General features: G+C 45.0%; 2 protein-coding genes across 4 annotated transcripts; one reads left to right on the forward strand and one right to left on the reverse strand.

The window, feature by feature from the left end:
- Positions 1–21,999: 21,999 nt before the first annotated feature.
- LOC141271806 (uncharacterized) lies at positions 22,000–40,477 on the reverse strand. The gene is made up of 7 exons (XM_073681977.1): positions 40,396–40,477; positions 28,889–29,038; positions 28,586–28,765; positions 28,387–28,510; positions 28,208–28,305; positions 27,919–28,009; positions 22,000–26,010 (listed from the first exon to the last, which is right to left on the reverse strand). The coding sequence occupies exons 2-7, from the start codon at positions 28,964–28,966 to the stop codon at positions 25,163–25,165; spliced, it is 1,419 nt and encodes a 472-aa protein (XP_073538078.1). The 5' UTR covers positions 28,967–29,038; positions 40,396–40,477; the 3' UTR covers positions 22,000–25,162.
- Positions 40,478–40,730: 253 nt separating this feature from the next.
- LOC141271805 (uncharacterized) lies at positions 40,731–113,441 on the forward strand. Of its 3 annotated transcripts, none has more exons than XM_073681975.1 (7): positions 40,731–41,222; positions 92,129–92,272; positions 92,402–92,581; positions 92,666–92,789; positions 92,873–92,970; positions 93,166–93,256; positions 111,422–113,441. In XM_073681975.1, the coding sequence occupies exons 2-7, from the start codon at positions 92,201–92,203 to the stop codon at positions 112,186–112,188; spliced, it is 1,332 nt and encodes a 443-aa protein (XP_073538076.1). In that variant the 5' UTR covers positions 40,731–41,222; positions 92,129–92,200; the 3' UTR covers positions 112,189–113,441. The 3 variants fall into 3 exon arrangements, with proteins under 3 accessions (XP_073538076.1, XP_073538074.1, XP_073538075.1); XM_073681973.1 differs by lacking the exon at positions 40,731–41,222 and adding an exon at positions 70,632–70,823; XM_073681974.1 differs by lacking the exon at positions 40,731–41,222 and adding an exon at positions 72,500–72,595.
- The last annotated feature ends 10,923 nt before the right edge of the window (positions 113,442–124,364 follow it).

Here is a 124,364-nt window from a genome sequence, read left to right on the forward strand (position 1 = left end):
AAGTAACTTCAATGACCCTCTAAAAAGGAGAAACACATAACTGCTCCTTTTTTTTGTATATTTATTATATCCATATAATGACCAGTAACAGTGTACCCACATGACCATGACAAGTGTACCCACATGACTACTGACCAAATGTAGGTATCTTTCACTAATGAACACTAAAGTTAAGAACCCTTTACCCCTACTACAGCCATTTACCAAAAACAGTTCCTGAAATGTATGGTATGTGGGATAAGTGAAGATGAAACACCATGTATGGTACATATAAGTTAGTTTACAACCATGGGATACAACAAGTTGATACTGAAAAATATCCCATCATATGGTCAGATATAGTCAGTGATGGACAATGTTGCATTATATGGTGTAGCAATAAATGAGAAGCCACCTGCTCCTCTGATTACAGAAAGGCTCTGTAATCACCAGCTGCACATAAATAGTAAGAAATATAACTTGTAGGTCTAGTATTAGCTGCATGCAGCCATAGGTGTATGTGCGGAAGACTGCAAGGTCTGTACCCCAGTCAGTCACACTACCTACACACTCTACCTGATAGACAGGGCTGAAACCTGGGCCCATGATGTGTCCTCCAGAGTTATTAGTGCCGACTCACTGCCCGCCATGTGCTGAGTTATTAGTGCCCACTCTCTGCCCACTATGTGCTGAGTTATTCCCCTAAATATTTCATTATTTTATATGAGAAAACATATATGATAAGGCTCCAGGTAATCCACTCAGGCCAGTGTTATCCACCATCTTAGGTAAAGTAAAATAAGCACATGGTGGGCTTACACTGGTCCTGCAAACACATGAGGAGGACAATATAAAGAAGCAGGATGGATGTAACAGGCAGGTCAGTGACGTGCCCCCTGGGCCGTGTGTGCACGCGTGTGGGTTACCCGGAGCCGGGTCTCTGGGGGTTGTAGTCTCCGTGGAGGCGACCCGGTCCCGTGGCTCAGGGTGGTCAAACCAGTGGCAGTCTTTTATAGGGTTTTTATGATTTAATGTCCGACTACGCCACCCGTGGATTGCGGTCAGAGTGTACCGCTGCTGCGAGGCAGACCGCTGAGGCTGGTGTTGTGTGCGCAGCAGAGGATGGGACAACTCCCCACGGGAGGAGTATAGCCTCAGGGCAGTGAGTGTGGATGATGGGAGTGATGGTGCATGGGTGAAGCAGGAACGACTCAGAGTCTTAGCAGTGCAGTTCAGGGTCTTTACTGATGATGATAAGGCAGACCCTCCCGGGAGTACTGGCTAGCATAAGAGGCCTGGTCAGTCTGTGAACAAACAGGAGTTCCCCTGGCCAGGTGGAGTTGTAGGCCTCCCCGTCTGTCTGCACTCTTCCTGGCTACCTTGCTGTAAGCGAGAGGAAGTAGCCCACGTCCCTGAGTATACCATGTGGTGCTCACCCGTATGGCTGGTGACTTGGGGCCTTCTGATAGCCTCCGCTCCTCGATGGCGGTGCTGGTCCCTTGCTCGTGACTGAGCCTCCGGGCTTCTATGGCCAGAGGACCTGGAATCACCTGCCGGCTGGTTTCTGCTGCTGGACTTAGAGATCCTCACAGCCTCGGACTCCGTTGTCCGGTCGTAGTGTCTTCAGCCAGGACGAGCAATATCTGCTTCCAGTCCCTGGCACTCAGCTCCTGCTCCTACAGAGCTCCTAGCTGTTGCTTTCCCTGTGTCTGGAACTTCACTCTCTCTCTAGCTTCACTTGCTCTCCTTTCTGCTCTAACCCCACCCCAGATCCAGTTTATATAGGGCAGGTTCCTCCCCTATCTGGTCTGGGACAGGAGGTGTTGCATGTTCAAGGGTTCCTGACCAGGGAACCTCCCACTTGCTCCCAGACGTGATATTTCTATCACTGTGGCAACCAGACCCCTGGGGTGCCACATCAGCATGTATGAGGACTAAAGGCTGCCATATGTAAAGAGATAAAGCACTGAGCTGAAAGTCATGTACAGATTATATACAGTTGTGCTCAAAAGTTTACATACCCTGGCAGAATTTTTCCTTTCTTGACCTTTTCATTTTTTTCTCTAATGATGGTTGGGTTCTTGATGGCTGATTTAAAAATTTTTGAGAGGGAAGGCTTGTTGGAATTATAAAATGGGATGAAAAAAATCAAAAGTGAAACTAAAACATAACTGGGGGCTGCCTCTTCATTGGGGTACTGGTCTAGACATGGGAACATCGCTCACTATTATCTTTTTCTTCAAGGGTCCTGTGAAGACACGGGGTCTTCCATGGGCAGAACACTACTCAGACAACACAGGGTGAGGGTAAAATAGTGTGGTAATATTTTATTGAACCACCAAACAGACAATAAACAGATAGAACAGTCCCAGCAAATACCCAAGATGCTACAACATTACACAGTCCTCACCCTTCCGCTGGCCTGCCTGGGAATAGAACAACTGCGACTTTGGGACTTCCAGGGCCAACTACCTAAACCAGTGGCCCTCCCGCTCCTTGAGCAGTTCCTTTGAGCTCATTATTCTCATTTGGTCTGACATGCACTGTGAGCTATGAGGGCTTATATAGACAGGTGTGTGCCTTTCCAAATCAAGTCCTATCAGTTTAATTAAACACATCTGGACTCCAATGAAGGAGTAGAACCATCTCAAGGAGGATCACAAGGAAATGGACAGCATGTGACTTAAATAGGAGTGTCTGAGCAAAGGGTCTGAATACTTATGACCATGTGATATTTCAGTTTTTCTTTTTTAATAAATTTGCAAATATTTCTACATTTCTGTTTTTTTCAGTCAAGATGGGGTGCAGAGAGTACTTTAATGAGAAAAAAATGAACTTTTTAGAATTTACCAAATGGCTACAATGAAACAAAGAGTGAAAATTTTAAAGGGGTCTGAATACTTTCCGAACCCACTGTATGCCTCTTACATAGCCTCCTTTATTATGTATATTGCCGTCCCTTATTACACAGTGCCCCAGCACTGTACATAACAGCAGAGGAAACTATATAATAAGAGACAGTATCATATATAACTAGAGAGGATGGTAGGTAATAAGGGAGGGTGTTATACATAATAAAAGAAGAAACTATATAACTAAGGATGGATCTGTTACACAGCTCCGAACGTCTTTGGAGTAGATGTTGTGTTATATAATCTCGCACAGATTGAAACATCAGTTGAATTGATGACTAAGACATCTCCTCCATGATCCCAATCTGCAGGTAATGTTGGCCACTCTTTCGACAACTGATTGGCTGTAGGAATCACATGTTCATTGGGACTGACCAGGAAACCAGGAAATGCAGAGACTGTTGGAGGACTCAAGCAGGGTTGGTACAGGAGTAGTGTGAAAAAAGCACCAGTATTTACCAGCGCAGATGTTCAGACCTAAATGCACTACCAGGGTGCAGCAAACCCATATAAAGATGGCGGCTACACAGGTGCAAAATACTGATGAGACAATCAAAATCACTCACAACCTACCATTTCATGGAGGAGGTGACTGCTTAGTATTTGAATTGCACATAAAAAGGCTTGTATAGGGAGCTGTTCACACTTGGGTAGTGCACAGTATCCGGCTTACAGCCTATTAGTTACGCCCATACTATTAGACTAGGCGGGCTGCCCGGTACTATCCAAGTACACCCCATGGGAACAGACTCCCCAGTTTACAATGCCAGCACTGATGGGCCCGGCTGCACCCTGGAATAAAAAAGTGCAAAAATGCTTACGAGCTTGCGTATTTTGGCCAAAATATCAACTAATACCTCATATATTATATAAATGCATTTTCTCACTATTTTATTCCAGGGTGCAGCCCTTTTGATGCGGGCTCCAGCTTTGAGCCTGTATCTTTTCAGACACATGACAGCTGATCTGATCAGTTGTCATATGGCCCTAACAGCTGCGGGTGGAATCGCAACAGCGGCATTCAACATGCCCGCACCAGAAGAGCGTAATAAGTCCCGCCCATCGACGCCCCTGTCAAATAATCGCGGGACGCCGATGAGTTGGCATGACAACCTGGGGTCTGCAGGACACCTCTGTGGTTGTCATTGCCGATCAACGATAAGCGCCATCCCGTGGCCGGCGATCATAGCAGACGATCAATTCTGCTGCTTTGTAGCACAAGCGAGGAGACTATTGAAGCAAGTGAAGAAAAGAAAAAATATATAAAAAATATAAAAGTTAATATTACCCCCCTTTTTGCCCCATTCAAAATAAAACAATAAAAAAATCAAAAATACACATATTTGGTATCATCGCTTTCAGTAATGCCCGATGTATCAAAATATAAAAACAATTAATCCGATCAGTAAACGGTGTAACAAGAAAAAATAATCAAAACACCAGAATTACAGTTTTTTGGTTGCCGCAACATTGCATTAAAATGCAATAACGGGCGATCAAAACATCGTATCTACCCCAAAATGGTATGAATAAAAAAGTGAGCTCAGCACGCAGATCCCAAAAAATGGAGACACTACGGGTCACGAAAAATGGCGCCATTTTTTTTCCACCAGTTAAATAGAAAAGAACCTATGCACGTTTGGAAAAAACTCGTAATGACCTGGGGAATCATATTGTCAGGTCAGTTTTAGCATTTAATGAACAAGGTAAATAAAAAAACCAAAAACAAACAATTGTGGAATTGCAATTTCACCGCACTTGGGATTTTTTTCCTGTTTTCCAGTTCATTATATGGTAAAATCAATGGTGTCGTTCAAAAGTACAATTTGTACCACAATAAAAAAAAAGCCCTCACATGGTCATATTGATTGAAAAATAAAAAAAGTATAGCTCTGGGAAGAAGGGGAGCAAAAAATGAATGCGCAAAAAAAGAAAATGATCCGGGGGTGAAGGGGTTAAACTGCTATGTTCATACCTTGGACCTAGATCTCATATCTGATTCACACACAGAAGTTTGAGGCATTTATAAAAGCTTGTTTGTAAGAACACCACAGACAGGAGATATTTAGTGCCAAAGTCTCCATATACAACGCTTGTAAAATGAAGAAGTGTGAGACACACAGTGCACCTTTTATGCCAAATGTTAAATATTTGTTAAAAAAAAACACTTTTTTGCACCACATTGTTCATGTATGTTGCAGGGATGTTATGGGCGCGGCTGTAATGCTAATGCTGCCAGTTTATCTACTTCTCGAAAGCTACACATCTAATAAGGTTCACAGAGGTACGGGGCTCCCTTATACTGCTCAATGCCCCTCCTCAACTGCTCAATTGTGAGGCGCTGCTGGATCACCATGGTGCCTGGATGCAGAATAATGGTCTGTTGCTCTGCAATGTGAAAAAGTCTTTTAGGCGGAGGTACAGGCAGTGGTAGAGGGTACTTTATTGTGTGGGCTATTTTGTAGTATTATAATGTGTGTGGGGGGATGGCGGTACTGGGGGAACATTATACTGTGTGGGGGGACCAAGAAAGTGCCACTGTACTATAAGAGCAATACGAGTTTCCTTGTTTTCCATCTTTCACAGTTGGGATGTATGTATCTCTTAGAGGAAAAGGAACAAAAACGTTATGATACTTATAAAGTGGCAACACAAAAACAGAAAAGTAGTCTCAGCACTGAAGGGGTTAACGTCGCCTGTGCCCAGTAATGGGGAATCTCCACATATGGTGGCCTACAGTTTTCACATACCCCCAGGCCTGAGAACAGACAAGGTGGAGGTGTTGGTCTGTTCCTTTCATCACAACATGCTTTCCAGGTATCCTCACTTATGTTTCTTTCCTTTGAAGCCCACTCCATTAGACCCTGCAAACCTTTCAACCTGTGAGTGGCGGTTGTGTATCACCCTCCAGGCAAAACCAAACAATTCGTGGAACACTTTGGGACCTTGCTATCACACTTCCTGTCCTGTGATATACCCACTCTCATCATAGGGGACTTTATGATATTGATAATCCACTCTCCCCATCTGCCACTCATCTTCATTCGCTAACCTCTTCCTTTGGCCTTTCACAGCTACTAACTCTCATATACCGGTGTATGGCAATACTCTGGACCTGGTCTTCTCCCTGGTTCAGCTCAGTGTATGACTTTACTAACTCCCCTTTTCCGATATCTGATCACAACCTTTTTTCCTTCTGTCACATAGCGACAAGGGACTGTGGGCACCTACCTGATCCCTCAAACTAGGGGCACCCTAGGCTATCCCTGTCCCCCAGATTGCCCTGGATAGTGGAGACGCTGGGGTCTCGTACCTTGCTATGCTCCTATCTTGACCCTTATCTGTTCCCTCCCCCATCCAAGGGTGTGTGTGGTGGAAGTGTATTGGAAAACACTAACCAGACAGACAGGGGTTAACAGACAATGATAAAAGAAAACAGGGATGTGGAGTCTGTAAGCCAAACCTCTGACTCCTCAATTTTCCTGACTCCCGACTCTGACTCCACACCACGGCCTCACTACTGAGGATGTACGTAAAATGCAGCACAGATTCATCTTAACTAAAAGTCGAGATCCTTTGATCAGGATTGGAACAAACATTTATAGGACATTTCATAACTTTCCCAAATTGTTATGAAACAAATTACAGCACATACTGCATTCAACTACAGTACCCAATTTAGGTTCACAAGATTATACGGAGGTTCCTAACCTGTCCAATGCTTCTGTCAGTTCACCATGAGCACCAAAGATTGAATTCATCCAGGTTGAACTTGTTAGTAAAGGTCCAATCATTCTTTTGGCTCTGAAATTCACAGAACCAATAATAAAGTCCTTCCGGGTTAAGCAGCGTCTGTATAATACATAGCATGATCTATGAACCTAATCTTGTGATCCTATTGAGTTTTGATTTTGTGATTGACAATGTGTCTGCCAATGTTGTTAGATTTAAGGAGGATTTCCTTTGTAGGACCTGTATGACATCACTAACCTACAGTACAGACCAAAAGTTTGGACACACCTTCTCATTTAAAGATTTTTCTGTATTTTCTTGACTATGAAAATTGTACATTCACACTGAAGTCATCAAAACTATGAATTAACACATGTGGAATTATATACTTAACAAAAAAGTGTGAAACAACTGAAAATATGTCTTATATTCTAGGTTCTTCAAAGTAGCCACCTTTTGCTTTGATGACTGCTTTGCACACTCTTGGCATTCTCTTGATGAGCTTCAAGAGGTAGTCACCGGAAATGGTTTTCACTTCACAGGTGTGCCCTGTCAGGTTTAATAAGTGGGATTTCTTGCCTTATAAATGGGGTTGGGACCATCAGTTGTGTTGTGTAGAAGTCAGGTGGTTACACAGCTGATAGTCCTACTGAATAGACTGTTAGAATTTGTATTATGGCAAGAAAAAAGCATTTCACTTTTTTTTTTTTTTTGCAGTTTCACATTTGAAACTGCAAAAACTCTTACTGTCTTGACTACTGCAACTCTTTACTGATCGGTCTCCCTCTAACCAAATTTTCTCCACTCCAATCCGTCCTGAATGGGGCAGCGAGGATCGTATTTCTGTCCAGCTGCTTCACCGATGCCTCCACCCTGTGCCAATCACTGCACAGGTTACCCAATCCGCTACGAAGTACAATGCAAACGTATCTCTCCCTCTCACAACGGGCTTCACAGTTCTGCTCCATCCTATATCTCATCCCTTATCTCTGTCTATCACCCTTCCTGTGATCTCCATTTGGAACTGCTCTAAGACTAACATCCTCCATAATCCGAACCTCCCACCTCCATCTCAAAGACTTCTCTCGTGCTGCACCAGTTTTCTGGAATGCATTACCCGAGACAATCTGATTTATACCTAGCCCCCACATTTTTAAAGTATGTTTAAAACACACACATCTCTTTAGACATGATTATTACCTCACTTCACTAATCTACCTCTTACCTCTACCTAAATTTTCCTCAAAATCTGTTCACTCCCATTCATCTGTCTCCACATCCTCCATGCTCCCAATAACACAGGGTAACTGCACTTACACAGATACCGGCTGATGACCGGATCATGCGGCTTTATATCATAACCCCTATATATTATACTGATGGCCGGACCGTACCGATAGCACGTTCTGCCTATTGTCTCCCCCTATTTCCATTATAGGTTGTAGCTTGTGAGCAGGAACCTCCTGTAACTGCTGAGCTGTGCGTTACTTTATATTGTATTTATGGTCTGTATGTGACACCGCTTATTGTACAGTGCTGCGGAATAAAAATACAAGTATTATTACCTCCACCTGCAGAGCCGCCACCACACATATGGCTGCTCTGTGCGCACAGGACCTGTGATGAGGTCACAGGAGGGGAGGAGTCAGGGGTCACATGATCAGGGGCCTCAGTGGATGCAAGACTCTGCTGTGCTGGTTGTCATGGTGCTGGGTGAGCTGAAGTTTATGTGTGGGGTCAGGAGGGGTTTACAGTGTGGATGTAGCAGAGCCGCGCGTGTACGAGGTGTACGGAGCAGAGCCGCGCGTGTACGAGGTGTACGGAGCGGAGCCGCGCGTGTACGAGGTGTACGGAGCAGAGCCGCGTGTGTACGAGGTGTACAGAGCGGAGCCGCGTGTGTATGAGGTGTACGGAGCGGAGCCGCGTGTGTACGAGGTGTACGGAGCAGAGCCGCGTGTGTACGAGGTGTACGGAGCAGAGCCGCGTGTGTACGAGGTGTACGGAGCGGAGCCGCGCGTGTTCGAGGTGTACGGAGCGGAGCCGCGCGTGTTCGAGGTGTACGGAGCGGAGCCGCGCGTGTACGAGGTGTACGGAGCGGAGCCGCGCGTGTACGAGGCGTACGGAGCGGAGCCGCGCGTGTACGAGGCGTACGGAGCGGAGCCGTGTGTGTACGAGGCGTACGGAGCGGAGCCGGGTGTGTACGAGGTGTACGGAGCAGAGCCGCGTGTGTACGAGGTGTACGGAGCGGAGCCGTGTGTGTACGAGGCGTACGGAGCAGAGCCGCGTGTGTACGAGGCGTAGGGAGCGGAGCCGCGTGTGTACGAGGTGTACGGAGCGGAGCCGCGCGTGTACGAGGTGTACGGAGCGGAGCCGTGTGTGTACGAGGTGTACGGACCGGAGCCGCGCGTGTACGGGGTGTACGAGGTATACGGAGCCGCGTGTGTACAGTGCGGAGCTGTGCGTGTACGAAGTGTACTGAGCGGAGCTGGGTGTACTATATGGCGATATTATATTTTTATGTCTTATGTTTTAGGACATTAGACGTATTAAGAGTTTAGCAGGAAATATCCACAATGGTTCTGTCTTTTTTCTGACCGGTTTATTTCAGATGAGGTTTTGAGAGGCCCAAGTATTATCATGTATTAAATTCTTCACCTCTGGAAGTTTCATCATCGCTTTTAGGAAGATTGTTAAAGGGGTTGTCCACTACTATTTAAAATATGTCAAAGAGTTTTGATGATGAAAAGCAGCTTCTTTGTAATTACCTCCCTCTGCCTTTTCTGCCTGTGAGCTGCGCTATCGGTGGCTGCTCACAGGCATCACGTGACCCCCGGCTGCAGCCGGCTCTGACATCCGATGACGTCACGACAAGTGCAGGCTGGGGTCTCTCTCTTCCGTGTTCCACGGTGGCTGCTGGGTTGTGGGCGGCATCATAGCCAGCATCCACCACGCGCTCTTCCTCTCCCCATTCATTGGGAAAGCGCACGGTGGGTGCTGGGTGTGATGCAGTGGGGTAAGCCTGCCCACAACCCAGCAGCCACTGCGGGGACCCCAGCACTGAGTCACGGGATGTCAGCGGGAGGGTCACATGCTGCCTGTGAGCGGCCAGTGATAGCGCCGCTCACAGGCAGAAAAGGCAGAGGAAGCTAATTATTAAGAAGTTGCTTTTCATCATAAAAAAGCTTTGGCATATTTTAAAAAGTAGTGTACAACCTCTTTAAAGGAAATGTGTCATCAAAATTAAAGAAAAAAAAATTAAAAATGTTTCAGTTTTTTAAAATGAATATGAACTTTTTTTTTAATGATATAAAATATGAAAAATGATTTGAAAAGATTTGATATTTTCCACTTTTAAACACTAGGGGGAGCAGCTGCTGACATTTGCCATGAAAAATTACTGTACTGCTAGCTTGCATTACGGCTGCAGTAAATGTGGGCGGGACCTGGTCACATGTCTAATGTCACTCCTCTCCTTCTGGGAGTCAAGGAGGGCATCTGGCAGCTCAGATTCTGTTAGTTGGTGCTGCTCGCTGTATCACTCACTGCGGTTAGATACGCAGATTGTATCACGTGCTCGGATTAGAAATGTGAACTTTTTCATGCGTTGGAATTAGATACAGGGCTCACACGATCATAGCAAAGCTCAGTCAGTGCTCAGAGCACCGCAGTGTGATGATTATACTGATGTGCTCTGACCACTGCGATGATAGTGACAGTGGGTTGCACTCTGACATTGCACTACTAATCCCAGGCTACCGAGCTGTTCTCACCGCTGGAATAAGTCACCTCTGCATTCCTGATCTCACCAATCAGAGCAGCGCTGCGGCGGTGACTTCTCCAGCGGTGAGAACAGCACAGTGAACTGGCAGTAGTACAATGTCAGGCTGCTGATCACCACCCCGATAATCACTGCTCCCCGCTTCTCCTGTCATCACTCGCACTGAGCACTGTGAGCGGTGACAGAGATAAATTGTAGCTGTGAGCTACAAAGAAATGGCTCCTGTCTTCCCCCACAGTAGTGAGGTGGACAGCCCAGGGGACATGCCCAGGTCACAGCTGGAGGCAGCCACAGTATAGGAGATGTGTTTTGACACCGACCATAGTTTCCTATGCCCAAAGGCTGCCATATTTGTGTTGTATAGGTGTCGTGCTCAGACACTTACACACAAGCGAATGAAAATGGCCGCCTCCAGTATCTGCAGAAAAACGTAATAAATAAAAAATGTTGAAACAATACATTTCATTTTGTATGAAAAAATAATTGATTATATATAATCAATAATTATATTATTAATACAAAAATAAAAATCACGATATATTCCCTGTAAAGGGGTTGTCACGAGCCTCTCCTGCTTTAGAGGTGAGTGGCTTCAATAATGTTATGTGGAGTCGGTAAGCCAAACCTCCGACTCCCTCAAATTCCATGATACCGACTCCACAACTCCCTCATACATGGCTCATATATAAGTGATAAATTTACTGTAGCACAGATTCATCTCAGCTAAAAGTCTGGACCCTTAGATCAGGAATAGGACAGACATTTATAGGACATTTCATAACTTTCCCAAATTCTTATGAAAGAATGGACTCCGACTCCGTCCACGACTCCGACTCCGCAGCCCTGATCCCCACACGCATGCACGATGGGCATGTATAGTTATTGGGTATCGATGGCACATAGATTTATGTATGAGCTGTGTATAGGGGGGTCCGATGTTGAGTGACAAATTTTGACAGAGTTAATAGAAGATTGAGTTCAGAGAATGGGAGGGAGAATTAGTAAAATCATTATCTGATCAGAGGTAGGAGAAGTACAGGACCTGCATATTCCCGTCTTCATGAGCTTGAGAGTTAGTAGCTGTGAAAGGCCAAGAGAGGAGGTTAGAGACAGGGTTGTGGAGTCGGAGTCGTGGAATCGGTATAAAATGGACCGACTCCAACTTCTAAAACATATAATAAATAGGGTACAGTAGTTCAATGCAGTTTGTGGGGAATATTTTTTCATAAGAATTTGGGAAAGTTATAAAATGTCCTATAAATATCTGTCCTATTCCTGATCTAAGGGTCTAGACTTTTAGCTGAGATGAATCTGTGCTACAGTAAATTTATCACTTAAACATGAGCCATGTATGAGGGAGTCAGAGTTGTGGAGTCGGTGTCCATTTTGGTGGAGTCGAACTCTGACTCCTAAAATATATAATAAATTGGGTACAGTAGTTCAATGCAGTTTGTGGGGAATATTTTTTCATAAGAATTTGGGAAAGTTATGAAATGTCCTATAAATATCTGTCCTATTCCTGATCTAAGGGTCTAGACTTTTAGCTGAGATGAATCTGTGCTACAGTAAATTTATCACTTAAACATGAGCCATGTATGAGGGAGTCAGAGTCGTGGAGGCGGTGTCATGGAAATTGAGGAGTCGGAGGTTTGACTTACTGACTCTACAACCCTGGTTAGAGATGAGTAGCAGATAGGGAGAGCGGATTATCATTGGGGATGGTAAAGTCTTCGTGGTCTGCTATATAAGGTCCCATGGGCTCAGTAATAGGTATTTGTGATTTCCATTGTGTGCACAGCTGCTTCTTTATTGTGATTGATGGCATAGACATGACTTGTCCCTGACCAAGTTCTTCAGTCTTCTCCCAGCCCTAACTCTCTGCCTATTTGATCATGTTTTCCATCTCCTGATTAGTAGAAACTGTGTTATCTAAGCATTTATAGAGTAACTAGAGTTTATTTGCTTTTTCATAAATGAATAATACAAAGATAAGAAACTTTCTAATATATCTTATTAGAGAAAACTTAATTTTTACCAGTCCTCGGTGACACTGTCCACTTGCCAGTATTACCTTGTGTAACATACCTGGCGGCGTCCTTGCATAGTGGTCCATCTCCCACTGTGCAGGAGCGCGCACTTGATCTCCTGTCCAGAGTGTCTCTCTGGCTTCCCTCCATGCTGTCTGTTTGTGTCTGTTTCTGCTGCTTAAGGGCGGCGCCCGATCACTTCCTGCCTTTTGTACCTGCTGTGGGTCACACCCCTTGTGCGTCCTCAGCCTATCGCTGTCTGTCTCTTGGTATATAGCTCAGCAGCTCCCTTCTATCCCTGCCTGAGCATATGTGTTTCTTTCAGTGTGTGCTTGCACTCTGAAGGTGCCAGGTCCCGTCTTTGTTTCCCTGTCCGCCTTTCCTGGAGGCTTGTTTCCAGGCCTGTCTGAACTAAGTCCTGTATGTTTCCTGCCTTGCGGTGTCAGCTCCCGTGTCTGAACTGTGTCCTGTATGTCTCCTGCTTTTCGGTATTAGTTCCCGTGTCTGAACTAAGTCCTGTATGTCTCCTGCCTGGCGGTGTCAGCTCCCGTGTCTGAACTGTGTCCTGTATGTCTCCTGCTTTACGGTATTAGTTCCCGTGTCTGAACTAAGTCCTGTATGTCTCCTGCCTTGCGGTGTCAGCTCCCGTGTCTGAACTGTGTCCTGTATCTTGTCTGTCCTGTCTGAACACGCTCCTTGCCTGTTCGTCCCGCCTCTCTGGGGGCAGTATTCCCAGACCCGCTCCTGTATCCCGCTGCAGTGTCGGTCTCCTCCGTACACTCAGTTCCAGTCTGAACTCTCTCCTATCCTTTACCTGTTTTGTCTATGTCCATTCCCTTCCTTTTCCTGCAGAGTCTGTACTCGTACCTAACTCCTGCTTGTTGTCTCTGTACTCCCGTTTGTGAGTTTTTGGTCCACTCGCTACTTCACTGCAAGTACCCTGTGGGTGTCTGGCTCTGTCTTTCCCTTCCTGTCTGTTCCGTGTGAACAGAGTCCTGTCCTGCCCTGCTTCTGCCCGCTGCTCCTGCAGTCCTGTCCTGCCCTGCTTCTGCCCGCTGCTCCGGCAGTCCTGTCCTGCCCTGCCTGTACCCTATCCTGCCTGTATTGTTCCTGAGTCCCAGTGTGTACTGGGCCCTATCCTGCCTGTATTGTTCCTGAGTCCCAGTGTGTACTGGGCCCTATCCTGCCTGTATTGTTCCTGAGTCCCGGTGTGTACTGGGCTCTATCCCGCCTGTGTTCCTACCTGCTAGTGCCTCCCCGTCTGCACTCTAGCTGTGCTTGCCTTTACCCGCCTGCCTGCATACCCGCCTGCCTGCATACCCGCCTGCCTGCATACCCGCCTGCCTGCATACCCGCCTGCCTGCATACCAGTCTGTTCCTGTATTTCCCTGTGTGGGTCAACAGCCGTGTCCGGGGTCTGTCCTGGAGTAGCACCTGGTCCCTCTGCTCGGTTCCTCCTTGGTGCACTGGCGTCGTATGCCGTCGTGCCACCTTGGTCGGATCGGGTAGATACTTAGTTACGCCCCTCCAGGCATACACTCTCCGGCACGGTCCAGTGGAATCACTACCAATCACATGCACACGCCGCTCTAGCCCGGGCGTGTGCATAACAGCATGCTCAGGCCATGGTTCCCGTTGAGCCCCACGGCCTTCGCTCTCTGAGAAGTTTCCAGCGAAGACTTGCATTAAAATAAATAAATAAATTTTTTTTCCCTTAGCTGAGTTCCAGGCGAATTACGCACCGTCCAGATGGATCTATCAGCTCTCGTTCCTGCGGATCCGCCACGTTACTATGGGGATCCAAGACAGTGTCGTGCATTTGTGGAGCAATGCATGCTACACTTTAAGGCCTACCCTCTTTATTTTCCTTCCGATTGGGCTAAAGTGGCCTTTATTATGTCTTACCTGGCGGGGGATGCCTTGGAATGGATCAACCCCCTATATGAGACACAGGATCCGATCCTCCGGGACCTAATGGCCTTCCTGGTGGCCTTTCTAATGGTCTTCGATGATCCTAACCCGGAGGCTCCTGCTGAAGCTTCACTTCCCAATATCCCGGAGCAGCCCCAATGGGTAATGTGTGTGGGTAGCGTAATAGTTCTCCAGCCCAATGAGACTACTGCCCACCCAGAATCCTCACAGGGTGACTACGCTTTCCGGAATACTTCTTCCAACCTCAAGAGGCAGTCCAGACGTGCTAGACTTAGAGGCAAGCAGTCACGCCTGGGTCTGTCCTCCCTGAGACCTCCTGAACCCTTCGGGGTGCTACCTGGTAACGAAAGGACAGAGACTCTCCTATACTCTGTACCTGATACCTCGCTCGCTTCGTCCAGTGAGTCCAACCTGGTGTACTCCGAAGCAGAGGTTACTCCCGAGTCTCTACACCCCTCCGACCAGGCGGAGGACCTCCAGTTGTGTTTAGAACCCTTCGGGGTGCCACCTGGTGGTGAATGGACAGAGACTTTCCTATACTCGGTACCCGATACCTCGCCTGCTTCCTCCAGTGAGTCCGACCTAGTGTTCTCCGAAGCAGAAGTTACTCCCGAGTCTCTACACCCCTCCGACCAGGCGGAGGACCTCCAGTTGTGTTTAGAACCCTTCGGGGTGCCACCTGGTGGTGAATGGACAGAGACTTTCCTATACTCGGTACCCGATACCTCGCCTGCTTCCTCCAGTGAGTCCGACCTAGTGTTCTCCGAAGCAGAAGTTACTCCCGAGTCTCTACACCCCTCCGACCAGGCGGAGGACCTCCAGTTGTGTTTAGAACCCTTCGGGGTGCCACCTGGTGGTGAATGGACAGAGACTTTCCTATTTCCTGTACCTGATACCTCGCCTGCTTCCTCCAGTGAGTCCGACCTAGTGTTCTCCGAAGCAGAAGTTACTCCCGAGTCTCTACACCCCTCCGACCAGGCGGAGGACCTCCAGTTGTGTTTAGAACCCTTCGGGGTGCCACCTGGTGGTGAATGGACAGAGACTTTCCTATTTCCTGTACCTGATACCTCGCCTGCTTCCTCCAGTGAGTCCGACCTTGTGTACTCTGAAGCAGATGTTTTCTCTGAGCCTCAGTACTCTTCTGACCCGGCGGAGGACCTCCAGTTGTTTCCTGAATCCTCCGGGGTACCACCAGATAACAAAGAGACAGTGACTTTTCCTCATTATGTACCTGATAACCCGTCTATTTCTTCCTGTGAGCTTGACAAGATGTACCTCGAAGCAGAGATTACCCTCAAGTCTCTGTCCCCCTCCAACCCAGTGAACGACTGGTCCTCGAATTCCCTGCGGAAGATTCTGGCAGGCCTGAAGAAGAGGGGGCGTAAGGGGGGAGGTACTGTAACATACCTGGCGGCGTCCTTGCATAGTGGTCCATCTCCCACTGTGCAGGAGCGCGCACTTGATCTCCTGTCCAGAGTGTCTCTCTGGCTTCCCTCCATGCTGTCTGTTTGTGTCTGTTTCTGCTGCTTAAGGGCGGCGCCCGATCACTTCCTGCCTTTTGTACCTGCTGTGGGTCACACCCCTTGTGCGTCCTCAGCCTATCGCTGTCTGTCTCTTGGTATATAGCTCAGCAGCTCCCTTCTATCCCTGCCTGAGCATATGTGTTTCTTTCAGTGTGTGCTTGCACTCTGAAGGTGCCAGGTCCCGTCTTTGTTTCCCTGTCCGCCTTTCCTGGAGGCTTGTTTCCAGGCCTGTCTGAACTAAGTCCTGTATGTTTCCTGCCTTGCGGTGTCAGCTCCCGTGTCTGAACTGTGTCCTGTATGTCTCCTGCTTTTCGGTATTAGTTCCCGTGTCTGAACTAAGTCCTGTATGTCTCCTGCCTGGCGGTGTCAGCTCCCGTGTCTGAACTGTGTCCTGTATGTCTCCTGCTTTACGGTATTAGTTCCCGTGTCTGAACTAAGTCCTGTATGTCTCCTGCCTTGCGGTGTCAGCTCCCGTGTCTGAACTGTGTCCTGTATCTTGTCTGTCCTGTCTGAACACGCTCCTTGCCTGTTCGTCCCGCCTCTCTGGGGGCAGTATTCCCAGACCCGCTCCTGTATCCCGCTGCAGTGTCGGTCTCCTCCGTACACTCAGTTCCAGTCTGAACTCTCTCCTATCCTTTACCTGTTTTGTCTATGTCCATTCCCTTCCTTTTCCTGCAGAGTCTGTACTCGTACCTAACTCCTGCTTGTTGTCTCTGTACTCCCGTTTGTGAGTTTTTGGTCCACTCGCTACTTCACTGCAAGTACCCTGTGGGTGTCTGGCTCTGTCTTTCCCTTCCTGTCTGTTCCGTGTGAACAGAGTCCTGTCCTGCCCTGCTTCTGCCCGCTGCTCCTGCAGTCCTGTCCTGCCCTGCTTCTGCCCGCTGCTCCGGCAGTCCTGTCCTGCCCTGCCTGTACCCTATCCTGCCTGTATTGTTCCTGAGTCCCAGTGTGTACTGGGCCCTATCCTGCCTGTATTGTTCCTGAGTCCCAGTGTGTACTGGGCCCTATCCTGCCTGTATTGTTCCTGAGTCCCGGTGTGTACTGGGCTCTATCCCGCCTGTGTTCCTACCTGCTAGTGCCTCCCCGTCTGCACTCTAGCTGTGCTTGCCTTTACCCGCCTGCCTGCATACCCGCCTGCCTGCATACCCGCCTGCCTGCATACCCGCCTGCCTGCATACCAGTCTGTTCCTGTATTTCCCTGTGTGGGTCAACAGCCGTGTCCGGGGTCTGTCCTGGAGTAGCACCTGGTCCCTCTGCTCGGTTCCTCCTTGGTGCACTGGCGTCGTATGCCGTCGTGCCACCTTGGTCGGATCGGGTAGATACTTAGTTACGCCCCTCCAGGCATACACTCTCCGGCACGGTCCAGTGGAATCACTACCAATCACATGCACACGCCGCTCTAGCCCGGGCGTGTGCATAACACCTTGCAGTCACCAACAAAATGGAGTTGTATTGTGATACTAAACTTTATCTATAATCCTTCCCCCTTGTTTTTCAAACAACCAGAAAGAGAGGGGAGAAGTGACATCAGACACATGTGACCAGATCCCGCCCACATTTACAGCAGTCAGCAGTGGTAATTGCAAGCTAGCTGTACACTAGGTTTTCATGGCAAATGTCAGCAGGTGCTCCCCCTAGTGTGAAAGGTCAAAATATCAAAACTAGAAAGGAATGAGCTTGTCTTTTACTTCTGCAATGAATTTCTTGATTTTATAAATAATAAAAAAAATTCACTTTTTTTAAGTTACTTTACTTTTTTATTGGCTGTTACATTCCTTTTAATAATCTTCAACATAAATATATGTATTTCACATATCTGATTTGGAAACTAGATATGCTGAACACAGTATGATACCCCCACAGTGAGTTCCTCCACATGCACAGTGTGATGACCCTACAGTAACCCCCTGCAAAGTATTAGACCCACACAGTGACCCCCACACAGTATAATGGCTGCCACTCACAGTAAGATGGCTCCAACACCGTTTGAACGACACATCAGAACCCTCCACATAGTATGATGGACCCCATAAAGCTCTCCAAACAGTATCATTGGCTCCCACACTGCCCTCCAAGCAGTATAATTGGCCCCCACCAGGCACTGCGACTCACGGACCCCATAGCAGCCATGTGCTCTGCCACTATTAGTGTTACGCCACAGACTGCAGTCAAACATGCAGCAGAACATGCATGTTTGAGCATGCAATGTAAATTGAGGGAAATGGTCTGTAAGATTTCTGGACTTTATAAAATCCTGCTATCTAAATATGGGGAAAATTATACTTTTGTTAGTATTGGTAACTGGAAAATGGATATTGGACCGTTAGTGGCGACCAATGGTCAAACATCATTGAGGCAGTCAGATCTATATCACTTGTGGAACATTGTAGACAGTCATAACTACACTGCTCAAAAAAATAAAGGGAACACTTAAACAACAGAATATACCTCCAAGTAAATCAAAGTTCTGTGAAATCAAACTGTCCACTTAGGAAGCAACACTGATTGACAATCAATTTCACATGCTGTTGTGCAAATGGAATAGACAATAGATGGAAATTATTGGCAATTATCAATACACACTCAATAAAGGAGTGGTTCTGCAGGTGGGGACCACAGACCACATCTCAGTACCAATGCTTTTTGGCTGATCTTTTGGTCACTTTTGAATGTTGGTTGTGCTTTCACACTCGTGGTAGCATGAGATGGACTCTACAACCCACAGAAGTTGCTCAGGTAGTGCAGCTCATCCAGGATGGCACATCAATGCGAGCTGTGGCAAGAAGGTTTGCTGTGTCTGTCAGCGTAGTGTCCAGAGGCTGGAGGCGCCACCAGGAGACAGTCCAGTACAACAGAAAACGGGGAGGGGGCCGTAGGAGGGCAACAACCCAGCAGCAGGACCGCTACCTCCGCCTTTGTGCAAGCAGGAACAGGAGGAGCACTGCCAGAGCCCTGCAAAATGACCTCCAGCAGGCCACAAATGTGCATGTGTCTGCACAAACGGTTAGAAACCGACTCCATGAGGGTGGTATGAGGGCCCGACGTCCACAGATGGGGGTTGTGCTGACAGCCCAACACCGTGCAGGACGCTTGGCATTTGCCACAGAACACCAGGATTGGCAAAGTCGCCACTAGCGCCCTGTGCTCTTCACAGATGAAAGCAGGTTCACACAGCACATGTGACAGAGGCTGGAGAAGCCGTGGAGAGCGATCTGCTGCCTGCAACATCCTTCAGCATGACCGGTTTGGCAGTGGGTCAGTAATGGTGTGGGGTGGCATTTCTTTGGAGGGCCGCACAGGCCTCCATGTGCTCGCCAGAGGTAGCCTGACTGCCATTAGGTACCGAGATGAGATCCTCAGACCCCTTGTGAGACCATATGCTGGTGTGGTTGGCCCTGGGTTCCTCCTAATGCAGGACAATACCAGACCTCGTGGCTGGAGTGTGCCAGCAGTTCCTGTAAGATGAAGGACATTACATCAAAGTTGGATCAGCCTGTAGTGTGTTTTTCCACTCTAATTTTGGGGGTGACTCCAAATCCAGGCCTCCATTGGTTAATAAATTTGATTTCCATTGATGATTTTTGTGTGATTTTGTTGTCAGCACATTCAACTTTGTACAGAACAAAGTTTTCAATGAGAATATTTCATTCATTCAGATCTAAGATGTGTTATTTGAGTGTTCCCTTTATTTTTTTGAGCAGTGTATAAATCATCCATAGTGGATATATGACCCCTCTGTTTCTCCACAAGGTTGGCATATATACCTTGCACATCTAGACACTCACACACTACCTGATTGTATTCTACCACTGACATCACTAAAAAGCTTTGGCTAGCGTCCAGGGTTGCAGTGCGGCGTTGGAAGAAAACACATTCGCAAGATGACTTCACTGCATTCAAACAAGCAAACACTCGCATTCAAATCAGCCCTCACCTCTGTTAAACAGGCCTACTTCACAACCCTCATATCTTCCTTATCCTACAATCCCAAACAATTATTCAACATTTAACTCCCTCCTCCGCCCTCCACTGCCCCCTCATCGCTGCTGAGGACTTTGCCACACACTTCAAAAACAAGATTGACCAAACAAGGCAAGTCTTTACTGTCTGACCACCACAACCCATTTGTTTTCCAGATGATTACCCATCCCCAAAAACCTCCCTCACCAACATCACTGAAGGAGAACTTACTCGCCTCCTCTCCAAATCACACCTCACCACTTGTGCACTCGACCCCATCCCACCTCCTCCCCAACCTCACCCCGATACTTATCCCATCTCTTCAACCTATCACTAACTTCTGGTACCTTGCCCTCTGCTTTCAAACATGCCACAATCACGCTCATCTTCAAAAAGCCATCCCTCGACCCAACCGCTAGCGCCTCATATCGCTGCTCCCATTTGCCCCCAAACTCCTTGAGCAACATGTTCACGCTGAAATTTCCTTTCACCTCTCATCTAACTCTCTCTTCAACAACCAACAATCTGGCTTCTGTCCATACCATCCCACCGAAACTGCCCTGGCCAAAATTATTAATGACTTATTTACAGCCAAAGCTAACAGACAATTCTCCATACTACTCCTTCTAGACCTGTCCTCTGCCTTCAACAAAGTCGACCACTACTTCTTACTACAGATTCTTTCTTCCTTCGGTGTCAAAGACCTTGCCCTATCCTGGATCTCCTCATACCTTTCCAACTGCACATCTAGCGTCTCCCACTCCCACACTACCTCCTCATCCCGCCCTCTATCTGTTAGGAGTCCCTCAAGGCTCCATCCTAGGACCCCTACTCTTTTCCATCTATACCTTTGGCCTGGGACATCTCAAAGTCCCATGGCTACCAGTATCACCTGTACGCTGATGACACTCAGATCTACCTCTCTGGCCCAGACGTCACCTCTCTGCTGTCCAGAATCCCAGCATGTCTATCAGCCATATCCTCCTTCTCCTCTCGCTTCCTCAAACTCAATGTTAACAAATCTGAACTCATCATCTTTCCTTCATCTCACATATCTTCCGCATCAGATCTATCTATCACAATAAATGAAACCACACTTTCCCCTGTACCGAAAATCCGCCGCCTCGGAGTAACTCTTGATTCTGCTCTGTCCTTCAAACGACACATCCGAGCTCTCGCCACCTCCTGTCACCTCCAGCTCAAAAATATTTCCAGAATCCGTCCTTTCCTCAACCCTCAATCTACTAAACTGCTTGTGCATGCCCTCATCATCTGCCGCCTCGACTACTGCAACATCCCTACCTGCTAACACTCTTGCACCTCTCCAGTCGGTCCTTAACTCTGCTGCCCAACTAGTTCATCTCTCTCCTCGCTACTCCTCTGCTACCAACCTTAGCAAATCCCTTCACTGGCTCCCAATTGCCCAGTGTATCCAATTCAAACTACTAACATTGACCTACAAAGCCATCCATAACCTTTCTCTTCTGTACATCTCTGAACTAATCTCCCGATATATTCCGTCATTTAATCTGTGGTCCTCCCAAGACCACCTCCTCTCCTCCACACTTATTTGTTTTTTACCCAATAGCCTCCAAGACTTCTCCCGAATATCCCCCATCCTCTGGAATTCTGTGTCTCAACACGTCCGATTATCTGCCACATTTGGATCCTTCAGACGGAACCTGAAAACCCATCTCTGCAAGAAAGCTTACAGCCTGCAATGACCATGCTGCCGCCTCACCACCACCAGATCTGATGCAACCCCCCAACCTACTGCCTCCTTCCCCATCATCCAGTAGAATGTAAGCCTGCAATGGCAGGGTCCTCTTCCCTCTGTACCAGTCTGTCATTGTTAGTTCATTCAATGTAACCCCTTCTCATGTACAGCACAATGGAATCAAAGGTGCTATATAAATAAATATTAATATGTACAGAGGCCAAAGGTCCGAAGTGCTTAGCGGAAGCTGCTGATCTTATACACAAGCTGCGGGATTATAAATACTTGTTAGGAGTAAAGTTATTACAATTGCATAATCATATTCAGCAGGTTTGGTCAGAGACACCAAGGTTTTTTATTAGGGAACGTAGAAGAACTGACACTGGACACACATGGTAAAACTGCAGTAGGACGTTTATTGTTTCTTGCACATAAATTGATAACATTTAGATGGATTCAGATGAACCCTCCTAAAAAACGTGGTTAACAAAGTTATTACTACAGGACTGTATGAGAAAGTGATTTATTCTACAAGAAACACTAGAAGTAAAAATGAGAGAATAATAGAAACTGCCTAAATATGAGGACCTTGTCTGATCCATATGTCCTTGTATAAAGAACTATGGAGATAGTGCTATTCTTCTGTATAACATATGTGATGTTGCTGTTTTATTGTAATTTCTCTTAAAAATACTGTAATAAAAAATAACTGATTTCCCACCTACAAAAAATTGAGAGATCTGGAATTTTTATCATATGCATACTTCACCTGTGAGAGACAGAATATAAAAAAAAAAGAAAAAAGAAAATCACATTGTATGTTTTTTTCCTTATTAATTTGCATTTTATTGCATGAAATAAGTATTTGATACAATAGAACAGAACTTAATATTTGGTACAGAAACCTTTCTTTGCAATCAATTACAGAGGTCAGATGTTTCCTGTAGTTCTTGACCAAGTTTGCACACAATGCAGCAGGGATTTTGCCTCACTCCTCCATACAGATCTTCTCCAGATCTTTCAAGTTTCGTGGCCGTCGTTGAGCAACATTGAGTTTCAGCTCCCTCCAAAAATGTTCTATTGGGTTCAGGTGTGGAGACTGGCTAGGCCACTCCAGGACCTTGAAATGCTTCTTAGGCCACATTTCCACCTTCAGTATTTGGTCAGTATTTTACAGCAGTATTTGTAAGCCAAAACCAGGAGTGTATGGAGAATTATGTGGGGCCCGTTATACTGTGTAGAGGACTATGTGGGGCACATTATTCTGTATGGAGGATTATGTGGGCCCATTATTCTGTATGGAGGACTATGTAGGACACATTATTCTGTATGAAGGACTATGTAGGAAAAATTATTCTGTATGGAGGACTATGTAGGACACATTCTGTAAGGACACATTCTGTATGGAGGACAAATTATTCTGTGTGGAGTACACATTATTCTGTGTGGAGGACTATGTGGGGCCAATTGTTCTGTATAGAGAATTATGTGGGGCCCATTATACTGTGTGGAGAGTTGTGTGGGCCCATTATACTGTGTAGAGGCCTAAGTGGGGCCCATTATTCTGTATGGGGGCCTACGTGGGCCCATTATTCTGTATGTAGGCCTACGTGGGGCCCATTATTCTGTATGGAGGCCTACGTGGGGCCCATTATTCTGTATGGAGGCCTACGTGGGGCCCATTATTCTGTATGGAGGCCTACGTGGGGCCCATTATTCTGTATGGAGGCCTACGTGGGGCCCATTATTCTGTATGGAGGCCTACGTGGGGCCCATTATTCTGTATGGAGGCCTACGTGGGGCCCATTATTTTGTATGGAGGGCTACGTGGGGCCCATTATTCTGTATGGAAGCCTACGTGGGGCCCATTATTCTGTATGGAGGCCTACGTGGGGCCCATTATTTTGTATGGAGGCCTACATGGGGCCCATTATTCTGTATGGAGGCCTACGTGGGGCCCATTATTCTGTATGGGGGCCTACGTGGGGCCCATTATACTGTGTGGAGGGCTGTTGGGGCATCATACTATGTTAGGGGTCACCATACCTTCCGGGGAGATTAAGGGGGAGGGGGTACAGTATGGTCATCATACCGTGCGGGTGGAGGGTACGGTGGAGGAACTACCTATGCGTGTATCATACGGCGTTTGGGGGCATTTTTGTTAGCATCATAGTTTATGGGGATACTGAAAGGACAATCTAGCGGCTTCAATAGGAGGAAAATTACTTTGTAAGGGCTGCAAAGTTGTGAGATATGCTATTTTGTGACCCCACCAAATATTAAGTTTTTTTTTTCAGGACGTGGCGTGGGGGGTGGAGAAATTAGAATTTCTGCTGTGGGGCCCCATAATTTCTCTGTACAACCCTGCCCGCAAGGAAATAGCCAATGCTCCGGTCATGTGATCTGACTCTTAAGATCTATTAATTAAAACATACTTTGTTTGTGGATCAATCCCTTTAAGTTTATTTCCATATGAAAAGGTTCCTTATATTTGATGATATTTCATGCTAAGGAAAAATGTCCTCTATTGTAGAATTCTTTTTTAATAAATATCAATTTCGGCCCGTGACTTTGTCCAAGTTTTTAATTTTGGCCATCTGTGTTTTTAAGTTTGACATCCCCGATTTACACATAGCGTCACAGCACGAACATTAATGAACACTCTTCAGTGCTCATATATACACACAACTCTGCTGGACACTCAGTTCTGCTACCACGGCTGTGGAGTCGGAGTCATGAAGTCGGCGTCCATTTCGGTGGAGTCGGAATCGGAGTCAGTATAAAATGGACCAACTACAACTCCTAAAATATATAATAAATTGGGTACAGTAATTCAATGCAGTTTGTGGGGAATATTTTTTCATAAGAATTTGGGAAAGTTATGAAATGTCCTATAAATGTCTGTCCTATTCCTTATCTAAGGGTCTACACTTTTAGCTGAGATTAATCTGTGCTAGAGTAAATTTATCACTTAAACATGAGCCATTTATTAGGGAGTCGGAGTCATGAAGTCGGAGTTGGTATCATGGAAATTGAGGAGTCGGGAGGTTTGGCTTACGGACTCCACAGCCCTGTCTGCTACATCTGCACATTTACATAAAAACACAGCTCTGCTATGTACGCATATCTGCATATACATTACCCCATTTTGCAGTTCCTTCCAGGTCATGTGAAAGGTCCTGGAGCTAGTCAGGTGGAAGGTTCTTCAGGCTCTCACTCAGGATGTGCAGCCTCTGTGCAGTTCCCGGTATCTTCCTCTCCTGCTCTGCACTGATCACATAAATCAGTGTGGGGCAGGAGGAGAGAACAGTTTTCTCAGTGATTGGGAAGGACACTGTCTCAGCGTTCTCCTCCGTCACAGGAAGATGTCTCTGAATTATAAGCAGCACTCACTTATTAGCAAGATTTTTTCTTGTTAAAAGTGTGTCTTAAAATTAAACAAATACGGTAAGTTCTAAAGTAATTTTGCTTTCTTATTTAATTATACGACTGTCTGGTATGTGTTATATTTGTACAATTTGTCAATAAAATATATAATTTCTGTGCGAGTTATTTTTCATGGTCAACAAAATATGATTTTCCAGTAACTCATTTTTCACATTCTAGGTATGATAATGGCTTTTCTCTGTGTGGGATTTTTGATGTTTAAGAAGGTACCATTTTCGATTAAAACATTTCCCACATTCTGAACATGAAAAAGGCTTCTCCCCTGTGTGAGTTCTCTGGTGCTTAACAAGATTTGATTTATTGGTCCAAGATTTCCCACATTCTGAACATGAAAATGGCTTCTCCCCTGTGTGAGTTTTCTGATGTGTAACAAGATACGATTTCTGGTTAAAATGTTTTCCACATTCTAAACAGGAAAAAGGCTTCTCCCCTGTGTGAATTCTCTGGTGTTTAACAAGATATGCTTTCTCGACAAAACATTTCCCACATTCTGAACATGAAAAAGGCTTCTCCCCTGTGTGAATTCTCTGGTGATTAACAAGAATTGATTTCCGGTTAAAACATTTTCCACATTCTGAACATGAATATGGCTTCTCCCCTGTGTGAATTCTCTCATGCCTAATAAGACTTGATTTCTGTTTAAAATATCTCCCACACATGGAACAAGAAAAGTCATTCTCCTCTGTGTTAATATTTTGATGTTTAACAAGAGATATTTTTAGGGGAAAACTATTTCCATATTCTGAACATGAATTTGGCTTCTTTGCTTTAAGAGCAGTTCGCTTTTTAATGCTTCTTTTGTGACTTTTACTTTTCTTAGTAGTCTGTAATGAATCAGAAGATAGGACCTGTTTCATAGGATCAGATGATAGATCTTTGCTGTGAAGGGATGATGGTATATCTGGTGTATTGTCATTCACTTCAATTGTATCCTGTGTGATCTCAAAATCATCTGATAAAAAATTTGACGATGTCAGTTGTCCCTCTGATCTGGTACAGCCATCTGCCAAGAATAAAACCAATTATTTTGAGTAAAATGTCCTTGAAATTTATATTTTGAACATTTCTTTTCAAAATGTCTGTAGAAATAGCAAGTTATGTAGCAAAACTGAATTATTCACAGAGACAATGACATTTCACAGTCTAATAGAAAACCTCATAGCATGAACCAGTAAAGTATGGTGTTCAACTGTTTGTTCATTCTGCCTCCCAGATATTGAGATTAAAAGCCACAAAAATATATTATGCAGGTGAAAATGATACCAATAAAAACTTTTAGTGATATTGCACATAAACAAGCCCCCATTCAGGCAAATCTTCTGCCAATGTAAAAAACAGAGGTTTCCACATTAGTGGCTCAAAGGCTCTTGAAAAGCAACATGGCTTCCATAACCCAATCCAACAAATCCGCTCTCCCAAAGTCAAATCTCCTACTCACTTCTGAGCCTTGTAGTGTGCCCAAACCACATTTAGCATCCATTACTGTAGTGAGAAGAACGCATGTAACAATTTATGGTGTTCGTGTGTCCTGGAGCACAATCTGTGCACTATGTTTTGGGTAATAAAATGGTATATTTGCAATTTTCACTCTCCAACATCCATTGTATGCCAATATCTGGAAACTGCCAGTGTACTGCTCTGGTTTTCTGCCAGTCACATTAGGGCTTCTGCAAATGTTGTGTCACATCTCCTCTGGGATCTGCTGCTGTGACATCTACTTCGATCACCAGGCGCCGCCATCATTCATTCCGCAGGCGGCGCTGGTGATGGAGCAGCAATCAGAACCAGAAGCTCTGGGCACCACAAGCCTTGTCCAGCCATTATTGTGTGTGTTGGACAATAAAATGGCATATTTTCAATTTTTACTTTGTAACATCAACGGCTTGCTAATTTCTGGAAAAGTGCTTCTGCTGTCAAAAATAGTCTCCACAACCATAAGATTTATTATATCATCAGTTAAGATTTTGAAAAAGTCAGTATCAGTGAAACTTGTAGCGTCTAATTGGATTACTGAGCTGCCCATAAGGTTCAAAATAAGAGGCTGATAAGTTTTGGGGGGTGGAGTCTATATGGGATCGATTGCTGTAGGGGTTGTGTGGGTCCTAGGGCACCTTGCTGGAGGTCCTTCCTCACTAGATGAGGAAGAGGAAAAGAAACAGGAAAGTGGGATCTTTCTGACTGCCTGAATCCGTGTCAGAGGCAAGGAAAGTGCATGCCTCCTCTGCTGAAAAGTATCTTCTTGACTACTGACTCATTTTTATTTTATTCTTGTAAATACTAGGGATGTGTGTGTGTAAGTGGTGCTTTTACAAGTGTATTGTGTGGGGCACTTATAAAGAGTACTATTTATTATTAAATGTACTATAAAATGTAGAGAAAAACAAAGTAGAAAAGAGAAGCAAAGAACAAATATAGAAAAGAAAATAAAAAAATAAAAATCAGAAGTAAAAAATACTTTAAATAAAAACAATTACAGTTCACTACAGTAATTCCCTATCTATAAAGCTAGTAGGTACTAACTACTAACACTTCAAGCTCCACTTCCCTAATGTCCTACCTATGAAGCTACTAGGTAATAACTACTTTTATTTATAAAATGAATGACATTAACACTGCGACGTCCGCATCTCTACTTATAGAAAAATAAATAAAAAGTCTAATGGCACAGAATGTGATCTTCTAAGTTGTAAGCTCTATAGAACAATAGCTTTCAGTGCTTAAAGTAATTAGAATTTTTATATGGAGAATAATATTGTGGTCAAGCAGCAAAATATTGATCTCATTATTGTGATAGCAGAAAAATATTGATCACATGATTGTGATACGGCCGGACTCCAACACCGATAAAGCAGCCACAGTTGGTGACTGAGAGGAATCAGTGACTTCTCTGCAATTAGTGGTTACTACTCACCTGGGTAGTCATATGTAGGAATCTCCTCTTTACAACGCTCATCACCCCTCACGTATGTCTCTGTAGTATTAATATGGGTCAGATCTTTACCCTGAAAGAAATATTGTAAAAGCCACAGTAAGATGGAGAAGTCACATCTATGATCAGCTCTAATCCTGCCATCTTCACCGTTCTCATTACAAAAGTATAAAATATATAATACTGGTGGATAAAACAAGACTGAGCACAAGACCTTCACAGCAGTCTACATATCATAGGGGAGATCTCATGACACCTTCTCTCCATCTACCTGATGATCCTGAGGAACATTGGGATCTTCTTGTTTACAGTCTCGTGGAAGAAGAGGACGGGGACATCTCTCTGCTGTTGTCCCCTTACTGGATAGAACTAGAGGAAACACATACAGGGACTGAACTCATTCTTTACATAGATAATTATAGGCCATGTGTATTTAGTTCTGTCTATTACCTGGTGATGTGAGGGGCTGGGGAACCTCCATCATGACGTCCATGTACAGATCTTTGTGTCCTTCTAAATACTCCCACTCCTCCATGGAGAAATAGACGGCGACATCCTGACACCTTATAGGAACCTGACACATACAATGATACCGTCATCCCCCCCGATCCCTTTATAGTGTTACTGTATAATATCCCAGCATTCCCACCTCTCCAGTCAGCAGCTCAATCATCTTGTAAGAGAGCTCTAGGATCTTCTGGTAATTGATGTCCTCATGTATCAGGGGGTGAGGTGGAGGTCCCATGATTGGGCTCAGGGGTCTTCCCCATCCTTTAGACACTGGGACTTCATAGCGCTCACTAGAGGTCTTCTTCACTACTGTGTAATCCTGGGTATGGAGAGACACATTAATAAATCTCACTACAGACATTCCAGAGTCCTCAACTCTCCAATTCTGTCCATCTGTTATTCCCATAGATAAGAATGATGTGACATCATCAGAATCTCTCACCTCTCCAGTAAGCCGAAAGAGGATCTCTAGGGTGAGGTATAATAGCCTCTTCTCCATCTGGTCTCTGTCCCTATCCATCTATGATTGATAATTCTGAAAATTCTCTTAATATAGAATATCTCCACTGAGGGGATCCGATATTGTAGGAATCTGCATGGGGAGAAGATGAACCATTGTGACGTTATAAAGAATCCGAAATAATAATACAATTACTGGAGATGATAAGGGGAAACATATGTGGAGATATGACGTGTAGACATTGTATTCTCTTTTGTCTTGTGTGGACTGGAACGTATTTTTCGGACGCACTTTTTTCCCCAAAAAAATTGTGTGGGGGGGCGATGGGGGTGCATCTTATAATCCGAATGTAGTTTACGGGGGCGGCAGCTGTGGTGGAGAAAGGTCCCAGGAGGCCGGGTCGCCGCTGCAGGAAGCTGGTAACGGAGACAGGAGTGGGGCAATGCTGTGAGCCCTGGGCTGGGAGGAAGGGGTGTTTGGCGGTGCGAGGCTGGGGCTGGCCCGGGCATTAAGAAAATGTCGGCACAGTCCATTTCCTATTGTATTCACTTTGGGAACTGATTGTCTTCAGGAATCACAAGTTCGTTGAGACTGACCAGAAAATGCTGAGACTGGCGGTGGACCCAAGCAGCGGTGGTATTTTTATTATTTTACAATATTCAGGTTGTTCCATTACATCTTCTAACAAATCCTATATATTTTAGGCCATACACACAACAAGCAGTTTCTTCCTCACAGTCTACAGCTGAATACGTTTCTCATAGACTCATCATCCATAACACTAATTCTCGTCTCATTTACAGACACTGGAATCGGCATTAGAAATACTGCAGGAAATATTCATTACACGTGACAGGAGAAATAACTACTTCATGATGAGGAAGACATCTTCATTTTCTACTTCAACTCTGTAAGAGGATGGTCAGCCATAATGTGCTGAGGAGTCATGTTGTGCCTAGCAGCCGTCTTGGACAAACTAACTTTGCAGCTCATGAGATGCAGTTTCTGAAGTTCTCCACGGTGTGGAGATAGAAACAACATAAGTGTCATTAGTATAGATGAAGTCTTAGGCCGGAGTTACACCAGCATATGGCATCCGATGCGAGATGCTAATGACCATCGGTTCCGGCTCGCAGCAGAGCAGGTCATGCTATTGTGCTGCGATCTTCTCGCATGAGAGGATCGCAGCACAGCTCCGGAGGAGACGGAGAAAGTAATTACTCCATCTCCTCCATGGCCAGACTCGCCGTATATCGGACTGCACTATGCTGACATGCGAGTGCAGTCCGATGTGTCACTCGCACCCATAGACTTCTATGGGTGCGAGTGAATCGAGTCTCGCTGCAAATCACAGCATGCTGCGATTGTTCCCTCATGCCGAATCAACATGAGAAACTAATCGCTGATCTGCACTGCCCGATAGTATAACACTGGGCCGGGTGCTATGCGATGTTTTATCGCATAGCACTCGGCGGTGTTATACGGTAGTGTGATGCCGGCCTAAGAAGGCTAATTAGAATAAGAGTAGTAAACCGTGGTAGCTGATAAGTGGTGATTTATGGTAGTAAATAGGGGGTATATTGAATTGATAGAGAAACCAAGTTGTCAATACAGCTGTCAGTCTTTGAAGAGTTATCGGAGTAGAGGCGCCATCAAACATCAGGGATGTCAGTAATGACGACATCATTGAATTAGTTGTAAGGCATATGGAGGCCTATAGGATTATAATGAGTTTTACTGCAATGTTCGTAAATATTGTCATGTTGCATCATTACATGATTTGTTCTGCAATCTACACACCTTTTTCTGCAGTATGTAGTTTCCTTGTTTACCCATGTATTAAATGCCCCTACACCCAGTTTCGGGGCCTCTTTCTTGACTTGACATCTGCATGTGTACTTGTGCTTCTGATAACCTGTCTTCTGTATCTGCTGTATTCCGCTTCTCCAATAAATCTCAGTCCCAGCTTCAAGACTGGGACGGAGGTTCACCTTCCAACAAGACAATGACCCAAAGCATACTGCATACAACACTCGAGTGGTTTAAGGGGAAAAGTGTAAATGTTTTGGAGTGGCCTAGTCAAAGCCCAGACCTTAATAAAATTGAGAATCTGTGGTCAGACTTGACAATTGCTCTTCACCAGAGGAAACCATCTAACTTAAAGGATATGGAGCAGTTTTGCCTTGAGGAATGAGCAAAAATCCCAGTTGCAAGATGTGGAATGGTCATAGAGACTTATCCAAAGTGACTTGCAGTTGTAATTATCACAAAAGGAGGCTCTACAAAGTACTGACTTTAGGGGGTGAACAGTTATGCACACTGAAGTTTTCAGTTATTTTGTTCTATTTTTTGTTTGCTTCACAATAAAATGAAAACCCAAATGTTCACAGTTGTAGGAATGTTCTTTACATGAACTGATGTAAACACTCAAAAAAACCAGTGAAATTCCAGGTTGTGAGGTAGCAAAACACGAAAAATGCAAGGGGGGGGGGAAGAGGGTGAATACTTTCGCAAGCCACTATATTTGGCTAGAATTCGTCACTGACTACATTACCACCAGCCACTTATATGAATGTTCCCCCAATTCCCTGGGCTGTAATCTTTTATCCTGTTAGATCTCATGTCTGATTCACACACAAAAGTTTGAGGCATTTATAAAAGATTGTTTACAAGAACACAGCGGACAGGAGTTATTTGATGCCAAGATCTACAGGTTTTAGGTTTTTCTTTTTTAGAGATGTATTTTTCTGGCATTTTCCCCTTAGGCATCCCTATATTTCATGAAAAACACCACGAAAAAGTAAGCGTTAAAATGTTACAAAATAAAATTGGCATCAACAACACTTGTAAGACACCATACAAGAAGTGTGCGACACATGGTGCACCTTATATGCCAAATGTTAGACATTTGTTTAATAATGGAAAAAAATAACTATTTTTTGCAGCACATCATGCATGTACAGTGCAGGGATGTTATAGGTGCGGCTGTAATGCTAATAATGCCAGTTTAACCCCTTTAAAGCCCATGACGTACTAATACGCGTCTGTGCCCTGGGACTTAAGAGCCTGACCCGTATTAGTACGTCATCGCGATCGCCGCCGGGTGTCAGCTGATTGTCACAGCTGACACCCGGTACTATGTCGAAGTCGATCGCAGCATTGCGGTGGCTAAGGGGAGGTGATCGCAATACTCACCTCCTCTTCCGGCCTCCAGCGCTGTCTGCCGCGGCTTCCCGGGTGTTGCCATGACGACCCGATGTCGTCATGACAACATCCGGGTCACCAGACAGCAGGAAGATTGTTTGGTCATGCGCAGTGCATGACCAAACAATCTTCTCACTGTGCAGCAATGACTGCCTGCATGGCACAGGGATGGTGCTCCATCCCTATGCTATGCAGGCGATCAGAATAAAAAAAATGAAAGTCCCAGAGTGGGACAAAGTAAAAAAGTAAAAAAACTTTCAGAAAGTAAAAAAATAAATAAATAAATAAATAAATTGTAAAAATATTTAAAAAAAATAAAAAAAAATAATCCACCAAAAATAAAAATATAATGTACCCATCAATAAATATTATTATGAAAAAAACAAAGAAACAATAAAAGTACACATATCTGGTATCGCCGCGTCCGTAACGACCTGACCTATAAAACTGTCCCACTAGTTAACCCCTTCAGTGAACACGGTAAAAAAAAAAAACGAAGCAAAAAACAATGCTTTATCATCATACTGCCAAACAAAAAATGGAATAACACACGATCAAAAAGACGAATATAAATAAAAATGGTACCGCTGAAAACGTCATCTTGTTCCGCAAAAAACAAGCCGCCATACAGCTCCATCAGCCAAAAAATCGAAAAGTTATAGCTCTCAGAATAAAGCGATGCAAAAAAATAATTTTTTCTATAAAATAGCTTTTATTGTGTAAAAGCGCCAAAACATAGAAAAACAATATAAATGTGGTACCGCTGTAAATGTACTGACACGAAGAATAAAGCTACCTTATCAATTTTACCACACTCGGAGTAGAATAAAAAAAAAAAAAAAAAAAAAAAAAATTCCCGAATTGTTGGATTTTGTTTATTCTGCCTCCCAAAAGCTGGAATAGAAAGCGATCAAAAAATGTCACGTGTCTGAAAATGGCACCAATAAAAACGTCAACTCATCGCGCAAAAAACAAGCTGTCACATGTCGGCCAAAATATGGAAAAATTATAGCTCTCAAAATATGGCGATGCAAAAACTAGATTTTACAAAATATGTGTCTTTTAGTGTGTGACAGCTGTCAATCATAAAAACCCGATATGATTCTGGTATCTCTTTAGTCGCACCGACCTGAAGAATAAGGTTGTCTAATCACTTATACCGCACTAGGAACGGGGTGAAAAATAAACGCTAGGGCTGGGGTTGGGGTTAGGGTTGTGCTAATGTTAGGGTTGGGGTTAGGGTTGTTTTTTTTTTCAATAGTAAAAAAAAAAAAAAAAGAAGAAGATGACGATATGGCAACTAGTGTTGAACGCAAGTGCTCGCTACGTGAGTTTGCATCAGGTGCTCGGGTATGCATTGAGTATCGCGGGTGCTCGAGTCTCCGCCCCATATGCTTCACGGCTAAAAAAAACTCGCGGGGATTGCCTGCCATGCACGAGCGTTCCCCGCATGTTTTTTTGGGGTGTCTAATAACCGTGAAACATGCGGGCGGGGACTCGAGCATTTCACTTGAGCACCCGTGATACATGGTGCATACCTGAGTACCCGATGCAAACTCAAGTAGCGAGCACTTGCGCTCAAGACTAATGACAACTTATTCAATATGATGACCTAATGTCATGAAATTCTGTGTCGTACCTCTGGGTTCAAAATGTTCACTATACCCCTTGATAAAATCCTTGAGGGGTGTAGTTTCCAAAATGGGGTCACTTGTGGGGGGTTTCAACTATTTAGGCACATCAGGGGCTCTCCAAACGTGACATGGCGTCCGCTCTCGATTCCAGACGATTTTGCGTTCAAAAAGTCACACAGTACTCCTTCCCTTCTGAACTCTGCCGTGCGCCCAAACACTGTATTTTCCCCACATATGGGGTATTGGCGTACTGAGGAGAAATGGCACAAAAGTTTTTGGGGTCCATTTTCTCCTCTCACCCTTGTGAAAATAAAAAATTGGGGCTAAAACATCATTTTTGTGGAAAAAATTAGATTTTTTTATTTTCACGGCTCCATGTTATAAACTTCTGTAAAGGACTTGGGGGTTCAAGGTGCTCACCACACATCTAGATAAGTTCCCTGAGGGGTCTAGTTTCCAAAATGGTGTCACTTGTGGAGGATTTCCAGTGTTTAGGCACATCAGGGGCACATCCGCTAATTATTCAAGCAAATTTTACAATCAAAAAGTCAAATGGCGCTCCTTCCCTTCCGAACCCTGCCGTGCGCCCAAATAGTGGTTTTCCCCCACATATGGGGCATCTGCTTACTCAGGAGAAATTGCACAACAAACTGCATGGCGCAATTTCTCCTGTTACCCTTATGAAAATGCAAAAGTGGGGGCTGAAAAACATTTTTGTGGGAAAAATGTGAAAATTTTATTTTTACGACTCAATGTTATAAACTTCTGTGAAGCACCTGGGGGTTCAAAGTGCTCACCACACATCTAGATAAATTCCCTGAGAGGTCTAGTTTCCAAAATGGTGTCACTTGTGGGGGGGTTCCACTGTTTAGGCACATCAGGGGCTCCCCAAATGCAACATGGCGTCCGCTAATCATTCAAGCAAATTTTACATTCAAAAAGTCAAATGGCGCTCCTTCCCTTCCGTGCGCCCAAACAGTGGTTTTCCCCCACATATGGGGTATCTGCTTACTCAGGAGAAACTGCACAACAAATTTTGGGGGCCATTTTTTCCTGTTACCCCTGCAAAAATAAAAAAATAGGGTCTAAAGTAACATTTTTGTGAAAAAAGTTAAATGTTAATTTTTTTCTTCCACATTGCAAAAATTCGTGTGAAGCACCTGAAGGGTTAATAAAGTTCTTGAATGTGGTTTTGAGGGGTGCAGTTTTTAGAATAGTGTCACTTTTGGGTATTTTCTGTCATAAAGACCCCTCAAAAGTGACTTTAAATATGATGTGGTCCCTAAAAAAATGGTTTTGTAAATTTTGTTGGAAAAATGAGAAATCGCTGGTCAACTTTTAACCCTTATAGCTCCCCAATAAAAAAAAAAATTGGTTCCAAAATTGTGCTGATGTAAAGTAGACATGTGGGAAATGTTATTTATTAACTATTTTGTGTGACATATCTCTCTGATTTAAGGGCATAAAAATTAAAATTTTGAAAATTGCTAAATTTTCACCAAATTTCCGTTTTTTTCACAAATAAACGCAAGTGATATTGAAGAAATTTTACCACTATCATGAAGTACAATATGTCACGAAAAAAAAATCTCAGAATCAGGGGGGGATCCGTTGAAGCGTTCCAGAGTAATCACCTCATAAAGTGTAAAAATTGGCCTGGTCATTAACGTGCAAACCACCTTGGGTTGTAAAGGGGTTAATCACTTGTCAACGGCAACCATGGCATCTAATTAGGTAGACAGAGTTATAGGGGTCCCTTGTACCACTCATTTCCCGTCCTCAACTACTCAAATGTGGGGGGTTGCTGAGTCGTAATGGTGCCTGGTTGTCCAATAATGGTCTCTGGGTCTGCAATGTATAAAAGTCTATTAGTTCAAGATACAGTCAGCGTCCAATAAGTTATGTCTTAAAACCCAGCACACACATTATACACTAAAGTCAGATGAAACCACTGATTTGAGGGGCTATTGGTCGACTACATAAAATATACAGGTGCTTCTCACAAAATTAGAATATCATCAAAAAGTTAATTTATTTCAGTTCTTCAATACAGAAAGTGAAACTCATATATTATATAGAGTCATTACAAACAGAGTGATCTATTTCAAGTGATTATTTCGGTTAATGGTGATGATTATGGTTTACAGCCAATGAAAACAGAAAAGGCATTATCTCAGTAAATTAAAATAATTAACAAAAAATCACATGCAAAGGCTTCCTAAGTATTTAAAAAGGTCCCTTAGTTTGTTTCAGTAGGCACCACAATCATGGGGGAGACTGCTGACTTGACAGATGTCCAGAAGGCAGTCATTGACACACTCCACAAGGTCCCAGAGTTCAAATTTTCATTTGGAAATCAAGGTCCCAGAGTCTGGAGGAAGAGTGGAGAGGCATACAATCCAAGCTGCTTGAAGTCTAGTGTGAAGTTTCCACAATCAGTGATGGTTTGGGGAGCCATGTCATCTGCTGGTGTAGGTCCACTGTGTTTTATCAAGACCAAAGTCAGCGCAGTCTTCTACCAGGAAATTTTAGAGCACTTCATGCATCTCTCTGCCGACAAGCTTTTTGGAGATGGAAATTTCATTCTCCAGCAGGACTTGGCACCTGTCCACACTGACAAAAGTACCAATACCTGGTTTACAAACAACAGTATCACTGTGCTTGATTGGCCAGCAAACTCGCCTGACCTTAACCCCATAGAGACTCTATGGGGTATTGTCAAGAGGAAGATGAGAAACACCAGACCCAACAATGCAGATGAGCTGAAGGCTGCTATCAAAGCAACCTGGGCTTCCATAACACCTCAGCAGTGCCACAGGCTAATCGCCTACATGCCACACCGCATTGATGCAGTAAATGATGCAAAAGGAACCCTGACCAAGTATTGAGTGCATTTACTGAATATACATTTCAGTAGGCCAACATTTTGGATTTTAAAAACATTTTTCAAGCTGTTGTTATAAAGTATTCTAATTTACTGAGATAATGAATTTTGTGTTGTCATTGTCTGTAAGCCATAATCATCCACATTAACAGAAATAAACACTTGAAATAGATCACTCTGTTTGTAATGACTATATAATGAATTTCACTTTTGTATTGAAGAACTGAAATAAATTAACTTTTTTGATGATATTCTAATTTAGTGAGATGCACCTGCATAGAGGTCTCCCGACAGATGACGTCAGAGCAGAGGAGGATATGTCATGCTGAATTTCAGACGCTGATCCATTTGTTCTCCCTGGAGATAAGCCTCCACTGTAGGAATCTGCCAGTGACTCTTTTATAGAGACCACAGAAAGCCCGAGCAGAATATTTGTCTGTATGGGCAATTGGGAGAGATAAACATCAACTGAACGATCGTTTGGTCAACATTAATCTCATGTGTATGGGGCTGTTAGTATTAGGGCTCGCTCACACTAGAGTATAGCACAGAAAAGTGCTATCCAATGTTTTATGTACTATGGGGCAGTGCAGATCGGCGATTGTTTTCTCATGCCGAATCAGTATCAGAAAACAATCCTAGCATGCTGTGAGTGGATCGGGACTTCATATCACGTGCACCCATACAAGTCTATGGGTGCATATGAAACATCGGACTGCACTCTGTTGTCATGGAGAAATTAAATTCTCCATGCCTGTGATAAGATTTTCTCATTAGTAAGAATTGGATCACACTGACAGAGTTTGAGCCTAATGTCATTAGTATAATTGGCCCAATTCTCTCCCATGAGAAAATATATGCTAGTGTGAGCGGTCTTACACTGATAATACACCGTACTACAGTAGTACAGTGCATCACCGGAGCAATCAGAGGCTTGTATGTTGTATGATCACACTAATGAGGGTTGTTGAAAAAAAGCCTAAAAAACTTAAGTGAAAAATTAAAGATAACAGTTTTAGCAAGAGAGAAAAAGAACATTCTCCATTCTTGATGAAGACAGAGAGAAGACATCTTCTATATATCTGAGGTAACTGAAAGACAACATCCATTATTTTATTTGGGGCAGAAAAACAGAGGCAGAAAGCCTCCTCCATTATATCTGGGGCACAGAGAGGGGGAGTCCTGTGTTCCCCATCAACACATCCCAATATATCGCCATGACAGCCGGAGCCTAACAATGGAGTCCTAGAACAATGTCCTTAAATTATAAAGAGAAAACAAACAAGATAAAATCCAGCGACATTCACTAAAGAGATGAGACGTTCTACTTCTGGAATAATCTGTCCCCAGAATGTCTCCATTACAATGTACAGCTCCTACCGCAGATAACAGCCCCTCATACATCTATAGCATCGGCCCCCCCGGCTCGGATCCACATCTCCAGACTGAGAAACTGATCCCGGAGGTCGGTGCTGTGTCCCAGGGTCATCTGTATCTGCATCAGGAATGGGGGAAGGGAGGGTTTATATATTAGGAGGTGGGTGGTGCCCATAGGCGGATTATAATGAGGGCAATCCGGGCTACCGTCCGGGGCCTCGGGGCTCCAGGGGGCCCGAGGCTCCGGGGTGTCTATGGTCAGATTGCCCTCATTATATGTGCGGCGCCGCGGAACATACTGGCAGACAGTGGCGGGGGGCCCCCGGACCGCTCCCCCAGCAGCGGCGCACAGACGCTGCTTCTTCTCCGGCTGGGCCAGTACTGCAGCAGTTAACTTCTCTGCGCTGGCCCGGCCGTGTCACTGCTAGGAGACACGGCCCTGTGCGCGGCCGTGTCTCCTAGCTGTGACGTCACGCAGTGCGTGCCCTGCACTGCTACTACTTACCACCGGAGAGGAGCAGGACTGGAGCCGAGCCGGGGGATGGTGAGTCTGTGTGTGAGTGTGTGTGTGAGAGAGAGTGAGTGTGTGTGTGTGTGTGTGTGTGTATGTGTGATTGAGTGAGTGTGTGTGTGTGCAGCCAGATATCATTGTGTGATGTCAGTTTATATGTATTTTTGTGTTTCAAATGTGTTTATGCGTGTATGTATATGTCTGTATATGTTTGTGTGTGCGTGACTGCGTGCAGCCCCCCGCTGTCTCTGGGGGGGGGCCGTGCGGCCTCCCGCTGTGTATAGATGGCTACGTGCGGCCTCCCGCTGTGTATAGATGGCTACGTGCGGCCTCCCGCTGTGTATAGATGGTGCCGTGCGGCCTCCCGCTGTGTATAGATGGAGCTGTGCGGCCTCCCGCTGTGTATAGATGGCTACGTGCGGCCTCCCGCTGTGTATAGATGGCTACGTGCGGCCTCCAGTTGTGTATAGATGGCTACGTGCGGCCTCCTGCCGTGTATAGATGGCGCCGTGCGGCCTCCTGCCATGTATAGATGGTGCCTTGCGGCCTCCCGCCGTGTTTAGATGGCTACGTGTGCTCAATATTGAGTCATACAATTAATGTAAGGCTATGTGCTCACGAAGCAGAAATGCTCCGGATTTTTTTTGAGCGTTTCTGCATCTCCCTGGCAGAAAAAACGCATGCGGATTGTACATGCGGATTTTACGTGCGCTTTTCCTGCCAGGGACAAGCGGATGTGAAGCGTTCTTCACTTGCAATTCCGCATGTGGGTTATCAAGCGCTTTTCCAAGCGATTTTAGCATCACTTGGAAAGGGCTTGACAACTTGGTCACACTATATAAATCCATGCAACCGGCATGGATTTATATAGTGTGACCGTAAAAGAATGGTAAAAAATAAATATATACTTACCTTCTGATGGCCTGCCAACGTCAGCGGTCGCGTGACCCGTCACATGACTAAATGACGTCACGGCAGGTCCTTTTCAGACCATCGTGAGCTGCCGGCAAGCCAGGACGCATCGGATAAAGACACCGCGGGCCATCAGAAGGCAAGTATAATATTTATTTTTTATTTTATTCTTTTTTTTACAGGTACTATGGTACCCGGGTCTGGAGGAGTCTCCTCTTCTCCAAACCCGGGTACCATCTGCACATTGAAACGTATGGAATCCGCATGTACAGATGCAGTGATGTGGATTACATGCGTTCCAATGCAAGTCAATGGCGGCGAAAACGCCGAGCTTCCGCAAAATAATTGGTAGTGCTGCGGATTTTTCCGCAATGATAATCCGCAGCGGAAATTTCCGCAGTATGTGCACAGCACATGCGGATTATCATTGGGGAACATAGCAGGCCTTCTACCAAGCGTTCTTTAAGCGTTTCTGCAGCGGAATTGCTTAAAAAACGCATAGTGGGCACACAGCCTAAAAAAAATTATTATAATAAATATTGTGCCAAATTAATTTCACGTGAACTATCACATGATCTATCACAGGGGATCATGTAACATGTGATACATCAGGTGCGTGTGTGGGGGGGCCGCGCCTTCTAAACTGCCCGGGGCCCTTGCTACTCTTAATCCACCCCTGGTGGTGCCATATTGTGGGGGGCAACTTGTAATGTAATAATAAATGTGTAGGGGGGTGCTGGTACTGGGAGAACATTATACTGTGTGTGGGGAAAGAAAGGGGCGCTGTACTATGTGAGTAATATGCGTTTCCTTACTTCCTGCCTTTCATAGTTGGGTGATATGTATCTATCAGAGGAAGAGGAATAAAAGCGGCAGGATTCTTATAAAGTGACAACAGAAAAACATCATTATCAGTAGTGAAGGGGTTAATGCCCCCTGTGCCCAGTACTGGGGTCTCTCCACATACCTCCACCTGCAGAGCCACCACCACATATATGGCTGTTCTGTGCGCACAGGACCTGTGATGAGGTCACAGGAGGGGAGGAGTCAGGGGTCACATGATCAGGGGCCTCAGTGGATGCAGGACTCTGCTGTGCTGGTTGTCATGGTGCTGGATGAGGGGAAGGTTATGTGTGGGGTCAGGAGGGGTTTACAGTGTGGATGTAGCGGAGCCGTGTGTGTACGAGGTGTACGGAGCAGAGCCGTGTGTACGAGGTGTACAGAGCGGAGCCGCGCGTGTACGAGGTGTACGGAGCAGAGCCGCGTGTGTACGAGGTGTACGGAGCGGAGCCGCGTGTGTACGAGGTGTACGGAGCGGAGCCGCGCGTGCACAAGGTGTACGGAGCGGAGCCGTGTGTACGAGGTGTACGGAGCGGAGCCGCGCGTGTACGAGGTGTACGGAGCGGAGCCGCGCGTGTACGAGGTGTACGGAGCGGAGCCACATATGTGTGTACGAGGTGTACGGAGCGGAGCCACATATGTGTGTACGAGGTGTGTGGAGCCACGTGTGTGTATGAGGTGTACGGAGCAGATCCGTATGTGTACGAAGCGGAGCCGTGTGTGCAATGTACATAACGGAACAATGCATGTGTATGGTGAGCACAAAGCGGAACCGTGTGTGTATGATACATATTGAGTGCTGCTTGTGTGTACAGAGCAGGGCCATCTGTGTATGATGAGTGCAGGGACGGACTTAGATTAAAATTCAGCCCTGGCATTTGAAAGCACACAAGCCTATGCTATACCCATCCCCTTCCCCAGATTGGGGTCTCTAGTATAGTACCCTGCAAGCAGGTAAGCAATACTATTACCTATATTTCCAATAACACTGCTATGTAAAATATAATAATATCGTACAAATATCACCAGATATACAGTGGTGATAATACCGCCATACTGACCATTAATCAAAACCAGTGTACCAGGAATTATATTACCACGAAATAATGACCATGTTACAATTGTGTAGCAACTCACTGGTGGAAAAAAGGTAACAAACTAAAAACTACAACTGATCCTGCCAGTTCCTGCACAGACCCCGCAGTCCCTAGTGGTTCCTTTGTGAGCTGAGAAAGTCCTAACCACAGACTAGATGATGGTGACTCGGACCTATGCTGCCTGAAAGGCAGTCGAGCTCTTCACATTCCTCCTATAGAACCGAAGAGCAAAGCAGAATGTGAATTACCTGCAGAAGGGAAAGTGTGCTGAAAAGGAAAGATCCCAGAGTGAGTAAAGCAAACCATGAAATATAAGACTTTTAGAAAATATGGAGTCTACTTCCTAAAAAGAAACAGAAGATAGGTGCAGAGTAAAGAACTTGAACAGCAATGAGATAAACCTTAGATGGCCTTTCAATGACTGACTTAAACTACAGCAAAATGGATAGATATCCAAATGAGACTAAAAGAATATGAAGCCACACCCGAAAGGTGATAGGGCAGGCAAATAAAAACATGTTACCTAAAAAGACTGAAGCATGGCTAACAGAAACTAAACACCCAGTAAAAAGGTGAATCCGCTTGTGGCTCAGCAGACAGAAAAGCTGACCACAAAGCACAGGCTCAGGAGTTCAAACCCAGATGCATAACAGACCATATATTAGTAATATCAGTTCTACACGAGTGCTCTGCAGACCATATATGGGTGTACTTTGCAGGTTCTCACCAGTTATGTTCTTGCTGATTGTTGGCGTTCATTTTGCCTTTTTTATTCAGCCCAGACCGCCATAACCTCTTATTCCATCCATAATTCATCCCTGCAACATACAGTACAGACCAAAAGTTTGGACACACCTTCTCATTTAAAGATTGTTCTGTATTTTCATGACTATGAAAATTGTACATTCACACTGAAGGCATCAAAACTATGAATTAACACATGTGGAATTATATACTTAACAAAAAAGTGTGAAACAACTGAAAATATGTCCTATATTCTAGGTTCTTCAAAGTAGCCACTTTTTGCTTTGACAACTGCTTTGCACACTCTTGGCATTCTCTTGATGAGCTTCAAGAGGTAGTCACCGGAAATGGTTTTCACTTCACATGTGTGCCCTGTCAGGTTTAATAAGTGGGATTTCTTGCCTTATAAATGGGGTTGGGACCATCAGTTGTGTTGTGCAGAAGTCTGGTGGATACACAGCTGATAGTCCTACTGAATAGACTGTTAGAATTTGTATTATGGCAAGAAAAAAGCAGCTAAGTAAAGAAAAATGAGTGGCCATCATTACTTTAAGAAATTAAGGTCAGTCAGTCCGAAAAATTGTGCAAACTTTGAAAGTGTCCCCAAGTGCAGTTGCAAAAACCATCAAGCGCTACAAAGAAACTGGCTCACATGAGGACCGCCCCAGGAAAGGAAGACCAAGAGTCACTTCTGCTTCTGAGGATAAGTTTATCCGAGTCACCAGCCTCAGAAATCGCAGGTTAACAGCAGCTCAGATTAAAGACCAGGTCAATGCCACACAGAGTTCTAGCAGCAGACACATCTCTTCAACAACTGTTAAGAGGAGACTTTGTGCAGCAGGCCTTCATGGTAAAATAGCTGCTAGGAAACCACTGCTAAGGATAGGCAACAAGCAGAAGAGACTTGTTTGGGCTAAAGAACACAAGGAACGGACATTAGACCATTGGAAATCTGTGCTTTGGTCTGATGAGTCCAAATTTGAGATCTTTGGTTCCAACCACCGTGTCTTTGTGCGATGCAGAAAAGGTGAACGGATGGACTCTACATGCCTGGTTTCCACCATGAAGCATGGAGGAGATGGTGTGGGGGTGCTTTGCTGGTGAAACTGTTGGGGATTTATTCAAAATTGAAGGCATACAGAACCAGCATGGCTACCACAGCATCTTGCAGCGGCATGCTATTCCATCCGGTTTGCGTTTAGTTGGACAATCATTTATTTTTCAACAGGACAATGACCCCAAACACACCTCCAGGCTGTGTAAGAGCTATTTGACCAAGATGGAGAGTGATGGGGTGCTACGCCAGATGACCTGGCCTCCACAGTCACCAGACCTGAACCCAATCGAGATGGTTTGGGGTGAGCTGGACCGCAGAGTGAAGGCAAAAGGGCCAACAAGTGCTAAGCATCTCTGGGAACTCCTTCAAGATTGTTGGAAGACCATTTCCGGTGACTACCTCTTGAAGCTCATCAAGAGAATGCCAAGAGTGTGCAAAGCAGTCATCAAAGCAAAAGGTGGCTACTTTGAAGAACCTAGAATATAAGACATATTTTCAGTTGTTTCACATTTTTTTGTTAAGTATACAATTCCACATGTGTTAATTCATAGTTTTGATGCCTTAAGTGTGAATGTACAATTTTCAAAGTCATGAAAATACAGAAAAATCTTTAAATGAGAAGGTGTGTCCAAACTTTTCGTCTGTACTGTATAACACAAACATCCTTGACTAACTGTTTTTCCAGCCCCCTCCTCACATCCTCCCACCTCTACACAAACCATGTAGCGTTATAACCAATGTGCTAAACCAGAGGTGGGCAATTAATTTTCCCGAGGGGCTACATAAGAGGCCGTGACTGTTGTGGAGGGCCGAACCAATAGGCTGAAATTAATTCTGTTCGATATTAATAACATTAATTATTTTATATTGATTGTGTCACTTAATATTGAGCAGAATTAAGTATGCTGTCATCCCCTATATACCATATGAGCCTGCACACAGCCCCCTTATATAACGTATAAGCCCCCACACAGACCCCCTATTTAAAGTGAGCTCCCACATAGCTTAATATGTACATACAGACATCTTATAAACATGAAAAAATACCCACCACATACTCACCTCGTTCCCTTTCCCCCGACACTTTGCTCCCGTCTCTGATGCACTGACTTCGCAATGCACAGCTTACGTGATGAAATGACATCATCACGTCAGCTTTCTCCCACTCTGATTTGTGGAATAAAGGGCTGTCGGCCCCTCCTCCATCAATCTATTCGCCACTGTATGTATCCGAAGCATGCGGATAGCGGTGACAGTGGACATCAGGTGTGGGGATGGCCGGCGGACAGGGGTGGGCACTGTGCGGCCCGTGGGCCACTGTTTCAGCCCTTCGGCTGTCTCAGTCCGCGCGCCGGATTGGAACAGCCAGAGGGCTGGATGTAGCCCACAGGTCTCACTTTGCCCAGGTCTGACCTAGACAGTAATAATGCCCCCTTTGTACCCTGTACAGTAATATACTTTCCTTTTGTGACCCACATAATAGCAGTGCCTTATATATGCCCCTATACAGTAATCATGTTCCCTCTGTACTTCCTCATAGTAATAACGCTCCCCTGTGCCTCCTTACTATTATGCAGCACCCTATACTAATAATGCCCCCCTGTGCCTATTTATAATAATTGCCATTGACCTCTTATAATAATTCCCCCAAACTTACAAACACCTCTATGCACTCTTACAATAATGTCTCTTCTGCTCTCCCTATAAGGATAATGATTTCCCAGTTTGCTCCATGTAATAATGCCCCCCTCTATTGTGCCTCCTTATAATAATGCCTGTCACGATTCCAACCCTCAATGTGTCTGGGATGCAGTTATTGACAGCTCAGCCGTCCAATCTGGTGTACGGGCTGTAAGGTGGCTAATGGTCACGTAGTCGATGAGAGGTATGTATCACAGAGATGGCTGGTCTCTGTGATGTAGCCCCGATTGTTTCTATAATGCACATACGCACTAAGAGGATCGTTTGTTGCACCGGGGAGCAGGGTTAAGGGTAGCTAGGAGAGAATGGACTGGTCCAGAAACCCACATACCTCACCTCTGGGTGTGGTTAACAGCCTATAAAATGGAGGCTGTTGTTTTTGCACATGGTCTGTGTGTTTGGAGGGAGAAGGCCTCCTGTGTGTGGTTGGCTCCCAACCGAGCCAGGAAACTGGACGTTACGCAGCCTGTGTGCCCACAGGACTAATTAAGCAGAGACCTGCTAAGGACACTTTACTATTTTTGCCTGAACTAAGGGCTGTTTGTTTTCTTTTTCTTGCTTATTTGTTTATGAAGCAATAAACCAGCATGGAATCTTAAAGGAACACACTCCCTGTTTTACTCCCATCGCACCCAAGTGAGTAAAACCCCTACCGGGCATATTGAAGCGGTCAGTATTTTGATTGACAGCTCAGGTATCCAATCTGGTGCAGGGGCGTGCTGAGCTGTCAGTGTTTTGATTAACAGCTCGGCCGCCAATCTGAGACTGGGAGGTTCTGGGCTGCCTTCAGTTGTTCTCTGTCCCAGGTGATTGCGCAGCTACTTACCTGGGTTGTCAGTCCCAGATCTCTGACAGACGTACATTCAGCTCTGTGTGGTTGTGACTTGTGTTCTGCTTTTTGATCTTTTTGCCGTCGTACCTTGGACCTCGTTTTGACCATCCGTTTTGCCTGCTCCCTTTGCTCTGACTCGCTTTCCTCCTGGTATTGTGAGCTAGGACCATTACCTGACTACGCCTTTGTTTCTTCCCTCTGTTTTTGACATACCCTCTTGACTTTTGACCTCGGACTCCTTGCCTACCCTGACTCACGGCTTGTCCTCAAGGACTGACTCAACGTCACATTATGTCTGGCCTATATGTTTTTCTTTTTTGCCAGTATACATCCTATTCACACGCTCTGTGACCAGGTGGCAAACTTGATACAGATGAATCAGGATCTGGCTAAGGAATGCTAGAGTCTGGAATCATCACAATATCAGTTGCATTGTCGAATAATTACTTTTCTGAAATCTTCCTATAGCTATCCACTGCCGGCAGTGGCTGTGATGTCAGTATGCCGGTCACTGAGGCAAAGATCATGAACCTAGCAAGGGGGAGTCGAACGGCTGAGGACTACTGAGTTCCGGCAGTGGTCCACTGAAGTTCGGTTGGATGATGCAGCTCTCATGTGCCAGTTCCGCAAAGGTCTTCCAAAACTCTTAAGGACTCACTGGTTCATCATGACGCCCCTTGTTCTCTGTTGGAGGCCATGAACCAGGCCATACAAATGGACCGCAGAATTTGTAAGAGACGGGGTGAACAGCATGTCATCCATTATACTTCCCCACAGCAGGTCCATTTACTTGAGGTGGAGCTATTGGAGGTTAGAGTTGCCAGTTTTCGTGTAGTGGAGAGAAAACATAGAAAAGATCTCGGACTCTGTCTATACCGTGGTCTCACTGGACATTTTGTCAAGGATTGCCCAAATCGTCCTCAGGGAAGGAAACTGTTGGGAGAACGTCTGGGTCTGGGTGATTACCGATGAGGTCACCCAGACCACCAGGTACCTTTTTTTTCCCTCAAATAAAGTATTAATGAATACGGTGTTATACTTCAAGAACCAGATGTTATCAGCATTGGTGTTCATTAACTGCGGGTCTGCTGCTAAATTTATTGATTCGGGACTGGTTCTACAGTTACGGTTAAAGACAGTTAGTTTGGAAAGACCCATTCAAATTTTTACCATTGACAAAACACCATTAGCCCAGAATTAGGTCAAGAGGTTAACGGTGGATTTCATGCTCCAAATGGGAGCACTTCACTCTGAATCCATCTCTGTTTTGTTTTGGATAATTTACCTGCTGGGTTGGTACTGGGGTTCCATGGCTGCTTCTTCACAATCCTGCTATTGATTGGTGTCAGAAGGAAATTGTTAAATGGAGTCCCAATTGTTACAAGAAATGACTAAAATCTGTACAAATATGCTCCGCTAGTCTGAAGGGTCTGCTGGGGTACCTGAAGGACTTCGGAGATGTGTTCTCGAAAAAAGAGGCGGAGAAACTACCTCCCCGTCATCCCTATGATTGTGCTGTTACTCTTGTCCCTAATGCCAAATTATCTAAAGCTCACCTTTACAACTTGTCTGTGCCTGAATGGGCCACCATGAAGAAATATGTTAATAAAAGTTTACGGAAAGGTCCCATCCGTCCTTCTTCCTCCCCTGTGACTCCCGGATTTTTCTTTGTTAAAATGAAAGATGGTGGCCTACGTCCTTGCTTCGATTTCCGAGAACTAAACAAAATCACGGTTAAAAATACTTAGCCATTTCCTGTCACGCAAGGTGTGGGAAAGACTTAGTGTAACACAAAGGGAAGGGGAAAAGGGAGCCCAGACTCTAGGGAAAGGGGGAGTGGAGACCTCCTAGGCCGATCTGATATCACCCTGTCTCCATTAATGTCGCTATATTGGTTCAACACCAAAAGCCGTACACGAACCTAAACCCTGTATTTCCCTAGTGCTTGGCTCTGTATATTGAAGGGTGGAATGAGCTCTAAACAATTCCCACTAAACACTAAAGACAGCAAGGGGAGACAGACACGTGGAATTAGCTTGAGTCGACTACCTCTTGAAGCTCATCAAGAGAATGCCAAGAGTGTGCAAAGCAGTCATCAAAGCAAAAGGTGGCTACTTTGAAGAACCTAGAATATAAGACATATTTTCAGTTGTTTCACACTTTTTTGTTAAGTATATAATTCCACATGTGTTAATTCATAGTTTTGATACCTTCAGTGTGAATGTACAATTTTCAAAGTCATGAAAATACAGAAAAATCTCTAAATGAGAAGGTGTGTCCAAACTTTTGGTCTGTACTGTATATAATCAGCTTTTGGGGGCTAAATGGTTTCCTAAACTTGATCTTAGAGGGGCTTACAATTTGATACACATCCGTAAGGGTGATGAGTGGAAAACCAAGTTTTAAACTCCCGAGGATTTATTTGAAAATCTTGTCATACCATTTGGGTTATCCAATGCACCCACTGTTTTTCAAAATTGTAAGAATGATATTTTCTATGATTGCATAGGGAGATTTATTGTTATTTACCTGGGTGATATTCTATTTTTCTTGCCCGATTTGGACTCCCACCAGGAACTTTATTTGCTAAATTAGAGAAATGTGTTTTTTTATGTTCAGGAAATGTCATTCTTCGGTTTTATCTTGTCAGCAGAAGGGCTTAAGATGGACCCTGCGAAGGTGTTTGTTTTTTTCTAAAAAATTCCTGTCCTTGGACAGAAATGACTAAACATGGCTGATTAAACCCTTCACTTCATGTGCTGGAACATTTTCCTATGTTTATATTGCTGGAGCTAACAATCTCAGTGCTACATATCTCCCCTCCAGTACTTTGCCAGTGACTTTGTCATAGTGTATTTGTATGATAGTAGTTTTCCTTTATCCCTATCTGTTTTCCCCTGTCTGTCTTGTTTGTGTTATTCCTTATACTTCTATCCAATGGCCTCCCAGGGTGGGGAAGTAATCAGATAAGCTTTCATATAGGAGCATAGCAAGTTACGAGATCCCAGCATCCCCACCTTCAGGGGTAATCTGGGGAACAGGGATAGTTTAGGGTTCCCCTAGCTTGAGGGACAGGGTAAGTACCCATTGTCCCTTGAAATGCAACTGCTTTATTGTGACAGAATGCGTCTGTTACAGGAGTTTCGTGATTCCGTCTTGAGTGCTTATTCTGGGGTCAAAGCTACGTGAAAAGCCATTGCTAGACGTTTTTGGTGGCCTTTCATGCATATCATGATATTAAAGATTTTGTATCTACTTGTGAAGTCTGCGTACGCACTAAAGTCGTCATAATCGGCCGGCCGGGGAATTGGCTCCATTGACAATACTAGAAAGAACATGAACTCATTTGTTCATGGATTTCATCACGGATTTGCCTCTGTCTGGTGGGAAAACTTCTATCTGGGTGGTAGCGGGCCGATTCAAAAAACAAGCTCATTTTGTTCCTTTGTAAGGATTAACTAATGCAGACACTCTCCAGGTTGTTTATTTTTCATATTGTAAGGCTACATGGAATCCCTCTTTACATTGTGTCTGATAGTAGAGTGCAATTTGTCTCCAAATTCTGGAGAGATTTTTGTAGTAAATTGGGGATTAAATTGTTATTTTCCTCTGCTTACCACCAGAAACCAACAGTGAGACTGAGAGGACAAATCAATCTTTGGAACAAATTTTAACCCCTTCTCGACCTTGGGATTTTGCATTTTTGTTTTCTGCTATCTTCTTCCCAGAGCCTTAACTTTTTTTATTTTTCCATCATGGCCATGTGAGGGCTTGTTTTTTTGCAGGATAAGTTGTACTTTTGAACGAAACCATTGATTTTACCATATGGTGTACTGGAAAAAAATTCCAAGTGCAGTGAAATTGCAAAAACGTACAATTCCACAATTGTTTTTTTTACCATGTTCATTAAATGCTAAAATTGACCTGTCATTATGATTCTACAGTACCAGATGCTAAACATGTATAGGTTCTGTTTTATTTAAGTGGTGAAAAAAATTCCAAAGTTTGTAAAAAAAAAAAAAAAGTGCTGTTTTCCAAGACTTGTAGCGTTGCCGTTTTTTTCGGATCTGGGACTAGGTGAAGGCTTATTTTTTGCGCGCCGAGCTGACGTTTTTAATGATACCATTTTGGGATAGATATGATGTTTTGATCGCCTATTATTGCATTTTATTACGATGTTGATGCCACCAAAAAAAAAAGTAATTCTGGTGTCTTGATTTTTTTTCTCATTACGCCGTTTACTGATCGGATTAATTTAGTTTATATTTTGATAGATCGGGTGTTTCTGAACGCTGCGATACCAAATATGTGTTTGTTTTTTATTATATTTTGAATTGGGCAAAAGGTAGGTGGTTTGAACTTTTACATTTTTTTTATATTTTTTAAAACATTTTTTTTCTTTACTTTTTACTTTCTTCATTAGTCCCGTTAGGAGACTTGAAGCTGTGATCATCTGATCGCTTGTCCTATGCATAGCAGGGCTTCAGCCAGCCCAGCTCTTCTATGAGCATCACAGGCCGGCGTTAGTAGCAGCTCTGCAAAGATAAGCACAGGGGTCTTCTGCAGACCCTCATTTGTCGTGCCAACCCATCGGCGCTCTGAAATAATGTGATGGGGTGCCGATGGGCGAGGTTTGTGATGCGAGTTTTGCTGGCTAGCCATGCCGGACAGAAGAAAATGTCCCACCTCATCTCCTGACATTGCTGGTGGCCAACCCTGGTTAAGGATATTGCAGATTTCGTCTCAGCCTGTCCCTCTTATGCCCAGAACAAGACTCCGAAACAGCTTCCGACCGGTCGGATACTTTATTTGCCCATACCATCTGCTACCTGGCAGCACATTGCAATGGATTTCATAACCGATCTTCCAGTATAAGCCAGGTGTAGCATCAAATTTTTGGTTGTGTATCGCTACTCCAAGATGGCTGATTTCACTCCACTATCCGGTCTCCCATCTGCTTCAGTGCTTGCAGAGAAGTTCATTCTACATATTTTCCGTCTCCATGGTCTACCGCTCCATATTGTCTCGGATAGAGACGTCCAGTTTACTTTTCGCTTCTGGAGGGCCACCTGCAAATTATTAAATGTCACTCTTGTTTTCTCTTCTGCCTACCGTCCTCAATCTAATAGCCAGGTTGAGCGGGTCAACTAGATGCTGACCAACTCCTTGCGGCATTTCGTCAATGCCCACCATAATGCCTGGACTGAACTCCTGCCTTGGGCCGACTTCTCATACAACAACCATGTGAGTGAAGCCTCTGCCAAATCTCTGTTTTTTGTAGTCTTTGGTCAACATCCCAATATTCCGTTCCCTGTTTTTACTACCTCCGATATTCCTGCTGCTGAATCCCTCATCGAAGGGTTTTTGAAGATCTGGGAGGACATCAAGTCCACAATATTGAAGTCCTCGGAAAGGATGAAAAGACTCGCAGACAAGAGACGTTTGGATCCGCCTCTGTTTCATCCTGGGGACAAGGTCTGGCTGTCATCTAAATATGTTCATCTCAAGGTACCATCATATAAACTGGGTCCTTGTTTCATCGGTCTGTTTGAGGTACTGAAGCAGAATACTCCTGTAGCCTACAAGCTCAGACTTCTGGCCTCTTTACAGATTCCCAATTATTTTCATGTGTCTCTCCTCAAGCCTGTTGTCCTCAGTCCCTTTTTCAGAGATCTTGATACTACTCCTGCTCCAGTCAGCACTGAGGACATTTTCGAGGTAGAGAATATTCTGGCCACCAAGAGGCTAAGAGGAAAAACCTTTTTTCTTGTGAAATGGAAGGGGTTTGGTCTTGAGGAGAGGTCTTGGGAACCTAGGGAGAACATCCATGCCCCTCTCCTCCTAGAGAGATTCCTTGCGAACTTGAAAAAGAGGGGGCATAAAGGAGGGGTAGTGTAGCGCCGGCAGAGACGCCAACTCACCGCTGCAGCTTCCGTCCCGTACTTCCTGTTCTGGCTGTTGATGCCTGTGGTGTGTGCACTGTGCGCAGATCCCCGGGCACTGTGCTTAGGGTGCATGCGCAGTCCCGTCCTCCTAAATGGACAGCGCGCCATCCGGTGTGTCCCCAGCCAATGGCTGGGAGACACCTATTATTTAAGGCACCTTCACCTGATGGGAGGTGCCTGTGCAACGTTGTAAGTCTGTTCCTAACACACTTGTCAGTTCTCAGGTTCCTGTACTCGTATCCCTGTATACCTTTGTGTATATCAGCCATGGCCCCTGCCTGTACATCAGTCGTGTCCACCAGCACCTGACCCTCAGTGCATCTGTTGTGCCCGCCGCCTGCCTGTACATAAGTCGTGTCCGCCAGCTCCTGCCCATCAGTGCATCTGTTGTGCCCGCCAGCACCTGCCTGCCTGTATATCAGCTGTGCCCAAAAGCACCAGCCTGCCTGTATATCAGCCGTGCCCACCTGTCTATAGGTTGTGCCCATCTGCACCTGCCTACCTGGGTACCAGTCGTGTCCGCCAGTACCTGCCTGCCTGTGTGTCTATCACTTCTGAGGCATCTTCCCAGGGTGGTCTGACTGTAGGCCAATATGTAGTCCAGTTCCGCACTCTGTCTTCCGAGCTTGGCTAGAATAACGAGGCGCTGGTGGAGGCGTTCTGGGAGGAATTGTCTGGAAGAATTAAAGATGAACTGGCTGGTCGAGACATCCCTGCCACATTAGATGATCTAATTTTCCTAACCTTCCCTATCAATCTCATGTATTCCTCCATCTCCACCTGCTCCGCAGGCAAAGCTTCCTGTTTAATTGTCAGCAGCGACTGTTTAAGCAGGCACAGAAGAAGGATTGTTGCGCTAATGATGGCATCATCGCCGCTCACCATCTTTGTGACACGGTGTATCTTGACCAGAAGCTCTGGCAAATCTGGGTATGTTTTCAGAAAATGCTGTACTACCAAGTTGAAAAGGTGGGTCAAGCATGGTTCATGTGTGAGCTGGCTTCACAGCCACCACCAAGTTCCGGCCATTACCACACCTGACCATGCCTGGTTGGACGTTCAGTGGCTAAAGGCACAGTTCTGTCTGGTCTGATATTCCTTTAAATAACTCTGTCGCGGTGTGTGGTTTGTGTCTTAGACAAATTAGCTTCAGCAGAGCTTGTTGCCGCTTCGCTGAGGCAATGCTACAGAGCTTCCGGCTGATGTGGACGACATGCTCTGAGATAACACATCAGAGGATGAGGAGGAGCAGGAGGGGGTGCAGGAACTGATGTAAGAGGTGGAGGAAACACTGATAGAAGTAGGATCAGCAATCCACGGCATCAGGAGCACATGTGCTGTGCCAGGGTGGGACTCGGCCCCAGCCTCCACAATGTTCATCCAGTGTGCCATCAGGGAAATGTAGTGTTCCTGGCCACAAGCACTTGTCCATGTGGCGATTATTAAGTGGACAATCCCAGTAACTGTGTTGGTAAGGGCACAAGTGATGTTCCTGGACACAAGATGGTACAAGGCGGGGACGCTACAGCGGGAGAAAAAGTGGCAGCTGGGGACTGAGCACCGAGGGACGGCTGCCTCCATGAGTCGGTGGAAATCCTCTGTGTCAACAAGCCTAAACTGCAACATTTCCACTGCACGTAGCCTGGAAATGTGCCCGTTCAGCATTTGGACCTGTGGGTGGGTGGCTATAAACTTTCTTTTTCACTATAAGGCCTGGTGTAGGAACAGCTGAACACTGTGCTGGGACATCAATTTGGAAGTGCCTGATGATGGTGCGTCACAATGTGGAAGAACACTTTTACACTGATTTGCTCTTGAGCAAGCTGCTGTCACGCACTGTCTAGCGCTGTGTATCAGCTGTCTATTCTAGATGCCGCTGTAACTTAAACTGTGAAATTCCCTCTTGTACTGCATGGGTTAATGTCAGTTCTATTGCTGTGCCCTGGTGGATGTAAGTTAATGTGTGAGTCTCCTCCCCCTAGCCTTTAAGTAGCCTCTCCTTCCACCAGGTGGTGCTGCTGATAGAGTTTCACTCTATACCTGGAAGCCGTGCTGTGCTGACCTGTTCGTTTGTGCCGCTAAAGTCCTTTCCTTTGAGATTGCTGTACCTTTGTTCTGTGGAGGGAGGTGAGGGGGATTAGCGCAGGGTTTGTGGAGGAGTTAGGGCTTAGGGTGGAGACCCAAACCTTCTCACCATCAGAGATACCTTTGGGGTCAGGGCTATTCAGGGTTCTCAGTCTAGGGACAGACTAGTTTTCCCTGCTCACCCTGCCCATATCTGCCATTTCCTTACCAGCATTCCCACTACACCGTGACATTATCAGCAGCTGTACCATTTTCCTTGAGTCACTATGTCTCACTTCCTCAGCTGATGCATTTTCTCGCCTGATGCAGACCATCTCTGAAGAGGTAGCTGGTCTGCAAACTCAGGTAGTTCAACAGCTGCAGCAAGTTTTGGGTTACCTGGCTTTGGCTTATGCTCAGGCCGTGCCAGAACCCAAGGTCTCTCTTCCAGATAGGTTTTCTGGGGGACGAGACAAATTTTTTGTTTTCCGTGAAGCCTGTAAGCTTTATTTCAGGCTCCGGCCCCTTTCATCTGGAAGTAAGGAACAGCGGGTGGGGATTATTATCTCTCTTCTTAAGTGGGACCCTCAGACCTGTGCCTTCTCCCTCCCGGGCGACTCACCATCGCTGCGGTCAGTGGACGGGTTTTTTGCTGCTCTGGCTCAGGTGTATGGTGAACCTGTTAGGGTGACCTTTGCCAAGTCTAATCTCCGTAAACTCAAGCAGGGAACACGGGCAGTGGAGGAGTACTGCTCGGAGTTTCGGAGATGGGCGACTGACACCCTGTGGAACGACCCAGCCCTCAGGAGTCAGTTCAGCTTGGGTTTGTCAGCTAGACTGCAAGACATCCTGGTTCAGTACACTGCACCTGAGTCATTGGAGGCTGCGATGTCTCTAGCCGTACAGGTTGACAGACCACTGAGGGAGAGACCGAGACCTACTTTGTCTCCTGTTCCTATCCCTGCTGAGAAGACTATACCCGATGAACCCATGCAGTTGGGGGTAGTAGGTTCTCGTCTTAAACCTCCTGTGGCTACTGTTCCTCAAGGTGGTGTAGCTTGTTTTTTCTGTGGAAAATCTGACCATTTTATTAAGGATTGTCCACTTTGCTCCAAGACAACCACGCAGTCTCAGAAGCAGCCTACCTCGGGTCGTTCAGAAGAAGACGACCGGAAGGTTTATATTTCCCTCCTCGCTAGGTCTCCGTTCACACCGTCTGCCAAGGTTGTGGTAGATGGTAAAACCGAGACTGTACCTGTACTGGTCGATAGCGGAGCGGGTGTCAATTTGATGGATTCTCGCTTTGCCCGGGCTCATGGTCTCGCCAGCAGTGCTTTAGTGAGACCCATTTCCATCGCCTCGATCGACTCAGTTCCACACAGCCAGAAGGTCCTCTCCCAAGTGGTGCGTAATGTGAACCTGAGCATAGGAACTCTCCACCAGGAGGTCCTGTCTTGTCACCTCTTGGAGAACCTGCCCACTCCCATTGTATTGGGCCTTCCCTGGCTGGAGAAACATAACCCGGTGGTTGACTGGCGGGCCAGAAAAGTTGTAAGTTGGGGGGCTTTCTGTGTGAGTAATTGCCTAGCTACAACTATTTCTACCGTACTGGTTGCACCAACTCCTACCCCACTACCAGAAATGATTGGGAGTGAGCATAGAAAAGGGGGTGGAGTCCGGACTGCGCCTCAGATTAATGATGGGTCTAGATGTCCTTCCAGGAGGAGGGGCCGGGGAAGGATGGAGCTTCCTACTGTGCTCTCCAGGGAAGGGAGCACTGGGCCCCAGGGAGACACTGCTGCCATTTGCTGTTCTGATTGTCCTCTGACTGTGATCACAGATGTGGAAACAAACATGCAGGTCCAGACCTGAGGGTGAACGAGTATGTGTAGGTATTGTCCAAGCACATCAGGTGGAGTCATGCTGCTGGCGGTCCTAGTTCCGGGGTTATTGGTCCATTTAGGATATCGACCATTTACAACCCTGTGTTATACCATCTTGAACTACCCCCAGTGTTGGAAACTCGTAACGTTTTTCATATCTCGTCACTCAGGAAATGTGGACCTTTTCCGGACGTGTCTGGTTTAGAGTCCAGAGGCCTCTCTTAAAAAAGGGGGTACTGTCACGCGCTGTCTAGCGCTGGGTATCTACAGTCTATTCTAGATGCCGCTGTAACTCAAACTGTGAAATTTCCTCTTGTACTGCATGGATTAATGCCAGTTCTATTGCCGTGTCCTGGTGGATGTGAGTTAATGTGTGAGTCTCCTCCCCCTAGCCTTTAAGTAGTCTCTCCTTCCACCAGGTGGTGCTGCTGATAGAGTTTCACTCTATACCTAGAAGCCGTGCTGTGCTGACCTGTTTGTTTGTGCCACTGAAGTCCTTTCCTTTGAGATTGCTGTACCTGTGTTCTGTGGAGGGAGGTGAGGGGGATTAGCGCAGGGCTTGTTGAGGAGTTAGGGCTTAGGGTGGAGACCCGAACCTTTTCACCATCAGAGATACCTTCCGGGTCAGGGCTATTCAGGGTTCCCAGTCTAGGGACAGACTAGTTTTCACTGCTCACCCTGCCCGTATCTGCCATTTCCTCACCAGCATTCCCACTACACTGTGACAGCTGCTTTTTACAGCGAAATGCGCGTTGAGGTGCGCCCGCTACCTTTGGCCCCCCCTGATCCCATCCAGCCTTGGCCTGTTAGTGTGGTAAGCATATTATAATTGTGATTTGATGGTAGAGCAATTAATATCTACTCAGGGCACTACTTCAGTGGTGAGTGCGATCTGATTGCAGTAAGAGCACTCTGTATACTAAATCCTGAATAGTTAATTGTATATCTAACGGCCATAGGGATTCCATCTTGCATGGATGGGACATAATACATCTTGGGGGCTCTGTCTAAGCACTTAGCACTTTTTTGTACCCTCCCTTTGTATAAGATATTTAAATGTGGTAATGTGTATACATTGATTTATAAATAAATTTGTTTTTCTAATAATGCCAGTTTTACTCATGGTTCTCTTTGTTTGTAAAGCCTCCATTTTATAGTCTGTTAACTACACCCAGAGGTGAGGTATGTGGGTTGCTGGACCCGCCCTTTCTCTCCTAGCAAATCGTACCCCGGCTCCAAGGTGCAACAATTAGTCCTCTTAGTGCATGCTTGCACTAGATAAAATACACCAGTTTACATCAAAGAGATCAGCCATCTCTGAGATACATACCTTTCTTTGGCTACACGACCATTAGTCACCTTACAAACCTCCCCCCTCTGCCTAAAGCCGTGGGGCTTGGCACCTTCTACCACTAGACAGGGAATTCTCGAGAGGGCATCAGTATTACCATGTAGTTTCCCTGCCCTATGTTCTACATGGAAGTTGAAATCCTGTAGGGCTAAAAACCAGCGGGTGACCCTGGCATTTTTCTCCTTTGTTTCCGTCATCCATCTGAGTGGGGCATGGTCGGATACCAATCTAAATTTTCGACCTAGCAGATAGTACCGCAACGTAACCACCGCCCACTTTATGGCCAAGCACTCCTTCTCTATGACCGCTGTGGTAGGATGACTAGGCTCAGGAACCGGGTTTTCTCTGCAGGCTTTATTATATGACATAAAACCCTGCAACTCCAGCAAAAAAAAAGCAACTGCCTTACTGGCAAAATAACAAAACAAAAGATAAATGGTAGAACAGTCCATATGTGTGTGTGCGGTTCACTCACGCAGGTTATGTCCAGCCTTCAGCTCCGTCCTGAGCTATGGCTGTCCAGTCTGGAGACCTTGCCTCTCCAAACACAACACACAGAAAAAAAAATCAGGACTGAACATTTAAAGTTTGCTTAGCCACACCCTGAGGGGGAGGTATGGGGAATGACTTCCCTCCTTCTCTACGTTATTCCCATAAAACCACACCCATTAAAAGAGAAAACTCCCAGCACATAACATGCTGCCAGAAATTCAGTAGGTCTCAGTTCACACAGGAAAGCATCCTGAGTGACACATACCTCCCCTCGCATATAACACCAGTGACTCTGTCACATATTCCCCCCCTGAAGGTGCCCCGGCTTTGGGCACCTTCAGACACCAAGCAAGGAATTCTGGAGAGGGCGTCAGCATTAGCGTGTAACTTCCTGGGTCTATGCTCCACGTGAAAATTAAAGTCTTGGAGACCTAAGAACCACCTAGTTACTCGGGCATTCTTACCCTTCTTTTCCTTAAACCATCTCAAAGGGGCATGGTCTGACACCAATTTAAACTTTCTGCCAAGTAGGTAATACCTTAGAGTGTCTATGGCCCATTTTATGGCGCGGCATTCTTTCTGTACAATGGCATAATTTTTCTCGCAGGACGAGAGTTTCCGGCTCATATACAGGATGGGATGCTCTTCCCCATTTATCTCCTGTGACAGCACAGCTCCTAGGCCAACCACTGAGGCATCTGTCTGGAGCATAAATTCTTTAGTGAAGTCTGGTGCGACCAGGACCGGCTGCTTACAGAGTGCCAGCTTCAGCTGTTGGAACGCCATCTCAGTTTCAACCGTCCATTTCGCCATCTTTGTTTTTGTGCCTTTCAGGAGGTCCGTCAGTGGTGCGGCAATCATGGCAAAATTTTGGATAAACCGCCGGAAATATCCCACGATTCCAAGAAACGCTCTCACCTGCTTCTTGGAGAGCGATTGCGACCAGTTCTGAATTGCCTCAATCTTATTGACCTGTGGTTTAATTTCGCCTCTCCCGACGACGTAGCCTAAGTACTTGACCTCCTCCTTCCCAATGGCACATTTTCTCGGATTTATCGTAAATCCTGCCTTCCTTAGAGCATCCAGAATCGCCTGTACCTTTGGCAGATGACTAGCCCAGTCTGGGCTAAAGACGACAATGTCATCAAGGTAGGCTGTGGCATACGTCTTATGTGGGCCGAGGATCCGATACATGGCCCTCTGGAAGGTGGCTGGTGCTCCCTGCAGTCCGAAAGGCATTTGGGTGTACTGGAAGCACCCATAAGGTGTTGAGAAAGCTGTTTTCTCCTTGACCCTCTGGGACATGGGGATCTGTCAGTAGCCCTTCGTCAAGTCGAGGGGGTAATATATCTCCCAGGTCCAAGCCTCCCGATGAGTTCATCGACGCGGGGCATCGGATATGCGTCACACTTAGAAACCTCATTCAGCCTGCGGTAGTCGTTACAAAATCTCCACTCCCCGTTGGGCTTTGGCACGAGAACGATGGGGCTCGACCATCCGCTCTTCGATTCCTCTATCACGCCGAGGTCCAGCATCTTCTTCACCTCAGCTGAGATTACCTCACGGCGGGCTTCAGGAATCCTATAGGGTTTGAGGTTTACCCTAACATGAGCTTCCGTCAGCACGTCATGCTCGACCACCTCCGTACGCCCTGGCAACTCAGAGAATAGGTCACGGTTCCGTTGCAGCAGCTCTCTACATTGTTGCTTCTTTGCTGGCGATGCAGTCTCTGCTATCGTGATGTCCTCGACTTTGGCTTTCAGACTGGCTCCCAAACAAGAAGCCCCCAGCATTTCCCGATCTCGCCACGGCTTGAACAAGTTCACATGGTACACTTGGTGCGGCTTTCTTCGGCCAGGCTAGTGAACTTTGTAGTTCACTTCGCTGAGTTTCTCCACCACCTCATACGGGCCTTACCACTTGGCCAGGAACTTGCTCTCCATGGTGGGAATAAGCACCAGAACACCATCCCCAGGCTGGAACTGCCTCAGCCTTGCTGACCGGTTATAGACCTTTGCCTGGGCCTCTTGTGCCTGGAGGAGATGAGCCTTCACGATAGGCATCACTTTCACCATTCTCTCCTGCATCTGGGCAACATGTTCTATGATGCTCCGGTGGGGCGTAACCTCAGATTCCCAGGTTCCTTGGCAATATCCAGGAGCCCTCGCGAATGTCATCCATACAGTAGCTCAAACGGGGAGAAACCTGTAGAGGCTTGTGGGACCTCTCTTACTAAGAAGAACAGGAACGGTAGCAGGTAGTCCCGGTCACAACCGTCCTTCTACAACCTTTTTGAGCATCGCTTTTAAGGTTTTATTAAAGCGCTCCACCAGGCAGTCTGTCTGTGGATGGTAGACGGAGGTTCTCAGCTGGGTAATCTGAAGGACTTTTACACAGTTCCTTCATTACTTTGCTCATGAAATGGGTTCCTTGGTCCGTTAGTATCTCCTTCGACAATCCGGTATGGACAAGTTCGCGGGCTATGCTCCTACTCAATGAGTTTCTCAGTGGTACCGCTTCCGAGTACTTGGTCGCATAGTCCATGACCACCAGGATGTATTGGTGTCCCTGGGCTTATTTGACTAAGGGCCCCACTAGGTCCATGGCAATCCTCTCAAAGGGGATTTCTATCACAGGGAGGGGGATTAAAGGACTACGGAAGTGGGAGGATGGTGCGGTTATCTGGCAGGTGGGGCAGGACCTACAATAGTTCAGGATCTCCCGTTAACACCCTGGCCAATAAAACCTCCTCAATATCCTCTCCTGAGTTTTCTCGACCCCCAGGTGTCCCCCCAGAGCATGCGAATGGACCATATCTAATACCTTCTGTCGGTAGGGCCTTGGAACTAACAGCTGCTCCACTATCTCATCACCCCTTGGTTTGGTCACCCGATACAATAACTCCCCCTGAACTGCGAAGTGTGGGTATCTGGTGTCTGCCCCCGGCTCTTGAGCAACCCCATTACAAACAGTAACATTGTCCCATACGCCCTTCAAGGTGAAGTCCCGAACATGAGCAGACCAAAAGTTCTCTCCTGCCACCTCTAACTCAGGGAGGTCGGCCTCCTCGGTCACAGTCTCGTCCTCATCGCCGGCAAGGACACACAATGGGAACTCATCCTCTTCAGATGTCGACGGGGGTATTTCCTTAGGGACCTGGAACTTGTCCACGTAACTCAGTCTTGTACCTTTCCCTCATAAGTTCCAGAACAACGGGAAATCGCGAGCCAATATGACGGGATGTATGAGGTCCTTAACCACCCCGTACTCATGGGATTGGACACCACAGTCTGTTCCCACTGTCACTGTGGCCACAGGGTAGTCCCCATGTATGCAGCGGACGCCCACAGTCTTGGCAGAGACCAGCTGGTGGGGAAGGTTGGCACTGATTAGGGTCACTAGACTCTCTGAATCCAACAGTCCAAGCACCATTACTCCATTAACGAACACAGCACACACTTGGGGCCCTTCACCGGGTCGACAGACCACACTACAGGCTGGATACACATAATAGGAGACCCATCTGCCTAGGCTGCAGTCCATGGGCTCGAGGTACAATTGACACCTGGCGGCTACGTGTCCAGGGTTGTGACATCGCCAACAGATAAGATCTTTAGCAACAGTTCTTGTGTCACCTTCAGTGGGAGTGGGACACCCCCCCAATGGTGACTCTAGACCCCTTCTGTGGTAAATCCGCCCTCTTTTGGGTATCCCAGTACGGAGGAGTTACTATTTCTGGTTTACCAAGAGATTTCTCAACCACCTGGTACCTCTCTACCTGGCTGATGAAGTCATCTGCATTCTGGGGATCGCCCTGGGCAACCCAAGTCTGTACTGGCTTGGGAAGGGAGTGCAGAAATCTATCAATCACCACCCACTTCTGAACGAGATGCAGTAGGTAAAACATCTATGAGTGAGGGGGTTTGTCGCTGGCATATGCCCAATGGTGGACTCGTTGGGCTCTCACCGCCATATTCACTCCCAGGTGTGCTAAGATCTCTGTCTTTAGCTTGGCTTATTCCTTGGCATCCTGCAGTGCCAAGTGGTAATATGCCTTTTGGGGTTCCCCCGACAAATATGGTGCCAGAACCTCTGCCCACTGTTCTGGTGTAAGTCTCTCCCGATCAGCCACCCTCTCAAAGACAATGAGAAATGCTTCTATATCATTCCCAGGGGTCATCTTCTGCATGGCTTGTCTTACTGCCTTCCTGACGTGAGAGTCATCAGTCGGCCCTGGGAGTGGGGCGGTTGCCCTGCCCTGGATGGCGTCCACCAGAAGCTGTATCTGCTGCTGTGCCTTTTGCTGCAACTGGATCTGTTGCAATGACAGTTTGGTCGTCTCGTGGTGCTGCTGCTGGCTCTGCAAGTGCTGTTGGTGCATCTGTTGTTGGCTCTGCTCCAGGTGCTTAATGAGCTCCTCCATGCTGCCGGACATCTCTGGCTGGCTGCCGGCCTTCACCCAGGACATCCACCGGTCTCTGTGGCAGGTACACGTGTTCCTGGAATCTTGCACGCACTCTCAACTCTGGTAGGACGACTCGCTCTGCCGCTTCTGGAAGTAGGCTCAGGAACCAGGTTTTCAATGCAGGCTTTATTATATGGCATAAAGCCCTGCAACTCCAGGAAAGGTAAACACTGTCTTAATGGCAAAATAACAAAACAAAAGATAAATGGTAGCACAGTCCATATGTGTGTGTGTGGTTCACCCACACAGGTTATATCCAGCCTTCCGCTCTCTCCTGAGCTATGGCTGTTTAGTCTGGAGACCTTGCCTCTCCAAACACAGCACACATAAAAAAAAAAGGACTGAACATTTAAAGTTTGCTCAGCCACACCCTGAGGGGGAGGTATGGGGAATGACTTCCCTCCCTCTATACGTCATTCCTATAAAACCACACCCTTTAAAAGAGAAAACTCCCAGAACATAACATGCTGGCAGAAATTCAGTAGGTCTCAGTTCACACAGGAAAGCATCCTGAGTGACACATACCTCCCCTCGCATATAACACCAGTGACTCTGCCACACCGCATCATTTTTCTCGCAGGAGGACAGCTTCCTACTCAGGTACAGGACATTGTGCTTCTCCCCGTGTATCTCCTGGGAAAGGACTGCTCCCAAACCGACACCCGAGGCGTCCATTTGGAGTATAAACTTTTTCTTAAAGTCGGGGGCTACCAGGGCCGGTGCTTACACAGCGCCACCTTCATTTCTTGAAAGGCATCCGTCCGGTGTAGAAAATGCAGTCTTCTCTTTGGCTGCTCCCTGTGCCATGGGGCTCTGCCAATATCCCTTCGTCAAATCCAAGGTGGTTATGTACCTTGCTGGCCCAAGTCACTCGATTAGCTCATCGACGCGTGGCATTGGATACGCATCGAACTTGGAGACCTCTTTCAACTTCTGATAGTCATTGCAGAACCTCCATTCCCCATCGGGCTTTGGGACCAGGACAATCGGGCTCGACCACCCACTCTTGGATTCCTCAATGACCTGAGCTTCAGCATACGAGCCACCTCTTCGGAGATGACCCCTGTGCAGCCCGGCAGTTCCGAAAACAGATCCCGGTTCTTCTGTAGCAACTCCCGACACTGCTGTTTCTGGGCCTTCATTAGTGTTTCCACTATTGCGACTCCTGTAACGTCCCCTTCTGGTTTGCCCAGCAAGCATGGAGGCTCCACAGCCTCTCTGTCTTGCCAGGGCTTGACGAAGTTGACGTGGTATATCTGATACGGCTTACGTCGTCCTGGTTGATGAACCTTGTAGTTCACTTCATCAACTTTTTCCACCACTTCATACGGCCCTTGCGATTTGGCCAAGAACTTACTCTCCACCGTAGGTATTAGCATGAGGACTCGGTCTCCCGAATTGAATTGCCTCTCCCTGGCTGACCGGTTGTAGACTCTGGCCTGAGCTTCTTGTGCCTGGAGGAGATGTTCCTTTATGATGGGCATCACCTTCGCAATCCTCTCCTGCATCAAAGAGATGTGCTCAATGACGCTCCTGTGGGGCATGACCTCGGCTTGCCAGGTTTCCTTTGCGACATCCAGGGGACCTCGCGGATGTCGGCCATACAGGAGTTCGAATGGCGAGAACCCCGTAGAGGCCTGTGGAACCTCTCGGATGGAGAACAATAAATACGTTAGCAGACAGTGCCAGTCTCTACTGTCATTTTCTATGGCCTTCCTGAGCATACTCTTCAGAGCCTTGTTAAACCTTTCCACAAGGCCATCTGTCTGAGGATGATATACTGAAGTCCTCAGTTGGGAGATTTGCAGGACTTTGCATAGCTTTCTCATCACCTTACTCATAATGGGAGTACCTGGGTCAGTAAGTATCTCGTTTGGTAAGCCTGTTCGAGAAAAAACGTGGACCAACTCGCGGGCTATACTCTTTGCGGAGGAGTTTCTCAATGGAATCGCTTCAGGATAGCTTGTGGCATAGTCGATGGATGCCCACGAGCAGATTTAACCAGGGACCGACCAGGTCCATAGCAATTCTCTCGATCGGCACTTCAATAATGGGCAATGGCACGAGGGGACTTCGGAAGTGCGAGGTGGGGGCGGTTAACTGACACGTAGGGCAAGACCTGCAATACTTCAGTATTTCCCGGTGACACCTGGGCCAATAGAACCTTTGCATGATTCGTTCCTCTTTTTTTTCCACTCCCAGATGTCCCCCCAAGACATGTGAATGGCCCATGTCCAACACCTTCCGTCTATAGGGGCCTGGCACTATTAACTGCTCCACATGCTCCTCCCTCACTTTCGTGACGCGGTACAACAACTCCCCACTCATCATGAAATGGGGAAACCTTCTGTCAGCCCCCGGCTCCTGTGCATCCCCATTTATGACGGTGACATTATTGAAGGCTTCCTTCAGAGTTAGGTCCCTATGTTGTGCAGACCCAAAATTTTTGCTGGTCACCCCTAACTCTGGAATGTCAGGCTCAGGGGACACTACCTCTTTATCCCCCACAAGAACACAAAAGGGAAACCCGTCTGATTCTGGGTGTGGTGATAACGCTTCAGGGTTACCTGGCTTCTCAACCGCGCCAGCGAACCCTGAACTCCTCCCCCAGATCACAAAATAAACAAAAGTCCCGGCCTATAATGACATGGTGCAATAAGTCCTGAAAGACGCTGACCTCGTGGGACTCAGTACCGTGGGCCGTTTCAATGTCCACTCTGGCCATCGGATAGTGCTTAGCATCGCCATGAATGCACCGTCCGCCAACTTTTTGTTCTCGGGATCAGTTGGATGGGAAGAGTGGCCCTCACACGGGTCACCAGACTCCTGGAGTCTAGCAGTGCTGTTACCTGCCACACATTCACTTTCACAGGACATGCTTGTGGCCCCTCGCTGGGTGAACAGTTCACACTGCAGGCCGAATACGCATAGTATGAACAGCAGCGTCCTATGCTGCAGTCAATCGGGTCGGAGGTCAGGGGACAACGGGCGGCTATATGTCCTGGGCCGTGGCACCTCCAGCCAACAACATCACCCGTAGGGACCTTGGGCACCACCTCCCACGCCCCTTTGGACCTTGGACGCCTCACCCCCTTTTGGGCCTCCTCCCCCAGCAGGGACCCACAGTATGGAGTGGGCTGCCTTCCCAAAGAACCTTCGACCCCCTGGTATCTCTCGACCAGTCCGATCAGTTCATCTGCATTCTGGGGATCACTCTGGGCAACCCAAGTCTGTATGGACCTCGGTAGAGAGTACACCAACCCATCCATCACCATCCGCTCTACTATCTGCGCAGGCATAGAGGATTCCGGCTGCAGTCACTTCTGGACCAGGTGTAACAAGTCAAACATTTGGAAGCAAGGTTGTTTATCCCGGTGATACGCCCAGCGGTGAACCCGCTGTGCCCTGATAGTCATTGTCAACCACAAGCGTGCGAGGATCTCAGATTTTAGCTTGCCATACTTTTTGACGTCCTGCAAAGTTAAGTCATAGTATGCCTTCTGGGGCTCTCCTGTCAAGTATGGCGCCAGTACCTCTGCCCACTGCTCTGGTGGAAGTTTCTCCCTCTCGGCGACCCTTTCAAACACGGTCAGGAAAGCCTTAACGTCATCCCCCGGGGTCATTTTCTGCAAAGCCCGTCTTACCACCTTCCGGACGTGGGTATCATCAGCCGGACCTGGGGTTGGGGCGCTCGTCCTGCCCTGGATGGCGGTTGCCAGAAGCTGCATCTGCTGCCATTGTTCTTGCTGGTGCTGCTGCATCTGCTGTAACAACAACCTGTTGGTCTCCTGCTGCTACTGCGACTGGAGCAAGTGTTTCAGCAGGTCCTCCATTTTGTCTGGCGATGTTTGCTGGCTTGCGACAGACTTGACCCAGGACATGCAGACCTTCTTATTGCAGTCACACGTGTCTGCAGGGAACACTGCCTGCACGTCTAACACCAATTGTAGGGGTTTTACTCACTCAGGTGCGGTTTGAGGCAAACAAGAGGCATATTCCTTTAAATGTCCATAGTGGTTTATTATTTTCATAAACCATTCAAAAGAAAAATGCAACAAAACAGCCTTTAGTGCAGGCTAAATCAAAGATAACAGTCCTTGTAGCAAAGTCTCTGGATGGCCAGCGCTGTGGTCACAGGTGTCACGCCAGGTGTAAGTGCAACACAGAGGGAAAAGGGAGAGGGAGCCCAGACACTAGGGAAAGGGGGAAGTGGAGACCTCCTAGTCTGGTCTAGCATCATCCTGTCTCAACTAACGTCCCTATATAGCCTCCTCAGCTATCGCCGATTGCGTGCCTCGCCCTACTTTCCCTGGCGTACGGCTAGGGCTAGGGATGGAAGGAGATGAGCACTAGTCAACCTCCACTAAAACTCTAAAGACAACAAGGGTAGACAAAACAGGGGAAAATGGCTTAGCTTTAGATGAACTCCAAATGGTCACACGGACACAAGCTTCAGAGAGGACGAGGTACTGCTCCTGCTAAGCTTCACAAGTAGAAATGATTATAATACGCAATGCCCTCTCAAACACCAGGTATATATACACCCAGGCCAGAAAGCAAATTAGCAAGAGAGAAGTAGTCGCTCGGTTCTAAAGACAGCCTCCTATCTAAGCAGCTGTCTGCAATGCCAAACGTGAAGATCACCTGCAACCCACTGCAGGACGCTGTTTGTCACCTCTGACACACCCGTAACAACAGGCTGGTGTAGCGTCAAGTGTCCTGGCTTGGTCTGGAGACAACACACACAGGAGGCCTTCTCCCTCCAAACACACAGACCATGTGGAAAACAACAGCCTCCATTTTATAGGCTGTTAACCACACCCAAAGGTGAGGTATGTTGGTTGCTGGACCCGCCCATTCTCTCCTAGCAAACCGTACCCCGGCTCCCATGTGCAACAATTAGTCCTCTTAGTGCATGCGTGCATTAGAGAATTGCACCGGGTTACATCACAGAGACTAGCCATCTCTGAGATACATACCTCCCTTCGACTACATAACCATTAGCCACCTTCCACTACATATATTCCATGTTTATTTCCCACCTATCAAGCACAGGGAATATAATATACATCTGTTTATATGGTATATGTGTTCATTCTCCTATTATCTACATATATTTCATGTTCATTCTGTAGCATCGACGTCTCTGCCTCCTGTCAGGCAGAGACACCGTCCCCCTTACCAACGCGGTCTTGGTCCGGCGTCTTCTGGCCTCCCCGCTGCTGCTGGTGCACACAGCTTCCCGGGCACTGTGCTTAGTGCGCGCGCTCCCTCTCTCTTAAAGGGGCCGCGTGCTGTCCTAAAGAATCCCCGGCCAATGGCCGGAGGACTTCCCATATATAAGGCACCTCCTCCAATATGGAGGTGCCTGTGCAAGGTTCTTGCTCTGTTTGCTTACTGTTGCTTCAGCCCTCATGTCCCTCTGCAAGTCAGTCCTGTCCGCCAGTCTGTCTATCAGTCCAGCCCGCCAGTCTGACTACAATCCAGCCCGACAGTCTGTCTACTATCCAGTCTGCCTATGGGCTCAGCCCGCCTGCTTACCTGGAAGCACCTGCCGTGCCCGCCAGCCTGCTTACCTGGAAGCACCTGCCAGTTACCCGTTGTGCCCGCCAGCTTGCCTACCCGGAGCACCCATCTGGCTATCTGCCGAACCAGCCTGCTTATCTACCCGGACCACCTGTCTGCCTTCCAGCTGTGCTCGTCTGCTGTACCGGTCAGTTCCTGCCATCTGACCTGTGGGAGTCACCTGATCTCATACAAGGTCGGTCCCAGAGTGGCACCTGGTCCCCCTGCTCGGTCTCTCCCTGGTTCACGGAGTCGATTGAGCCGTTGTGCGACCTTGGTCAGGCCGAGTAGGTACTTAGTCACGCCCCTCTTGTCCCTCCTTGCACCGCAGCACAGAGGTTCCACCACCTGGATCCGTAACACATTCCCCATCTATCAAGCGCAGGGAATATAATATATACCTGTTTATATGGGATATATGTTCATTCCCCTATTATCTACATATATTCCATGTTCATGCCATGTCTATGATGCACAAGAAACATATTATACCTCTCCATATTTTTGGACCAATAAATTATTATGTTCATTCTTTTTATTTATTCCTTTTCTTCATTCTTTTTAGTATGTCCCTGTGTAGAGAGGAGCTGTACATGGGGGGGAGACTCAGAACATTATTGAATGTTAAGTGGGCACTTATTGTTAAAGGAAACTCAGGTTATTGTGACCGTCAAAGGGGCACACAGAGGGCATTATTACTTTATTCTATATTCTAGAATGTAGGCACTGTCACCAGCAAGTCACAGAAGAGGCAGAGGGAGTTCCCCTGGAGCTGCGCTGCTGTTCGGTTTTGACAGTCGGGGAGCTCCAGGAAAGCTCCCTGCACCGAAGAGATGTGTGCCGCAACCTACCCTTGCACCTGCTGCGCAGAAGCAAAAGAGGGGAGGCCCGGACTGGGTCCAGGCCCCCCATCTTTGCCTCTACTCCCCGGGCCCCATAAACCAGTAAGGGTAGTAATGCCCTTATGGCGGCCCTGTGTATGTCCATGACAACCTCTGAATGATTGATGATGGGTTCCATTAGGTGTGGTCCATTGTATGTGACAGAGGACATTCAACTCACTTGCAGCTGAATATCAGGCGGAGTGATTGAGATAAGGGACTTTGCGTAAATCGGTCAAATGATTTCAGATGACTGTGAAGTAGATCCTTGAATGATCACATGTGAATGAATCGTCACATGCCATACTGTGAAAGGTGCAAAGGTATCCTGGGTATAAAATCTCAAGGGACTGAGCCATTAAGGATTCTCATGTGGATACCTCATGTAAGGACTTACCCAGTTGGTCTAGGACAGGAACTTTATAGATATTTTAATCTACACCTGAGAATATCCGACAGTACTCCATCTGTGTAAGGTGTAGTACTGCGTAAGTTACTGAATTTGATGAGGCAGAAGCGGACAGATAGGTTAGTGATCTGTCCATATAGTGTGGTACCTTGTCTTTTCTCCCTGAAGATGAGGATGAAGGTTTTGAGGAATATTAAACCTTTCTTTTAAGTTGAGTATAGAAACTGCCTGGTCTGCTGCAAGTTTAAGCCTTGAAATACGTAGTCTCAGTCTTCCATTTGGGGGCAATGTATACTAAAAAGAGTTGAAAGAAGACCTGATATTTGCATTCTTTCTGTGTGAGAGAGAAAAGTCCTTGTTTTGGGAAACAATCTTTGCACTGCCACAGTTGGGAGTGGGTGAGCTGCTGCGTGTTGAGTTGCTGTGAACACAGAGACTATTATTCACAGTGTGACTAAATTCATGTAGTACAACCAAAAATTCACAATTCACCAAAACAATTGTACATTATAACAATAATAAAATATAAACTTTTATTACTTACTTATTAACATTAAGACTAATAACATTAATATTGATAAAAAGGGAGGGGGGAGTGCCTTACCCTATAACAACACCCTAAACCCTGCGCAAGTGGCACCCTCGCTCACCGATGACTCGCCCTTCTTACCCTTTAGCACCTTAAAGTGGCAAGAAAAATCAGAGTTAGGGCTCAGAACCCTGTAATTTGTTTGGCTACTTGTTATTATCAAAAGATATCATTAAAAGTGCTAAGTGCAAAATATATAGTGAGGTAGGAAAAGGTGGGAGCAGCAAATATCACTTGATATGGACAACAGACATATCCAAGGGCTTTTGTAGAAAATTGTCAAGGTTAAACCTTTATTATTCTCTGTACGTAACATAAACATCAATCGTTTTTTGGCAGGAAAATTACCATGTTGTGACCCTTTTAACAACTAAAGCGTTGGTAACCGGTAACAGGAGTGGTGGAACCACTGTGCCATGACCCATGGAGAGCCTGGAGAGGTGTGACTAGGTACTACACCAAGACTGACCTCGGATGCACCGCATTTGACCCTCAATGGACAGGAGGATGGAAAAATCAAGAAGGTTAAGTTTAGCTGCTACAGGCAGGGACAGCAGGAACCCAGGAGCGGCAGGTGCTGGTGGACACGGCTGGTAGACAGGCAGGTGTTGGCTGGTATACAGGTTGGCACAGGTAGGTGGGTACAGCTGGTATACAGGTGGGCACAGGCGGGTACAGCTGGAAGGCACAAACAAGAACAGACAGGAACGAGACAAGAACAAGCGGGTACATGCAGATACAGACAGAAACCCGCGGCAACTAGCGGGTACTTAACAATCTGGGGACCTGACAACTAGCAAGCGTGCAGGGAGCAGACTAACAACATTGCTCAGGCACCTCCCAACAGGTGGAGGTGCCTTAAATAATAAGTGAAAACAAGGTACAAAAAGAAAGAGCAGCACTAACCATTCCTCTTCTGAAAAAATTAAAACATCCTTTATTCCATCAGTATTTTGGACATCTATGCGACAGTCAGAGGGATTAGAGGAGTGCTCATGGACTACGGCCGTTTCGTGCCTTTCCGGCACTTCTACGGGTCCAGGTGTCATTGTAGAAGCGTTGGAAGGACGCAAAAAGGCCGTAGTCCATGAACACTCCTCTTATCCCTCGTCCTGCTGCATAGATGTTCAAAAGACTGATTAAATAAAGGACGTTTTCATTTTTTCATAAAACGAATGGTGAGTGCTGCTCTTTCTTTTTTGTACCTTATTTTCATTTTTATGCTTGTTGTGCAACAGCACCACTACCATCCTGATTGCCGAAAGAGGCTCATAGCGGGGAAATATACAACACGTGTTATTGTGATAGAATGGTGCCACAGTCCTTGTATGAACTTAAATAATAAGTGTCTCCCAGCCATGGACGGCACGCTGTCCCTTTAACAGGGGAGGAGCGCGTGAACGCCTTAAGTGCCCAGGAATCTCCGAGCCATGCGCAGACCCTGGGCAGCAGCAGGAAGAGCCGGATGGAGGCCGCGGCGGTGAGTAGGTCGGCATCTCTGCCGAGGGAAAGAATGTGCAGAGGTGCCGGCGCTGCACAATCTCTGTAAACAGTCAAAAATCAATAGTTTTTTTAACAAGAAAATCACCATAATTAACCCATTTATCAACTTGACGTGTTTCTCCTTATCCAAGGTTCATCAGGAGTTGTAAATTAGGCAATTTTACAGAGAGGCTACTTCTCTGGCCCTGGTAGTCATCATGCCAACAAGACCTTGTTGGACTGGGCAATGTGATAAGATGTTTGTGGTTACACGAGGATGGTTCCTCCGGAATCAATGTGCTGATGTAGGCAGCTCCTAAACTATACCTCCCTCCTTTTATATGCCCCAACACACTTAGCGTGCAAGTCACTTGTAGAATCATGTGGCTGGAAATGTTACAGTGCGTTCCATCGCATATTTAGACACTCAATCACATGACCGGAAGTAGGCGTTAGCGTGTATGTGAAGGAAAAGAGGCCTCCGAAAGTTTACCATGCGTGTCGCCATGCGTTCCACTGACAGGAATACATGCATTTTGCCCGTAATAGCAGTGAAACGCTTAGTGAAACACAAACAATTATAGTCAATATGAGAAATTATTTTTCATATTTTATATATAATTAAAAAAAGTTTTTTTTTTTTTTTTTTAACATTAACACATAACACTTTTCAAAAAAATTTTTTGTTGACACATTTTCTCTAACAATCTTCCTAAATGCGATGATGAAACTTCCAGAGGTGAAGAATTGAATCCAGGATAATATTTGGGCCTCTCAAAACCTCATCTGAAATAAACCGGTCAGAAAAAAGACAGATGCATTATGGAAATTTCCTGCTAAACTTATAATCCTTCTAACGTCCTAAAACATAAGAGGACTTTAAAAATATAATACATATACCGTACACACGCGGCTCCGCATGCCTCGTACATGAGCTGCTCCGCACGCCTCGTACACGCGTGGCTCCGCTCCGTACGCCTTGTACACGCGCGGCTCCGCTCCTTACGCCTCGTACACACACATCTCTGCTCCGTACACCTCGTACACGCGCGGCTCCGCTCCGTACACCTCGTACACACACGGCTCCGCTCCGTACACCTCGTACACACACGGCTCCGCTCCGTACACCTCGTACACACGCGGCTCTGCTCCGTACACCTCGTACACACGCGGCTCCGCTCCGTACACCTCGTACACACACGGCTCCGCTCCGTACACCTCGTACACACACGGCTCTGCTCCGTACGCCTCGTACACACGCGGCTCCGCTCCGTACACCTCGTACACACACGGCTCCGCTCCGTACACCTCGTACACACACGGCTCCGCTCCGTACACCTCGTACACGCGCGGCTCCGCTCCGTACACCTCGTACACACGCGGCTCTGCGCTCCGTACGCCTCGTACACACGCGGCTCCGCTCCGTACACCTCGTACACACACGGCTCCGCTCCGTACACCTCGTACACACACGGCTCCGCTCCGTACACCTCGTACACACACGGCTCCGCTCCGTACACCTCGTACACACGCGGCTCCGCTCCGTACACCTCGTACACACACGGCTCTGCTACATCCACACTGTAAACCCCTCCTGACCCCACACATAACCTTCCCCTCATCCAGCACCATGACAACCAGCACAGCAGAGTCCTGCATCCACTGAGGCCCCTGATCATGTGACCCCTGACTCCTCCCCTCCTGTGACCTCATCACAGGTCCTGTGCGCACAGAACAGCCATATATGTGGTGGTGGCTCTGCAGGTGGAGGTATGTGGAGAGACCCCAGTACTGGGCGGGGGGGGGGCGTTAACCCCTTCAGCGCTGAGACTGTTTAGGTGTTTTTGTGTTGCCACTTTCTAGGTATAATACGTTTTTTTGTTCTTTTTCCTCTGGAATTCATACCAGATCCTTCTCTTCTCTGACATCATGTGGCTGTAGGCCAATTCCCCCTGAAAACAGCGGTTTCTGCCAACTTTAGTCTAATGTGTATGGGAGCCTTAGGCCATGTTCACACGTTCAGTATTTTACCTTGGTATTTTTTTATGCTAAAGCTAGGAGTGGGTGATAAATACAGAAGTGGTGACATATTTCTATGATATTTTTCCACTCCTGGATTTGGCTTACAAATACCATAGCTCCCAACCATCCCAGCTCAGCTGTTCTCCCGGCTTCTATATCTCCACTGTTTTCATCACTCTATAGCGCCTCCTTCTCCTCCGGGGGTGGGACTGCTGAATGTTCAGTAAATAAATGAAATTATATTACTGACCTCTTTTTTTCTTCAGTGATTGTATCGCCCCAACACTTGATCTCACATCATCTGGGATCTTAATGTCCAGAGGCTGTAGCTCTAACCACTGAGCTACAGCTCTCAATGATAAACATAGGAGAATTTGGTTAACTTGACTCTACATTGCAGGCACTGAATCCAGAAGCAGAGTATACATCTCCATAGATATACATTGTGTATAACAATGTATTTTTATGGTGCCTCTATACTGAGGTGAAGAAAATTATTTTTTTGGTCCTATAAAAGTAGTAAAACTAATGATCAATTACAAAAATGTATTTTTTCTTGTGAGTCCCTAATATTGAACCCACAACCTTAAAACGTTATTGACACAGACACTTAAGCTGCTGAACCACAAGCTCTAGGAATGTCACTAGGAGAATTCTGTGTATTTGATCTGTACTACAGGCTCTGACTATAGGCTGATAGTACTGCTAGAAATGCACTGCTGTATACAATATACAGGTGCATCTCACTTCAATACAAAAAGTGAAACTCAAATATTACATAGAGTCATTACAAACATCGGGATCTATTTCAAGTGTTTATTTCTGTTAATGTTGATGATATGGCTTACAGCCAATGAGAACACAAAAGTCATTATCTCAGTAAATTAGAATACTTTATAACAACCGCTTGAAAAATGTTTTTAAAGTCCAAATAGTTGGCCTACTGACATGTATGTTCAGTAAATGCACTCAATATTTGGTTTGGGCTCCTTCTGCATCAATTACTGCATCAATGTGGCGTGGCACGGGGGCGATCAGCCTGTGGCACTGCTAAGGTGTTATGGAAGCCCAGGTTGCTTTGATAGCAGCCTTCAGCTCGTCTGCATTGTTGGGTCTGGTGTCTCTCCTCTTCCTCTTGACTATACACCATAGATTCTCTATGGGGTTAAGGTCAGGTGAGTTTGCTGGCCAATCAAGCACAGTGATACTGTTGTTTTTAAACCAGGTATTGGTACTTTTGGCAGTGTGGACAGGTACCAAGTCCTGCTGGAGAATGAAATTTCCATCTCCAAAAAGCTTGTCGGCAGAGGGAAGCATGAAGTGCTCTAAAATTTCCTGGTAGACGGCTGCGCCAACTTTGGTCTTGATAGAACACAGTGGACCTACACCAGCAGATGACATGGCTCCCCAAACTGTCATTGAGTGTGGAAACTTCACACTAGACCTCAAGCAGCTTGGATTGTGTGCCTCTCCACTCTTCCTCCAGACTCTGGGACCTTAATTTCCAAATGAAAATTGGAACTCTGGAACCTTGTGGAGTGTGTCAATGACTGCCTTCTGGACATCTGTCAAGTCAGCAGTCTCCCCCATGATTGTGGAGCCTACTGAAACAGACCAAGGGACCTTCTTTTTAAAAGCTTAGGAAGCCTTTGCATGTGTTTTTGATAATTATTCTAATTTACTGAGATAATGACTTTTGTGTCTTCATTGGCTGTAAGCCATAATCCTCAACATTAACAGAAATAAACACTTGAAATAGATCACTCTGTTTGTAATGACTCTATATAATATAAGTTTCACTTTTTGTATTGAAGAACTGAAATAAATTAACTTTTTGATGATATTCTGATTTAATGAGATGCACCTGTATGTATTTTTATTCTACAGAGAGAATAAGAGATATTTTCAGCCTATAAAATTGCTAAATATAATAATAAAAAACATTTGATAATGAAAAAAATATTGTCATTTTAATGCATTTTATAAAAATTGTGTCCCTGGAATCATAATGACCCGCAGAACACAGCGATCAGATTATTTACGGTAAATGGCGTGATTGATATTTTTTCTTTATTAAACCCATAAAAAATGTAATAAAACTGTAATTCTGGGGCCGTGTTCACACATGGCGTAAATGCTGCGTTCTTTCTGCTCCTTTTTTCTACAGCTGTCCGCACCACATGGCACAATAACAATCTTCTCTGATTACTGTGTGTTTGCTGCGTTTTACTGCATTTTCCAGCTTACTTGATGCGATTTTGGGGCTGATATGAAACAAAGTTTTTAACGCTTTTTTATAGTACAGAAAAGCTTTGATTCTGCGCTTAAAAATGCAACAGTGTTTTTTTTCTTCATGCCTTTTTTTCAGAAGAAGCCTATAGAGAAAAAATGCACCAAAGCCCCAGAGTTCAGCAGAGTCTTCAGACCACAGGGGTGAAGATTTCATGGAATCACATCCACTTTGCTTCAAAATTTAGACGTGTTCACATGTAGCGTAAATAATGGCTGTTTTCTGCTGCTTTTTTTGCACAAAAATTCTGCTGTGTGTAACTGTCCAGTCAAAGTGGATGTGATTTCATGAGAACTGCGCCCGCTATTAGAATTCAACAAACAGTAATTTACATTATTTAGAAGTTAGTATTATCTATGTTCCTGTCTCTCCACCTGTTTTTACAGGTGCTCTTCCTTTCCTTGGCTTTCCCATTCCTTTTCTCCCCCTCCTACCTCTTAAATGTTTTATATATAAGGTATCTTATATGTGCATTGTAAACCCTTTCTCTTGGCTATCCTGTGCATACCAATCTTTTTTATTTTCCCTTTCATTTTTAATTTTTCTTTTTTGCCCATTTTTCCTTAATAAACCTTATTTTTCCCTCCTCCTACTCATCCTTAACCCTTTATTTTGCCTATATCTTTCATCCCTTTAAATTTAGCTTTTTTGCTTTTCTTTTGTTCTTGCTTGTTTCTATATTACTGTGTATTTATAATATGTCTCCCCCCTTTTTCTATATTACTGTGTATTGATAATGTCTCCCCCCCATTTACTTTACCCCATTAAGGCTGCGTGCACACTATGCGTTTTTGCTACCTAATTTCCGCAGTGAAAACTCTTAAAAAACGCTTGGTAACACGTGCCCCATGGTCCCCAATGATAATCCACATGTGCTGTGCACATGCTGCGGAAATTTCCGCTGTGGATTATCATTGCGGAAAAATACGCAGCATGTCCACTAATTTTGCGGACACGCAGCGTAATTGCCGCCATTGACTTGCATTGAATCTAATAATATCCGCATGACTACATGTGCACAAGCAGATATTAAGCGATTCAATGTGCGGATGGTACCCAGGTCTGGAGAAGAGGAGACTCTCCTCCAGACCCGGGTACCATAGTACCTGTTAAAAAAAAAAGAATTTAAAATAAAAATTATACTACTTACCTTCCGATGGCCCCCGGTCTCCTCAGTCTGGTGTGTTGGGCGGCTCGTGATGGTCTAAAAAGACCTTCCATGACGTCATTTAGTCATGTGACAGGTCACGCGACCGCCGACGTGACCTGTCACATGACTGAATGACGTCATGAAAGGTCCTTTTACACCATCGTGAGCAGCCCAACACACCGGACGCATCGCTGAGGAGACCGGGGGCCATCGGAAGGTAAGTATAATCTTTATTTTTTACCATTCTTATTTTTTTTTTTTTTAACTATTTTTTAACGGTTGCATGGATTTATATAGTGTGACCAAGTTGTCAAGCACTTTTCCAAGTGATGCTAAAATCGCTTGGAAAAGCGCTTGATAACCCACATGCAGAAATGCATGCAAAAACGCTTGACAAACGCTTCTACCTGGCGGGAAAAACGCATGTGAAATCCGCATGCGTCTTTCCTGCCAGGGAGAAGCGGAAAAAATATGCAGCATTTTTGCATTGTGGGCACTTAACCTTATGAAAAAAATCCTTAATAAAAACTACTTAACAAAAAAGGTGCCTGCTGTGTGCCCAAGGACGCTGCTGAACTGTGTGGTTTTGGTGCTTTTTTTCTCTAGATTATTCTATGTGGAGCCTAAAAAAATGCAGATACTTTAGTAAGTGCAGAATCAAAGCTTTTTTGTACTATAAAAAACGCATTAGAAATGTGGCTTCACATCTGCACCAGAAACGCATCAAATACGGGGGAGAAGATTGTTATTGTGTAGTTTGGTGCGGATATCTGCAGAAAACAAAAAGCACAGTATTTCTGCACCGTGTGAACACGGCCTTACAGACACAAAAAAGTCAGATGTGGTATAGTGAAGCTACATAAAGATGTGAAAGTTCTGGCGGCTGCTACTGTGAATGAGGGAACAAAAAATTAATAGACAGGACGCACAGATGATGTCGCGCTGCCCTGGGTGATCAAAAGCCTCTGGGGTTGCCGGAAGGTTAGAGATTTGTAGCCTCCTGTCCAGCCGCCAGGTAGCACTGATCTGGATGCTGGATCGGAGTCCCGTGAATCAATCCGCTCATCTCTGGTCCCAACTGTCCCGGATACAGCGGACAGTCCCGAATTTGGGTCTACACCCTGAGGTTTCAAGCGTCTGCTGAATGTCCCTTACTGCCAGTGCCCCTCTGACAACTCCTCCCGCCGGGGGAGAAAGATAATGGTATATGGGTGTAGATTGGGGTGTGGCCAAAATTTGCTGCAGTGCGCTATGCTCTCCGCATGATGTGTACATCTTTATTTTCTACAAAAGTTGGGAGGTATGCAAATACTGATGTAAAATACTGACCAAATCCTGATAGTGTGACCACAGCCTTAAAGGAGTTGTCCACTACTTTTTGATTGATGCCCTATCCAATGTATGATCGGCGGGGTCCAGCTTCAGGCACCCCCGCCAATCAGCTGCTATCGGTGCCGGCGGCTGCTGACCGGAAGTGCTTACCTGTGGAGTTGGCCGTCCAACTGTAGTGGCCGCCGCTGGGTACTGCACATCCACCTTCCACTGAATTGAATGGGAGGCGAATGTGCAGTACCCCGCGGTGGCCACTACAGATGGACGGCCAAGCTCCGCAGGTAAGCACTTCCGGCCGCTGCTGCCGGCACCGATAACAGCCGATTGACAGGTGTGCCGGCCGATCATACATTGATGCCCTATCCTATGGATCCTAGGGCATCAATCAAAAAGTAGTGGACAACTCCTTTAAGAGGCCTGTAGACCGGTCTCACAGACTTTTGTACATTGCAGACCCATTATTAGGCATTTAGGTGGCATAGAAACCCAGCAGCCCCCACAATTGAGCAGATGAGGAGGGAATTTGAGAGGTGCAAGGGAACCCTGTACCTATGTCTACCTTATTAGATGACATGGTTGCCTTTGACAAGTGACAGCCGCACCTATAACATCCCTGCAGTGTAGATGTATGATGTGCTGCAAAAAATAGTTGTTTTTTTTAATTTTTAAACAAATGTTTATAAGGTGCACCATGTGTCTGATACTTCTTGTATGGTGTTTTACAAGTGTTGTTGGCGCCAATATTATTGGGTATCATTTAATACTAATTTTTTCTGTTGTTTTTCATGAAATATAGGGAGACCTAAGGGGAAAATGCCTGAAAAATTAATCTAAAAAAAAAAAAACATAAAACACTGTACATGTAGATTTTTGTATCAAATAACTCCTGTCTGCGGTGTTCTTCTAAACAATATTTTACAAAAGTATCAAACTTCTGTGTGTGACTAGGACATTTCATAACTTTCCCAAATTCTTATGAATTAATTTACAGCACATCCTGCATTGTACTAATGAACCCAATTATTATATAATTTAGGAGTCAGTCCATTTTATACCGACTCCACCAAAACGCCACAGGCCTGGTTCAGTCTCACACAGACAGGCATATACAGAGCCTCGTGCTCTGCTGCTTGCAAACCAACACTGACACACCTAACCTGAAAGTTTAAATGGGAATCGTGCACATGGGCCACTTCCAAGGCTGGAGGGAAAAATCCGTCCCACTACCTTCCTACAGATCTCTCTAAAAATAAAACCCATGTCAGGTTTTCCTAAATTTGACTTGGACAAATAGCTTGACCAAGTCCACACTTTTATTTTGCCTTGTAACCACAGCTGTGGCCGTAATTACAACACTCTCCAGGGTTCAGTAAGTTTCTATGCACATCCTGGGGGACACATAACAACCCTCGTATATGATTCCCCTCACTGTCTCCCAATGGGTAAACAAAGGAAACCACATACTGCAGAAAAAGGCATGTAATGATAAAGCATGATAATATTTGCGAGCATTGCAGTGTCGTCGCCACATAATGTGGGACATTCTGAGACGTGCCTGTAACAAATTAAATTGTAAAAGCCAAGTTAGAACAAGAGTGAATCACACAAACACACACACACTTGTGAATCTTTGCAGAATTATTTACACTTATTTATTACATCATCGGTCTGTGTTTATATAGGTTTTCACTGGACATACATTGTAGCAATATAATTGGCTCATCTTCTCTCTACATATGTGCTGACATTAGCATATATATGTCTAATTGGCTAAAATTAATACTGTCTACAACCATCTTAAGGGTCTTAGTTGTCTTACAGCGGGTATGGAAAGTATTCAGACCCCTTTAAATGTTTCACTCTTTGTTTAATTGCTGCCATTTGGTAAATTCTAAAAAGTTATTTTTTTTTCTCATTAACCCCTTTACCCCCGAGGGTGGTTTGCACGTTAATGACCAGGCCAATTTTTACAATTCTGACCACTGTCACTTTATGAGGTAATTACTCTGGAACGCTTCAACGGATCCCCCTGATTCTGAGATTGTTTTTTCATGACATATTGTACTTCATGATGGTGGTAAAATTTCTTCGATATCACTTGCGTTTATTTGTGAAAAAAAACTTGCAATTTTCAACATTTTTATTTTTATGCCCTTAAATCAGAGAGATATGTCACACAAAATAGTTAATAAATAACATTTTCCACATGTCTACTTTTACATCAGCACAATTTTGGAACCAATTTTTTTCTTTTATTGGGGAGCTATAAGGGTTAAAAGCTGACCAGCGATTTCTCATTTATCCAACAAAATTTACAAAACCTTTTTTTAGGGACCACATCATATTTAAAGTCACTTTGAGGGGTCTTTATGACAGAAAATACCCAAAAGTGACACTATTTTAAAAACTGCACCCCTCAAGGTGCTCAAAACCACATTCAAGAACTTTATTAACCCTTCAGGTGCTTCACAGGAATTTTTGCAATGTGGAAGAAAAAAATTAACATTTAACTTTTTTCACAAAAATGTCACTTTAGACCCAATTTTTTTCATTTTCGCAGGGGTAACAGGAAAAAATGGCCCCCAAAATTTGTTGTGCAGTTTCTCCTGAGTAAGCAGATACCCCATATGTGGGGGAAAACCACTGTTTGGGCGCACGGCAGGGTTCGGAAGGGAAGGAGCGCCATTTGACTTTTTGAATGTAAAATTTGCTTGAATAATTAGCGGACGCCATGTTGCATTTGGGGAGCCCCTGATGTGCCTAAACAGTGGAAACCCCCCACAAGTGACACCATGTTGGAAACTAGACCCCTCAGGGAACTTATCTAGATGTGTGGTGAGCACCTTGAACCCCCAGGTGCTTCACAGAAGTTTATAACATTGAGCCATAAAAATAAAATTTTCACATTTTTCCCACAAAAATGTTTTTCAGTCCCCAATTTTGCATTTTCATAAGGGTAACAGGAGAAATTTCACCATGCAGTTTGTTGTGCAATTTCTCCTGAGTAAGCAGATACCCCATATGTGGGGGAAAAACCACTGTTTGGGCGCACGGCAGGGTTCGGAAGGGAAGGAGCGCCATTTGACTTTTTGAATGTAAAATTTGCTTGAATAATTAGCGGACACCATGTTGCATTTGGGGAGCCCCTGCTGTGCCTAAACAGTGGAAATCCCCCACAAGTGACACCATTTTGGAAACTAGACCCCTCAGGGAACTTATCTAGATGTGTGGTGAGCACCTTGAACCCCCAAGTCCTTTACAGAAGTTTATAACATGGAGCCGTGAAAATAAAAAAATCAAACTTTTTCCACAAAAATGATGTTTTAGCCCCAATTTTTTTATTTTCACAAGGGTAAGAGGAGAAAATGGACCCCAAAAACGTTTGTGCAATTTCTCCTGAGTACACCAATACCCCATATGTGGGGAAAATACAGTATTTGGGCGCACAGCAGAGTTCAGAAGGGAAGGAGCACTGTGTGACTTTTTGAACGCAAAATTGGCTGGAATCGAGAGCGGATGCCACGTCGCGTTTGGAGAGCCCCTGATGTGCCTAAATAGTTGAAACCCCCCACAAGTGACCCCATTTTGGAAACTACACCCCTCAAGGATTTTATCAAGGGGTATAGTGAACATTTTGAACCCAGAAGTACGACACAGAATTTGATGACATTAGGTCATCATATTGAATAAGTTGTCATTAGTCTTGAGCGCAAGTACTGGCTACTTGAGTTTTCATCAGGTACTCAGGTATGCACCATGTATCATAGGTGCTCAAGTGAAATGCTCGAGTCCGCGTCCGCATGTTTCACGGTTATTAGACTCCCCCTCCCCCCCCCCCCCAAAAAAAAAAAATGCGGGGATCACTAGTGCATGGCAGGCAATCCCCGCGAGGTTTTTTTGGCCGCGAAGCATATGGGGCGGAGACTCGAGCACCCGCGATACTCAATGCATACCCGAGCACCTGATGCAAACTCAAGTAGCGAGCACTTGCGTTCAACACTAGTTGCCATATCGTCATCTTTTTTTTTTTTTTTACTTTTGAAAAAAAAAACAACCCTAACCCCAACCCTAACATTAGCACAACCCCAACCCCAGCCCTAGCGTTTATTTTTTACGCCGTTCCTAGTGCGGTATAAGTGATTAGACGACCTTATTCTTCGGATCGGTGCGACTACAGAGATACCAGAATCATATCGGGTTTTTATGATTGACAGCTGTCACACACTAAAAGACACATATTTTGTAAAATCTAGTTATTGCATCGCCATATTTTGAGAGCTATAATTTTTCCATATTTTGGCCGACAGAGTCATGTGACGGCTTGTTTTTTGCGGGATGATTTGACGTTTTTATTGGTGCCATTTTCAGGCACGTGACATATTTTGATCGCTTTCTATTCCAGCTTTTGGGAGGCAGAATAACCAAAAACCAACAATTCAGGAATTGTTTTTTTTTACATTTTTTTATTCTACTCCGCGTGTGGTAAAATTGATAAGGCAGCTTTATTCTTCGGGTCAGTACGTTTACAGCGGTACCACATTTATATCGTTTTTCTATGTTTTCGCGCTTTTACACAATAAAAGCTATTTTATGAAAAAAATTATTTTTTTGCATCGCTTTATTCTGAGAGCTATAACTGTTTGATTTTTCGGATGATGGAGATGTATGGCAGCTTGTTTTTTGCGGGACAAGATGACATTTTCAGCGGTACCATTTTTATTTATATTCGTCATTTTGATCGCGTGTTATTCCATTTTTTTGTTTGGCGGTATGATGATAAAGAATTGTTTTTTGCTTCGTTTTTTTTTTTTTTTTTTTTTTTTACCGTGTTCACTGAAGAGGTTAACTAGTAGGACAGTTTTATAGGTCAGGTCGTTACGGATGCAGCGATACCAAATATGTGTACTTTCATTGTTTGTTGTTTTTTTTTTCAGAATAATATTTATTGATGGGTACATTATATTTTTATTTTTGGTGGATTATTTTTTTTTTTCACTTTCTGAAAGTTTTTTTACTTTTTTACTTTGTCCCGCTCTGGGACTTTCACTTTTTTTATTCTGATCGCCTGCATAGCATAGGGATGGAGCACCATCCTTGTGCCAATCAGGCAGTCAGCGATGCACAGTGAGAAGATTGTTTGGTCAAGCACTGCGCATGACCAAACAATCTTCCTGCTGTCTGGTGACCCGGATGTTGTCATGACGACATCGGGTCGTCATGGCTACACCCGGGAAGCCGCGGCAAACAGCGCTGGAGGCCGGAAGAGGAGGTGAGTATTGCGATCACCTCCCCTTAGCCACCGCAATGCTGCGATCGACTTTGATCGCAGCATTGCGGGGGTTAATGTGCCGGGAGCGGTGAGGGACCGCTCCCTGCACATAGTACCGGGTGTCAGCTGTGACAATCAGCTGACACCCGGCGGCGATCGCGCCCGCACAGCCTGTGTGCGCGAGTGATCTCGATGACGTACTAATACGGGTCAGGCTCTTAAGTCCCAGGGCACAGACGCGTATTAGTACATCATGGGCTTTAAAGGGGTTAAAGTACACTCTGCATCCCATCATGACTGAAAAAAAACAGAAATGTAGAAATTTTTGCAAATTTATTAAAAAAGAAAAACTGAAATATCACATGGTCATAAATATTCAGACCCCTTGCTCAGTATTGAGTTGAAAAACCCTTTTGAGCTTGTACAGCCATGAGTCTTCTTGGGAATGATGCAACAAGTTTTTCACACCTGGATTTGGGGATCCTCTGCCATTCTTCCTTGCAGATCCTCTCCAGTTCCGTCAGGTTGGATGGCGAACGTTGGTGGAGAGCCATTTTCAGGTCTCTCCAGAGATGCTCAATTGGGTTTAGGTCAGGGCTCTGGCTGGGCCAGTGAAGAATGGTCACAGAGTTGTTCTGAAGCCACTCCTTTGTTATTTTAGCTGTGTGCTTAGGATCATTGTCTTGTTGGAAGGTGAACTTTCGACCAAGTCTGAGGTCCAGAGCACTCTGGAAGAGGTTTTCATCCAGGATCTCTGTACTTGGCCGCATTCATGTTTCCTTCAAATGCAACCCTGTCCTTGCAGCTGAAAAACACCCCCATAGCATGATGCTGCCACCACCATGTTTCACTGTTGGGATTGTATTGGGCAGGTGATGAGCAGTGCCTGGTTTTCTCCACACATACCGCTTAGAATTATCACATAAAAAGTCCTATGTTCGTCTCATCAGATCAGAGAATCTTATTTCTCATAGTCTGGGAGTCCTTCATGTGTTTTTGAGCAAACTCTATTCGGGCTTTCATATGTCTTGCATTGAGGAGAAGCTTCCGTCGGGCCACTCTGCCATAAAGGCCCGACTGGTGGAGGGCTGCAGTGTTAGTTGACTTTGTGGAACTTTCTCCCATCTCCCTACTGCATCTCTGGAGCTCAGCCACAGTGATCTTGGGGTTCTTGTTTACCTCTCTCACCAAGGCTCTTCTCCCACTATTGTTCAGTTTGGCTGGACGGCCAGGTCTAGGAAGACTTCTGGTGGTCCCAAACTTCTTGCATTTAATTATTATGAAGGCCACTGTGCTCTTAGGAACCTTGAGTAATGCAGAAATTCTTTTGTAACCTTGGCCATATCTGTGCCTTGCCACAATTCTGTCTCTGAGCTCCTTGGGCAGTTCCTTTGAGCTCAAGGTTCTCATTTGGTCTGACATGCACTGTGAGCTCTGAGGTCTTATATAGACAGGTGTGTGCCTTTCCAAATCAAGTCCTATCAGTTTAATTAACCCTAGAACGCATGACCATAAAAATCTACTTTTTCACATACCTGGGGCCTTTTAGGCCCGTGTGCAAATAACATGGAATAACTCAAACAAAAATGACAAACAACTATATACCTGAGGAATACCTAGAGTTTCAAAATTCTAACTAAAGTAATCTTGCAGAAAATAGAAAACAATTAACAGGGCGGGCCTGCGAGGCCCCAGGTATGCGTTCTAGGGTTAAACACAACTGGACTCCAATGAAGGAGTAGAACCATCTCAAGTAAGATCACAAGGAAATGGACAGCATGTGACTTAAATATGAGTGTCTGAGCAAAGGGTCTGATTACTTATGACTATGTGATATTTCAGTTTTCCTTTTTTAATAAATTTGCAAAAATTTCTACATTTCTGTTTTTTTCAGTCAAGATAGGGTGCAGAGTGTACATTAATGAGAAAAATTATGAACCTTTTAGAATTTACCAAATGGCTGCAATGAAACAAAGAGTGAAAAAATTAAAGGGGCCTGAATACTTTCCATACCCACTGTAATTGATCTTATGTGTGGCTCTTCACTTACTTATGTTAGCTCTAAGGCTATGTGCCCACGATGCATAAATGCTCCGGATTTTTTCCTGAGCGTTTCTGCATCTCCCTGTCAGAAAAAACGCATGCGGATTGTACATGCTTTTTTCCTGCCAGGGACATGCGGATGTGAAGCGTTCTTCACTTGCATTTCCGCATGCGGGTTGACAAGCACTTTCCAAGTGATTTTAGCATCACTTGGAAAGTGTTTGACAACTTGGTCACACTATATAAATCCATGCAACTGGCATGGATTTATATAGTGTGACCATAAGAATGGTAAAAAATAAATCTATACTTACCTTCTGATGGCCCCCGCAGTCTTGCTTCACTCCGTCCTGGCTTGCCGGCAGCTCGCGTTACACTACACTGAAGGACCTGCCATCACATGACTATGACGTCAGCGCAGGTCCTTCAGTCCACAGCACGCTGCCAGCAAGTGAAGACGAGCGCACCGCGGGCCATCAGAAGGTAAATATAATATTTCTTTTTTATCTTATTCTTTTTTTTAACAGGTTCTATGGTACCCGGGTCCGGAGGAGAGTCTCCTCTCCTCTCCTCCACACCCTGGTACCATCCGCACATAGAAACGCATATTATCCGTGTGTGCAAATGTGCTGACACGTATAATATGCGGTCTAATGCAAGTCAATGGCGGCAATTACACTGCGTGTCCGCAAAATTAATGGACATGCTTCGTATTTTTCCGCAATGATAATTCGCAGAGGAAATTTCCGCAGCATGTGCACAGCACATGCGGATTATCATTTTACCATGCGTTTTTTAAGCGTTTCTGCAGTGTTTTTGCTGCTGCAGAAACACTTAAAAAACGCATCACGGGCACACAGCCTAAGTCTCTAAGACAAAGAAATTCCTGAGACTCCTTATCTCAAAACATACACAGACTGTATTTTGGAAAGCAAAGAGATGTATGTAGAATGACCAAAATTTAGTCAGGATCGATAAATAAATCCTGCAGTCACAGCTGCAAAACTCATTATAATTGTATAGCCTTCATGTTTCTTCTAACTAATTCAATTATGTCGTCATTACTGACATCCCTGATGTTTGATGGCGCCTCTACTCACATAACTCTTCAAACACTGACAAGTCTATTGACTACTTGGTTCCTCTACCAATTCAATATACCCCCTATTTACTAGCATAAATCACCACTTATCAGCTACCATGGTTTACTACTCCTATTCCAATTAGCCTTTATAGGCTTCTTCTATAGTTACCAATGACACTTATGTTATTTATGTCTCCACACCAGTGAGAACTTCAGAAACTGCATCTCATTAGCTGCAAAGTTAGTTTGTCCAAGATGGCTGCTAGGCACAACATGGCTGCTCGGGATATTATGGCTGACTATTCTCTTACAGAGCCAAAGTAGAAAATGAATACTACTATTCCAATTAGCCTTCTTAGATTTCCTCTATACTCACTAATGACACATACTTTATTTGTGTCTCCATACTGGGGAGAACTTCAGAAACCGCATCTCATTAGCTGCGAAGTTAGTTTGTCCAAGATGGCTGCTAGGCACAACATGGCTTCTCAGCATTTTAAGGCTGACCGTTCTCTTACAGACCGTAGTAGAAAATGAAGATGTTGTCTTCTCCATGAAGTAGTTATTTCTCATGTCACGTGTAATGAATATCTCCTGCAGTATAGCTAATGCCGATTCCAGTGTCGGTAAATGAGACGAGAATTAGTGTTATGGATGATGAGTCTATGAGAAACGTATTCAGCTGCAGACTCCGAGGAAGAAGCTGCTTGTGTGTGTGGCCTAAAATATATAGGATTTATTGGTAGATGTAAAGAAAAAAATATGAAATAATTTAAAATAATAAAAATACCACTGCTGCTAGGGTCCCCCACCAGTCTCTGCATTTCCTGGTCAGTCTCAAGGAACCTGTAATTCCTACAGCCAATCAGTTGACGAAGTAGTGGCCTTCATAGCCAGTGATTGGGAGCACAGAGGAAATGTCTTAGGAAACATTAAGGCTATGTTCACACATCTTGTTTTTTTCAGCATTTTTTGATGCATTTTTTTATGCAAATTTAAAGCTGCGTTTTACAGAACCAGCGAAGTCTGAGATTCCAGAAATCTCATGTACACATCTTGGGTTTTTTTTATCAGGATTTTGTACTTTGCATGTTTTTTTGCAAAATAAAGCATATCACTTCTTTCAGCGTTTTTTTCAGTGTTTTTCACCCATTGGAAGCAATGGGTAGTGAAAAAATGCAGAAAAAACGCATAGTGTGAACATAGGTATCAGGTTTTGCTGCATTTTTAGTGAAAATAAGCAAGTACAACAGAATGTGAAACTCGTTTATTTTTGTGATTTTACCATTTGTCTTGGTCACTGAGATGGTAGTTTGTATTAGGAGAGTTTAATTAAATTAGTGATTTGTATAGTGTAAACATTGGCGCTACATGTGAGATTGAACAATACCTGTGGCCCAGGGAGGTGTGAAATTGAACAATGCCTGTGCAACTGAATGGCAGACCATAGTGTGAAAGTAAATAGTATCATACAAATTCAATGCACTGCCAGTGTCTTAGGTAAACTATTCCTGAACAATTCACCTCCCCCATTGTTATATTTGAAATTCTGGTTAATATGGTTTCATATATGTCTTGCATTGGTTACCTGTGTTCATGCTTCTGTGGTGGAAGCAAAGCTGAACATTGGGATCCTGAAAAACGCACCAAAAATGCACCAAAATCTGTGTTTTTATGCAGCTTCTTTCCTGCCAAGAGATCAGGTTTTGCTGCAGAAAAAAAAGCTGAAAAAATGCAATGTGTGAACTTAGTCTAAGACTTTCAGTATTTGGTCAGTATTTTACCTCTGTATTTGTAAATCAAAACCAGGAGTGGGTGAAAAATGCAGAAGTGATGCATATGTTTCTATTAGGCTGTGTGCCCACTATGCATTTTTTAAGCATTTCCGCAGCTGCAATTCCGCTGGAGAAATGCTTAAAAAATGCTTGGTAGAAGGTCTGCCATGTTCCCCAATGATAATCCGCATGTGCTGTGCACATGCTGCAGAAATTTCCGGTGCGGATTATCATTGCGGAAAAATCCGCAGCACTACCAATTATTTTGCGGAATCGCGGCTTTTTCGCCGCCATTGACTTGCATTGGACTGCATGGAATCCGCATCACTGCATCTGCAGATGCGGATTCGATGCCTTTCAATGTGCGGATGGTATCCGGGTTTGGAGAAGAGGAGACTCTCCTCCGGACCCGGGTACCATAGTACCTGTAAAAAAAAGAATAAAATAAAAAATAAATATTATACTTACCTTCTGATGGCCCCCGATGTCCTTGTCTTGGCTTGCCGGCAGCTCGCCGTAGACTAAAGGACCTGCGGTGACGTCATTTAGTCATGTGACGGGTCACGAGACCACTGACATCGGCAGGTCCTTTAGTCTACCGCGAGCTTCTGGCAAGCCAAGACAAGGACACCGGGGGCCATCAGAAGGTAAGTATATATTTATTTTTTACCATTCTTTCGGTCACACTATATAAATCCATGCCAGTTGCATGGATTTATATAGTGTGACCAAGTTGTCAAGCACTTTCCAAGTGATGCTAAAATCGCTTGGAAAGCGCTTGACAACCTGCATGTGGAAATGCATGTGAAGAACGCCTCATTTCCGCTTGTCCTTGGCTGGAAAAATGCATGTAGAATCTGCATGCGTTTTTTCTGCCAGGGAGATGCAGAAACGCTCAGGAAAAAATCGTGAGCATTTCTGCATCGTATACTTTTCATCTGATTGTTCCACTCTTGATTTTGGCTTACAAATGCTGAGGTAAAAAACTCACCAAATACTGAACTTGTGAACGTGGCCTTAGTCAGCAATTCAACTTATGTTCCAGTCCATACAAGACAATAGAGAATACAACATCGTTGCACGCTACACTTTCCATCTGCTGATATGTTTTCCCTTATTATCTCCAGTAATTGTATTACTAAATTTCTTCCCCGCTGCATTACTTCCCCGCTACCTTCAAACATGCCACAATAACGCCCATCCTCCAAAAGCACTCCCTCGACCCAACAGCTTTGTCCAGCTACTGCCCCATATCGCTGCTCCCATTTGTCTGCAAACTACAACCTCTGGCAAAAATTATGGAATCACCGGGCTCGGAGGATGTTCATTTAGTTGTTTAATGTTGTTGAAAAAAAGCAGATCACAGACATGGCACAAAACTAAAGTCATTTCAAATGGCAACTTTAGGGCTTTAAGAAACACTAAAAGAAATCAAGAAAAAAAATGTGGTACTCAATAAGAGTAATTTTTTTCAGACCAAGCAGAGGGGAAAAAATTGTGGAATCACTCAATTCTGAGGAAAAAATTATGGAATCATGAAAAACAAACACACAAAAGAACACTTCAATACATCACTAGTATTTTGTTGCACCACCTCTGGCTTTAATAACAGCTTGCAGTCTCTGAGGCATGGACTTAATGAGTGACAAACAGTACTCTTCATCAATCTGGTCCAACTTTCTCTTGTCATGGACCATTTTCTTCAACTTCCACCAAAGATTTTCAATTGGATTGAGATCCGGACTATTTGCAGGCCATGACATTGACCTTATGTGTCTTCTTTCAAGGAATGTTTTCACCATTTTTGCTCTACGGCAGGATGCATTATCATCTTGAAAAATGATGTCATCATCCCCAAACATCCTTTCAATTGATGGGATAAGAAAACTGTCCAAAATATCCATTTAAACTTGGGCATTTATTGAAGATGTAATGACAGCCATCTCCCCAGTGCCTTTACCTGACATGCAGACCCATATCATCAATGACTGGAAATTTGCATGTTCTCTTCATGCAGTCATCTTTATAAATCTCACTGGAACTTCACCAAACAAAAGTTCCAGCATCATCACCTTGCCCAATGCAGATTCATCACGATTCATCACTGAATATGACTTTTATCCAGTCATCCACAGTCCACGATTGCTTTTCCTTAGCCCATTGTAACCTTGTTTTTTTCTGTTTAGGTGTTAATGATGGCTTATGTTTAGCTTTTCTGTATGTAAATCCCATTTCCTTAAGGCGGTTTCTTACAGTTCGGTCACAGACATTGACTCCAGTTTCCTCCCATTCGTTCCTCATTTGTTTTGTTGTGCATTTCCTGTTTTGGGGACATATTGCCTTAAGTTTCTGGTCTTGACGCTTTCATGTCTTCCTTGGTCTACCAGTATGTTTGCCTTTAACAACCTTCCCATGTTGTTTGTATTTGGTCCAGATTTTAGATACAGCTGGCTGTGAACAACTAACATCTTTTGCAACATTGCATGATGATTTACCTTCTTTTAAGAGTTTGATAATCCTCTCCTTTGTTTCAATTGACATCTCTCCTGTTGGAGCCATGATTCATGTCAGTCCACTTGGTGCAACAGCTCTCCAATGTGTGATCACTCCTTTTTAGATGCAGACTAACAAGCAGATCTAATTTGATGCAGGTATTAGTTTGGAAATGAAAATTAACAGGGTGATTCCATAATTTTTTCCTTAGAATTGAGTGATTCCATAATTTTTTCCCTCTGCTTGGTCTGAAAAAAATTACCCTTACTGAGTACAACATTTTAAATCTTGATTTCTTTTAGTGTTTCTTAAAGCCCTAAAGTTGCCATTTGAAATGACTTTAGTTTTGTGCCACGTCTGTGATCTGCTTTTTTTCAACAATATTAAACAGCTGAATGAACATCCTCTGAGCCCGGTGATTCCATAATTTTTGCCAGGGGTTGTACTTGAGCAAAACGTTCACGCTGAACTTTCGTCCCACTCCTCATCTAACTCTTTCTTTGACAACCCACAATCCGGTTTCCGCCCCCACCATTCCACCGAAACTGCCCTTACCAAAATCACCAATGACTTACTTACAGCCAAAGCTAACAGACAATTCTCTGTACTCCGTCTTCTTGATCTGTCCTCTGCTTTTGATACAGTTGACCACTGCCTCCTACTACAGATCCCTCTTCCTCCGGCTTCACCACCCCCTTTCTGTTGGAGTCCCTCAAGGCTCTGTCCTAGGACCCCTACTCTTCTCAATCTATACCTTTGGCCTGGGACAGCTCATAAAATCCCATGACTTCCAGTACCATCTGTATTCTGATGACAGCCAGATCTACCTCTCTGGCCCAAATGTCACCTCTATGCTGTCCAGAATCCCAGCATGTCTAGCAGCCATATCCTCCTTCTTCTCCTCCCACTTCCTCAAGCTCAATGTGGACAAAACTGAACTCATCATCTTTCCCATATCTCGCATATATTCCCCACCTGATCTTTCTATCACAATAAATTACATCACACTTTCCCCTGTACCGGCAATCCGCTGCCTCGGAGTAACCCTTGACTCTGCCCTGTCCTTCAAACCCCACATCCAAGCTCTCGCCACCTCCTGTCGCCTCCAGCTCAAAAATATTTCCAGAATCCGTCCTTTCCTCAACCCTCAATCTACTAAACTGCTTGTACATGCCCTCATCATCTCCCGCCTCGACTACTGCAACATCCTCCTCTGTGGCCTACTTGCTAACACTCTCGCACCCCTCCAGTCCATCCTTAACTCTGCTCTGGGACTAGTTAAACTCTCGCCTCTATACTCCTCTGCTACTCCCCTTTGCAAATCCCTTTACTGGCTCCCAATTGCCCAGCGTATCCAGTTCAAACTACTAACACTGACCTACACAGCCATCCATAACCTCTCTACTCCGTACATCTCTAAACTAATCTCCTGATACATTCCCTTACGTAATCTCCGGTCCTCCCAAGACCTCCTTCTCTCCTCCACACTTATTCGTTCCTCGCCCAATAACCTCCAAGATTTCTCCCGAATATCCCCCATCCTATGGAATTCTGTGCCTCAATACATCGATTATCCGCCACACTTGGATCCCTCAGACGGAACCTGAAAACCCATCTCTTCAAACAAGCTTACGGCCTGCCATGACCTTGCTTGCTGCCACCTCAACAACATCGGAGCTACTGCAACTCCCCCAACCTACTGTCTCCTTCACAGTTCCTGTAGAATGGTCCTCTTCCCTCTGTACCAATCTATCATTGTTAGTTTATTTACTGTAAGTGATATCTGTATTTGATATGGTACCCCTTCTTTATAATGCCACATTGGTTCATCTTCTTCGCCTTCAGGTCACTACAATATTGGATACTTTTAGTGGAGATCTTCTATCTAAGAGAATTTTTCAGATTTACCCATCAAGGATGGACAGGGACAAGATGGTGGAGAGGATATTACACCTCACCCTAGAGATCCTTTTCCGGCTTACTGGAGAGGTGAGAGATTCTGATGACGTCACATTACATCATTCTTATCTATGGGAATAACAGATGGATAGAACTGGAGAGGTGAGGACTCTGGAAATTCCTGTAGTGAGATTTACTAATGTGTCTCTCCATAACCAGGATTACATAGTAGTGAAGAAGACCTCTAGTGAGCGCTGTCAGGACCCTGTGTCTGAGGAATGGGGAACACCCCTGAGCCCAATCACAGGGCCTCCACCTCACGCCATGATACATGATGACATCAATGACCAGAAGATCCTAGAACTTACCTACAATATGATTGAGCTGCTGACTGGAGAGGTGACACTGCTGGGAATGCTGGGACATTATACAGTAACACTATACAGGGATCGGGAGGGATGACTGTATCATTGTATGTGTCAGGTTCCTATAAGGTGTCAGGACGTCACCGTCTATTTCTCCATGGAGGAGTGGGAGTATTTAGAAGGACACAAAGATCTGTACAAGGACGTCATGATGGAGGTTCTCCAGCCCCTCACATCACCAGGTAATAGACAGGACTAAATACACACAGCCTATAATTATCTGTATGTAAAGAATGAATTCAGTCCCTGCATGTGTTTCCTCTAGTTCTATCCAGTAAGAGGACAACACCAGAGAGATGTCCCCGTCCTCTTCTTCCACGGGACTGTAAACAAGGAAATCCCAATGTTCTTCAGGATCATAAGGTAGATGGAGAAAAGTTATGAAATCTCCACTATGATGTGTAGACGGCTGTGAAGGTCTTGTGCTCAGTCTTGTTTTATCCACCAGTATTATATGTTTTGTACTTGTGTAATGAGAACGGTGGAGATGGCAGGATTAGAGCTGATCATAGATGTGACTTCTCCATCTGTCTGTGACTTTTACAATATTTGTTTCAGGGTGAAGATCTGACCAACATTAATACTGCAGCGACATATGTGAGGGGTGATGAGCAGTGTAAAGAGGAGATTCCTACATATGACTATCCAGGTGAGTCATAACCACTAAATACAGAGTCACAGATTCTTTTCAATCACGCCTGTGGCTGCTTTATCCGTGTTGGAGACCGGACATATCACAATCATGTGATCACCATTTTCATACATGTTCCTTCATACAAAACTATTTACTTTAAGCACTGAAAGTCTTTCTTCTATAGAGCTTACAACCTGAAGGATCAGTATTGCTGATCAGAGTCTGTGCCATCGGACTTTTTATATATTTTTTTTAAGTAAAGAAGCGGATGTCGCAGTGTTAATGGCGTCCTTTTTTTTTTTTTTCGAAAAAATTAAATACTAGTTATTACCTAGTAGCTTTATAGGAAGGGCATTAGTGTAGTGAACTGTAATTTTTTTATTTGCATTTTTTTGCTTCTAATTTTTACTTTTCTTTTCTATATTTGTTATTTACTCCTCTTTTCTCCTTTTTTCTCTACTTTTTGTAGCAAATTTAATAATAAATAGTACTCTTTATAAATGCCTTACACAATAAACATGTAAAAGCACCACTTACATACACATTCCAAGTGTTTAGAAGAATAAAATAAAAATGGTTCTGTCGTTGAGAAGACACTATTCACCAGAGAAGGCATACTCTTTCCTTGCCTCCGAAATTGATTCAGGCAGTGAAACAGATGCCACATTTCTCTATTTCTCCTCCTTCTCATCTATTGAGGAGGTACCCAGCAAGGCGCCTTAGGACCCAGGCAACCTCTACAGCAATCGATCCCATATGGAATCCATCCCCCGAAAATTATCAGCCTGTTATTCTGGATTTCATGGGCAGCTCAGGAATCCAATTTAACGCCACAGGCCTCATTGAAATTCACTTTTTCAAAGTCCTCCAGAATGATATAATAAATCTTATGGTTGCCCAGACAAATTTTTATGTCCATCAAGTTTTCACTCAAAATCCAACTATTTTACACAAAACACAAGTTTTCCTTATGGCCATGGCAAGGACACAATTTGAAGCTATCCAAAAAAAATTTGCATTATAGTGATAATGCGCAGTGTCCTCCCTGAGACAACCCTAGCTTTGATTGTCGATATATTTTGACAAGTAATTGACCACTTCAGAAGAAAATTTCCTGAGGTGTACAACCCCCAAACAGACATCTGTATAGATGAATTTCTGGTTCATTTCAAAGGGAGGCTAAAATTCCAACAATAATTGCCCAGTAAGAGGGAAAAGTACGGAATTAACCCCTTTACGACCTCTGAAGCATCCATAAATTGTGGTTGGGAATGGGTTCACGAACTTGGACATATGGATACATCCTGGCGATCATGTGGGCCCAGGAGCTGTGCACGTGCCATCGCTGCCAGAAGTTCAACTAACATGACAGCTGACACCCAACTCTCACAGCCAAGAGCCCCCTTCTGTTTAACTCCCTAAATGCTGCAAGTGATATCGATCGCAAACTTTAGGAGGCTGAGAGGGGTTCAATTGTTTTGACCCGAGGTCGTCATGACAACATCTGGGTCACCAGACTATGAAAAGCCTGTTAGACCAAGCTCAGAGCATGGTCTAAGAGGCTTTTTACTAAGTAAAAAAATAAAAAAAATGTTTAAAAAATGTGTAAAAATATATTTTTTTAAATTACAAACTAATAAATATTATACCCATAGATAGGTATTTTTATGTAAAAAAAACAAACAAATAAAAAATAAAAGTGCATATATCTGGTGTCACCTCGTCCGGGGCGACCCGACCTATAAAGGTCACACTAGTTAACCCCTTCAGTGAACACCGTAAAAAAATAAAGAAAAAATAAAAACTATGCTTTTTCACCATACCACCGAACAAAAAGTGGCATAAAACGCAATCAAAAAGACGATTGTAAATAAAAATGATACCGCTGAAAAAGTGTCCCGCAAAAAACAAGCCGCCATACAGTTCAATCAGTAAAAAAGTTATAGGTTTCAGAATAAAGCGATGCAAAAATAATTATTTTTTCTATAAAACTGTTTTTATTGTGTAAAAGCGCTAAAAACTAAAATAATGGTATAAATGTGGTATCTGTGTAATCGTACTGACCCGAAGAATAAAGCTGCCTTATCAATTTTACCACACATGGAACGCCATAAAAAAAAATTACAATTCCTGAATTGTGGGTTTTTGGTCTTCTGCCTCCCAAAACTCGGAAGAGAAAGTGATGAAAAAATGTCATGTGCTCGAAAATAAAAACATCAACTCATCCCGCAAAAAATAAGCCCTGACATGACTCTGTCGGCAGAAATATGGAAAAATGATAGCTCTCAAAATATGGCAATGACAAAAAAAAAGCGTCTTTTAGTTTGTGACAGCAACCAAACATAAACCAACATAAATCTGGTATCGCTGTAATCGCACCGACCCGAAGAATAAAGTCATTTAATCACTTGTACCGCATGAGGAACGGTGTAAGAAATAAATAAATAAATTCTTCACCTGCTGTTGAATTGCTCATTCTGCCTCCCAAAGATCGCAGTAAAGTTCGGCTCACATTTATTCAGTGCTGAGCGCTTACACCGGGGTTTCCGTATAAATATCTGAAATACATGATTCAGATGTAACCCCCGGCGGAAGATTCCTTATAATGAGGCAGATGGAGACACTATGGAAGTCGTCTGGCTTATAATCCAGCGGTGTCCGTTTTTTTTTTTTAGACATGCATAAAAGTGCAATCGGCCACAGTTTTGTGCACTTCTGAAAAGAAGGACAGCACTGAATAGAGGCCAGATTCCAGAGTAACTCTGTTGCCTCATTCTAGTGAATGGATCCCTCGGGGGTTTCATCTGAATCACGTCATTCAGATATTCAGATGGAAACCCCCAGTGTGCTCAGCGTAGCGAACAGGATAAATGTGATCCAAAATGTTATGTAAAATGTTCCCAACAAAAGCTTCAAATCAGTCCACAAAAAAATCAAGTCCCCACTCAGGTCAATCATCTGGTAACGGAAATATAGGGGGCTTCCACATTACTGGTAGCACAAAGGCTCCGGAAAAGCAAAATGGCTCTTTGTCCCCCAAAAAGAAAAAGAAATTCAGCAAATTCTGCACTCCCAAATTAAAATGCCCCCCCTCTCTTCTGAGCCCCACAGTGTGCCTAAACCACATTTAGTGTCCACATGTTTGGCATTTCTGTAGCGATGAGAGCCCACCTAATTTAGGGGTGCGTGTCTCCAGAAGCATGAGCTGGGCATAACATACTGGTCACTACAACAGCAGATTTGTAATGTTCACTTAACAACATCCACTGCTGCTTGTTTCTGGAAAACACCCATGCAGTCAAATCATCATTATACCCTTTTGGGGATTTATCTACGGGTATAATTTCCAAAATTACAGTTCTCCAACTGACCTATCTACCAACGTCAATGGCTGTCAACTCTCCCCAGTCCTGCAAGCTCGCTCCCTTGGGGTAACCCTGTACTCTGAACTCTCCTTCAAACCACATATCCAAGCCCTTTCCACTTCCTGCCGACTCCAACTTAAAAATATCTTCTGGATCCGCACATTCCTCAACCATGAATTTGCAAAAACACTAGTGCATGCCCTCATCATCTCCCGCCTCGACTACTGCTACCTCCTGCTCTGTGGCCTCCCTTCCAACACTCTCACACCCCTCCAAATTATCCTAAACTGTGCTGCCCGACTAATCCACCTGTCCCCCCTCTATTCTCCGGCCTCTCCTCTCTATCAATCTCTTCACTGGCTTCCCATTACCCAGAGACTCCAGTTCAAAACCCTAACCATGGCATACAAAGCCATTCAGAACCTGTCTCCTCCATATATCTGTGACCTAGTCTCCCGGTACATACCCAAACGCAACCTCCGATCCTCACAAGATCTCCTTCTCTACTCCCCTCTTATCTACTCTTCCCAAAATCGCATACAAGATTTCTCCCGTGCATCCCCCCTACCCCAACATATCAGACTTTCTCCTACCGTGGAAAACTTCAAAAGGAACCTGAAGACCTCCCTCTTCAGACAAGTGTACAACCTGCAGTAACCACCGCTCCACCATACAGCTGCTCGACCAGCCCTACCCTCACCTACTGTATCCTCACCCATCCCTTGTAGACTGTAAGCCCTCGCGGGCAGGGTCCTCGCTCCTCCTGTACCAATCGCCATCACGTTTTGTTCAAGATTATTGTAATATTTTACGCTATGTATACCCCTTTCTCACATGTAAAGCTCCATAGAATAAATGACGCTATAATAATAAATAATAATAATAAAATGGGGTCATTTGAGGGGGGATTCTGCTCTTCTAGCACTTAGGGGCTCTGTATATGGAGTCCGCAAACTATTCTAGGAAAACCTGTGCTCCAGAGGTAATTATTGCTCCGTCCCTCCCGAGTCTCACCGTGTGGCTAAACAGTACTGTACAGCCACATATTGGGTATTTCTACATTCAGCAGAAATTATGGGACACATTTTGGTGCCATTTTTACCCATTTTCCCATGTGAAAATGTGAAATCTGGGGCTAAAACAACATTTTTGTGGTAAAAATGTAATTATTTATTTTTCACTGCCCAATGGTATAAAACTCTGTGACACACACCCGTGGTGTCAATATGATCACTACACCCCTAGATGAAATCATTGAGAGGTGTAGTTTTGAAAATTAAGTCATTTATGGGGGGTCTGCAGTTCTGGCACCTCAGGGGCTCTCCCAGTGAATCATGGCACCTGCAAACCATAAAAGTTAAATCTGCACTCTTATATGGTGCTTATTATAAAGCTTTGAACTGAGCCTCAAAAGGAGTTTTTGACCACATATGGGGTATCGGTGTACTCAGTAGAAATTGCACAACAAATTGTCATATTTCTCCTGTTACCCTTGTGAAAATGAAAAATTTGGGACAAACCAACATTTTTGCGGGAATAATGTATTTTTTCATTTTCACAGTTCAACGTTGTAAAATTCTGTGAAGCACCTGTGGGTTCAAGGTGCTCACTATTCATCTACGTAAATTCCTTGAGGGGTCTAGTTTCCAAAATGGGGTCACTTGTCGGGGATTTCTACTATTTAGGCACATTAGGGGCTCTACAAACACGACATGGCGCCACCTTTCCCAGACAATTTTGCGCTCCAAAGTTCAAATGGTTCTCCTTCCCTTTTGAGCCCTGCCGTGCCCCCAAACAAGTTTTCACCACATATGGAGTATTGGCGTACTCAGGAGAAATTGCAAAACAAATTTTATGGTGCATTTTATCCTTGTGAAAATGCGAAATTGTGGCTAAAGTAACTTTTTTGTTGGAAAAAGTTACATTTTCATTTTTTTTCTTCCACATTACTTTAGTTCATGTGAAGCACCTGAAGGGTTAATAAATTTCTTGATTGTGGTTTTGAGCAGTTTGAGGGGTGCAGTTATTAAAGTGGTGTCACTTTTGGGTATTTTCTGTCTAATTGGCCCGTCAAAGTCACTTCAAATGGAATGTGGTCCCTAAAAAAAATGATTTTGTAAATTTTGTTGGGAAAATTAGAAATTGCTGATAAATTTTTAACCCTTCTAATTTCCTAACGAAAAAAAAATTCTGTTTCAAAAATTGTGCTGATGTAAAGTATACGTGTGAGAAATTTTATTTATTAACTAATTTGTGTGATATAACTCTCTGGTTTAACCCCTTTATTATTATCTATTTAGCTGCTGTCTAGTGGTGATATGTATTGAGTCTAATTTATATCTGTCACAGATCATCTATATATATAATTGTCTTATCCCATCTGTCTGTCTGTCTGTCTTTCTGTCTGTCTGTCTGTCCAGGAAATCCCGCGTCGCTCATTGATCCGGCAGCGGCCAATCAGCGCCGCGGGATTTCTGAAAAAAGATGGCGGCCGTTAGCGGCTCATCTGCGGGACGGAGCTCAGCGGCGATGCAGCTGGGAGATGACTGGCGCGAGGTGCTCATCTCCCGGCCGGTACCAGCAGAAGGACCTCGACCGCCGGACCCATCTGCGGGACTGAGATGCAGCCGGGAGATGAGCGGCGCGAGGCGCTCATCTCCCAGCCGGTAGCAGCGGAAGGACCGCTGGGGTCGGGATACTTCTGCTGCGAGCGCCCGCTCATGTCCCGGGTTCTCGCAGCGGAACTATCCGCACAGGCAGCGCCGCTGACATCCAATTGGTCGCGGCCGCTATTTAAAAGTGCTGCACAGATCGGTGATTGGTCGCGGTCTTGGGCCGCGACCAATCACTGATCTTGCCGCAAAAGTTAAACACTACTGTGCTGATTGGTCGCGGTTACTGCCCGCGACCAATCGCCGATTTGGGCGCCACATTTCAATATCGTCCGCGACCAATCACCGATCTTGGCTACACATTTAAACACCGCTGTGCTGATTAGTCGCCAACGCTGGGCGCGACCAATCACTGATTTTGGCGCCACATTTAAATAGCGTCCGCGACCAATCAGCACAGCGGTGTTTGAATGTGGAGCCAAGATCCGTGATTGGTCGCGGCCGATATTTAAATGTGGCGCCCAAATCGGTGATTGGTCGCGGGCAGCGTCCGCGACCAATCAGCACAGTAGTGTTTAACTTTTGCGGCAAGATCAGTGATTGGTGGCGGCCCAAGACCGCGACCAATCACCGATTTGTGCGGCACTTTTAAATAGCGGCCGCGACCAATTGGATGTCAGCGCCGCTCCCCGGTCCTCCCTTCACACCCTAGCCGCATGGATGTCAGCGGCGCTGCCTGTGCGGATACTTCCGCTGCGAGAACCCGGGACATGAGCGGGCGCTCGCAGCAGAAGTATCCCGACCCGCAGCGCCGCTCCCCAGTCCTCCCTTCACACCCTAGCCGCTGATGTCCCCACAGTATCCACATGGTGTTACAAAGGTTCGGACATTTGTGTTAAAATCGCTGATTGGTCGCTGGCGCTGCCCGCGACCAATCACCAATTTGGGCGCCACATTTAAATATCGGCCGCGACCAATCACCGATCTTGGCGCCAAATTTAAACACCGCTGTGCTGATTGGTCGCGGACGCTATTTAAATTTGGCGCCAAGATCGGTGATTGGTCGCGGCCAGCGCCAGCGACCAATCAGCGATTTTTAACACAAATGTCCGGACCTTTGTAACACCATGCGGATACTGTGGGGACATCAGCGGCTAGGGTGTGAAGGGAGGACCGGGGAGCGGCGCTGCGGGTCGGGATACTTCTGCTGCGAGCGCCCGCTCATGTCCCTGGTTCTCGCAGCGGAAGTACCCGCACAGGCAGCGCCGCTGACATCCATGCGGCTAGGGTGTAAAGGGAGGACTGGGGAGCGGCGCTGACATCCAATTGGTCACGGCCGCTATTTAAAAGTGCTGCACAAATCGGTGATTGGTCGCGGTCTTGGGCCGCGACCAATCACTGATCTTGCCGCAAAAGTTAAACACTACTGTTCTGATTGGTCGCAGACGCTGCCCGCGACCAATCACCGATTTGGGCGCCACATTTAAATATCGGCCGCGACCAATCACGGATCTTAGCTCCACATTCAAACACCGCTGTGCTGATTGGTCACGGACGCTATTTAAATGTGGCGCCAAAATCGGTGATTGGTCGCCGACGCTGGCCGCGACCAATCAGCACAGCGGTGTTTAAATGTGGCGCCAAGATCGGTGATTGGTCGCGGCCGATATTTAAATGTGGCGCCCAAATCCGTGATTGGTCGCGGGCAGCGCCAGCGACCAATCAGCGATTTTGAACAAAAATGTCAGGACCTTTGGAACACCATGCGAATACTGTGGGGACATCAGCGGCTAGGGTGTGAAGGGAGGACCGGGGAGCGGCGCTGCGGGTCCGGATACTTCTGCTGCCAGCGCCCGCTCATGTCCAGGCTTCTCGGAGCGGAAGTATCCGCACAGGCAGCGCCGCTGACATCCATGCGGAAGGGAGGACCGGGGAGCGGCGCTGCGGGTCGGGATACTTCTGCTGCGAGCAGTCACTCATGCCCCGGCTTCTCGGAGCGGAAGTAGCCGCACAGGCAGCCGCTCCCCGGTCCTCACCAATACGATACGCTGATTGGTCGCGCCCTCCTGACGCGACCAATCAGAGATTTTAACGCTGAATTCAAACACACTGTCCGCTGCTTAGTAACACGGCACGCGAGATTTAAAACCTGCTTCTATGATTGGTCGCGGACGCCGCCCGCGACCAATCACAGATTTCCGCGCCAAATTTAAACACGCTCTCCAGCCAATTACCGCAACATTTCAAATATCTACGCCACCTTCGGGAGATGGCACGGCTAACTCCGCCCATGTTGTCATGTGACTCACAAAATGCTCATAACGTACTGAGCAGGTTTTCTCAGTCAGACTGTGCGAGGGACTTCAGTCAGACTGTGAGAGGGACTTCAGTCAGACTGTGCGAGGGACTTCTGTCACACTGTGCGAGGGACTTCTGTCACACTGTGCGAGGGACTTCTGTCACACTGTGCGAGGGACTTCACTCACACTGTGCGAGGGACTTCAGTCACACTGTGCGAGGGACTTCTGTCAGGTTTACTGAACACGTTCTGCCAGTGACAGCGCGCTGAAGAGATACTTCTTTACGTTTCCTGTTTTATAATGGGTCGTAAGCAAAAATACGCCATGGAGGAAGACCGAAAAGCAGCAAGAAAATGACAACGTCGAGAGCAACAGACACCACAACATACTGCCGCCAGACAAGCCCAGGATGCAGAAGCTCACAAAAAATGCCGGGAACAGGAGACACCGCAACACACTGCCGCCAGACAAGCCCAGGATGCTTAATCTCACCAAAAACGCCGGGAACAGGAGACACCGCAACACACTGCCGCCAGACAAGCCCAGGATGCGGAATCTCACCAAAAACGCCGGGAACAGGAGACACCGCAACAAACTGCCGCAAGACAAGCCCAGGATGCGGAAGCTCAACAAAAATGCCGGGAACAGGAGACACCGCAACAAACTGCCGCAAGACAAGCCCAGGATGCGGAATCTCACCAAAAACGCCGGAAACTGGAGACACCGCAACACACTGCCGCCTGACAAGCCCAGGATGCGGAATCTCACCAAAAACGCCGAAAACTGGAGACACCGCAACACACTGCCGCCAGACAAGCCCACGATGCAGAATCTCAACAAAAACGCCGGGAACAGGAGACACCGCAACACACTGCCGTCAGACAAGCCAAGGATGCAGAATATCGCAAGAAAGGACAGGAGCAGGAGACACCGCAACACACTGCCGCCAGACAAGCCCAGGATGCGGAATCTCACCTAAATTGCCGGGAACAGGAGACACCACAACACACTGCCAGCAGACAAGCCCAGGATGCGGAAGCTCACAGAAAAATTCAGAAGCAGGAGACAACACCACACACTGCCGCCAGACAAGCACAGGATGCGGAATCTCACCAAAAACGCCGGAAACTGGAGACACCGCAACACACTGCCGCCAGACAAGCCCACGATGCAGAATCTCAACAAAAATGCCGGGAACAGGAGACACCGCAACACACTGCCGCCAGACAAGCCCAGGATGCGGAATCTCACCAAAAACGCCGAGAACAGGAGACACCGCAACACACTGCCGCCTGACAAGCCCAGGATGCGGAATCTCACCAAAAACGCCGAGAACAGGAGACACCGCAACACACTGCCGCCAGACAAGCCCAGGATGCGGAATCTCACCAAAAACGCCGGAAACTGGAGACACCGCAACACACTGCCGCCTGACAAGCCCAGGATGCGGAATCTCGCCAAAAACGCCGGAAACTGGAGACACCGCAACACACTGCCGCCAGACAAGCCCACGATGCAGAATCTCAACAAAAACGCCGGGAACAGGAGACACCGCAACACACTGCCATCAGACAAGCCAAGGATGCAGAATATCGCAAGAAACGACGGGAGCAGGAGACACCGCAACACACTGCCGCCAGACAAGCCCAGGATGCGGAATCTCACCTAAAACGCCGGGAACAGGAGACACCACAACACACTGCCAGCAGACAAGCCCAGGATGCGGAAGCTCACAGAAAAATTCAGAAGCAGGAGACAACACCACACACTGCCGCCAGACAAGCACAGGATGCTTAAGCTCACAGAAAAATTCGGCAACAGGAGACACCACGACACACTGCCAGCAGACAAGCCCAGGATGCGGAAGCTCACAGAAAACTTCGGGACCAGGAGACACCAAAACACACTGCCGGCAGACAAGCCCAGGATGCGGAATCTCACAGAAAACGTCGGGAACAGGAGACACCACAACACACTGTCGCCAGACAAGCCCAGGATGCCGAATGTCACAGACAACGTCGGGAACAAGAGACATCACAACACACTGCCGCCAGACTAGCCCAGGATGCGGAATCTCAACAAAAACGCCGGGAACAAGAGACACCACAACACACTTTCGCCAGACAAGCCCAGGATGCGGAATCTCACAGACAACGTCGGAAACAGGAGACACCACAAGACACTGCCGCCAGACAAGCACAGGATGCGGAATCTCACAGACAACGTCGGGAACGGAAAACAACGCAACACACTGCGGCTAGACAGGAACACGATGCGGAATCCCATAGACAATGTCGTCTGAATGAATCTCCAGAATCCAGGACAAACCGAGAACAACACGATCGACAAATTTATCAAAAACGAATGCTCTACCAACTAAAGCAAACCCAGCAGAACATTCAACAACTTGCACATTACGTAACAGACAATGAAACTATCATTATTCAACACTACTGTGGGAAGATGAATGTAGTTTGTTCAAAATGCGAATCTATGAATTTTATTGCGGAAAAACCATCTGACAATCCGTTTACTCAATGCTGTCAAAAAGGAAAAGTGATGCTACCAAGATGTCGCTACTCAGATCTGTTTGAGCAGTTGATGAAAGGAACGCATGAACACAGTAGAAATTTTATGGAAAATATCAGAAGTATCAACAGTTCTCATGCGTTTGCTTCATTTGGTGCCAACATTGCACCGCCCCCTGGATTCGGACCGTATTGTTTTAAAATTCATGGCCAGATCTACCACCGTACTGGAACACTTCACCCAGAACTAGGACAACCACCAACATTTGCACAATTATACATCTTTGATCCAAATGAGGCTACAGAACAAAGGATGAACCGAAAAGAAAATGAAAAGTGTAATGCAGAACTGATGAACCTAATTGACGTACATTTACAAACAATCAGCCCATTTGCTGCCGCATATCGCATGCTAAAAGACGTTGAAGCTGAGGAGGAACAGAGAGCTATACAAAATGGGACGGAAATGCCTTCTATTATCATGGCCATTAAACAAGAACGTCAACAAGATCCCCGATGTTACAACAAACGACGTGTAAGTGAGGTCGCATTTGTTTTTCAAAACAATGATGGAGAGCCTCCTTTTCAAAGAGATATATTAGTCTATCTTAAGCCAGACCAAAACAACCCTTTCGTTCCTAAAACACAACGGATTAGCATTTTACACAGCAACCTTGATGCTCTTCTGTATCCGCTATTCTTTCCAAGCGGTGATCAAGGGTGGCATGAAAACCTACACCAGCAAGGAACTTCAAGAAGAATTACACAACTACAGTACTACAGTTTTCTTCTGTCTGTGCGAAATTACTTCAATCCTATTTTAAACGGTGGGAAACTGACACAACAGTACTTAGTAGACGCATACGTTAAAATTGAAGCAAATCGGCTCAATTTCATATGAAGGAACCAAAAACAACTTAAAGTTGAAGACTACTGCGTTCTTCAAGAACATTTGCAAAAACAATCCATTCAAAAAGGAATTCCAATTGGAAAAACAGTAATTCTCCCGTCGTCCTTTGAAGGTAGCCCCCGCAACATGCAACAGCGTTATCAAGATGCAATGGCAATAGTAACAAAGTATGGAAGACCTGACATTTTTTTTAACAATGACCTGTAATCCTAAATGGCCGGAAATTACAGAAAATCTACAACCCTGGCAGCAAGTTGAACACAGGCCGGACTTAGTTGCACGCTTATTTAGACTAAAACTCAGCAGCCTTTTTGAGGACATCAAAAAATGCCTTTTTGGAACAGTCGTAGCAATGGTACACGTCATAGAGTTTCAGAAACGAGGTCTCCCACATGCGCATATACTAATTATTTTAGATGCGGATTCCAAGTTTTGCACGGAGGACGAAATTGACAACATAGTGTGGGCTGAAATTCCTAACCAAGAAAAGTATCCTGAATTGTATAATATTGTAATCTGTAATATGGTTCATGGCCCATGCGGTGTAGCAAATCCAAAAAGTCCATGCATGGAAAACGGAAAGTGTACAAAAGGGTTTCCAAAGCAGTTGAAGAAGCACACTGTTAAAGATTTGGACGGCTACCCATCCTACCGGAGACAACTGATTGATAACATTGTACACAATAAAAAGATTATAAATAACTCATGGATAGTTCCATACAACCCGTACTTATTAAAACGCTACAATTGTCACATCAACGTTGAAATCTGCGCTTCAATAAAAAGTGTTAAATATCTTTTCAAGTACATCTACAAGGGGCATGACAAAGCTAACATCGAAATCCAACAAAAAACAGTCAATCACGATGAATCATCATGGTTTGTTGACTCAAGATATGTCAGTGCTCCAGAAGCTGCTTGGAGAATATTTGCATTTCCAATGCATTCACAGTCCCATGCCATTATACGTTTAGCTATTCATTTACCAAATCGACAGCAGCTTTATTTCTTTGAAAATGCTCAAGTCGAAGATGTCTCCAAAAATTTAAGCACAACGTCAACATTAATGGAATGGTTTTTGCTGAACCAACGTGCCGAAAACGCAAGGCATTACGTTTGGAATAAAACTTGGAAGCCAAGACAACGAGGACTTAGCAGAATAATTGGACGCATGTATACTGTTAGTGTCAAGGATCAAGAAAGATATTGCCTTCGGCTGTTACTACTGCATGTCAAAGGAGCTAGAAGTTACGAAGATTTGAAAACAGTTAATGGAGTATTGCACGATACATTTAAAGCTGCAGTTTTGGCTTTAGGACTTCTATTGGATGATACTATGTGGACACTTACTTTAGAAGACGCAGTTACCCTACATAAGCCTAAGAAACTTCGTGAATTGTTTGCCTACATTTGTGTCCTTGGACCGCCTACAAATCCGGCTCAACTTTGGACAAATTTCAAAGAACATATAATTGAAGATTACTGCTTACGTCTTCACAACAAAAGTGGAAATTGTCACAATTGCGAATCTTATGCCATGCAAGATGTCCAAAATATCCTACTACTGCATGGAAAAACGTTTTCAGACTTTAATTTGCCACAGCCTGCAAGTCAAGTTGCACAAATTCAAGAGTATGACGAAGCTTATGAATTATTGTTGGCAACAGAGAAGAAAAACTCCTTAAATCAAGAACAACGGATTGCATATGACACTATTGTGAGCGCTGTAGAAAACCAAGCCGATCCAACGGCAAAATGTTTCTTTATTGACGGTCCTGGAGACAGCGGTAAAACATACCTCTATGAAGTTTTAATGCATCACGTTAGAGGGTTAGGAAAAGTCGTATTGCCATCGGCTACAACAGGTATTGCAGCAAACCTTTTAAGAGGAGGTCGCACTATGCATTCACTCTTTGGGATACCAGTTCCGGTCAATGAAATCTCCGTTTCCAGAATCAAACAAGACACATTTGCAGGAAAACAGTGCAAATCTTTTGATACTTGATGAGTGCACCATGGCGCCCAAATATGCTTTGAGCTTAATTGACAGACTTCTGCGTCAAGTTATGACTACAAATATTGCTGAAAAAAATGAAATTCCTTTTGGAGGTAAAGTTTTTGTCCTTGGCGGAGATTTTAGGCAATGCCTTCCAGTTGTACCGAATGGAACAAGAACAAATATTATCGAGTCAACCTTAAAAATGTCAGACCTTTGGAAAGAGTTTAATAAACTACAGCTAATTAACAACATGCGATCTTCTGACCCAGAGTACAGCAACTGGCTTCTTAAACTTGGTAATGGTGAACTTAGCAATGAATATAACCTTGGAGAAGACATTATTGAAATACCAGAAGACATGTTGTGCACTGACTGCATCGTAAGTGATGTTTTTGGACAACGCGTTGAAATAGATGTAAACGACCAAAGCAGTGTTGAGAGAGCCTCTTCCTATGCAATTCTCTGTCCCAAGAACGATGACGTAGCTCTGCTAAATTCCCGTGTGATGGATAGAATGCCTGGAGAGTATAAATTATACAAAAGTGATGATTCGGTGGATGTCGACAATGAAGATGAACGAGAGCATTATCCAGTTGAATTTTTAAATAGTGTTACGCCATCAGGAATGCCATCCCACAGACTACAACTTAAAGTTGGAGCAATCATAATGTTGCTTCGGAATCTAAATACAAGAAATGGTCTATGTAATGGAACTCGCCTTATTGTTACTGGACTCCATTCCCACATAATTCAAGCAACAGTGATCACTGGATCTGCAAAAGGAGACGAAGTGTTCATTCCACGCATTGATTTATGTCCTTCAGACACCGGTCTTCCATTTAGGCTTTGACATCGACCGTTTCCAGTAAAACCAGCATTTGCCATGACAATAAATAAGTCACAAGGTCAAACTCTACAACGTGTTGGCATATATTTACCGGAGCCCGTTTTTGGACATGGACAACTCTATGTTGCATTTTCAAGAGTTGAAATGAGATCCAATGTGAAGGTGCAAGTTTTGGATACCCATTTACAAGGAAAGTTGCTTTCAGATAGTCCAAAAGTATTCACCAAAAATGTCGTGTACAAAAATATTTTAGGTTGATATTGTTAAGAAATAAATTCTAGGATCGTGCTTCTTTTGTCCGATGATTTATTGTAAAATATTGTTACATATTCATGGAATAGTTTATATATTTTGATCATCTGTTTAATCATTTTGTTCAGTTGTATTAAGTTCTATAACCAATAATAGTTAATAAAGTATTATTTTGTGTATTCATTGTATTATTGTTAAATCTTCATAGCGACATCTGCAGCATGTGCTACTAAAGTGAATGCAGATTTGTGCCTCTCCACGCACTTAGTCCCGGCGTGGAAAGCAGCGAATCTACAGACAGCAGCTAATCACAGCAGTATCTGAGAGCGCGTGCTGTGCCTCACATCCTGTGAGGAGCTGCTGAAAACAGGACAGACAGCGCTAGAGCAGAGAAAGGAAACAAGGGGAGGATTAGGGTTTAGTTTTTGAACTGTGCTGTAGAGATGGGGGAATGAGAAGGTCATACCAAACCAGGATAAGCAGGCCATACAAGCTAAGATGAGGAAGGCGTACAATCCAAAATAAGTCAGCCATACAAACCAGGATTAGAGGAATGACGCAGCCATACAAACCACATTGACAGACCGCGCTGAGGATGCTGGATGTGACACGATGAAGGATAACCCCGCCCAGAGCCCGGCATTCACTGTGGTGCGCGGAACAGCAGACCCCTGGCTGCAGCCACAAATAGTCGTGATGTAAACGGAAGCAAGATCCGGCTGCAGGCGGAAGAATTACGTGCTGGCGATGTTGTCACAAGCAGGACTGACAACATAACGTAATGACAAAATTCATTAGGGGCACCGAGGGGATACATTGTGAAGTTAATTAAAAGTAGTGCACGACCCATTTAAACACTGCTTCGCTGTTTAGTGGCACCCGGTCAGCCGCATGCATATTCTAGATTACCCGATGCATTAGAATCGGGCCACCATCTAGTTGTTTATAACTAGTGGTTGCTTACCACTTCTCCCCGTTTCATGATTTCATTTTAGTATCTCTTCCTCCCTTGACTCATAATTTTCATAAGGGTATTATAGGCATTATCAGGGAGAGCCGTTGTGGATTAGGGGCGCCATTTCCATTACAACAGGGTGCCCACCTCCACTGACAGGTAGGGACCAGGTTAGTGTTGATTGTAGGGTGATTGCCCCTTTGTCTTGAACTATTTTATTGCTGTGTTTTTTTTTTAAATACCGTATTTTTCGGACTATAAGAGGCACCGGACCATAAGACGCACCTAGGTTTTAAAGGAGGAAAATAGAAAAATAAATTTAAGCAAAAAATGTGGTCATGATGTACTGTTATGGGGGAGGGGGTCTGCTGCTGACACTGGTATTGGGGTAATGTCCTGCTGTCCCCCAATTCTGTTAATATCCTCCATCCTGGTATATATGGCCCCTCCTTCCTGGTATACGCGGCCCTCATCCCCATCCTGGTATGCATGGCACCCCAATCCCCCATCCTGGTATGGATGGCACCCCAACCCCCCATGCTGGTATGCATGGCACCCCTTGATCCCCCATCCTGGTATGCATGGCACCCCTTGACCCTGGTATGCATGACACCCCCTGTTCCTGATATGCATGGCACCCCTTGATCCTGGTATGCTTGGCACCCCTCCATCCTGGTATGCATGGCACCCCTTGATCTTGGTGTGCATGGCACCCCTGTTCCTGGTATGCATGGCACCCCTCCATCCTGGTATGCATGGCACCCCTCCATCTTGGTATGCATGGCACCTCTTGATCCTGTTATGCATGGCACCCCCTTGATCCTGGTATGCATGGTACCCCTCCATCCTGATATGCATGGCGCCCTTTGATCCTGGTATGCTTGACACCCCTCCATCCTGGTATGCATGGCACCCCTTGATCCTGGTATGCATGACAACCCTTTTCCTGGTATGCATGGCACCCCTCCATCCTGTTATGCTTGGCACCACACCATCCTGATATGTATGGCACCCTCTGATCCCCATCACGCTGCCCACAAAATAACAAACTCACCTCCTCTCTCCTCTAGCGCTGCGTCCCGCTCTGCTGCGGACACTCTAATCTGCGCCCCTGCCATGCGCCCTCACACAGTGAAGTGCTGTGCCGGAATGTTAACTGCTTCCCACACTGGGACTCTGTGTGGGGGGAGCAGTGACCATTCACTCTCTTCAGTAGCGCACACACTGTAGCCGCAGCGCGGCTCCTGCTGCGCTCGGCGGTCAGTGTGCCCGCTATTAAAGACCATAAATATTCACTACAACCCATGGAAGTGGGTTGTGGTGAATATTCATGAGCTTTAATAGCGGCCACAGCAGGAGCAGCGCTGCGGTACAGTGTGTTCGCTATTAAGGAAAATGAATATTTATTACTCTCCACGCCCATGGGCAAGGGGAGCAGTGAATATTCATTTTCTTTAGCAGCGGGCACAGCGTAGGCTGCTGCCTCCTGTGCCCCGCTCATCCCCCGCTGTCGCTCCCCACAGCCCCCCCATCCACAGTACATATGTATATATGTTCGGACTATAAGACGCGCCCCCCACTTTCCTCCTAAATTTTGGAGGAAAAAGTGCGTCTTATAGTCCGAAAAATCCGGTACATAATTTTTATTGCAAACATTTATAACAATAACTTCAACAAATCCAACATATTAGAATCATAAAACTTTCGTCCAGTACGCAGACTGGGTAAACAAAAGAGTTTGGTGTAGGACATATTTTCGGGATACTTATGGGAGATTATTTAGTCCATTTGTACCAAAAGTCTTAGTTGTAAGAACATAAGGAAAACATAAGTAGAAGTCAAAAAGGGTTAAGCAACAAAATAAATAATCATAAAAGCCATCTTAAAAAGAGAATTAAGAACATTAATTCCATCAATTGTCATCTAGCCATAGTTTCTCACATTCTCAGTCAGCTAATTGCTGTGGTTTTATAATTTCTTTGGATACGGTTTCAATGTTTGAGGGAATTTTAAGTGTATCATCTATGATTATAACCATGTTGCTTTTTAAGAGCCTTTGAGCCACTAATAATCTGGAAACCTCTGTTTTTTCCATTGACAGATGATGAACCTGAGTGGGGGCTTGTTTATGTGCAGGATGAGTAGAAATTTTTATTGGTATCATTTTCACCTGCATAACATTTTTGGTGTCTTTTTATTCCAATATTTGGGGAGAGAATGAACAAACAGTTGAACACCATGCTCCACTAGTTCATGTTATGAGGTATTCTATTAGACTGTGAACTGTCATTGTCTTAGTGAAAAATTCAGTTTTACTACATAACTTCCCATTTTTACAGACATTTTGAGTAGAAATGTTTAAAAAAATTAATTTCGAGGATATTCAAAAATAATTTGTTTTATTCTTGGCAGATGACTGTACCAGGAGATCAGAGGGACCGGTGACAGCTTCAATTTTTAAATCAGATGACCTTGAGATCACACAGGATACAGCTAAAGTGAATGCCATTAATCCATATATACTATCATCCCTTCACAGCAGAGATCTATCATCTGATCATGTGAAACAGGTCCTATCTTCTGATTCATTACAGACTACCAAGAAAAATAAAAGTCACAAAAGAGGCATTGAAAAACAAACTGCTCTTAAAGCACAGAAGACAAATTCACGTTCAGAATATGGAAATAGTTTTCCTCTCGAAACATCTTTTGTTAAACATCAAAATATTCCCAAAGAGGAAAATGGATTTTCTTGTTCCACATGTGGGAGATATTTTAAATGGAAATCAGAGCTTGTTAGACATGAGAGAATTCACACAGGGGAGAAGCCATATTCATGTTCAGAATGTGGGAAATGTTATAACCAGAAATCGATTCTTGTTACTCACCAGAGAACTCACACGGGGGAGAAGCCTTTTTCATGTTCAGAATGTGGGAAATGTTTTATACAGAAATCATATCTTGTTATACACCAGAGAATTCACACAGGGGAGAAGCCTTTTTCATGTTCTGAATGTGGGAAATATTTTAACCAGAAATCATATCTAATTACACACCAGAGAACTCACACAGGGGAGAAGCCATTTTCATGTTCAGAATGTGGGAAAACTTTTAACCGAAAATGGTGCCTTCTTAATCATCAAAAATCCCACATAGGGAGAAGCCATTATCATACTTAGATCGTGTGAAATGATTTACTGTAAAATTATATTTTGTTGACCATCAAAAAGAACTCACAAGGAGATAAACAATATATTTTATGTAATTGTACAAAAACCATACGACAGACAGTCGTATAATCAAATAAGAAAGCGAAACTACTTTAGAACTTACCATATTTTTTTGACTATAAGACACGCTTTTAACAAGAAAAAATCTTGCTAAGTGCCTCTTATAGTTCGGAGGCAGCTTCCTGTGACGGAGAAGAACGGTGAGACAGTGTCCTTCCCAATCACTGAAAGAATTGCTCTCTCCTCCTGCCCAAAACTGATCTATGTACACATTTTGATTCACCTGTAGTAAATAACAAAAGAGATTCTCCTCTGATCAATTGTTAGTGCCCATGTGACATGAATTAGCCAAAAAAACACCTGGTATGCCCTGTTCCTTTGTCACAATGGTGAAGACAAAGGAGCTGTCTGAGGACATCAGAACTGCTATTATTAGCAAACACAAGACTCCCAAAGGGTATAAAGCCATCTCCAAAGATCTTGGTATCCCTGTTTCCACAGAGTGCAATGTTATTAAGAAGTTTGCCAAGCATGGAGCCGTCAAGAACCTCCCTGGACATGGGGGAAAGAGGAAAATTGACAAGAGATGTCCTCGAAGGTTGGTGCGAATGGTGAAAAAAAAACACATCAAACATCTAAAGATCCTCAGTCATCAAAGCAAAAGGTGGCTACTTTGAAGAACCTAGAATATAAGACATATTTTCAGTTTTTTCACACTTTTTTGTTAAGTATATAATTCCACATGTGTTAATTCATAGTTTTGATGCTTTCAGTGTGAATGTACAATTTCCATAGTAAAGAAAATACAGAAAAATCTTTAAATGAGAAGGTGTGTCCAAACTTTTGGTCTGTACTGTACATTGTATATTAAAAGTGTCTAGCATTTAAACGGCATTTTGCTTGGACATGTGATATATTATATGTATACACGGCTTAAGGATAGCAAAGTCAATGTTTTGGAGTGGCCATCACAAAGCCCTGATCTCAATCCTATTGAAAATTTATGGGTAAAGCTGAAAAGGCAGGTGCGAGCAAGGCGACCTACAAACCTGGATCAGTTACACCAGTTCTGTCAGGAGGAATGGGCCCAAATTCCGACCAACTATTGTGAGAAGCTTGTGGAAAGATATCCCAAACGTTTGACCAAAGTCATTCAGCTTAAGGGCAATGGTACCAAATACTAATGAAATGTATGTAAACTTTTGACTTGGCAGTAAGTAATAAAAATTACTTGAAACATTATCTCTCATTATTCTGGCATTTGGCAAATATTAAAAATTATGGTATTCCTAAATAACCTGAAACGGGAAAGGTTTACTCTGATTTCATGTCAGATATTGAGAAAAACATGCGTATGTATCTTTTTCTATAGTGTATGTAAACTTCTGGTTTCAACTGTATATATATGTGTGCTGTTTTTGTAAGTTTGCCCACTGACAAAGACATGAACAGTCTATAATTTTAAGGGTAGGTTAATTTTAACATTGTGAGATAGAATATCCCCCCCAAAAAATCAAGAAAATCACATTGTATAAATTAGATAAATTTATTTGCATTTTGCAGTGAGAAATAAGTATTTGATCCCCTACAAACCATTATGAGTTCTGGCTTCTACAGACCTACAGACAGTTAGATGCTCCTAATCAACTTGTTACCTGCATTAAAGACAGCTGTCTTACATAGTCACCTGTATAAAAGACTCCTGTCCACATCGATCTGGGGCACCATGCAAAATCTCACCTCGTGGGGTATCCTTGATCATGAGGAAGGTGAGAGATCAGCCTAAAACTACACGGGGGGAACTTGTTAATGATCTCAAGGCAGCTGGGACCACAGTCACTAAGAAAACCATTGGTAACACATTATGCCTTAAAGGTTTAAAAAGCTGCAGGTTCTGCTGCTCAAGAAGGCACATGTGCTGGCCCATCTGAAGTTTGCCAATGAACGCCTGGATGATTCTGTGAGTTATTGGGAGAAGGTGCTGTGGTCAGATGAGACAAAAATTGAGCTCTTTGATATTAACTCAACTTGCCGTGTTTGGAGTGTTACGCATACGCCCGGACTAACTGGCGTGAGCGTGGTTAGTGATCCCACTGGACCATGAACTGATGAGTGCCTGGAGGGGCGTGACTAATTATCAATTCGGTCCGACCAAGGTCGCACGGCAGCTCAGTCGACTCCGTGAATCAGGGAGGAACCGAGCTTAGGGACCAGGTGCTACTCCAGGTCAGACACCGGTCACAGCTGTTGACCCACACCGGGGAATGCAGGAACGGGCAGGCACAGCTGGTATGCAGACAGGTGGGTACTGGCAGGCACAGCTGGCATACAGACAGGCGGGTGCTGGCAGGCACGACTGGTATGCAGACAGGCGGGTGCTGGCAGGCACGGCTGGTATGCAGACTTGCAGATACTGGCTAGTAGGAACGCAGGCTGGATAGGGACCAGTACAGACTGGGATACAGGAACAGAGCCGCGTGTGCTGTGGACTAGCAGAGCAGAACTGCAGGCGCGGAGGACAAGTGGAGCAGAGCAGAGCGAAACCGCAGGTGCGGTGGACAAGCAGAGCAGAGCGAAACCACAGGTGCGGTGGACAAGCAGAGCGAAACCGCAGGTGCGGTGAGCAAGCAGAGCAGAGTGAAACCGCAGGTGCGGTGAACAAGCAGAGCGGAGCGAAACTGCAGGTGCGGTAGACAAGCAGAGCAGAGCGAAACCGCAGATGCGGTGGACAAGCAGAGCAGAGCGAAACCGCAGGTGCGGTGGACAAGCAGCAAAACCGCAGATGCGGTGGACAAGCAGAACAGAGCGAAACCGCAGGTGCGGTGGACAAGCAGAACAGAGCAGAAGGTGCAGGCAGACAGGACAGGGCTCTGTTCACATGGAACAGACTGGAAAATACAGGAAGACAGAATACAGGAGGTAGATACGGAGGCAGGGAAACAGGACAAGCAGAACCAGATACACACAAGGTACTTACAATGAAGTAGCGAGTGGACATAAAACTCACAAACAGAAGTACAGAGACAACGAGTTGGAGTTAGGTGCAGGTTCAGACACTGCAGGAAAAGGGCAGGTACGGACATAGAGACAAACAGGTAACTGGCTAGGACACAGTTCAGACAGGAACTGAACCCAGAACAAGATACAGGAACGAGCCTGGGAACTCAGCCCCCAGGGTGGCGGAAACAGACTAGAAGTCACAGATGCAGATAACGGGCCTGGGTATACAGCCTCCAGGATGGCGGAACAGACTAGAAGTCAGAGATACAGATAACGGGCCTGGGTATACAGCCCCCAGGGTGGCGGAACAGACTAGAAGTCACAGATACATGTAACAGGCCTGGGTATACAGCCCCCAGGGTGGCAGAAACAGACAAGATACAGGACAGGACCTGGCAACTCAGTTGCACAGAACACGCTGAAAGAGAGTGTTGCTCAGGCACCTCCTACTGGGTGGAGGGGGTTTAAGTATACAGTGACTCACAGCAATAGGCTGGGGACGCATTAGGAGTGCGCACACAGTAACTATAAGAATCAGGCAGTAACCGCGCTGCCGCCCTAAGCAATCAGACAAGAGACATGCACACAGCAGGTACTGGAGCAAAGTGTGCAGCCTGGACTGATAGGTAAGATGGGGGTCTTGCATGGTGGGAGGTGGTAAGCCATGCCAGCACGCCGCCAGGGATGTTAAATGGAGGAAGAGAAATGCAGCCTATGACCCAAATAACAGCGTCCTCACTGTCAAGCATGGAAGTGTAAACATGTTTTGGGGGCGTTTCTCTGCTAAGGGCACAGGACTGGATGGAGCCATGTACCGTAAAATCCTGAGTGACAACCTCCTTCCCTCCGCCAGGACATTAATGGGTTGTGGCTCGGTTTTTGAGCAACAAAGGAGTGGCTCAAAAAGAAGCACATTAAGGTCATGGAGTGGCCTAGCCAGTCTCCAGACCTTAATCCCATAGAAAATTTAAGGAGGGAGATGAAGCTCTGAGTTGCCAAGTGACAGACTCAAAATCTGAATGATTTAGAGATGATCTGCAGTGGACCAAAATTGCTCCTGACATGTGCGCAACCCTCATCATCAACTACAAAGAACGTCTTGCCACCAAGTATTAAGTGTTGCTTGCCAGAGGAAACAATCCAATTTATACAATGTGATTTTCTTGATTTTTTTGGGGATATTCTATTCTCAATGTTAAAATTAGAGAACCATAGACAGAAAAAATACCCAATAAAAATTAACTTTTAATAATTATCCTTAAAAGTGTACTCTATAGTACAAGTGAGAAAAAAACTACACATATATCTCAAAAACAGGATACCATGTAAGGAGAATATAATATGAAATTAGCAATTAATTCAGACAAACTTACCCTGGATAGCACCTAATAAGATTGCTCTCCCTACCTAACAGCGGAGTGTTTTTCACCCTAAGGTTCAGATGGTGTCCCCGCTCCTCGGAGGCTGTCCCTCTCCTTTCCCTAGGTATCCCTACACAGTCAAAAGATGCCACACACATACATATAAATGGACCAATTGTAGACTATTCATGTCATAATTGACATGCTCAATATAAAAAATTACAACAATACCATATCAGTGGGGAGTGGGCAAAAATAGATATAGTTGCACAAATAGAAGGTTTTTGATTTACAGTAGCCCACTAATATAAATAGATAGACATGTGTACCAGTCAGAGCAAGTCCGAAAAAAATATTAAGAATATTTTCATCCCCAATCAAACTAGGATTCAAGCAATGCCATAAATGATATCAATTAGTTGGCCTTTAGTACAATGACTAAATGTAGTCAATCCACAATACAAAATTTCCCAAAGCTATAATAGCAATATTCCAGACATCAATATTATAAGATTCCTCAGACTGGTGTAAAGTCATCCGCAAATAAGGTTATAATTAATCCCTTTGTCCCAACCCACTGGAATAGGTAAAAATGTGTACTAGTCAGACCAAATAAGAAATAGTAATACACTTATCTTAATCTCTAGTCCATCTGAGATTCACACAGTGCCTTGAGTGGTGTCCATTAGATGTCCTTTTTTATGTACATAACTGAATATAGTCAATCCATAATTCAGAACTCCCCAAAATAGTAACAGCACTCCAGGCATCAATTTTCAAGGTCCCTCAGACTGGTGTAAAATCATCAGCAGTAAAGTTATTCCTTAGGATTAGTCCCTTCGTCCCTACGCGTTTCACCCCCTCCTCAATGTGGGGCTCATCAGGGGACAAGAAATATTAGAGGAGATAAGCCATAATAGATGCCCGCATAATAGCTCCTTGTATACCGGAGTCCAACCGCATGTTCAATGGTGGGATTCATCCCTATATATCTGTGGAATGCCATGTGCCACGAGATTAATTTCACCTGTGATCAATCACAGCGTTACCCTGACTACGAGACGCAAGCTTTAAGAAACTAGCATACCACCGTGTTTAACATCACTTCCGGTCCCAACGTAATACGTAATTTCCGATTGCGTAGCCCAGGGTATTAGCTAAGGGATCGTACGAAGAATGCGTAAGCAAAGTACGTATCCTCCCGCTTTTTACGTCACTTCCTGGAACCACCAGGTGGAACGCAGACTGCATTTCACTATCTGCATGGAGGATACCGCTACTCTCAATTCAACGGGAACATGCAAGAGACAATCACTACCACAAAACAATAGACCCGGAAAATCACAAGATGAGCTGAATATTCCACCATAATTAAAAAGATGTGCATCCATCCCCAAAGAAAAGGGGGGGGGGGAATAGGTAGCATATTATCCACTTATGTGTGAGTAACTAAGCCAGTATTACAGTCCACCAGTATGGTGAATACACACACCGGGACTATCTGTAGATATATAAAAAAGGCTGATCAGGATTTTTATCCGTAAGGCTAATTGAAACAACAGTAAGGCTATACAAAGCTAGAAAAGCTTAACTGTTCATTAATACCCCCGGGATTCAGAGATTCGAGCCAGAAAATCCATCTGGACTCCCGCTGCAGAATTCTTTTATCCCAGTCCCCCTGTCGCACTGAGGGACTCACCACTTCAATAGAACGAAATGTAATAGAATTTAAATCACCTCCATGGTGTGTATTGACGTGTTTCGCTAGAGGAGTATCTCGCTTGTTTCGGATGTCACCTAAGTGTTCACCAATACGTACTTTAAATTGTCTTCTGGTTTTTCCCACATAGTCTTTTGGGCAAGTGCACGTACATACATAGACGACACCTATTGTTTTACAATTAGCAAAATGTTTGTTCCTATAGGTGCGTCCAGTTACAGAGCTCACAAATGTATCTGAGATGGAGACATAACGACAATAAGTGCACTGTCCACATCTAAAAGTACCAGTAGACCTCCTATCCAACCAGGTCCCCTCCTTCTTGGGGGGCACAAAGTGACTATGTACTAGGTGATCTTTGACAGATCTGCCTCTCCTAAAGGTGACAGAGGGATAGTCTGCAATCCATTTGGAAACATCTGGATCTGTCCTCAAGATGCCCCAATATTTTCTCAGGATTGTCATAATCCTAGGATGTTGATCATCATATTTTCCAATTAGCCTAGTAAGGGAGGTCTGTTCGGGCCTGGAGTGAGACACCAGTAATTTAGATCTATCCTGTTTAAAGGCATGATTAAATGCTCTATTGATCACCTTTGTTGGATAGTCCCGATCAGAAAAACGGTCCTTAAGGTCCCTAGCCTTATGAAAATAGTCAGAGGTAGAGGAGCAATTTCTCCTTAATCTTAAGAACTGGCCTTTAGGGATCCCTTGTTTCAAAGGAACCGGATGATAACTATCCCATTTTAATAGGCTATTTGCTGCTGATGGTTTTCTAAAGATAGATGATCTCAATGAGCCAGATTCATCAATTGATATTATAACATCCAAAAAGGCAATCTTTTTGCCTCCTATCTCATAAGTAAATTTAAGGCCCAAATCATTTTCATTGAGGCGCTGTATGAGCCCAATGAAGGACTCCTCATCTCCAGTCCAGAGGACGAGGATGTCGTCAATGTATCGGCCCCAAAATTGAATGTGGGGGCCCCCGACGACATCCTCGACCCCAAAGACTATGTTGTCCTCCCACCAGCCAAGGAGTAAATTAGCATAAGTGGGGGCACAGGGGCTCCCCATCGCTGTGCCCCTAAGCTGGTGGTAGAATCTCCCATGAAAAAGAAAAAAATTATGCGTAAGAACATAATCAAGCAACCGAAGAATGAATTCGTTGCATGGGATCAAGTGGTTTCCCCTTGTTTTCAAAAAGGACTCCACTGCCATCAGACCAGCCGTATGGTGGATACTAGAGTACAATGCCTCCACGTCTATGGAAACCAAAATAGTAGCAGGATCAACTGTAATGTCATCCAATTTTGTTAATAAATCTGTTGTGTCTCTCAGATAGGATGGGAGAGCTGTAACAAAAGATCTAAGCATCTGATCAAGATAGATGCTTGAGTTTTGACTCAATGCATCCACACCTGAAACTATTGGCCTCCCTTTCAATGGTGGATAGCCCTTATGAACCTTAGGAAGGGCATAAAAAGTTGCAATCACAGGAAATTTTGGAAGCAGAAAATTCAGTTCACTCAATGAAATCAGATTATTTTGTCTAGCTTGTTGCAGAATGTCAGATAAGGTCCTCATAAAAGCAGATGTAGGATCACCCTGTAATACCTGATATGTCATGGTATCTGAAAGAATATTCATACACATAGAAACATATTGATCACAATCTAGAAGCACTATGTTCCCTCCCTTATCGGAGGGTTTTATGATAAGGGAAGTGTCACCACTCAAATCCTGTAATGCTCTCCGTTCATCAAATGTAATATTGGGGTTCACCCTATGTGCCCTTGGATTTATTCTCCTGATTTCCTCCGTGACTAACGACGAAAAAATATCTATACTACCAATATCTCCTACAGGTGGCATTTTACTACTTTTAGGTTTTAAATCCGAGAAAGGGCCCTCTCCCAATCCACGAGTGCCCTCGTTTTCAAGTTCAGCTAAGAGATGAACATCCTGGAGATCCTCCATTGAGATGCCCAATTGTAAACATTTATTTTTGTCATTGAGTGCAAAAAACTTTCTCCATCTCAACTTCCTCAAGAATAGGTGAATATCTTTAACCCACGAAAAAGGGTCAAAGCGAGTCGTTGGTACAAAGGACAGTCCTGTCCCTAAGACCCTTCGTTCAGTCTCTGTAAGAGTGTGTGAGGACAAATTTTTACCTGCATGTAATCGATGTGGTATTATCTTATTGGCTAACGATTATAATTCACCATTCTTTCCCGCAAATGGTAGCGTGCTTCCCTGTTCTCTAAAAAAGAGGGAGTTGAAGTAGAGGATAATCCCGTAGATGGTGATGTGGAGAAAGATGGACCCTGGCCTGAATAACCTCGATTTTGCCATCTTCTACCAAACCCTCTCCTTCCTTGCCCCCTAGATCTACTAGACAGTCTGGGGGTTTCCTTCGGAGTGTGTTCAGTATCAGAGGACTCCAGATCAGAGGAGGAGATGTCCGTCGTTGGGCCACCCTTACTATTTAGGGCAGGATATGCTCGTTTTTCCCTAAAATCAGTCAAATCTCTAGTGAATCGTTTATGTTTTCTATCTTTCAGAACAAGTTGATATTTTTCTACTGACACCCTCAGTGCTTCTTCTCTTGTGGAGAAGTCCAATGCGAACTTAAAGTTAAGGGCCCTATCTATCTGCTCTTTAAGGGTGGCTGCAGACTTCTCAAAAGTGACCTTTTCTTCCTCTAGTAGGATTTGCATAAACCTCAAAGATGAGGCTGTAGATTCTTTCTCCCACTTAGATAAAAGTGAAACTGACCTGCTCCTATGTGCTGGTAACAAGTTAATCCTTAGGCCACGTGGCACTATCCCTTGTTTTATATAGTTGTCTAATGATTGGACCTCCCACCATGACTTGATGTTTTCTTTATAGACTTCTAATAAATCATCAAAGACATTCTTAATACTGGGCTCTGTTGAAATATTGACCCCACACTCAGTCCCTGAAAAAACTTCCTTAGCCTCGTCCAACCATCTGTTAGTGTTTAAAGGTCCCGACAAAAATCCAGCCATAAAGAAAAACCAGAAAAAAGTTTTTTGCACTCAATGACAAAAATAAATGTTTACAATTGGGCATCTCAATGGAGGATCTCCAGGATGTTCATCTCTTAGCTGAACTTGAAAACGAGGGCACTCGTGGATTGGGAGAGGGCCCTTTCTCGGATTTAAAACCTAAAAGTAGTAAAATGCCACCTGTAGGAGATATTGGTAATATAGATATTTTTTCGTCGTTAGTCACGGAGGAAATCAGGAGAATAAATCCAAGGGCACATAGGGTGAACCCCAATTTTACATTTGATGAACGGAGAGCATTACAGGATTTGAGTGGTGACACTTCCCTTATCATAAAACCCTCCAATAAGGGAGGGAACATAGTGCTTCTAGATTGTGATCAATATGTTTCTATGTGTATGAATATTCTTTCAGATACCATGACATATCAGGTATTACAGGGTGATCCTACATCTGCTTTTATGAGGACCTTATCTGACATTCTGCAACAAGCTAGACAAAATAACTGATTTCATTGAGTGAACTGAATTTTCTGCTTCCAAAATTTCCTGTGATTGCAACTTTTTATGCCCTTCCTAAGGTTCATAAGGGCTATCCACCATTGAAAGGGAGGCCAATAGTTTCAGGTGTGGATGCATTGAGTCAAAACTCAAGCATCTATCTTGATCAGATGCTTAGATCTTTTGTTACAGCTCTCCCATCCTATCTGAGAGACACAACAGATTTATTAACAAAATTGGATGACATTACAGTTGATCCTGGTACTATTTTGGTTTCCATAGACGTGGAGGCATTGTATTCTAGTATCCACCATACGGCTGGTCTGATGGCAGTGGAGTCCTTTTTGAAAACAAGGGGAAACCACTTGATCCCACACAACGAATTCATTCTTCGGTTGCTTGATTATGTTCTTACGCATAATTTTTTTCTTTTTCATGGGAGATTCTACCACCAGCTTAGGGGCACAGCGATGGGGAGCCCCTGTGCCCCCACTTATGCTAATTTACTCCTTGGCTGGTGGGAGGACAACATAGTCTTTGGGGACGAGGATGTCGTCGGGGGCCCCCACATTCAATTTTGGGGCCGATACATTGACGACATCCTCGTCCTCTGGACTGGAGATGAGGAGTCCTTCATTGGGTTCATACAGCGCCTCAATGAAAATGATTTGGGCCTTAAATTTACTTATGAGATAGGAGGTAAAAAGATTGCCTTTTTGGATGTTATAATATCAATTGATGAATCTGGCTCATTGAGATCATCTATCTTTAGAAAACCATCAGCAGCAAATAGCCTATTAAAATGGGATAGTTATCATCCGGTTCCTTTGAAACAAGGGATCCCTAAAGGCCAGTTCTTAAGATTAAGGAGAAATTGCTCCTCTACCTCTGACTATTTTCATAAGGCTAGGGACCTTAAGGACCGTTTTTCTGATCGGGACTATCCAACAAGGGTGATCAATAGAGCATTTAATCATGCCTTTAAACAGGATAGATCTAAATTACTGGTGTCTCACTCCAGGCCCGAACAGACCTCCCTTACTAGGCTAATTGGAACATATGATGATCAACATCCTAGGATTATGACAATCCTGAGAAAATATTGGGGCATCTTGAGGACAGATCCGGATGTTTCCAAATGGATTGCAGACTATCCCTCTGTCACCTTTAGGAGAGGCAGATCTGTCAAAGATCACCTAGTACATAGTCACTTTGTGCCCCCCAAGAAGGAGGGGACCTGGTTGGATAGGAGGTCTACTGGTACTTTTAGATGTGGACAGTGCACTTATTGTCGTTATGTCTCCATCTCAGATACATTTGTGAGCTCTGTAACTGGACGCACCTATAGGAACAAACATTTTGCTAATTGTAAAACAATAGGTGTCGTCTATGTATGTACGTGCACTTGCCCAAAAGACTATGTGGGAAAAACCAGAAGACAATTTAAAGTACGTATTGGTGAACACTTAGGTGACATCCGAAACAAGCGAGATACTCCTCTAGCGAAACACGTCAATACACACCATGGAGGTGATTTAAATTCTATTACATTTCGTTCTATTGAAGTGGTGAGTCCCTCAGTGCGACAGGGGGACTGGGATAAAAGAATTCTGCAGCGGGAGTCCAGATGGATTTTCTGGCTCGAATCTCTGAATCCCGGTGGTATTAATGAACAGTTAAGCTTTTCTAGCTTTGTATAGCCTTACTGTTGTTTCAATTAGCCTTACGGATAAAAATCCTGATCAGCCTTTTTTATATATCTACAGATAGTCCCGGTGTGTGTATTCACCATACTGGTGGACTGTAATACTGGCTTAGTTACTCACACATAAGTGGATAATATGCTACCTATTCCCCCCCCCCCCTTTTCTTTGGGGATGGATGCACATCTTTTTAATTATGGTGGAATATTCAGCTCATCTTGTGATTTTCCGGGTCTATTGTTTTGTGGTAGTGATTGTCTCTTGCATGTTCCCGTTGAATTGAGAGTAGCGGTATCCTCCATGCAGATAGTGAAACGCAGTCTGCGTTCCACCTGTTGGTTCCAGGAAGTGACGTAAAAAGCGGGAGGATACGTACTTTGCTTACGCATTCTTCGTACGATCCCTTAGCTAATACCCTGGGCTACGCAATCGGAAATTACGTATTACGTTGGGACCGGAAGTGATGTTAAACACGGTGGTACGCTAGTTTCTTAAAGCTTGCGTCTCGTAGTCAGGGTAACGCTGGGATTGATCACAGGTGAAATTAATCTCGTGGCACATGGCATTCCACAGATATATAGGGATGAATCCCACCATTGAACATGCGGTTGGACTCCGGTATACAAGGAGCTATTATGCGGGCATCTATTATGGCTTATCTCGTCTAATATTTCTTGTCCCCTGATGAGCCCCACATTGAGGAGGGGGTGAAACGCGTAGGGACGAAGGGACTAATCCTAAGGAATAACTTTACTGCTGATGATTTTACACCAGTCTGAGGGACCTTGAAAATTGATGCCTGGAGTGCT

Source organism: Phyllobates terribilis, unplaced genomic scaffold (assembly GCF_046119375.1).
Source record: "Phyllobates terribilis strain yellow unplaced genomic scaffold, ASM4611937v1 Scaffold_5__5_contigs__length_657084704, whole genome shotgun sequence".
Classification (NCBI taxonomy): Eukaryota; Metazoa; Chordata; class Amphibia; order Anura; family Dendrobatidae; genus Phyllobates; species Phyllobates terribilis.

What these genes read in the sequence shown, in the direction of transcription:
- LOC141271806 (XM_073681977.1), bottom strand. Translation starts at nt 28,966, where the DNA reads ATGGATAGGGACAGAGACCAGATGGAGAAGAGGCTATTATACCTCACC. An exon ending in TCTTTCGGCTTACTGGAGAG is followed by an intron (nt 28,766 to 28,888) that starts GTGAGAGATTCT and finishes CTCCATACCCAG; the next exon opens with GATTACACAGTAGTGAAGAA. An exon ending in CCAGCCCCTCACATCACCAG is followed by an intron (nt 28,306 to 28,386) that starts GTAATAGACAGA and finishes TGTTTCCTCTAG; the next exon opens with TTCTATCCAGTAAGGGGACA.
- LOC141271805 (XM_073681973.1), top strand. An exon ending in CCAGCCCCTCACATCACCAG is followed by an intron (nt 92,790 to 92,872) that starts GTAATAGACAGG and finishes TGTTTCCTCTAG; the next exon opens with TTCTATCCAGTAAGAGGACA. An exon ending in TCCTACATATGACTATCCAG is followed by an intron (nt 93,257 to 111,421) that starts GTGAGTCATAAC and finishes TATTCTTGGCAG; the next exon opens with ATGACTGTACCAGGAGATCA.